The 143,339-nt window shown below is 38.4% G+C and overlaps 11 protein-coding genes, 1 long non-coding RNA gene and 1 other non-coding gene across 21 annotated transcripts; 5 read left to right on the forward strand and 8 right to left on the reverse strand.

The window, feature by feature from the left end:
• Positions 1–27,458: 27,458 nt before the first annotated feature.
• Positions 27,459–29,246, reverse strand: LOC139196686 (uncharacterized). Its single transcript, XR_011581782.1, has 3 exons — positions 29,041–29,246; positions 28,651–28,753; positions 27,459–27,778 (listed from the first exon to the last, which is right to left on the reverse strand). It is a non-coding gene; the product is annotated as an uncharacterized lncRNA (long non-coding RNA).
• An 11,372-nt stretch (positions 29,247–40,618) lies between these two features.
• LOC103436876 (NAC domain-containing protein 71) lies at positions 40,619–43,777 on the forward strand. The gene is made up of 5 exons (XM_008375329.4): positions 40,619–41,477; positions 42,072–42,349; positions 42,502–42,828; positions 42,918–43,152; positions 43,245–43,777. The coding sequence occupies exons 1-5, from the start codon at positions 41,321–41,323 to the stop codon at positions 43,358–43,360; spliced, it is 1,113 nt and encodes a 370-aa protein (XP_008373551.3). The 5' UTR covers positions 40,619–41,320; the 3' UTR covers positions 43,361–43,777.
• A 4,150-nt stretch (positions 43,778–47,927) lies between these two features.
• LOC103436880 (uncharacterized) lies at positions 47,928–49,220 on the reverse strand. The gene is made up of 2 exons (XM_008375334.4): positions 48,895–49,220; positions 47,928–48,542 (listed from the first exon to the last, which is right to left on the reverse strand). Exons 1-2 carry the CDS (start codon positions 49,070–49,072, stop codon positions 48,022–48,024), a joined length of 699 nt encoding a protein of 232 aa, XP_008373556.1. The 5' UTR covers positions 49,073–49,220; the 3' UTR covers positions 47,928–48,021.
• A 527-nt stretch (positions 49,221–49,747) lies between these two features.
• On the forward strand, positions 49,748–49,819 carry TRNAC-GCA (transfer RNA cysteine (anticodon GCA)). The gene has a single exon. It is a non-coding gene; the product is annotated as a tRNA-Cys (tRNA).
• Positions 49,820–51,072: 1,253 nt separating this feature from the next.
• On the reverse strand, positions 51,073–53,968 carry LOC103436879 (aluminum-activated malate transporter 12-like). Its single transcript, XM_008375333.4, has 6 exons — positions 53,491–53,968; positions 53,238–53,378; positions 52,782–53,054; positions 52,485–52,603; positions 52,230–52,373; positions 51,073–51,922 (listed from the first exon to the last, which is right to left on the reverse strand). The coding sequence occupies exons 1-6, from the start codon at positions 53,795–53,797 to the stop codon at positions 51,308–51,310; spliced, it is 1,599 nt and encodes a 532-aa protein (XP_008373555.3). The 5' UTR covers positions 53,798–53,968; the 3' UTR covers positions 51,073–51,307.
• Positions 53,969–59,861: 5,893 nt separating this feature from the next.
• On the reverse strand, positions 59,862–64,978 carry LOC103436878 (MND1-interacting protein 1). The gene is made up of 3 exons (XM_008375332.4): positions 64,853–64,978; positions 63,045–64,692; positions 59,862–60,580 (listed from the first exon to the last, which is right to left on the reverse strand). The coding sequence occupies exons 2-3, from the start codon at positions 64,689–64,691 to the stop codon at positions 60,062–60,064; spliced, it is 2,166 nt and encodes a 721-aa protein (XP_008373554.3). The 5' UTR covers position 64,692; positions 64,853–64,978; the 3' UTR covers positions 59,862–60,061.
• A 7,811-nt stretch (positions 64,979–72,789) lies between these two features.
• LOC103436877 (plant intracellular Ras-group-related LRR protein 5-like) lies at positions 72,790–75,589 on the reverse strand. The gene is made up of 3 exons (XM_008375331.4): positions 74,919–75,589; positions 73,509–74,425; positions 72,790–73,201 (listed from the first exon to the last, which is right to left on the reverse strand). Exons 1-3 carry the CDS (start codon positions 75,451–75,453, stop codon positions 73,058–73,060), a joined length of 1,596 nt encoding a protein of 531 aa, XP_008373553.3. The 5' UTR covers positions 75,454–75,589; the 3' UTR covers positions 72,790–73,057.
• Positions 75,590–78,699: 3,110 nt separating this feature from the next.
• On the forward strand, positions 78,700–80,630 carry LOC103409488 (homeobox-leucine zipper protein HAT5-like). The gene has a single exon (XM_008348307.3). The coding sequence runs from the start codon at positions 79,282–79,284 to the stop codon at positions 79,927–79,929; it is 648 nt and encodes a 215-aa protein (XP_008346529.2). The 5' UTR covers positions 78,700–79,281; the 3' UTR covers positions 79,930–80,630.
• Positions 80,631–82,723: 2,093 nt separating this feature from the next.
• On the reverse strand, positions 82,724–93,631 carry LOC103436881 (eyes absent homolog). Of its 3 annotated transcripts, none has more exons than XM_008375335.4 (6): positions 93,484–93,631; positions 92,824–93,103; positions 92,576–92,743; positions 86,318–86,411; positions 84,448–84,639; positions 82,724–83,198 (listed from the first exon to the last, which is right to left on the reverse strand). In XM_008375335.4, the coding sequence occupies exons 2-6, from the start codon at positions 93,055–93,057 to the stop codon at positions 82,939–82,941; spliced, it is 948 nt and encodes a 315-aa protein (XP_008373557.3). In that variant the 5' UTR covers positions 93,058–93,103; positions 93,484–93,631; the 3' UTR covers positions 82,724–82,938. The 3 variants fall into 3 exon arrangements, with proteins under 3 accessions (XP_008373557.3, XP_008373558.3, XP_070679493.1); XM_008375336.4 differs by having other exon boundaries at positions 82,724–83,191; positions 93,484–93,621; XM_070823392.1 differs by having other exon boundaries at positions 92,824–93,208; positions 93,484–93,511.
• Positions 93,632–104,279: 10,648 nt separating this feature from the next.
• LOC103436882 (protein LOL1) lies at positions 104,280–106,999 on the forward strand. Of its 5 annotated transcripts, none has more exons than XM_017332666.3 (6): positions 104,280–104,688; positions 105,287–105,485; positions 105,905–106,018; positions 106,119–106,232; positions 106,318–106,427; positions 106,678–106,999. In XM_017332666.3, the coding sequence occupies exons 2-6, from the start codon at positions 105,404–105,406 to the stop codon at positions 106,714–106,716; spliced, it is 459 nt and encodes a 152-aa protein (XP_017188155.1). In that variant the 5' UTR covers positions 104,280–104,688; positions 105,287–105,403; the 3' UTR covers positions 106,717–106,999. The 5 variants fall into 5 exon arrangements, with proteins under 5 accessions (XP_017188155.1, XP_008373559.1, XP_028960279.1 ...); XM_008375337.4 differs by having other exon boundaries at positions 104,344–104,684; XM_029104446.2 differs by having other exon boundaries at positions 104,469–105,069.
• A 20,017-nt stretch (positions 107,000–127,016) lies between these two features.
• On the reverse strand, positions 127,017–129,642 carry LOC103409454 (ferredoxin C 2, chloroplastic). Of its 3 annotated transcripts, XR_525166.4 has the most exons (7): positions 129,336–129,642; positions 129,155–129,218; positions 128,726–128,814; positions 128,102–128,170; positions 127,680–127,724; positions 127,340–127,466; positions 127,017–127,256 (listed from the first exon to the last, which is right to left on the reverse strand). XR_525166.4 is itself a non-coding variant. In XM_008348269.4 (6 exons), exons 1-6 carry the CDS (start codon positions 129,624–129,626, stop codon positions 127,422–127,424), a joined length of 603 nt encoding a protein of 200 aa, XP_008346491.3. In that variant the 5' UTR covers positions 129,627–129,642; the 3' UTR covers positions 127,017–127,421. The 3 variants fall into 3 exon arrangements, 1 of the variants encoding a protein (XP_008346491.3); XM_008348269.4 differs by having other exon boundaries at positions 127,017–127,466; XR_011582318.1 differs by lacking the exons at positions 127,017–127,256; positions 127,340–127,466; positions 127,680–127,724 and adding an exon at positions 128,282–128,413 and having other exon boundaries at positions 128,112–128,170.
• A 323-nt stretch (positions 129,643–129,965) lies between these two features.
• Positions 129,966–130,930, forward strand: LOC103436885 (late embryogenesis abundant protein 18). Its single transcript, XM_008375340.4, has 2 exons — positions 129,966–130,103; positions 130,410–130,930. The coding sequence occupies exons 1-2, from the start codon at positions 130,017–130,019 to the stop codon at positions 130,713–130,715; spliced, it is 393 nt and encodes a 130-aa protein (XP_008373562.2). The 5' UTR covers positions 129,966–130,016; the 3' UTR covers positions 130,716–130,930.
• Positions 130,931–132,108: 1,178 nt separating this feature from the next.
• On the reverse strand, positions 132,109–139,220 carry LOC103409457 (uncharacterized). The gene is made up of 2 exons (XM_070823955.1): positions 138,753–139,220; positions 132,109–132,639 (listed from the first exon to the last, which is right to left on the reverse strand). Exons 1-2 carry the CDS (start codon positions 138,984–138,986, stop codon positions 132,409–132,411), a joined length of 465 nt encoding a protein of 154 aa, XP_070680056.1. The 5' UTR covers positions 138,987–139,220; the 3' UTR covers positions 132,109–132,408.
• Between the last annotated feature and the right edge of the window lie 4,119 nt (positions 139,221–143,339).

The following is a 143,339-nucleotide window of genomic DNA, read 5'->3' on the forward strand; positions in this document are numbered from 1 at the left end:
CTGGGATTGGGAGAGTCGACGATGAGATTTGGTTCCATTTTAGGTCTCTTTTCCATTTTTTTATTTTGAACATTTTGAAAGGAGAAGATTTAAAAATAGAATCTAAATTTAATATCAAACAAGTTTTTGGGTTGTAACTCTTTTGATCCAAAACTTGTTGAAAAAACAAAAGAAAATCATGTCTTTGAGTATTTTTTTTTTCGGTAACAAAAAGTTTAGGGGGAGAGGAGCTACCCCATCCCAAAGTCAGGGCATACCACATGCCTCTTTGAGAACTTACAGAGGGGGTCTTCGCTCTTTTTTGGGTTTTACAGATCGCCCACCAAGAGGAATTGCTTGCAGTAGGACTCAAATCTAAGCCTTGTTCTATCGAAGAGAACGATTCTTACCAACTCAACCAATTTTTGTTGATGCCTTTGAGTATTACTTTTCAAGTAGGATACCAAACGTAATTTTTCACAGATCTCATTTTTGTGTATTGGTCAATAGAGGCAGCTTTGTGGAGGGAGGGAGGGGGGAGCGAAATATGCAATCGCACATGGCTGCAAATTTTGAGGAGTCTTAAAAAACTTTTGTCATTTAATATATATGTAATAATGCCATATATTAAAAAATTGTTTTTGTTAGCACCTTAAAATTTCATTATTGCACTCCTATAAATGTAAAATTTTTCTTTCTAAATATAAAAATTTGGAGTGCCAATAACAACTTAAAAACAATTTTTTCCCTTCCTTTTTATTATATAATAATGCCATCTATTCAAGTGAAGCATTAAAATTAGAGATTTTGAAGCTTTTTTCCTTGTTTGGTTGTTCAAGATTGAACTACTTTTGATTATTTAATGAATGTTATATTTGTAGCTCTTTCTAATTATTATTTAACGACATTGTAAACTTACAATCAGTGAGTCTTAAATTTGTTTTGATGTATGTTACTTTTTTTTGAAGACCTAATTGGATTAATAGTCTTCGTGGTGATAGGGTAGTTGGAAGATAACCCCTGTAGTAAAAAAAAAAAACTAGGATTTAAGCCCCTTGTGATGAAGTATATTAGGATTTAGGCCCAAAATTGAAAATTCCGTCAACTCTCCATTAATTGTTAGCACATGAGGCACACATGTGAGACTAAGAAGATAAAGTTAGCCTCACATGTAAGATGCACATGTTAACAATTAACAGAGAGTTATGTTTTAGCCTAATATATGTCGCTCATGTGCTACTAATTAACGGAAAGTTGACGAAATTTTCAATTTTGGGCATAAATCCTAACAAACTTCACCACAGGGGTTTAAATCTTTTTTTTTTTACCACATGAGCTATCTTCCAACTACTTTATCACTACGGAAACTAATAATCTAATTAAACCTTTTTAAAAACTATCCTAAGAAGGAGCCCATTCATAAGTTTCGCACAGGCCTTCAAAATCTTGAGACAACCTTGTTGATTAAAACAACCATGGATGTCCATCTGTGGCCGAATGACACTTCCTTAATTCCAAGGTTCTAAAATACGCTAGGCGCTAATCGGACGGCGGGCTAGTGGCTAGGCGGGGTCTAGGCGGGCGCCTAGGCGGCATAAGCGGATTTAGGTAAATTTCTTGTATATCTTGTAAATAAGTGCTTATTGACACTTACAAAAAATTATATTTGTATGAAATCCAAGGATAAGATAATAAAAAAAAATGATAAAATGCAAAAAGATGGTTCTAAAAAACGTTAGGCACTAGTTGGGTGACGAGCTGAGGCCTAACGCCTAGGCAGATTTAGATTTATTATATATTATATGACTATATAATTACTTATTTTATGTATATAATATGATAGTCTAAGAAAAACAAAATCATTATCTAAATAATTCATTTAACATATATATATATATATAGATATATATATTTATTTATATCTCCAACTTTTCAAAAGATAACAAGCCCATGCATTGTGTCAGTGGGTGGTTTCAAAATTAGAAACCGGGTTCCACTCCACCTCTCTCACATTCCCCAATAACAAGACCATGCAGCGTGTTAGTGCTTGGTTTCAAAATTAAAAACCGGGTTCCCCCACCTCTCTCACAGGGTTCCACCACCTTTCTCACATTCCTCAAGGTGGAGCTCAAATCAAAACCATATTTTGACCCATCGAAAAGTGAAAGTATCATTCCCATTAAACCCTTTCACTTCTTCTTCTTCATTAGCCCTTTCAGATGCTAAAAATTAAATCTGTAAGACTGCAACTCGTGTCGCCGAAGCTCTCTCTCTATTCGTACTATATCTTCCCTCATCTGCTCATAGACGACAAGCTTCAGAAGCTTGCCGAGGCTCTGCTTCTACGTACGACATCGGAAGTTGCAGATTTGTTGCGAGAGTTGCAATGAGTTTAGGATTTGCAGCCGCCTTAACTGCCACCTAGCACCGCCTAGACCGCCTAGACCGCCTAGAATGCTTAATGAGCGCCTAGGCGGCCGCCTAGAACGCATAACGAGCGTCTAGGCGGTTGCCTAAATCCTCCCCGCCTTAAGTGAATGTTTTGGCCGAAATCGAGTTGAGGCTCCACCGCCCAGCGCCTAGGCGGCCGCCTAGGCCGATTTTTAGAACACTGCTTAATTCACTTTGATGATGTTCACGGGCACACAGAAGTTGTCGCAACTACATCTCTAAACCATATATCAACATAAACCACTTTAACAGACTACCTATATAATTAAACAACTAAATAACGTAGCCTTGGTTCTCGTCAACTCGATTTTAGTGATACAATCAAGATAATTTGATGTTCCATGCTAACTAAATTTTTGAAAAATATTTTCCAATGTTAAAAATTAGAGGAAATTGTAGCAATGATCTCTCAACTTTAACTCATTGTTCTTCGACTAAAAATACGTGACCATTAGTCCATTAATTTATCAAACGTGCATCTATGATCATTTTCGTCAATTACTTTAGAACTTTCATTAAAATGAGTCAATGCCACGCACGTGAGGCTGAATCAAGTGACAAATATGGAAAACCAAATGAGAAATTTTTTTGCAATAGTCCCTCAACTTTAACCCAATTGTAACAATGATCATTCCAACATTAGTCATTTTTGTAAAACATATATATAGAGAATATGATTATGAACTTTGAATATTATATCACAGTACCAAGATAACCACTTACCTGAAGACGACAACATGCTTGCTGAGATTAGGGTTTTTCTGCAGCTCTCATTTTCAGTATGCAAGACCTCAAGAATGGGTTTTGAGTTTCTGTAAGCGTGCGTGTCCAGTGAGAGTGCAGGGACCCTAATATACATACCATACACAGTGGTAATCAACTAGGACTCTTCCCATTGAGTAATCTTGATTGATCTTAACCTTATCACCATGAATTCTCTTATTCATATCAGCTAGAAAGACTTCTAGTAATATTATGAGTGTTCAAACTGAAGAATGCTAATATACATGTTCCTTATCAGCTCACAAACATTGTCAATCTTGATCTATAATATTCCCACGTGAATAACAAGTGCTAACCAAGTGCATAGCTCTTATTAGAACTTACATTCTCCCACTAGAGCTACACTTGGTTAACCATTGCTAACCTTAATGTGAGATTATTCTTAAATGGCCACGAAATCAATATTGACACAAATCATGATTCCAGGCTTAGGTCATCAACCAGCATCTATAAAGGACTAAAGGGTAACATATTCTATATCTTGAATAATATCCCCATAATCACATTTACAAAGCTGACCAACACATCAAACCCCAACAAGATATGAAAATTATTGTATTGGAAATGTCTGCAAATGTATTTATCATCATCTCAATACATGGTCCTCTTTCGAATTGAAAAACAATTCATCTTAATGGTTGTTAACCTTGATAACAATTGCACAGATTGTTGCATATAAAATATATACAAACATTCTCAACTAAACTGCATATTTAAGGGAAAACTTTGACAACCTCACAGTTCCAACTTTATTAGTCAAGAATCCTTAGTAGTCTTTGAATAAGATAAACAAACAACCTTGGCAACTATAAAACAAGAAAATTCTTTAAATAATACTTAGCTCCCATTAGTCAGCTGCATCGAAATTTGCCAAAACTCCCATTTTAGTGACATGCTTCTTGAAAACTGAAATTGGTACAACCTTGTTTAAGGGATCAACAATCATAACTCCAGTCTCTAGGTAATCAATCTTTATTAATCCAGCCATCACCTTCTCTCGGGCAATAAGATACTTAATATCCAGGTTTCTTGTTGCTGAAGACCTTTTATTATTCTTGGTGAAGAATATGGCTGCATTATTGTCATAGAAAAGCTGAATTGGTTTTGAAATTAAATCAACCACTTTCAAACCTGAGATGAAAATTTTCAACCAAATAGCTTGATCAATAGCTTCATAACAAGAAAGATAGTCAGCCACCATGGTTGAAGCTGCCACAGTCGCTTGCTTTACACTTCTCCAAGAAATAGCGCCGCTTGCCATTGTGAAAACAAACCCCGATGTGGATTTAAGATCATCTTGACACCCAGCGAAGTCTGAGTCACTATAACCATCCAATACAAGATTATCAGTGCTTCTATAAACCAACATGTGTTCTTTGGTCTTTGATTATATCTTAAAACTCTTTTTGCTGCATTCCAGTAAGCTTCACCCACGCAAGATTGAAATCTGCCAAGCACACTTATCGTGAAGGCAAGATCAGGTCGTGTGCACACTTGTGCATACATCATGCTTCCAACAAGAGAAGCATATGGTCTTTCCTCCATGTTTTGCTTCTCTAAATTGGTTTTAGGGCACTGAGACTTGCTTAGTTTATCACCCTTTGAGATCGGCATTTTTGTGGTTTCATAAGAAGACATGTTGAACCTTTTAAGAACCTTTTCGATATATCCCTTTTGTGACAGCCCTAGTAGTCCTCTCCTTCTATCTCTTTTAATTTCAATTCCAAGAACATATGTTGCTTCCCCGAGATCCTTCATTTCGAAATTCTTCTGCAAGAATGTTTTAGTTTCATCTAACAAACATACAACATTGGTGGCAAGGAGAATGTCGTCCACATAAAGAACAAGTATGATAAAATTGCTCCCACTGATCTTCATGTAGATGCAAGCATCAGAGGGATTTTCAATGAAACCATACTCTTTCACCACCCTCTGAAACTTAAGATACCACTGTCTCGATGCTTGCTTGAGGCCGTAGATAGATTTCTTCAACTTGAAGATTAGTTTCTCCTTTCCTTCTTCTATACACCCTTCTGGTTGTCTCATATATATATTCTTATCTAAATCACCATTTAAGAACGCAGTTTTAATGTCCATTTGGTGTAAAAATTAAATCATAATGAGCAACAATCGCCATGATCACTCTAAACGCATCCTTGGTTGACACATGGCTGAATGTTTCTTTGTAATCGAAGCCCTCTCTTTGAGTGAATCCCTTGGCTACAAGTCGTGCTTTATGTCTCTCCACATTTCCATTCGAATCTTTCTTTGTCTTGAATACCCACTTACACCCTATTAGTTTCATTTCTTCTTTTTGCTCTACTAATTCCCATACCTCATTGTTCTTCATCGAATTTAGCTCACATTGCATGGCATCCAACCACTTTTCAGAGTTAACACTTGAGACAACTTCTTTAAAAGATTTTGGATCATTAAACTTAGACAAGTCTATATCATTCTCGGTGCTTTCAGTCATATAAACAAAATCAGTTAGGGCAGTAATTCTTTTTACCCTAGTTGATTTTCTCAAGTTCGTGGGATGAGCTTGGATTGTTGTTCCTGCCATGTCAAATCTTGATTAATGACTTCATTTGCAGTTGTGGGCCTTCCACTTCATCATTATGTCCTTGTTGCTAGTTATTTGTAACTTCTTCGACATCTTCAATTGCATGCCCAATTATCTCAATATAAGGCATTGAAGTTAACGTAGTATTTGCATGTTCCACTTCATCCTCTTCTTCAAAAATAAAATCATCATCATTATTCCCACTATCTTGTTCCAAGTTGTTCTCCATGAACATAGCTTTCCCTGTTTTTACAATTCTAGTATCATGACTGTTAGGGCAATAAAATCTGAACCATTTTGATCTTTCTGCATAACCAACGAAAAAACAACTGACAGTTTTAGGGTCAAGTTTTATTCCATTGGGATTATATACCTTGGCTTCAGCTGCACACCCCCAAATGTGTAAATGGTTTAGGCTAGGTGTTCTAGTAGTCCACAATTCAAATGGAGTAGACTCAATGGCTTTTGAAGGGACTTTATTAAGCAAATAATTAGCAGTTTTCACTGCCTCTCCCCACAGAGTCTTACGCAAATTCACCCTACAAATCATACTTCTCACCATGTCCATTAGGGTTCTATTTCTTCTCTCTGCAACCCCATTTTTCTCGGGTGTACCTGGGGTTGTATATTGAGCTATGATTCCATGTTCTTGCAAATATAAAGCAAAGGGTCCAGGATGTCTACCAGTTTGTGAATATTTTTCATAATATTCCCCACCTCTATCAGACCTAACAATCTTTATTTTTCTTTCTTGTTGATTTTCCACTTCCTTTTTGTAAATTTTGAAAACTTCTAAAGCTTTGGATTTTTCAGAAATTAAGTATAGGTAACAATATCTTGAAAAATCATCAATAAAGGTTATAAAATACTTGTATCCTTCAATTGTTTGTGTAGGGAAAGGACCACAAATGTCTGTATGGATTATTTCCAGAGCTGTTTGCTCCTTGTCGAACCCTCATTTCTTTTATTTGTCATCTTTCCCTTAACACAGTCAATGCAAAAATCAAAATCATTGAAATTCAAAGGAGGCAAAATTCGGTTTTTGTCTAAAAGTTTCATTCTTGATTTTGTTATGTGACCAAGCCTTTTATGCCAAAGGTTTGATGAATGCTTTGGATTTGACACTTCCTTTTCAACATTAAAAACATTCTCAAGATTATTAAGTTTAAATTTAAACATTCCATCACACAAAAAACCACTTCCAATATGAGAAGACTTATAAAAAACGTTGAAGCCAATGTTATTTAAAGTAAAATAAAAACCTAATAAAACTAGCTTGGAAACTGAGACAAGTTTTCTTCTCATAGTTGGTATGTAGACCACATTTTCTAGTTCTAAAATAAAACCAAAATCTAGCTTTATCCTAGCAGTCCCTATTGCCTTGACTTCAACTTTTCTTCCATTGCCAACTGAAACTTTGACTTCATCCTTATTTGGTGTTCTCTTTGTTACGAAGTCCTGCAATGAATTCGTAACATGAATAGAAGAGCCAGAGTCAAGCCACCAAGCATTTCTAGGAACATCAATTACGTTTGACTCAAAACAAGCAAAAACACTTGAAAATTTATTTTTACCTTTCTTTGCCTCCTGTTTTACAAGCCATGCCTTTAGGGCAGTTTCTCTTCATATGGCCTGTCTTTTCACAAAAATAGCATTTGAAAATTGAAGAATTGTTAAGTTTGAAATTCCTTTTAGAGATGGGAACCTTAGCACTATCCCTTTTGATAACATCGGACATGGAATTTTTGTAGCCCTTGTTGTGACTTTGAACATAGTTAACTGACTCCCCTTTTTCCATTCTATCATTTTTAATCCTCACTTCTTCACCCACACAAATAGAGATTAATTTATTCACATCCCATTTAGCTTGCAAAGCATTGTAAGATACCTTCAATTGATTGTAGGAATCTGGCAGTGAGTTCATGATGACATGAATAAGGAAGGTTTCAGAAATTAGTACCTCTAGTCTCTTGAGTTTTCTAGCAATATCGATCACTTTGAGGATATATTCACACACACTTCCTTCACCATCATACCTGATTGTAGTGAGTGCATTCATTAGATTGCCTGTTTTTGTCTTCTTAGATTCTTTATACTTTTCTTCAATAGATTGCATGAACTTCTTGGCGTTGGTTGCCTCAGGAAAACCTCCACGAACAACATCTGTCATGGTTCTCTTGATTATCATTAGTGAGATTCTATTGGATTTCTCCCACTTCTCATATTTTGATCTTTGGCTAGAAGAACTTCCATCGGCAGGCAGTGGGGGTTCCTTAGTTCTTAGTGCCAGGTTCATATCCATAACACCCAAAACTATCTCCAAGTCTTGTCTCCATTTCTTATAGTTGACCCCAGTGAGTGGTTCAACAGTATTCAAGTTCATGGAGTTAGGGTTCATTGTTGAACAATCATGTAACATGAAAGATATTAAACTTTAATTCCCAAGCTTTATATTATAAACTCAAGAATCTTCGGATTAAGAGTTGTATGAAAATTTTCTTGATCATGACACTTTCACATCCAATATACAATTTTCTGTAGCCATAATTACAAACCTTTGTGGCTGCAAGAAGTGACTGGGTTCGTATATTGGTATATGAACTGTCATGCCACTATGAAATCAATACATAAACAACTAAAACATCTTTAGATGATCAGTGATTATATTTTGATCCATAGTGCCAATCCTAATTCGTATACTGTATAAAAAAACGTACATAACACAGTTAGCTTTAACTACCATGTTCGAATGTATGCCTTTCCTGTATAGTATACCATTAGACCTTAATATGAAAATTCACATTAAGGTTAATTGGTATGTGAAAGCTCTGATACCAAATGTAAACCATATATGTTGATGCACAAAATCAGCGAGGACTTTGGTATAACAGAAAGTGTTAAGTTTGTGACCTTCACTAGTGTGGATAAGTAGTTTCGGGATTGGTCAAGTATGGTACAAATAGTGCTCCCCTAAGTTCTCGAGTGAGGGAAACTCATTGGTTGGGGACTTGCAAGATTCAAGCCATTGAGTAATCACGAAAGTTCTAAGTACCGAAGTGTGGTATCATTTTCACTTGCCTTATCTGTCTCATATATAGATGTGGCATCTTCTCTGAAAGTACTTTTCCTCCATCCAAGTGTGGTATCTTTAACCGATGAAGATGCACAAGGTAATGTATCAATTTCACTTGAGGCTTACTTGTAGTTTCGGGCTTGGTCAAGTGCGATACAAACCCTATAGTAGGAGTCCCCCAAGTCGCCGAGCTAGGAGATTTGCCGAAAGAGGTAACATACAAGTTAAGCAATCAGACTTCCAAGTAAGCAACCTGGATTGGAGGTTCGACTTCGGCTTTCGGTTGATTGTTCTTCTTCTCCTTGTGTCGTAAACAACGACAAGGATAAGAAGAAGCGAATGGAGAAGAGATGATATGAGATACTTTTGCTTTTGAAGAAGTAATTTTCCACAGGCTTATTCTTGAACTGGGCTGGAGGGTTTTCTGGTTTCCTCCAGAGTATAAGGCCAACTCAAGAATTTGAGGGTCAAAACAAGTCCATCAAATCTAGAGTACGTTCGACCCTGATGATATGAGATACTTTTAATGTTGACAAAGTAGTGGATGTATCGGCACGCGTTCTGTTACGTTTGTCTCCACATGCTTTATTGTATCCTTCTCACTTGCCCTATCTGTTCCTCAGGGAGATGTGGTATCTTCTCTGGAAGCATAGATGTTGAAGATGAGTACTCGAGAGAAATGCTAGGTAAGTAATCAGGCAAGGGGTTCCAGGTAGTCAGTTCCTGACTGGAAGCTTGATTCCAAGTTCTGACTGATTGGTTTCTTTCTCCTTGTCTTGCAGGTAAGAACAAGACCAAAGGAAAAGACAGGGAAAAAGCATGATATGGGATACTCTTGCTTTTAACCCTGATGATATGAGATACTCTTGCTCTGGTGTGGCTTGTTTGCAGAGGTTTTATCGGGAGGAAAAGAAGCTGAGTATTTCGAGAGACTCTGCTGAGAGTGCCCTCTCGGATGTGAAGAAAAGTTGAGCATTTTTTTTATTTGCAGGTCTGCCTGGCTGTGGAGGATGGAGGTCGACATATATAGGAGTCTCCCTAACAACAAGTAGTAGTGCTATTCCTTTACCCTTCTTGGTCATAACAATGTAGTGGGAGCTGCAAGCTTCACGTGTTTTAACTTTGTCAAAGTACTTTGAAAAAGTGGTCTGTGGTATCTGGAAAGCTGATGTTGCGTGTGAAGATTGCAGACAAGCTTTATCCAAGGAAATATGGCTCTCGAAGTTCGGAGAGCGGTGCCTCTTCGGTTTTCGAACAAGCAATCCTGTTGGGGATCTGGCTCTCGAGATTCGGAGAACGGTGCCTCTTCGATTTTTGATAAAGCAATCCTGTTGGGAGTCTGACTCTTGAGATTCGTAAAGCAGTGTCTCTTCGATTTTTGAGAAAGTAATCCTGTTGGGAGTCTGCTTCTCGAGATTCGGAGGGCAGTGCCTTTTCGATTTTTGAGCACATAATCCTGTTGGGAGTCTGGCTCTCAAGATTCGGAGAGCGGTGCTTCTTCGATTTTTGAGAAAGCAATTCTGTTGGGAGTTTGACTCTTGAGATTCAGATACCAGTGTCTCTTCGATTTTTGAGAAAGTAATCCTGTTGGGAGTCTGGCTCTCGAGATTCGGAGGGCGGTGCCTCTTCGATTTTTGAGCACGTAATCCTATTGGGAGTCTGGCTCTTGAGATTCGAAGAGCGGTGCCTCTTCGATTTTTGAGAAAACAATCCTGTTGGGGATCTGGCTCTCTAGATTCAGAGAACGGTGCCTCTTTGATTTTTGAGAAAGCAATCCTGTTGGGAGTCTAACTCTTGAGATTCGGAGAGCAGTGTCTCTTCGATTTTTGAGAAAGTAATCCTATTGGGAGTCAGGCTTTTGAGATTCAGAGGGTGGTGCCTCTTCGATTTTCGAGCATGTAATCTTATTGGGAGTCTGACTCTCGAGATTTGGAGAGCTGTGCCTTTTCGATTTTTTAGCAAGCAATCTTGTTGGGAGTGTTTTCTCTAATGTGAGTAAAGGTTGGGCATTTTTGCCAGTCTGCCTTGCCACGGAGCACGGAGGTTGACACACATTGGAACTTTCTAGTTATCAAGCAGTGGTGCTGTTCCTTTACCCTTATGGGTAATACTAGGGTAGCTGGACCTTCAAAATTTATGTGTCTAAACTTTGTCAGAGATCTTTGGCAAAGTAATCTGTGGTACCCGATGAACTGATGTTGCGTGTGGAAAATGGTGCCTCTTCGGAATCCGGATAGTGGTGCCTCTTCGATTTTTGAACCAACAGCCCTGTTGCCCTTTCTTTTATAAGGGCACCAATTGTGTGCAAGGAGTACATTCAGAGAGTTATTGCTTGTAGGAATTTTCCCCTTACTTCAAAGATTATTGCACCTCATTTCTCCTTTATCATTTCTGAGAATGTCTAGCCCATCCGACCGTAGTTTTGACTTAAACTTTGGTGAAGAGGTAGCCATGCCTTCTCAAGACAACATATGGCGCCCATCCTTCTTATCCCTTACTGGTCCTCTTACCGTTGGGGACTCTGTGATGAAGAATGATATCACCGCTGCGGTGGTGGCCAGGAACCTTCTCACTCCCAAAGAAACAGACTACTTTCCAAACGGTCTGATGAGTTGGCTATTAAGGATTCTCTGGCTCTTAGTGTTCAGTGTGCAGGTTCTGTGTGTAATATGGCCCAACGCCGATTTGCTCGAACCCGCCAAGTTGAATCATTGGCGACTGAAGTGATAAGTCTCAAACAGGAGATCAGAGGGCTCAAGCATGAGAATAAACAGTTGTACAGGCTCGCACATGACTATGCTACAAACATGAAGAGGAAGCTCGACCAGCTGCAGGAATCTGATAGTCAGATTTTACTTGATCATCAGAGGTTTGTGGGTTTGTTCTAAAGACATTTATTGCCTTCGTCTTCTGGGGCTGTACCGCGTAATGAAGCTCCAAATGATCAACCTTTGGTGCCTCATCCTTCTGGGGTTCTGCCTAGTACTGAGGCTCCGAATAATCACCCTCTGGTGCCTCCTCTTTCTAGGGCTCTACCGACTGCTGAGACTTCTCCTGAGCAACCTTTGTGAAGGCCCCTCTTGTTTGTTTATTTTGATTCATGTATATGTACATATTTGTAACTTATCGGAGATATCAATAAACAAACTTTGCTTCATTTCAACGTATTGTGTTAAATACACCAAGGCGTTCTTCACTAAGTTCTTTGAATTTTTCCTTTTGTTGAAGCTTGTATGTTGAAGCTTTGTCAGTGAAGCATGTAGGTTGAGGTAATGCTCCCTTAATTTTCTGAGTGAGGAAAACTTCTCATTTGGAGACTTGAAAAATCCAAGTCACTGAGTGGTCGTGAGATTTCCAAGTATCAAGGTGCAGTAGCTTATGGTAGGAGTCCCCCAAGTCTCCGGTCGAGGGAGTTGATGAATGAGGCATTTCCTTTCTAAGTGGTAGCCCAAAACTCCTTCTTCATATATATTTGTTATGAAAGTTGTTAGGCCTAAAGAAGAGGAGGCCTCGGCAATTTTTTTTTATTTTTTATTTTTAAAATTTTTTTCGATTTTTTTTTTCTTTCGAATTTTTGAATTTCCAAATTTTTGAATTTTCGAATTTCCAAATATATATATATATATATATATATATATATATTTTAAAGCTTTGTAGGTGAAGCTTTGGTGTTGAAGCTTTGTAGGTGAAACTTTGAGGTTGAAGCTTTGTTGGGCACCATGAATTGATTTTGCTTCACACTATCTTAAATCAAGATAGTGTGAAGCTTTTGTTGGTGAAGCTTTTGTGTTGAAGTTTTGTGGGTGAAGCTTTTGTGGGTGAAGCTTTTGTGGGTCAAGCTTTTGTGGGTGAAGCTTTTGTAGGTGAAGCTTTTGTGGGTCAAACTTTTGTAGGTCAAGCTTTTGTGGGTCAAGCTTTTATAGGTGAAGCTTTTGTGGGTGAAGCTTTTGTGTCGAAGCTTTTGTAGGTGAAGCTTTTGTAGGTGAAGCTTTTGTGTTGAAGCTTTGTAGGTAAAGCTTTGGAGTTGAAGCTTTTGTTGGGTACCATGAATTGATTTTGCTTCACACTATCTTGATCAAGATAGTGTGAAGCTTTTGAGAATTTGTAGTTGTCCTCCATTGATGTAGCTTTTGTAGGTGAAGCTTTGGAGTTGAAGCTTTTGTTGGTGAAGCTTTTGTTGGGTACCATGAATTGATTTTGCTTCACACTATCTTGATCAAGATAGTGTGAAGCTTTTGAGAATTTGTAGTTGTCCTCCATTGATGAAGCTTTTGTTGGTGAAGCTTTGGAGTTGAAGCTTTGTAGGTGAAGCTTTGAAGTTGAAGCTTTGTAGGTGAAGCTTTGGAGTTGAAGCTTTGTAGGTGAAGCTTTGGAGTTGAAGCTTTTGTCGGGTACCATGAATTGATTTTGCTTCACACTATCTTGATCAAGATAGTGTGAAGCTTTGGAGAATTTGTAGTTGTCCTCCATTGATGAAGCTTTGTTGAATTTCCCAATTTTTTTTTTATTTTTTGGGAAACTAGAAATTTGAAAATGTGGGAGAGACAACATATACAAATTTTGATTCCACACTGTTGAGCAAGAGATTGTGATGCAAGCCACACCTTGTAGTAGTCGAAGGTTTGAATGAACTATATAAATTGAATTTGCTTCGAACAATCTTGAATTTGCTTCGAAGGTTTGAGAATTGTAGTTGCTCTCCATTGATGAAGCTTTTGTTGGCACCATAAATTGGTTTTGCTTCACACTGTCTTGATCAAGAGTGTGTGAAGCTTTTGAGAATTGTGGTTGAACTCTTTTGATGAAGCTTTTGTTGGCACCATATATTGGTTTTGCTTCACACTGTCTTGATCAAGAGTGTGTGAAGCTTTTAAGAATTGTGGTTGCCTTCCATTGACGAAGCTTTTGTTGGCACCATAAATTGGTTTTGCTTCACACTGTCTTGATCAAGAGTGTGTGAAGCTTTTGAGAATTGTGGTTAAACTCTTTTGATGAAGCTTTTGTTGGCACCATAAATTAGTTTTGCTTCACATTGTCTTGATCAAGAGTGTGTGAAGCTTTTGAGAATTGTGGTTGCCCTCCATTGATGAAGCTATTGTTGGCACCATAAATTGGTTTTTCTTCACACTGTCTTGATCAAGAGTGTGTGAAGCTTTTGAGAATTGTGGTTGAACTCATTTGATGAAGCTCTTGTTGGCACCATAAATTGGTTTTGCTTCACACTGTCTTGATCAAAAGTGTGTGAAGCTTTTAAGAATTATGGTTACCCTCCATTGATGAAGCTCTTGTTGGCACCATAAATTGGTTTTGCTTCACACTGTCTTGATCAAAAGTGTGTGAAGCTTTTGAGAATTGTGGTTGAACTTCTTTGATGAAGCTCTTGTTGGCACCATAAATTGGTTTTGCTTTACACTGTCTTGATCAAGAGTGTGTGAAGCTTTCTACGAGTTGTAGTGTTTGCATTGTTACAGAGGGGAAATGTCTGAAGTAGATGCAAGATAGCTGAATAGCTTGATCTTCGTATGCCATGCACTGAAGTTGTTGTTGGCTTGCAATAAGACTTTGTTGGTGACTATAACTCTTGTTGGGCATAAGTGCTCCCCTAGTTGAGTTGTCAAGCTTGAGGGTTTTTAATTATTTGTGAATGCTAGGAGTTCACATGTACAAGTTGTACCACTCATCTTCTGGTAGGTGTAATGAATGGTGAGTTGCTTTCATCACTTGGTTGGTGGTACGAATGTGAGTTTCTTCATCACCTTTCATCACATTTCATCACCTGGTTGGTGGTACGAGGATGAGTTCATTCTTCACCTGGTTGGTGGCATGAATAACAAGTTGCCAAATGATATTAGAGTACGGGTTGTACATTTCATCACCTAGTTGGTGGCATGAAAGAGAGTACGGGTTGTAAATTTCATCACCTGGTTGGTGGCATGAAGATGAGTTCCTTCTTCACCTGGTTGGTGGCATGAGTGGCAAGTTGCCAAATGATATTAAAGTATGGGTTGTTCATTTCATCACCTGGTTGGTGGCATGAAGGAGAGTACGGGTTGTACATTTCATCACTTGGTTGGTGGCATGAATGACAAGTTGCCAAATGATATTAGAGTACGGGTTGTACATTTCATCACCTGGTTGGTGGCATGAAGGAGAGTATAGGTTGTACATTTCATCACCTGGTTTGTGGCATGAAGATGTGTTCCTTCTTCACCTGGTTGGTGACATGAGTGGCAAGTTGCCAAATGATATTAAAGTACAGGTTGTACATTTCATCACCTGGTTGGTGGCATAAAGGAGAGTACGGGTTGTACATTTCATCACCTGGTTGGTGGCATGAAGATGAGTTCCTTCTTTACATTTCATCACCTGGTTGGTGAGAATAAGGGCAAGGTGTCTAGGCACATTGTAGCAAGGGTCGAATGACACAAAGTATGTTGAACCCTTTCAAAGCACAGTTGGTTTATGTATGAATGTGTTGGAATGTATGATTTAACGAATATACTGTGAAGCTGTTCGTTTATTTGTATAGTATTGTTAACATATACTTAAACTTTGTTTCATGTTGGAAGCATTCATGTTGAAGCTTTGAACCCGAGTGTTTCATTGCTAGGAATGTAAGAGGATTAGGACCGAATAGAATGCCGAACGGCTGAAGCTTAACACTTGTACAATGTGAGTTTACTTGTAATAGTACTTCAAGTGATCAGCGTTCCATAGATGGCCAAAGGTCTTGCCATCGGAGCTTCTAAGCTTGTAGGAGCCAGTGCGACTGATGCCAACAACTTCAAACGGTCCATCCCAGTTTAGACTAAGTGTTCATTCACTCGAGACTCTGTCACAGAGTAATCTTTTCTTCAATACCCAGTCCCCCAATTTGAAAGAACGAGGTTTGACCCTGGAGTCATAGTAGTTGGAGATGCGTTGCTTGTAGGCGACATTCCTCAAGTGAGCCTGGTTTCTGTGTTCCTCGACTAGATCTAAGTTGAGGGTAAGTTGTTTGTCATTTTTGCTTTGCATGTAGTTCTGGACTCGGAACATTGCTTACTCAAGCTCAACTGGGACAACTGCCTCTGTACCAAAGGCCATTTCTCCTATTGATGTCCGATACGAAGTGCGGTATGACCAAAGAACTTGGGGTACAAATTCTGGCCAACAACCTTTAGCTTTGTCCAAGCTGGTTTTCAAAGTTCGCTTGATTATTTTGTTTATGGCTTCAACTTCTCCATTAGACTGGGGATGAGCTGGGGAGGCAAAACATAAGTTGATGTTGAACTTAGAGCAGAACATTCTGAACTTATTATTGTCGAACTGTCGCCCGTTGTCAGTGACTATCGCATTGGGAATGCCGAATCTGCAAAGGATGTTCTTCCATACGAAGTCTTCTATTTTTGCCTCAGTAATAGTTGCCAAGGGTTCTACTTCGACCCACTTTGTGAAGTAGTCAACTGCAACGATTGCATAGCGAACCTTGCCCTTCCCTGCAGGGATTGGGCCGATTAAATCAAGTCCCCATTGGGCGAAGGGCCAAGGGCTGATCATAGGAGTGAGCAGCTCGAGAGGGGAGTGAGGAATAGTTGCGTAGCGTTGACACTTATCACATGAGCGGGATATTCTGATGGCATCTTGGTGGAGTGTTGGCCAGTAATATCCTTGGCGAAAAGCCTTGTGTGTTAGGGATCGAGATCCAGCATGATCTCCGCAAACTCCTTCATGTATTTCCCGAAGGACAGTTTCCGTCTCTGCGGGCGTAAGGCATCTTAGATATGGTAGGTTAAAACCCCACTTGTAGAGTTGGTCATTAATGATCAAGTAACGAGTAGCCTTGTATCGAATCTGCTTAGCTTGGACTTTGTCATTTAGAAGGGTGCCATGAGCAAGGAATCTATAAATCGGGGTAATCCAACTATCCCTCTGTTTTAAGTTACACACATTCGCAGCCATGGTGCTTGGTGCTGCCAACAATTCGACTTGAATTTTTCTCCCAATCTTGCTTTCCACCGCTGAGGCGAGGCGAGCCAAAGCATTTGCATGACTGTTTGCCTTTCGAGGAATTTGGGTGATCAGGTAGTGGAAATGCTTGAGCAACAATTGTGTTTGTGCCAGATATGCTGCCATGGAGCTATCCTTATCTTTAAAGTTGTTGGTGACCTGGTTAGCCACCAATTGGAAGTCACTAAAGATATCAATTCGTTTAACCCCAAGGTGTTTGGCCAAACGTAAGCCTGCTATGAGGGCTTCATATTCGGCCTCATTATTCGACGCCTTGAATTTGAAACGAAGAGCATACTCCATCGCCACTTTATCAGGGGTCGTAAGGACTAGTCCTGCTCTACAACCCTGTTGGTTGGACGAGCCATCAACATATAGACTCCATGCTGGGGCTGTTGGTTCTATTTTCTGAGCTTTCGAGGGTAATGAAACCACTTCTTTAGGCATAGAAACAATGTCAACAGGATATGTGAAGTCGGCGATGAAGTCTGCCACTGCTTGGCCATTCTCAGCTAGCTTTGGTTGGTAGAAGATGTCAAACTCACCCAATGCTATCGCCCATTTGAGCATTCGCCCAGAAGTGTCAAGACTTTGGAGTATTTGTCGAAGAGGATGATTGGTAAGCACGATGATGAAGTGTGTTTGGAAGTAAGGGCGAAGTTTTTGAGCAGACATGACCATTGCTAGAGCCAATTTCTCAATGTTGGAGTATCGTGTCTCCGCATCTTGTAACGCCTTGCTAGTGTAGTAGACAGGCCGTTCGACATTACCATCATTTCGAATGAGAACGAAACTTACTGCTAAAGCCGATACCGACAGATAGATAATGAGAGTGTCACTAACCTTAGGTTTGGAGAGCAGAGAGGCTTTACTCATGTAGTCTTTGAGGTTCTTGAATGCCTCAGCACATTCATCAGTCCATGTAATGTACTTCTTACTTTCTTTAAGTGCTTTGAAGAAAGGAGCACATCTGTCTGTGGCCTTAGAGATGAACCTAGTTAAGGCTGCCACCTTGCCAGTAAGGCTCTGGATGTTTTTTGAAGTTATCGGTTCCTTCATGTCGAGGATTGCTTTGATCTACTCAGGATTAGCCTTAATGCCTCGTTAGCTTATCATGAAGCCTAAGAATTTGCCAGAGCCTACGCCGAAGGCCCATCTGTTGAGGTTCAACCTCATTCGATACCTCTTCAGAATGGTGAAAGTTTCAGATAGGTTGGTGATGTGTTGGTCAGCATGTTTGCTCTTGACTAACATATCATCAACGTAAACTTCCATGCTCTTCCTAATCTGTTCGGCGAACATTGAATTGACCAGTATCTGATAAGTCGTTCCTGCATTCTTTAGGCCGAAAGGCATGACTTTATAGCAATATAGTCCCCTGTCAGTAGTGAAGGCTGTGTGTTCTTAGTCCGGAGGGTTCATGATGATTTGGTTGTATCCTGAGTAAGCATCCATGAAGCTCATGAGTTCACACCCTGCCGTATAGTCTATAAGTCTGTCTATGAGAGGAAGATGAAAGCTATCATTCGGGCATCCTTTGTTTAGGTCGGTGTAATCGACACACATTCTCCACAAGACCTTTTGGTGCTGGAAACTTTCCTTGGTCGGATTCTTCTTAACAAGGACAACATTTGTTACCCACGTTGGATAATTGACTTCGCGGATGAAGCCTATGCCTTTGAGTTTTTCAACTTCTGCCTTCATTGCCTCGTACCGTTCAGCGTCATAAGATCTTCATTTTTGTCTCACTGGCTTGGTCTTGAGGTTAATACTTAAGCGATGACAGATGGTATCGGGAGAAATGCTTGACATGTCCTCGTATGACCAGGCGAAGACCTCAGTGTTCTCTTGCAAAAACGAGATCAATGTCAACCGAATGGGTGGTGACAAGGTGGTGCCAATCTTCACCATGCGATCCGGATAATCTTTTGAGATAGAGACCTTCTCAAACTCTTCAGTGGGCTGTGCTTGATTGTTGCCACCGTGAAGATCTAAGTTGGCTTCGTCTGGGCTGGTCTTTATGACTTGGTCATGTATAAAAAGGGTTTCCTTGGGCACATGCAGGTGTTGTTGCTTGACCGAAGTGTTGTAACATGATTGTGCACTAAGTTGATCTCCTCTGATGTAACCATTGCCATAAGGGGTTGGAAATTTCATCAACAACATATGTGTGGATACCATGGCCTTGAGATCATTGATACCTGTGCGTCCGAAGATGACATTGTAAGCCGTTGGGCAATCAACCACCAGGAAGTTAGTGGTAATAGTAGTTGTGTAAGGGCCTGTATCAATGGTGAAAGGTAAGTGTATGCTCTCCAAAGGTTGCACGATATCACCGGAGAAGCTTATCAGAGGGGAAATCGAGCAATCGAGCAAATGTTCAGCTACATTAAGTGCCCTGAAAGCTTCAGCAAACATGATATTGACCAAAGCCCCCGTGTCTACCAGGATTCGTCGTACTTCAAAGTTGGCTATGTGAGCTTCCACAATCAGTGGGTCGTTGTGAGGGTAGATGATACCTCTTTCTTCCTCAGGGTAGAAACATATTAAATCCCAGTTAGGCTTTTGATACTTACCTCTCCTGATGTCTTCCACGTGAAACACTTGGTGGCCAGACCTTAAAGCTCGTTCACTATTTTTCATGGCCCTGTTGGAAGATTTAGATATGGGTGTGCCACCACTTATGGAATATATCACATTCACCTGGCGTTGGTTACGGTTACCCTTTGGAGGGTGAAGGAGAAATTGATCAATTTTTCCTTCACGTGCCAAAGCTTCAATATGATCATGAAGGGTGATACATTTCTCGCCGTCATGGCCGTTATGCTCGTGGTAGCAGCAAAACGTGCCCGTGTTTTTCGTGGGCTTGTAATCCGGGTGCCTCGGCTTTGGCTTCGATATCAGTGGTGCTATGCTGGGGTAAATGGCCACGCATGTGACGTTCAAAGGTGTGTATGCCTTATACCTCGGGGTAGGGGCTGTCCTGACACGTGCTTGACCCATTATGTTGACTGCCTGGGGTCGGGGATTATCATGGCGATACCTTTAGTTATCGTGGTAGTGTCCCTTACTCCTTTTACTAAAATGAGACTGGTGATGATGGAAATCTTTCCTTTTGCCCTGAGATTGATATGTCTGTTGACTTGGCAAAGTATTAAGTAAGGCAGGGGAAGGCACCGCTGCCGTTTGGAAGGTCGAGGTCTTCTCATTTAGTTGGATCTGGCTTCCATTCCCTACTTGCTGATAAGGGGTGGTTGTGGGGGGTTTCCCTTGATATGTCATTGCCTCGACGGAGGCATGGTTGTAAGCTTGTGCCATCACCTCAGAGTAACTCTTCCAAGTGTTGGCATTGATCATGTACTTGAAGAAACAATCACGTAGGTCTGCCATGAAGGCTTTGAGAGAGGTCTTGTCATCTGCCTCAGCGCAACGAGAATACTCATGGCTGAAACGACCGGCATACTCTCGTAGTGACTCGTCCGGCTTCTGGCGAATAGTGTACAAGTCATCTGCAGAATGCAAGCGATCGGTCTGGAAGATGTGTTGAGAGACAAACAGTTTCCTCAGTTCCTCAAATGAGTCTACTGCCTCAGATGGAAGACGACAATACCAGTTTAAAGCTCCGCCAGAGAGGGTGGAGGGGAAGAGAAGACATCGCTCTTCGTCGGTGTGCATCCGATATGCCATGGTGGACTCAAAGAGGTTTAGGTGTTCAATTGGGTCTTCCCTTCCAGTATAGAGTTGTAAACCAAGCTTTTGTTTTGTCTCTGCTTGAAGGGGGTGTCAAAGATCCTCCTTGTAAGAGGGCCAGGCCTAGGTTAGTTCCAATTAGGTATCTCAGCTTGTCGTTCGGCCTTCAACTTGTTTACTTCCTTAAGAAGCTGTAGGACAAGAGGGTCCTGAGTGGAGTCATGTACCACTGGAGCTTTCTTTCGTAAATCTCCATATCCTCTTGGAAGTATGAAGGTTTGATCAAGAGCATGTGATTTTTCTTTGGACTCGCCATACTGACTTCCAAGGTATGTCTGTCGGAACATCTCTGAGTCCCCTATACCTTCGTGTTTCTCTAGGACTGGTTGCCCCTTCCCCAAATTGGTAGCCGGCCTGAGACATGGAAGAGGGCCGAGTCTTTCAGAGACCCTTGGGTCATTGATCTTCGAGCTTACATGGATAAGATTGTCTCGACATTGCTTTAGGAAATCTCGACAAGTCGTGAAAGACGGCTTTCGATCCTTCTACTCCTTCTATAAGGAGGTGTCTTCCTCCACTTCTCCTACTTTGGGTCGAAGCAGCTGGGTTGAGAGAAGTCTCATGTTGATCAATGTTTTGATGATTAACTCGCTCTTCATCAGGGATACCTATGTCAAAGGAAGGCGACCCTCTGTGTTGGGGGGCACCCAGATGATGGTTGATGTCCACAGGGGTAACGAGCTCGCGTATTTGAGTACGCCTAGTTTCAAGGAGCGCCTCAAAGAGTTTCTTATACTGCTCCTGTAAGACCTCATTCTTCATTGCTATCTTGTTGTTCTGAGCTTCTAACTCATCGACTTTAGCTTGAAGAGTAACCCTCTTTCCTTCCTTTTTTCGTTGCTTAGCACTAGGTGCAAGAAGGGTGTCATTCTATGTGTTATGGCTTCCTTCGCTCCCCATGTTGGAGAGGGATACCTGGTCAAAAGAGAGTGTACGAATGGTGAAAACCAGCTTGACAAAGCTGAAGAGAATGGGAAACGATGCCAAATGTTGATGCACAAAATTAGCGAGGACTTTGGTACAACAGAAAGTGTTAAGTTTGTGACCTTCGCTAGATTGCTCTGGTCACTAGTGTGGATAAGTATGTAAATGGATAGGGACAGGGAAGCAAACACAAGATGTACTTGGTTCACCCAGATTGGCTACGTCCACGGAGTAGAGGAGTTCTCATTAATTGTGAAGGGTTTACACAAGTACATAGGTTCAAGCTCTCATTTAGTGAGTACTAGTGAATGATTTAGTACAAATGACATTAGGAAATATTGTGAGAGAATGATCTCTATTTATAGAAGAGAGTTTCTAGTTTCATCCTGACATTGACACGTGTCGTGTTGTGATTGGCTTCTGATATTGACAAGTGTCGCGCTATGATTGGCTTCTGATGTCGACACGTGTCGCGTTGTGATTGGCCTCTTGGTTGGAGGGAAACTTTTCTGGGTCTTTGACGGTATAACGTTGACCGGTGCTCAGTAGTTTCGGGATTGGTCAAGCATGGTACAAACAATATATATAGAGAATATGATTATGAACTTTGAATATTATATCACGGTACCAAGATAACCACTTACCTAAAGACGACAACATGCTTTCTGAGATTAGGGTTCTTCTGCAGCTCTCCTCTTTAGTATGCAAGACCTCAAGAATGGGTTTTGAGTTTCTGTAAGCTTGCGTGTCCAGAGAGAGTGCAGGGACCCTAATATACATACCATACACAGTGGTAATCAACTAGGACTCTTCCCATTGAGTAATCCTGATTGATCTTAACCTTATCACCGTGAATTCTCTTATTCATATCAGCTAGAAAGACTTCTAGTAATGTTGTGAGTGTTCAAACTGAAGAATGCTAATATACATGTTCCTTATCAGCTCACAAACATTGTCAATCTTGATCTCTAATATTCCCACGTGAATAACAAGTGCTAACCAAGTGCATAGCTCTTATTAGAACTTACAATTTTGACATAATTCTTTGACGAAAATGACCATAACTGCACGTTTTGATGAGTTAAACGACCAATGATTATGAATTTTTAGTTGAATGATTATTGCTCCAATTGAATTAAAATTGAGGGACAATTGCAACAATTTTCTACAAAAAGTAATAGATGTAACTAAAATACTTCACACTTATTAGTTTTAAAAACAAAAACATTGAATCCAAAAAGGATACCAATCAGTCTATTTTCTTGACTTATGTCTCCATTGTAAACCTCAGTGGACTTGTATCGAAACTTGTGGAAATAAAAATTGTGCGAACCTAGACATATATAGCTATATATCATCAAAATAGTTGCTGCGCTACAAATTGTTTATGAAACGCGATGTTTTCAGTATCAAAATAAGCGAGTATTTGCAACATAAACCGATTAGACATCAAAATAGTTCCAAAACGAATAATATAGCTGATGGCCCGATCGATGGTTGAAAATTTGCATCATTTGCTACAACTCTGGCTAATTGCCTAGGAGACGTTGACATTTAAATTTTTCATCAGAATTCAAAAATTTCTGCTGATAAGTTAGATTAGTTTAGGATACTGCACCGATTTGAAATGAATAATAAAGAAAAAATGAAAACCTAGAAAACATTGTGAAACACAAGGCAATAAGGAAAACCAATAGGGTCGATAGAAAAAGAAAAACCAGCAAAGAAAAGCACTATGGTTTTGACCCTGGAGATATGACCACTGCACAAGACGGCAGAACCTGCAACACGAGGTACTTTGGTTGTGCCATTAATTAAATATGATTATCCTCTCCTTAGTGTTTGTTTTGACCAAAACCAAAGTACCTGGATGACGTTCATGCAACTGCATCATTATCGATTGAATACAGTAGATCGAATGTCCACTAAAGCCGGATGATCAAGATTTTCTTGCTCCTAAACATCTTATTAATTGTCAACTATTTGCTTAATTAATTCATGGAGTAAAAACTCAAATTGGTTCGATGTTGGAACATGTTTATTGTCTGCTACAATTATGTTTATCAAAGAGCCCTTACTATATATACATCTGTACAACAATAATAATTTATTGTCTGCTACAATTGGATTGAAATAAATAATTTATTAAACGGAGAAATTATAGAATTATGACCATCTAAATAATAGAAGATAGATTACTCATGCAGAATGGATGAATCTTCTTAAATAATAGCTAATCCTCTTCTAATTCCCTAGATGAAAAACCAACCACTTCTACCTTCAATATCCCATGAAATTTTAGATTTCTCTATTCTAATTCAATCTTGTGTACCAAACGAGCCTTAAAGATGGGGGAAATAAAATGACATCAAACTCCTATTTATGAAATTTGAACCTAGCTAAGACATTTTATTTATAAGTTAAGAAGAATACTACTAAACTGTAATACTAAGTGACACGTCAATTATTTAATTAGTATAAGTGTCTTCATAATCTGATCCTCATAGAGCCACGCATAGGTATCTTTAACAAGACATGGTGACAATTTGAAGAGACATAATTAGATTAATTGTGATTTGTGTCTTTGTTAAGGGGGATATGCTGTTTGGCTTTTGGGTATTAGTAGTCTTTGGAGGCTGCTTTGGCATTTTCCTAATCACCAATTATTCCAAAGCCTTTAACTTGGTAATGTACAAATTAATAATTACCAACTCATATATAAAAGGTAGCAGATCAAGCCAAATTAGTCAGTAATATAATTCGAATCTCTTTTCTTTCACTACCTCTCTCTCTGTGCGTCTGTGAGTTGGTGGATGCAGCCATATCAAATCTTACCCCACTAATTTGGGAGTTGGTGGATGCAGCCACATCAATTCTTACCCCACTAGTTTGGGAACTGGGACATCCAATTGCCACATTTTTCTACCCCGTGCCAAGTTTACCAAGATGTTGACCCCTTCACATGAGCTTGACGAACGGTTAATTAGACAAAGTAATTTTCCAAATCATTCAAAACCTAGCCACCTTAATTAAAACATAAAATATAACTAGCATTACGTTTTACTGATATTCACTTGTATCTGTAAATATAAAGTTTGGAGTTTAACTCGTACTGATAACAAGTTTGTAACTAATTATATTTGAGCTGTTGTATGACTTGAGTCCCAATTTTTATGTAAGAAAGCAAATTAAATTGAGTACGAAACTTAGTTAACCAATTCATTAACATGTTTGAGTAAAATCATATCTCAATCAATTCACCATATGTCTTGTTCTTTGGCCTGCGTTTATTGTTAAGCTGAACTTTTAGAGAAATCCAAACCCATTTTCTTTGAAGCATCCTTATACATTGACATCTTTGTGTCTATATGTGTGCATATGTGTGTGTTACAACTGCCATTGATTGACATTGGCACCAGCAGACAAAGGGGCCGAAAGCAGTAGACAAACAAAGACCAAGATAAGCAAGATAAGGTGGTTTTCTCCCCCAATTTCCCATAATTAAAGACAAAAATTGTTATATACTATCATGTTTAAAGAAGTTCGGATTCATTCATAAAATTAATTGACAATATGAGGAGTATTTCAATTATTTATAAATATATAGAAGATTCATTTTCTCATCACTGTGTGATTCATTTGCAACAGTATCTGTATCCCCTTATCTCTTCTGTTAGTATCATTCACTCAAAATGAGAGAGAGAGAGAGAGAGTAACGACCTTCTTTTCCATTGATTTCATTTCACACAAAGCTTCAACTTACTCAACTACGGTACACTAAGGGGTGGTTTGGGAGTGAGGTGCTTAAAAAAAAAGCACCTATGAAAAAAAGTTGTGGGGGTTTTAGGTGTTTGGTAAACTGAAAAAAAAAAAAACTTATTTTGGAAGCTGCTGTGAGAATAAGCTGAAATCAAAGGAAAAAGCTGAAGTTGCTATTTGTAGCTTTGGAAAACTGGCTTTTTTTTCAAAGCATATGGAGCTACAGTGCTCCTTTAATGAAAAGACCCACTATCAGACTGTTTTTTTTTTCAAAAACACTTTTACAAAAAAGTTTACCAAATACTCTGCTGATTTTTTTCACAGCCGCTTATTCTCACATCAATTTTTTTTCAAAGCACAGCAATACCAAACCAGCCCTAAACCCTATCTTCAGTCATTGCTCCCAACTGTTCATCGTTGACTTGATGAGCATTTTGTCCCAACTCAAATTTAAGAGGGAATTCGTACACCCTAGCTCATGTATATGGTCAAAGCACGATTACCTTTAAACGCTTTCCAGATATGGTAATTAAAGAAAATTTTGACTAACAGTTAATTAATCATAAAGCTCAGGAGGGAAGAGGGAGAGTGTGCTGGAAGAGTCTGGTTGAGCATATATTTATATTTAATCATACCATAGTTGAAGAATTTGAATCATGTCCAACAGTTCTTAAGCTCCAAACTGTTAGTAGCTAAAGGAGTTAAGGTTTTATTATAAAATTAATTAACAATATGAGATTAACTTAATTTCTTATAAGTTCATGCAAAGTCCATCATAAGTTCATGCAAAGTCCATCATCTTATCAATGTGGGATTTATTTTCAACACGCCTCTTCACGTGTGGCGAATTTTCAAGCCTAACACGTGAACAACATGTACAACGGCGTAACGTAAAGCGCGTGTGGCTTCACACGTAGGACAACATACTCAGATATTATAAAGAAGTTAAGGTTCCACCATAAAACAATTGCCAATATAGAGATTAACCTAATTTACTTATAAGTCCATGCATGATCACTTCTCATATCAACGTGAGATTCATTCTTAACTGCTGCTACAGTGCTGCAGTTGGTACGATCAATAGTAGCCCTAAACCCTAAACTCTATTTACCTCAAAAAAATAGGCAAAGCCATTTCTAGTTCGTTTTCTAAATCAAAAGTCAATGCATTAACAAGATACTCACTACCCTAATTTGGTCACATGCAACGGTGGAAAACTAGTGCCTTTTACTCATAAAAAATAAAGCATATAAAGTTTTTTTTTTTTTAACAAACTCATTCGTTTTTTTAACAACCGTCCACGTAAAGCATACACTTTCTCAGTAGTCAAATACTTTATGTAAGAACTCCACATGCGACCCTTCACCAAATTCCTTAATTTGTGAAGTCAAATGGGCTAAAGAAGAGACTGAGCAAGTACAAACTAATTAAGATTTTGATCATTGTTCACGCCAGAAGATAATTTAATCTGTCCATCTATTATTTACCTCCTAGTGCGAAAGCTCATTGCCTATAATTTTCTTAACTAAAATTTACAGATCAGCATATTTGGAGTGGAATCAACGTACTGTAACCATTAGGCTGTAAGAGATTCCAAAAGCCCCACAGGCCTTTTGTAAAACATTATCTGATTAATTTCTTTTTGCCCTTATTGTAATGTAAAAAGAAAATAGTTCCATGAGTTGCCGATGTTCAAATAGTTTCCTCACTAGTCACTAGAACTTACAACCCAGTCGAAGTGAAAGAGTTTCCCGTACCAGGATTATATAATTTGGCTATCCTTGAATGAATATGTCCACAATCAAGTCCGAAGGTTATTCAAACCAAACAGCTCAGTTTCTGCAGCCCATCCTCGCAAGTTGAAATAGTTTTGTGAACAGTTGCTAACTAAATTTAGCCAACGAGAAAAAAAAAAAAGGTAAATTACACAACACTACCTCAACTATTGGGTCAATTACAGTTTCATACCCCATCTTTAAAACATTTCAATATCATACATCATCTTACGAATTTGTTACAATATCAAACCTCTGTAAGGTTTTATATCAATCTCTCTATTAAATGCTGACGTGACTTCAGACATGGCCCACTTCCAATTCCAACTAGATTAAAAAATTAACTAAATATTAAAAATTAAAATAAAATCATTTTAATATTTTATAAAACAAATATGGGACCCACCCATTATGATACACCCCGACCGAGATCGAAGCATGCTGGGCGTCACGTAAGGGTGACGTAGCCATGTGTACAGTGCGGAAGCAATTAAGATAAGAAATATACGAATAAATAAAAACCGAAAGCTACTAATGTGCACTAATAACCAGGAAGTGCTAAGAGTGAGATACAAGTGTAAATACTCCTAATCAGAGCATAGAAAGTCTAGGTGCAGTCCAGTAAGATAAATACTAGTTATACAATACTAGAAGATGTCGTACAATTATTTTATTATGTCAGAACCGCTGAAATCCTCGTACGCCACCAACAACAAGTCTACCTAAAACCTGGAGGGGCGCAAAACAGAAAATGTGAGTGAGCAAAAACAAATGTTTTCAAAATCATTTCATTTCTCAAAAGTTCTAACCCTTCGCCGTAAAACATGTATAATTTTCCCAGAAATAGAATATAAACATAAATATGTGTGTGTGTGTATATATATATATATATATGTCAATTCATGCTTCACATATTCATAATCATAAGTATGCCACACCAAAATATAAACAGAATAAGTAACTCAGGTGAGAATAAATTCATGGAATTTAACATATTAGCCGGAACCCCTGTAGAAGTTTGTACAGCTGAATTCATAGCTCATTAGTCAATCTAGCAAGAGTCACTACAATGACCTATACGGTATTACATTGCACACAAGTTGGAACCATTAAAAAGGTCTGTACGACAAGACTGGGTGTAATATAATTATGCTTAATACTACGCTCTTATGATAGTTGGGCGATAAATCGCTAGTCACCTACGAGTCGGAACCACCTATGATCGTTTGTACGACAAGACTGTGCACCTAAATTGGATCCAAAGTGAGCATATGGTGCGGGAGGTGACATTATATATAGGTCTGTGTCATATCTCTGGCTAAATCACAATCACCTTAGGTGCAGGTTTATGAGCTCAAAGTTGCTCAATCACATGTCACATTATCGATAATTCACATAACAAAACATAACTCACCTGGTACTTACCAGAGCGTCGACAACACCACAATTATATATATATATATATATATGCAAATAATTCAACTCATCGTTTAAGCATAATTCAATACGCATGGCATTTTCAAAGCATACTTCATTTAAACACATTTTCTGGGAAAATATCAAGTATATAAATATATACTAAAAACCAAAAGCCCACTCACTGGTATGTCGAAGGGTCGTAACCCCCGAGTGGCCCTTGAAAACCAAAAGCGTCGTAACCCCCGAGTCGCCCTTGACTGCGCTCGTCCTCTGGATAGGTCTCACCTATATGCGAAACAACTGAATAAACGCTATTTAAAGCACATAGACAAAACTAGCTGATAACTTCTTATACAATGCTCAAATGGGGTGTTTTAATATACCAACGTGATTTACACAACCTCACGAACATCCTCATATTTTTAGAAAAAAATTCCAACGTCCCACGCGCCGGCCAAGGCACGGCCAGACGCGCCGCCCAAGCGCGGGCACGTGCCTGGCACACTGACAGTGGCAGTAACGGCATTAAGGAATATTCCGTCCAAAAGCAAGCATATTCCGTTAAAACTAACCTGACGCCGTTAACTTCCGTTAGGAATATTTCGTTAATTTGACGGAATATTCTTCTATCTTCTCCTGCGCTCATTCGGTGCCGTCGCCGTCGTCGGAAACTAGAAAATTATTCAAAGTTTGATATCTCACTCATTTTTCATCCAAATTTCATGAAACCAGTACCAAATTGAAGCTCTTAACTTGTAGAACATTTCCTTACCTGTTCAAAACCCCAAAGATCACGAGATCTCGCCGAAGAAATTTGAGAAAAACCGGCAAAACTTGAAACTCACAATCCCGACGTCCAAAACTACCCAGCGAGCTACCCCGAGCTTCGTGAAGACCTTCTAAAGCTCCTTGTGAGCTTAAAATCCTCTAAAAACTCTTCGTTTAAATGTGCATGAACAGTGCCAATTTCATGGTAGGGTTTTTCACAAGTTTTCCGAAGCTGCCAAGTCCTAAAAATGGTATGGTTGAGTTCGTGATGACGAGATGAAAGTGATGGTACTAATCACGAGCTCGATCTGTGCAGAAATAGGTTGGTTTGAGGTTCGTCCGTACGTTTGTACGGATTTTCTGCAAAAATCCGAGAGGAAGAAGAGAGAGAGAATGCACGGGAGAGAGGGATAGTTTGTGTGTGTGTGTGAGGTCCACGTGGGTCACCAACCAACCAAACAAAACACTTGAGTCCTAAGTGTTCTAAAACTTAGGAAAAATTTAGAATTTGTCCAAATAAAACTCCACCCACATAACCACACAAAACGTCCAAGGGTAAATAAGTAATCTCATGCCGTCGAAATTATATATCTCGGGACGGGCTGTGATAATCTACCCACCTTATAAAAATTTCGTCCTCGAAATTTATACATTACAAATAAATCAACTAATAGTCATAAAACAAGCGTGAATACGTCTCTCTCATCCGATCCTCTGTCTCCCAAGTAGCCTCTTCTACTGAGCGATTTCTCCATAAAATCTTCACCAAACGTACAATCTTATTCCTCAGCTTCTTATCTTTCCAATCCAAAATAGTTACTGGCTCATCGTCATAAGTCAAGTCCGAATTAATTTCTAGAGGTTGAGGAGGAATCACATGTGAAGGATCTGCAACATAATGACAAAACATCGAAACATGAAACACATCATGCACTTTAGACAACTCTAAAGGCAACTCAAGCCTGAAAGCAACCTCACCGACTCACTCAGTGGTCATATATGGTCCAATGTACCTAGGACTCAACTTGCCTTTCTTTCCAAATCGCATAACACATTTCTAAGGTGATAACTTCAGAAATACCCAATCACCTACATTATACATCCGGTCAGTGGCTTGCTTGTCTGCTAAGCTCTTTTGTCGATCCTGGGCCGCTTTCAGGTTAGACTTAATCACCTGAATATTTTGGGTAGTTTCATCTACAATCTCCGGGCCCACCAAAACTCTTCCGCCAACTTCTGACTAGCATAATGGCGTTCGACAAGACTTGCCATAGAGTGCCTCAAAATGTGTCATACCAATACTCGAATGGTAACTGTTGTTGTAGGAAAACTCCATCAAATCCAAACAATCATGCCAACCATCGCCAAACTGCAGCACTGAAGATCTCAGCATATCTTCTAATGTCTGAATGGTCCTCTTAGATTGCCCATCTGTTTGAGGATGATATGTCGTACTATAAAGTAATCTCGTAACAAGAGCTTCTTGGAATGCTATCTAGAACTTAGAAGTGAATCTAGGATCCCAATCCGAGATAATATTAACTGGAACACCATGGTACTTCACAATCTTCGATATGAATAACTTAGCTAATCGGCTTAATGGATATTTTTCCCTCACTGGAATAAAGTGTGTTGACTTAGTAAGCCGATTAACTACCATCCAAATACCGTCATAACCATTCTGTGTACGAGGAAGCTTGTACACAAAATCCATGGTAATATTTTCCCATTTCCATTGTGGAATGGGAAGTGGCTGCATCAACACAAACGGCTTCATCTTTTCAGCTTTAACCTGTTGGCAAATGGCACACCTATTCACATATTCGACAATTTCTCTTTTCATACCCGGCCAATAATAAAATGGTTGAATGGTATGATACATCTTGGTACCTTTTAGATGCATTGCTTACGTCGAAATATGTGCTTCATCAAGGATTTCTTTCTTTAACTCTGCGTTATTCAGCACATACATTCTGCTTTCTGCATAAGCATACCATCAGTTTCTCAAATCTTGAAATCTTTCTTCTTCCCCTGATTCCTTACTTGAATGATTTCCTGGGTCTCTTCATCATTCATCTGGGCCTCGAGCACACGATCAATTAAAATCGGCCTAACTTGAAAATTAGCAAGCAAGGCTTCCTCTCGATCTTCCACTCCTAACTCCACTCCAGTGGACCTCAAATCCGCAAGAAGAGGAACATGGCAATCATAGATGGCATTAAGTCTAGCTGGAGTCTTCCTACTAAGTGCATCCGTCACTGCATTTGCACGACCATAATGATACTCAATTGTGCAATCATAATCACTAAGTAACTCAATCCACCTCCGCTACTGAAGATTAAGATCCCTCTGAGTAAAATGATACTGAAAACTCTTATGATCCGTGAAGATCTTACATTTCTCACAATAAAGATAATGTCTCCAAATCTTCAAAGCAAAGATGATATCTGCTAACTCCAAATCATGAGTAGGGTAATTCTTCTCATGAGGTTTCAACTGTCTCGAAGCATAAGCAATTACCCTACCATGTTGCATCAATACACAACCCAGACCATTCAAAGAAGCATCATTGTAGACCTCAAAATTACCACTATCATCCGGGAGTGCTAAACAGGTACATGAGTGAGATAATACTTCAACTGCTGAAAACTTTGCTCACAATTATCATCCCACTCAAACTTGACATCCTTCCGGGTCAACCTCGTCAATGGCAAAGCAATCACTGAAAAATCCTTAACGAACCGTCTATAATAGTCTGCTAGGCCAAGAAAACTCTGTACCTCAGTGACGGTTCGAGGTTGTTCCCAATTCTCCACAACTGCCACTTTTTGAGAATCCACTTGAATGCCTTGAGCTGATATAACATGTCCCAAAAATGCCACTTGATCCAACCAAAATTGACATTTGCTAAACTTAGCATACAACTGATGTTCCCTTAATTTCTTCAACACCAAGGTAAGATGTCGAACATGTTCTGCTTTAGTCTTATAGTATACCAAAATGTCATCAATAAAAAGAATGACAAACCTATCTAAAAATGGCTGGAATACTGATTCATCAAATCCATAAAAGTTGCTGGTGCATTTATTAATCCGAATGGCATCACCAGAAACTTATAATGACCATAACGAGTCCTGAAAGCTGTTTTAGGTACATCTTCATTTTTAATCTTCAACTGGTAGTAACCAGACCTCAAGTCAATCTTAGAAAATACACATGCACCTCGGAGTTGATCAAACAAATCATCTATATGGGGTAACGGATAACGGTTCTTAATTGTTACCCGATTCAATTGCCTGTAATCAATGCATAGTCTCAAGGTTCCGTCTTTCTTCCTCACAAATAAGATTGGAGCTCCCCAGGGTGAAGTACTAGGCTGAATAAAACCTTTATCCACTAATTCTTGCAACTGAATTCTCAATTCCCTTAATTCAGCAAGAGTCATTCTATAAGGAGTCAAAGATATAGGATTCATACATGGGAGCAAATCAATAACGAACCCCACATCTCTATCTGGCGATAATCCAGGCAAATTATCAGGGAACACATCCGGAAAATACCTGACCACACGCACATCCTCCACACTACTAGGAACATCATCGTTCAACACCACATGAGACAAATATCCTTGACAACCTTTCGACAACAATCTTTTGGCTTTCATGGCAGAAATAACACCATGCCTCACCCCGCTAGGCTCTTCTACAAATGTAACTTCAGGTAATCCAGGACGATGGAAAGTAACTGTCTTTTAATAACAATCTATCTTGGCACGATTATAGTGCAACCAATCAGTGCCCAAAATCACATCAAAATTCACAATGTCCAACGACATAAGATTAGCTAGCATAACAACATCCTCCACCATCATTGGACATCCTGGATATACCCGATCCACAAAACATCTATCCCCTCTAGGCATAGAAAACTCTAAATCGTATCCTAGAGGTGTAAGATGAGGTTGCGTCAAATGAGCAAATGTATGAGAAATAACATAATGTGTAGCACCATAGTCAATCAATAATCTAGCAAAACGACCAAGAATATTTAATGTACCCATGATTAAATTAGGATCGTTCTGAGCATCTTGCAGTGTTATGTTATGGATACGTCCTTGATTCTGTTGTCGTCCACCACAACCTCTGTTAGCATGAACACCTCGTCCTTGTCTTGGCTGACCAGACTGCCTTGAAGATCCTGCACTGCTAGTAGCAATCTTTACCTGCTGGGGCTGTCCCCCTTGGTACCACTGGAATCCACCAGCTGAATATGGCTGATATGGCATAGAACCTTCCTGATACTGAGGGTAACCACCCTGATAATGAGGATCATGAAAGTACTGATACTATCCTGAAGTATAAGAAGCGGTGTTGCCCTGATAATGATAAGCACCTCATCGTCCAGTTTAGGCATAGCCACTAGGTCTTGAAGCTTGCTGGATCGGTGCAGACGTTGGTAAGGAAGGCTGTTGGGGCCTCTACTGATTATGAGGGCAATGAGTAGCTCTATGCCCTATCTGTCCATAAGTATAGCATGCATTGCTGCCTCTCCTACACTCCCCATAATGCCTATTATTACACATGTGGCATAAATGAGCACCTGAACCACCAAAGTCCCTTTGCCTCTAAAATCTCGAGCCTCCATAAAATCTACCACCTCTTATCTACATATTAGAGCTCAAACCTCCACTAGAAGAGCTGGAACTGACACCACTTCTCCTAAAACTCTGGGTTTTACGAGGTCCCTGAGATGATTGACCTTTACCTTTATCATCTCGCCTCTGGTTCCCGTTCTTTTCTTCTTCATCTTCACTTTAACTGGGCATATTCTCTGAGTCCTCAATCCGCAGTAAAACCTCATAAAACTCCTGGTAAGTGGCACAGGGAATCGATGTCATTATAGAACGCCATTTCTTCTTAGTACCCAACCTGAAGCGATACAACATCTCGACCGGATTAGCAACAACCTCCAGATCATATCGAGATAAATCAGTGAACCTCATGCAATACTCATTCGCTGACATCTTTCCTTGTTTAAGATGAGTAAACTTTTGTATCTTGCGATCAATGTACTCAGGGGGAATGAACCTTTTCTGAAACAACTGTTTCAACACTTCCCAATCTGCTACAACCTCTGGTGGCATCTGATATGACTCCTGTCTCTACCAGGATGTAGGCTCCGGACCCAAAAACCAGGTAGTTGTCTCGACCCACCTATCAGGAGGAAGATTCCTCTGACTCTACATCACAAGGAAAGTCTTCTCGACATGATTAAGCCACTTCTCCCCTCCCTCATGTCCTTCATTTCCCATGAAGTGATTCAGCTTCAGATTATAAACAATCTCAAGATATGTCCTTTGAGGAGGATGGTGCGAAGACTGAATGACATTAGCTATATCTTCCCCTAATTGAGCAATATCAGGGAAACTAGGCTCAGCTGAGTGACGTGGCTCTCTACGAGGCGACATAGTTCTGACAGAAGATATCATAATGATTAGATCATTCACAAGATATATATGACTGCTAAAACTAGGCTCTGATACCAAACTGACACACACCGACCGAGATCGAGGCATGCTGGCCGTCACGTGAGGGTGACGTAGCCATGTGTATAGTGCATAAGCAATTAAGATAAAAAATATACGAATAAATAAAAACCGAAAGCTACTAATGTGCACTAATAACTAGGAAGTGCTAAGAGTGAGATACAAGTGTAAATACTCCTAATCAGAGCATAGAAAGTCTAGGTGCAGTTCAGTAGGACAAGTACTATAAGATGTCCTACAATTATTTTATTATGTCAGAATCGCCGAAATCCTCGTACGCCACCAACAGCAAGTTTACCTAAAACCTGGAGGGGCGTAAAATAGAAAATGTGAGTAGGCAAAAACAAATGTTTTCAAAATCATTTCATTTCTCAAAAGTTCTAACCCCTCGTCGTAAAACATGTATAATTTTCCCAGAAATAGAATATAAACATAAATATGTGTGTATATATATATATATATATATATATATATATATATTAGCCCGAACCCCTAAAGAAGTCTATACGACTGAATTCATAGCCCATTAGTCAATCTAGTCAGTCACTACAATGACCTATACGACACTACACTGCACACAAATCGAAACCACTAAAAGGGTATGTACGACAAGATTGGGTGTAATATAATTATGCTCAATACTATGCTCTCATGATAGCTGGGTGATAAATCGCTAGTCACCTACGAGTCGGAACGACTTATGATAGTCTGTATGACAAGACTGTGCACTTAAATTGGATCCAAAGGGAGCATTTGGTGCGAGAGGTGACATTATATACAGGCTTGTGTCATATCTCTGGCTAAATCACAATCACCCTAGGTGCAGGTTTATGAGCTCAAAGTTGCTCAATCACATGTCACATTATCGATAATTCACATAACAAAACATAACTCCCATGGTACTTACCTGAGCATCCACATCACCACAATGATATATATATGCAAATAATTCAACTCATCGTTTAAACATAATTCTATAGGCATGGCATTTTCAAAGCATACTTTCATTTAAACACATTTTCTGGGAAAATATCAAGTATATAAATATATACTGAAAACCAAAAGTCCACTCACTGATATGTCGAAGGGTCGTAACCCTCGAGTCGCCCTTGACTGCGCTCGTCCTTTGGATAGGTCTCACCTATATGCGAAATAACTGAATAAACGTTATTTAAAGCACATAGACAAAAGTAGCTAATAACTTCTCATACAATGCTCAAATGAGATGTTTGAATATACCAACGTGATCCACACAACCTCACGAACATTCCTATATTTTTAGAAAAAATTTCCGACATCCCTCGCACCGCCACGCGCCGCCAAGGCACGACTAGACGGGCCGCCCACGCGCGGGCACGTGCCTGGCACACTGACGGTGGCAGTAACGGCGTTAGGGAATATTCCATCCAAAAGCAAGCATATTCTGTTAAAACTAACCTGACGCCGTTAACTTTCGTCAAGAATATTCCGTTAATTTGACGGAATATTCTTCTATCTTCTCCAGCGCTCCTCTGGTGCCGTCGCTGTCGTCGGAAACTAGAAAATTATTCAAAGTTTGATATCTCACTCATTTTTCATCCAAATTTCATGAAACCAGTACCAAATTGAAGCTCTTAACTCGTAGAACATTTCCTTATCTGTTTAAAGCCCCAAAGATCATAGGATCTCGCCGGAGAAATTTGAGAAAAATTGACCAAACTTGAAACTCACAATCCCGACATCCAAAACTACCCAGTGAGCTACCCCGAGCTTCGTGAAGACCTTCTAAAGCTCCATGTGAGCTTAAAATCCTCTAAAAACTATTCGTTTAAACGTGCATGAACAGTGCCAATTTCAAGGTAGGGTTTTTCACAGGTTTTCTGAAGCTGCCAAGTCCTAAAAATGGTATGGTTGAGTTCGTGATGACAAGATGAAAGTGATGGTACTAATCATGAGCTCGATCTGTGTAGAAATGGGTTGGTTTGTGGTTCATCCGTACGTTTGTACGATTTTCTGCAAAAATCCGAGAGGAAGAAAAGAGAGAAAAGGCATGGGAGAGAGGGAAAGTTTGTGTGTGTGTGTGTGTGTGAGGTCCACATGGGTCACTAACCAACCAAAGAAAACACTTGAGTCCTAAGTGTTCTAAAACTTAGGAAAAATTTAGAATTTGTCCAAATAAAACTCTACCCACATAACCACACAAAACGTCCAAGGGTAAATAAGTAATCTCACGCCATCGAAATTATATATCTCGGGACGGGCTGTGACACCTTATCCCCTCACACTTCTTCCTCGCTTCCGTCTTCCCCCAACCCAAAATTAGAACCACCCCAGCTCGAACTCGTATCTTGCCTTCAATCCCAAATGGTTCTCGCCATCGTCCCCGCTTCCCAAACCCTAAACCCAATCATCCCCGCCTTCTCTCCCGAACCCTAAACCAAAACCCAGAAAAACCCGATCGAACCCGCTCTCCTTCGACCCCATAACCCAAGCACAGTTGTCTCACATCCCCTTAATAAAACCCACAAACTTTTGAGCAAAGCCTGAAGTTTTCTCCGAAACAGGCAAATTTTTTAAATTTAGGATTAGGGGCGAGGCGGAGACTAGGTCCATGGGCGACGTCAGTGGTGGTGGAGACTGAGGCCGTGGGAGACGGCGGTGGTGGTGTTGTGGACATTGTTGTGGGGATGATTAGTGCTAAGTGCTAAGAATTTGAAATTTAGGTTAGGGTTTGGATGGAATTGGGGTATTTTTGTTTGAAATTGGTTACATGGATTAATTTGGTGATGGTGATAGGTGTGTAGGAGGAAGGGGAGGGGGAGGGGGAGGGGGATGAGCGCCATGAGAGGGAGGTGGAGATGGAGGAAGAAAGTGCGACGGTGGGGTTCTGGTTTTGGTGGTGAATGAAGGTTGGGGGGATACGGATGGATGTGGAGGAAGGGGTGATGGGTTTGTAGGGGCGGGTCCCCCATTTAAAAAAATTATTAAATGATTTTATTTATAGTTTTTAATATTTAATTAGTTTTTTTAATAGGGACTGGACCTCGTCTCAAGCCACGTCAGCATTTAACGAAGGAATTGACAGACAAACTGACGTAAGGTATGAAATTGCAACAAATTCGAAGATAATGTATGACATTAAAATGTTTTAAAGATGGGGTATGAAACTGTGATCGGCCCAATAATTGAGGTAGTTTTGTGTAATTTAAGTAAAAAAAATTAATAAAAGATAAAATTTTAAGTTTTTTTTTTAATAAAAAATAACAAAAGTTTACAAAGAGAACCCTCTCTCATAATAACCCAATACTTGCTATTTTAGGCCTTGAATATTTTATTAGCTTATAACCTTGTATGGTAAAATAAACGTCTAATAGTTAGTTAGAAACCCCCAAAATACAATGCTAACTAAAATAGCTAGAGAGTAACATTTTGTAAACTGGTTATATAAAATAATTTTTCAATCATTTCTATATTAAAATAACTTAAACATAACTAAGGTTGTTGAAGATGGTGGTGTAAGAATTAAGCTAAGCACACCTTAGCCGCCAAAAGCAAGAATTTTACTTACAAAAAGAGAAAAGCAAAAACGCAGTTAGGTAAAAAAATGGGAGAATGATTCTCTTACCTTTTAATCTTTCTCTCATTATTTTTTCACTATTTGAACGGTTACGATTAAATTATGTTAACATGTTATATTGATTTTTTTAAAAGAAACAATAAGACAAAAAATAAAGTATGAGATGAGAAGAGATATTGCGATAACAATAAAAGAGAAGAGAATCCTACTCCAAAAAGATAAGGGTTTGGCTCCTTAAGACTGAGAAGGAATTTCTTCTTAAGATTGAGTAGCAGTTCCTCCCCAAGATAATTTATAGTCGATTAAAATAGCTTTGTGCTTATTTGGAATTGTTCATTTTGTATTCCATTATGTAAAGATCATCTTTGTGAAAGATCAATTAAAAATAAGATTCTTTAATCAATTAATTGTAATAAATAGATATATGATTTGTAATTCTTTTACGGATTTATCCATCTCTTATTATATAGTTCGATGACTATACGATCTCATATTTTATTACTTTTTTTATAAAAATCATCTTCATAAAGTGCTTTATAATATAAACAATTTTACTGATAAACATGAAATTTCATAAATTGAAAATGTCCTTTCGAGGAGTAACTCCTCTGCATTCATTTTTTTTTTTTTTTTAATGTTTACTTAAGTAAAACCAGAGAGTTCAATTCAATCAAATCAAATCACTTATTTGTAAGCACCACGACTGTGTTCAATTCAATCAAATCAAATCACGTATTTGTAAGCACTACGACTGTGTTTCTTACGAGACAAATCGGATACAGTAAAGAATTCTTTTTCTAAGAATTTTAGGAATTTTATGACCGTTTAATATATTTAATTTTAAATTTTAAATTTTGAAATGATTTATAATCGTACGATTCATCTTTTTTTTTCTAATTTAATATCAATCAATTACAAAAAATAAAGATATAAATATAAAATTCTAAGTTTCCACCAAACCCTAGTAAACTGCGTCAATTGGTCCCACTACAAGAAGGTCATCAAGTGATTGTGAACATTTACCAATATGTGAATAGGTGAATTCAAGAAGAGTCTTCGTCCTCATTCTACAGCTCCCACCAAGGCCCTTTTTTTCTCTTCTCAATCCAAAAAGCTGGAAAACTGAGTAGGCAGAGCACACACTTTTGCCACTTTCCTTTTTGTACAGTGTGGGACCAAGAAAGAAGATGACACAATCACTTCTATATAATAAGGAAAAAAGTGCTTTTGTCCTACTCATGATGATGTGGATGGAGCTTCGACTCTACTGCAACTATGTAAACCCAAATTCCTCAAATTCGATTATTCGATTAAATTTCTTACTATCTTAAGCGAAACTGTGTTTATATTATTTTTGTTCATATCGTCATATGTTTCTATACGTGAGAAAAGTGATGCTACACAATCTTTTTTTGTAAGTTCCTTACCTCACCAATGTTAACAATGTATTGAAAACTATATAAATTATTAAACCTAATCCAAGTTTATGTTCTTTTTGTTAATATTAGTATATACTCTATGGTTTAAATATAGGTGATCACCTTCTAATTACACCGAGTCTTTTTAAGATAAAAATATCACACATGAGGTCTATTGAGCTTGAGTCCTAGCAGAACCAAGATATGACTTGAGGTGGAAGTCAGGTTCTTGTACAATTTTTCTCAATAACTAATTTGGTGTTGTTTCTAATGATAAATAATGTTCCACATGTACAGTGTGCCACATAAAACTTACACAAATGCAAAGTAGCACACACAAGTAGAGATGTAGATGCATCTTAATTTTGAATCTTTGCTAATAAAATTCTAAACGTAACACATCTATGAAAGGGGAAAAAAAAGTATGCCATAATGTGCGATTTGGTACGTATTCGAATGATTTCTTCATTTCGATAAGTAGTATACAACTATATGTTTATATACAATTGGTATAGAAGGACTTGTATATTACTATAATTAATATGACAGTATGTTAAACTGATCATTCAATATTATATATGAACAAATTAAAAATTTAACAACGAGTGATAAACTTCTAATCGCATGTAAATTTTTTTCGAGTTCGAATAATTAAGAAGGTTGAAATTCAACGTCGGAGAGGAGAAGTAACTGTAGGGTGTGAACTCGTTCAGGTTATGTGGACGTGGGCCAGTTCCATTTGGAATTTTATGTACGCGTCAGACAAGCAATGTTAAAACTTTCGGTGTTTATTTATGCATTTTTGGACTGATGGTTCCCTCAAAACACCTATATATAAGCACGCCCCACTTCCCACTCTTTTTACTCCACCTTTCTTCCCTCCCTCCCTCCCTCCCTCCCTCTCCTCCCCCGTTTTGTTTTCTTGACACTGACTCTTGTTCTATCAACATCCCTTTCTTGCCCACATTTTTCCAACTGGCACTCTCACCCTTTCACACAAACACTTCAGTTTTCGACAAGTTTTGAATTGTTTTAACTTCTGTGAATCGCCATAGGTTCGATTTGGAAGTTGTAACTAGTGTTTATACTTGTAGGGCAGTCTCTCTCTTGTACATTTTCGGTTACGATACAAGGATTTGACACCCTAGTAGTGAAGTTTGAGCAATATCAGCTTCTGGTATTGTTTAAAGGATCAAGTTTTGTTCGTTTTCATATCGTTTTGGGAATTAAACAAATTAGTTGCGAGGGGGGTTGGTCGGGGTGACACATCCATCATAAGAAAAAACCGTTTTCGAGGACAATGATTCTGCTATACAACGGGTGCACTCAGTCGAAAATTTACTCATTTCTTGATAAGAAATCAATTTTCGATAAAAGCTTTTATTTCTGGATTTTCCATATCTTTAATAGATACAGTTTGGGCACTTAGCTATAATTTTCTTACCATTCTTCATCATAACATTGCATATATTATAATCTTTTTGGCTCTCTGTTTTCATTTAAATTGGGGTACTGGGATCTTTTTCTTTTTCTTTTGAGGATTGGATTGGTTGAGAAGTGGAGTTATGGGAGGAGCATCACTGCCACCAGGTTTCAGGTTTCACCCAACTGATGAGGAATTAGTTGGATATTACCTTCATAGAAAGGTGGAGGGGCTCGAATTTGAGCTTGAAGTTATTCCAGTGATCGATTTGTACAAATTCGATCCATGGGAGTTGCCAGGTAATTAGTAATTCAATGCTTTTAACTCTTTTACTAATAGTAACTTCACTACATTTTCGTTCACTAGTTTGCTCTGTGAGACATTGAATGAATTACAATAAGTTGGTGTGACTGCATTGGGTTAAGTATCATTTTGTATTTCGAGCGATATTCCAAACTAATCTAAAATGCAGAGAAGACTAGTTTAGCCAATTTGACTAAGCTTAGGTCTGCGCATTGGGTTAAGTTAATTTGGTGTTTAGATTGATTCTTTGATTAGCTTATGGATGGATTTCCTATATGAATGTGAACAGAGGATGCCATAAAGCTAGTTTCGATTTAGTTTAGTTTGGCTTCTTTTCTCTTCTTTTTTATGAATTAAACCTGCGCAGCATCTTCCTTTTCTGATAGGGTATGTGGGTCTCTTTACTTCCAAAAAGCCAAGCTAATTAGCTTTTTTTCTTTTTAGAACCACCAAGCTAATTGGCTATATATATTCCCCTATAAGTATGTAACAATTCAAATCAAATAAAGCAATAGAACAGTGAAAGTTGTTTTTTTTCTTCCCAAAATTCCAATTAGATATTCAGTAATATATGTGAATTTTGATTGCAGAGAAATCCTTCCTCCCTAGACGTGATATGGAATGGTTTTTCTTCTGTCCCCGGGATCGAAAGTATCCAAACGGCTCAAGAACAAATAGAGCTACTAAAGCTGGCTACTGGAAGGCCACTGGAAAAGACCGCAAGGTTGTTTGTCAATCTGGTGTGAACGGATACCGAAAGACCCTTGTTTTTTACCGCGGACGTGCTCCTTTAGGAGATAGAACAGACTGGATCATGCATGAGTACCGCCTCAATGATGATCTTGCTCAGGGAACATCAGGTCATCAGGTACATCATCCCGCAATGTCATCAAATGCTTTGGCTTCATACAACATACGTTTGTTAGACAGTTCCCTTGTGTAATTAATAGTATAAGAGCTTCGATGCTATTAAATTTTGGAAGGCTTATGCTGAATTCGGTTTGTTGATCATCTCTACAGGGAGTTTTTGCTTTGTGCCGTGTTGTTAAAAAGAATGAGCATGCACACAAGACACATGATTCCCATGGAGAGCCAAAGGCCAAGAGGGTTGGAAGCGCTTCGAGCAGTGGGGAGGATATGACCTCAACAAGAATCTTGAAAGAGCCCTTGAGCATCTCTGCTGATACATCATCTCAAGCGAGTTACCTGCATAACGAGAGTCGTTATTCAAGCCGTGCTACTTCTCCACATGAAGTTAATGCAATGGCAGAGTTTGAGCCAGCTTCAAGGGAGACCAACCCTGCAGACTTCTGGGTCTCACCTGATTTGATTCTTGATTCTTCTAAGGTATTGATGCGAGAAAAAGAAAACCATGAGATTTTGGACTAATAATATTGTTCTTATTTTTATAGCTTTCTCAAACATGTTTACTGCAGGACTACCCACAGTTGCAAAAAGCTATGCCTAATTACTTTCAGCAGTACGAGTTTCCAAGCACAATGTCGCCGTGGCAGTCGTATGAACCCAGAGAATCACCCAGCTCGTCATACTCGAATTTCACGGGGGACCTTAAAATGGCCGATGATGTGAATCAAATGGGCGGCATGTCACCATTCTCTGGACACACAGACTACATGGGTTACTATGGGAATGAGGAAATGCAATTTGAAGGTTTTGACCAGACTAGTTCACTGAGATATCCAAACCCCTTCTGAAAAGATGAACCGAAAGATCATTTTGTCGCTCTCTTTTTTCCAATGCAGGGTCTGAAACATGGGATGGCCAAGCTCTAATTTGCAGGCAAGTGAGCGCAGATGGGAGTTTGGGGGAATTAGGAGGACTTTGGTTACAGGAAGACAATATGGTCATTGTGATGTAGGGGTCTGCCCAGTGCAGGATTGATCAACCGAGTACAATGTATTGTGTCATCCACAGTCGACATCCAAGACAACGCCTTTTAACGTTTGTTCTTGGTAGTATAAGATAATTACAATCACTTGTCTTTTACAAATAACGACTGGTTTGTTTTCTTTTCGGACGTAGTATGTGTACTTCATCTGTTGTTTGAATAGTTATTTCAGAAGCCACTTTCCAAACTTCCCACTTCGTTTTACTTTGCAGTCTGTTAGTTTCTCCGGGTGAATCACTTTTATCGATTGCACTTGGCGTTGGTTTTTCTTACGACTTGTATGGTTTTAATAAGTTTGATTGTTAAATCTAAGCTACCTTGTGGTTGTAATCTATACAGTGTAATTTTCCATGCCTTGTGCATGTATGTGGAAGCATCTTTTATGTATTTGACTCCCTTTATATGATACTAGAAATTATTATACATAGTTCTTTTACTTCTTGTCTTCTAGTGTTGATCATGTCTGTCTATTTTCTACTTTTTATCATTTCTTTAGTAAGGCAATACAACCCTAATCTATTGAGAGAGGGATTGGAGCTTAGGTACAAGAGGGTGGACACACTATCTTAACCAACTTATCTAACTCATGTCTGGCTATATTCTACTTTTTATCATTTTTTTAACAAGGCAATACAACCCTAGCTAATCTATTGAGAGGGTGATTGGAGATTAGGTGCAAGAGGGTGGGCACACTACCTTAACTAATTGATCTAACTCACGTCTAGTTATGTTCTACTTTTTATCATTTCTTTAACAAGGCAATACAACCATAGTCTATTGAGAGGGGGATCGGAGCTCAAGTGCAAGGAGGTGAGCACACTATCTTAACCAACTGACTTAACTCATGTCTTGCTATGTTCTACTTATTTTTTTGGCTAAATAGCCAAAATGATCCCTGAGATTTGCATAACTCATCACTTTGGTCCATAACATTTCAAATCGATAAAAGTGATCCGTGAGATTGTCCACCATCCATCATTTTGGTCATTCCGTTAAAAACTCTGTTAAGTGTCCTGGAGCTCTTGGCCGGAAGTTTGAACGATTTTCAAAACTTCGTAACTCAATCGTTTCTCAACCAAATTTGACCCATATATATCAAAATGAAGATAGAAAAGTGTAGAATAAGATTATACCTATTTGGAAGCCCAATGGCAATCAGAGATAGCCTCAAAGTTGACTGGTCCGAAGGAAAACTGAAAAACTCGCCGGAAACTGGGTAAACTTGCCGGAAACTGGGTAAACTTTAAACGTCATAACTTCTTCAATACTCAACGAAATCAAGTGATTCAAAAATGAAAATCATACTTCTCGACGAGAAGAAGAGAATGGTATATTTTTCGATGGCTAAAGCACAGTGGTTTGGCCGGAAAACTGCTCGAAATTGGCTATCTTGGTCTCGCGTTAGCCACTTTCAAGCCGTTTTCCGGCCAAACCACGGCAATTTAGCCGTCTAAAAATGTACCATTCTCTTTATCTCGTTGAGAAGTATGATTTTCATTTTTAAATCACTTGATTTCGTTGAGTATTGAATAAGTTATGAACGTTTAAAGTTTACCCAGTTTCCAACGAGTTTTTCAGTTTTCCCTCGGACCAGTCAACTTTGAGACTATTTTCTGGCCATCTCCGGCATCCATTGGGCTTCTAAATAGGTATAATGTTATTCTACACTTTCCTATCTTCATTTTTATATATTATGGGTCGAATTTGGTTAAGAAACGATTGATTTACGAAGTTTTGAAAATTGTCCAAACTTCTGGCCAAGAGCTCTAGGACACTTAACGGAGTTTTTAACGGAATGACCAAAATGATGGATGGTGGACAATCTCAGAGACTACTTTTATCGATTTGAAATGTTAGGGACCAAAGTGATGAGTTATGCAACTCTCAGGGACCATTTTGGCTATTTAACCTATTTTTTTAAGGCAAAGAATAATTAGTTGGCAAGTATACCAGGTAAATGCTAAAGAGAGTACCAAAACAGAGAAAAGTGGTTGAGCATGTGAACTCAAGGCAGTAGTACTACTTGTGTCTCAAACTTTCAACGACCTTCAATCATCATGCTCCTTCAAATTATTGAATTTTTTCCAAACTTAATATTCTCTTGAGATATAAAGCTAGTGATAAAGTCTGCTTTTCTAAGTGTTGATAAGCCATCCAATAATTCCATTAGGAAGTTAGATTTAGAGTTTAGACACATTCTTTAAGCTTTTTTTTATGGTTTGTAATAAATGGAATTTGGTGGGGTTTACTAAGGTTTTGGTGGGTAGCTAAAAGAGTATCACTTGCTAGATTTTCCACATCTTTTTAAGATTGAAGATTCACATTACTGTTCAACTTGATCTGAGTGTACATATGGAAAGCTCTAAGGCTAACTTCCTTGTCTGTTCTGAAGCTGTAATAGTAAATTGCATTTTCGTTATTCAGGAGGGAAATGGAGTTGAGGCATCTTCAAAAACTTTCTGTTGAACAATGTGATAAATAGTTTGAATTATTTACGAGGTTGCGAAGATTTGAACTTCTCATAATTCGATACTACAAGACACCAACTGATAAAGGATAACCTCAAGCCAACAAAGCTCATCGCTTTGCGAGAGTTGGGGAGGGAACGTCTATCGTACGCAGCATTACACTTGCTCTACAAAGAGGCTGTTTCCACAACTAATGATAGATTAAATTTATTATTTGGAACACTGTTCTGAAAGTTTTGAGTTATGCATGAGGTTGCGGGGATTTGAATTCAGCTTCGAAGTTTGTTTGATTTGATCATATGGGGCTGAACTGAAGTTACCCATCAAAATAATTTATTCTTCAGCCTTTGAGGTGCTTTTTGGCAACCCCAAACACGTTTTCTAATGAAAAGTGCAACCACTTCATTTTTGGACAGTTAGTAGTGTGAACTCCCCAAAAGAAACAAATTATAACTTTGGTTTCGAGACAATTAATTGATTGAATAGGGGCATGATGCCTTGAAAAGGCCATAAAAAAAAAAGGTGCCATCCACACCCAATAAAATGTACATTTCTCTCAGCTCAAGTTATCCAGTTGTTAAGCATCTAGTTAAAGAGACTATACCCCATTTGTCACTTTAGGAATGCTATTGCTTTGCCATCCTAAAAGGTCTCTAATTTGCTCTTTCCTATCTACGACACTAAGACCCACCATTGTTTTTTAAAACAGATTCTCCCGCCCCCTACGTACTACTATACATACATTTCCCTCTCAGCCCCCTACTGCTTCGTCTAAAGTATCGAATAAGTGCTGCAGCTTTTCCTTTGTCGTCGAAGCAACATAACGAGTATTCTCCACTTGGTTTGGTTGAAATTCAAATGAGGAAGTATCTCCATCAGGAACGTCATGAAGAGAGCCATGTCAACGATGGTGCACGTACAGGAGAAAATCTTATGAGTAAGTTTGTAACTGGGTGATATTACATTCTGCTCTCACAAAGATAGTATCACGCGACAAGCAGACTAGCACGTGACCACATTTGTGGAGAATAAGGATGTATATGCATCCGGTTACATGTACATATGTATAAGCACAGGTTTGTATAGAACCTTTGTTGTAAACTGAAATAGAAAAGGAACGAAATTACCTGAAAAATGTAGAAGTCTTGAGTAGTGAATGATTTTTGAGATGAGTTGTGGACTAAGTTGCTCTCTTTAAGACGTTTCGCGGCTCTGCCCAAAGTGTGCAAGCAGTTCACAAACACCATGTCGTTCCCAGAATAAAACAGCCCAGAACTTTCTTTTGATAAGATTCTTCCTTGCACACCGGAAGAACCTTCTAACTCACACCCTTTCAATATGTTGCTTTTAAATCAATATATGTAAAAAAAAAAATTCTTGTTTTTACTTCCAATCCACATAACCCAAAATTACAAATATATATATACGTTGGTGTGTGTCCTGGTATCCGTTGAGATGGCGATTTTTATAAAATCATGATTGCATGTGTGTATGTATGTATATATTATAATAATAAAAAAATATGTTGAGATTGCAAACGGTAGGAATCAATGCAACTGAAAGCCAAAACGCCAGGAATCATGGTAATCAAAACAGACAAAAAATCACAACGGGACAAAACGTAGTCAATTCAAACTGAAAAAGAAAACAAAACACTTTGAAAATTAACATTGGTAATAAAGGAAAATATTATGTATATAATATTGGTAATAAAATAAAATATAAATATATTTTGTTTATACCATACTTAGGGTTTGCGTATTTAGACCTCGTATAAATACTCAATGGACTCAAATGTAATTATGTAATAAAGGAAGGGGCAAATATGTAATAAGTGAGGAGTCATTATTCTATAAAAGAACTCCTCACCCTCACAATTAGGGGAGGCCATTTCCTAAGCTTCTCTTATCTAGAGCAAAGCTCTCACACTCTCTCCCTCACAAATACTCTCAGATAAATACAATCAGTGTGGGCGTAGCCCAAACCTTGGGGTGAACTACGATACATCTTGTGTTATTTACATTTCTTGCAAATTCACAGTCGGATTTACGTTGTTCGAATACTTCTGGTTTTGTGCATCAACATATTTAAATATTTAAATAAAAACATAACTGCTAACCTTCAATATATATATATATATATATATATGTACCCTTTTTAAGTTTAGTACAAGCTTGCAATTTGAGGACTGCAATAAACTTCAACTTCTTCAAGGGTTGCTCTAGACTCATCACCAAAAAGTGACTCCTTCCCATCTTCCCTCTTTGCATATGACAATCCTAATCTAGATTTAGCTTGCCTTAAATCACCAATACCCGAATTAGTATCCGGGCCTGCAAACCCGCCCATAACGGGCGCTAGAGGTGGTCCGATAAGCAGCCCATCGGCCCCAAATTGCGGCCCACCTCGAGCATAATCGAAAAGGGCTGCACCACTTCCTCCTACTTTGGGCAAAACAATTGGATCAGTTATGTCATTGTCTGTCCAGTAGAAAAGGAATGCATCGAAGGTGTCGTAATAATCGTCTGTGCTTCTGTAGCCTTCAGGGTTGAATGCACCAAACTTGAAGGACTTGTTTGTGTAGCCAATTATGGCACATGGCCCCTTGAAGTCACAGGAGTTGTGGAAATTAGCTGCACTAAATCCATCAATTGTGGCCTTATAGCAACACTTGAGTTCCCTACCTGCTCAAAATCATCATATGACATAAGGGTCATTGCTATATAAGTTTTTTGCATCAGAATCATCGATGAGAGTTGGACTCAAAACGTTCTCGATTAAAGTATAGAATGGATTCCGTTAGACTAAATGAACATCAAGAACAAAGAAGGTAAGAATTATATTTCATATTATCAATGCGAGTATTTGCCTACAGTACATGCTAATAAGGACATGCCTAAAGGTAAAGGCCTTATATTAGATCTGTTTTCATGTTTTATACCTCTCAAAATTAGATGTACAAGAAACCACCATATGATACAATTGAGAGAGAGAGAGAGAGAGAGAGAGAGAGAGAGAGAGAGAGAGTAAAAATACCACTTAAGAATGTTTTGTCAAGCAGAGAAGGTGGGAATGGAAGATCAGTGTCATAGTACTTGGTCTGTGGCATTTCATCCTGTTTGGTTTTTCCTATACTCCAGCCAAACAAGCTGTATGGGCTGCTTCTTTTCAGTTTCCAGCCATAAGATACAGTGTTTGAGAAGCAACAAGCCATTTGTGTGTGTGCAGCAAATGCCTACGCACTAATTTATCCACACCCAACAATACTACATATCTCATTCACTACTATCCTCACAAAATATTGGCAAAAGTTTGTAATATCTTATCCTTAAACATTCTCTACCCTTAAAATGACATGTGTCATGCAATTATTGGATTTGTCATTGATGTTCCCAGGCTTCAACCTTGTCAAGACTTATAATTCCACCAAAAGAATTATAATTTGTAATATAATGTTGCTTTTGTATAATTAGAGTTTAGGAAAGATCTCAAATTCGGTTCCCATGTTTAGCAAATTTGATACGTAACTTGACTAATTGTAACTCATTGGGTAGTTTAGTTCGATTCTCCCCTCCTCTGACAAAAGAACATTGATGTATAAAAAAGAAAAGATAGAGTTGTTATGGTACTCCAAAAAAGTCATCATGTACTCCTTCATATATATTTTTCCCCCTTATAATTTTATAGATACAAGACGATCTTTTTGGAGTCTCGAAAGCAAAAAAAAAAAAGGGTTGCATTTGTATAAAGTGAATGGTACTAGAAAAAATTCGGCAAAACTATTATGGGCCTAGCCTATGTTTTAACCAGAATTTTAATTAGTTAATAAGGTCATAAAGTATCTATATTTAACGCTATTTAAATTACAACGTAAAGAAGAACAGCAAATGGGTCCATAGCTCAGTGGTAGAGCATTTGACTGCAGATCAAGAGGTCACCGGTTCGAACCCGGTTGGGCCCTATTCAACTTTTTCAAACTTTTTATTTTTATTTTTTAATGTTTTTTCAAGCTTCTTCAAAATCGTTTAGCAATTTAAGGGACATTTTGATTAGGTGCCTTGTTTTTTAATTACTTAGACTAAATATCTGTTTCTTTTAAAATTTTGATTAAACATTCTCCTATAAATTGGGGATTATTAATTTCATTTTATATTATTTCCTTGTGGCAAATTATCTCCTTTTCTTTTCATTATTCATGCATTTACAATTTTAAAAATTGTCATTAGTTCATAAAATTATGAAAATTTGAAATCTTCCAATACTCATATGACACTAGTGTTTTATCTTGACTCATAAAACGTACCTAAAAGACAACTTGCAATAGTTTTTTCTTTAAATAATTGGCAAATACATAATACACACATATAAAATGTAGATACAAACAATAAAATAGAAAGTTACTAAAACATACGTGTTGGTACATTTAAAATAAACGTACCTAAAATCCATTGGTACACTTCAATTTAACATGGGTACATTTTAATTCAGCATGGTTACATTTTAATTTAGTACTAGTACATTTAAATTTACTATGAAGACTTTCAATTCGGCATAGGTATGTTTTAATTTAAAAATAAGTGGTGTTGGTACATTTTAATGTTTTGTTAAGAAAGATGGTACATTAATTTTACCTAAATCATAGTTGAATTCTAAAGAAAATAGAGAATGAGAAAGAATATTAACCCTTGCAGAAATAAAGATTGTACCATGTTAGAAATGATTTATATATATTATCCTATTGAAAATTCTTAATAATTTAAGTCTCTTTGTCCACAATTAATTTGGTTATTATCTATTTGGATATTATTGAATTTTTAAATTGAGGAAAGGATAAAGATAATAAATTAAATAAATATTATTTGAAGGCATTTCTAGCGTAGAAATTAATTTAAAATAAATTTGAAAAGCATCTAAATCAAGAATATACGTGGAATAGATGGTTTAATAAAAAATTAAAGCACCTTAATGTAAAGTTAAAAAAGAATGAATGTTTAATCTAAAAAAGTTTAAAATGAGGCATCTAATTCTAATTTTTAATTTGATAAATAGAGAAATACGGATATGAAATGTACCTAAGCGCCTTAATTTAAATCCTAAATTGCATAACATGTTTGATTAAATTTTTTTTTTTAATTTTGAGCGTCTAAATCTAATTTGCAGTTTTTTTTTTTTTTTCATGTCAACCATCTTCCAAATCATTTTGCTGCACCCGAGTTTAAACTGAATAATCAAATACATTTTTTTTTAACAATAATAACAACAGATTCCTTGTAAAATTTTCATCAAAACAAAAATATGAAGGCCATGGTTTTTATCATTCGGAGCCGATTATTCTCTAATCGAATGAACATTTGTTCTATCAAGGAAGTTCTGCAATATTAGCCAGCCACTGCCGACAACATTTGGATTATGACATCCATCCTTGCTTGTACAGATTAAGGCTTTATAATTAATCAGCTCCATGGGAAGGCAAATGGTTTTGAACAGGATTCACCGGTGGCCTCCCACAAGTCACAACAATATTCTCATCACCATGCTCGTACTCTTTGAAGCATGCAATCCTCCCCAACTCTTCAACTTCCTCGATCACATGATCCAGCTTTGCCACCGTCTCCACCAGAAGAGACGCAAAAGCGGCAAATGGAAGCGCTTCTGAGAACTCGAGGCTTGTTATGGCAATTTTACTCAGCTGTGGCCTCAAAAACTTCCTCTCCGGCTCCTTTGCCTGCTCAGTAGCCCCCTTTGTTTTCCATTTGAGCAATGCTGAACTGTCGGTTTTCACGCTTGATAATGAGACTCCTTGCTTTTGCTGGGTTGCGTGTGCAGCTGCTAGGGCAAGCATGTTGGTTGCCTGGTTGCTGTTGGAGCCTAGGAACAGTCTTGGTTGTGATTTTATGGCTGTGTTAAGATCTTGCAGAGCTTCGTGGAGGTGATCGGATAGTATTTCGGGAGAGCAATGGCGGCGATTTCTTATGCTATTGGCGAGTTCCATCAGTGCCTTTGATACTTCCCCGGCTAGGCGAATGCATGGGTCCTTGAAGAGTAACCTAACAGATCTTGGGGTCTGCAAGAGAAATTTAGTAGAAAAAGGTACATCAATTATTAAGAAAAACAAAGCCAAAATTAGATCCCCTTTTTGTTGATGCATATGAAACTATGTTCCAAATCTGCGATCTGTCACAACAAGAAACATGTGACCTATATTCTTGTTCACTACGAACAAATTATGAGGGTTCTCGAGAACATAATCATAATTCTCATGACAATCATCATACTATGTATATTTTTTTGTTTCTTGTATATTATTTTGTTTCTTTTCTCAATGAATATATAGGGTAAATGTATTAGAACATATAATTTTTAAGCGTTACCTGAATTTCGGTTCCTATACATCCATGTAGAGCTACAACAGTGTATCCGAAGTGGCGAAGAACGTTTCCCAATTTCACATATCGCTGCCATGGAAATCTGTAACAGTGTCTTGAGTGCCTTGGTTCCCAACTTGCATGTAAGGCCTGCTCAAATTGCAACACCAAAATCATTGAAGAGGGCATAACAATTTCGCAGAGTTTCTGTGAAGTTGAATATAAAAAATAAACGAAACCAAAGATTTCCAAGAATCATACCATGGTTTCATCCTGAGACTTGGAGTCCAAAACAGCCTTATAACCTTTATATATGGGATCCTCTGTCGATTTGTCTTGGTCTACATCTGTTTCTTCACTGAAGTACTCATTCGCACAAGCTGCAAAATCATAAATCGCAAAATACTTTGAATCACTGGGCATGTTTAGTTATTGATATAATGATTCTTGGTTACTCGAACGATATTCTAATCAAATATAAAATTCGGCTAGGAGATTCAAATTTGGGTGCAGAGGTCGAAGATATGATCACGATGATAAGTAACTTTGCATATATACCTTCAATAGCTCTAGCTAGGCCTTCAAGTTTGAACACTGAGGAATTATGGAGCTCTTCTCCTGACCAATTCGGAAATACCAGTAGACTCATCAGTAGGCAGATACCACAGCCTATGGCAATGGTGTAGAATCGATCATGCGCAATCTTCAGGACATGCTCGACGCGGTAGCTTGACACGGTTATCAGGTTGAAGGTCAAGAGAAATATCACTATTCCGTAGTCGTAGTTCTTCCTAATATAAGGGAAAAACCTCATGTAAGTAGCTGCAGCTCCTGCCAAATCATAAAATGAAAAGATAGTAAAATATTAGTATAATTTTAATTAGTAGAGAAATTTTCAATTGACAGATTATGATAAAGGAACTAACTTCAAATTAACATGAAAAACAAAATCTGTCTTTTTTTAGAACTAGGAAATGTCATTAAAGATTGCCTAGTGAACAAAGATGAGATTACCAATCAGAAAGACTGCTGCTCCGATGAAAACTGCTCGAAAAGTCTGACCGGATTCAGTTGCAATGTACTGAATGAAAAATGCCAATGATCCAGCTAACAATGTTCCCAATCCTCGGTTCAGTCCTTTGCATAAAGTAGCCCCTGTTTACAAATAACAACAAGAATATGAAACAACTTTTGTTCATCACATATTTATATAATATACATATCTATTATTTATAGTATTTGAACAAATCATAGGCTAATCAACCACCTGCAGTGAACTCAAGCACAACAACCACAGTCATGACAGCCCAAATGGCATTCGCTCCAATCCCAACAAACAATGGCTGTATCAGATACAACAAGGAAACCAGTGTCAAAGACAAGCCAACTTTCAGAGCATGGATCACCCTTCTCGGATCATCCCGTCCGACGGTCCACACCGTGCTCCAAACCAAAGCCGGAAATCGTTTCATTCTATCAACAAAAATCTGCAAACGCTTCTCTCCATTCCCTCCAGTTTTACCACAATCCTTGCCCATGTCCATTTCCATACCTGCATGAACTTTGGGAAACATACAGGAAAAAACACCCCAAAAATTTAAGGGACACAGACAAACAGAAAGTCGTGGAGGGAAGATCAGATGATTAGAGTTCTGATCATTAGAAGTTTGGTATAGACATATATATAGTTTGCGTATATTTTCAGTTTGAGGAACACCACCGTGCAGCCATAATATGGGAAGAGTATTAAAATAGTGCCGAGTATTGTGATGTGCGTGGCTGGCTATCTCGGAGTTTTTGTGTAGGGTAATGCTAGGGAAATTAAATTTGAAGATTAAATTTACAAACTAAATGATTTGTCACCAATTGGAATAAGCACGTTTATCAACAATTAAGTAATAAACCAATCAACTTCCATATCCTTTAATTTCTAAAACTTGGTCTACAAATTTAGTTTCCCTAACATTACTTCTTCGTGTATTCAGAAAACCCCAACTCTCTCTGACGGTTACTTTATATGGGGTGAGAAAATGAGATTGGTGTGTGTTCCTACATTTCACATGCATAGCACAAAAGTGTGTTGTCATATTAAATATGGGTTGCTTTCACAAGGGGTAAGAGTCAGCATTTCATCACTCAAAACTGTTTTGTTTATTTACTCAACCGTGATTAGGGGTTTCTATAATCTACTACTAATATTATTCACTCGTTTTTCTTTGACGGGTATTTATTTTCACTTTATGGCATGGGAGGGAGCTCAATGACTCACACAAACCGGCCACTCAACATCAACCAAATTTAAAAATTTGTATTGCACCATCTGGGTTCTCATATATCAAATACTTAAAAGAAATTGTCCATCATGTAGAGATTCTCAACTCCAAATTAAGATCACATTCATGTATATTAAGATTAACGAGGCCAATATTTGAGATCTCAAACCACCATTAGTGGAAACTCAACTTTTACTCCCTAATCCAAAATTGTTTACTTGAATATCAACTTAATATGAAAGGAATTGTGAAAGACATGTTTATTTATAGGAAATGAGAGTTTGAGCCAATTTGAATCTTGAGTTATAAGCGTTTAGTAAAATATGAGTATTGACGCAATCTACAAAGAAAGAATCCACCATAATGTAGGACAAAATTTCAAAATTAATTTATTGATTATTAATAGATAACAAACCTAATGTCTAAACATTCTACTTACAATGTCTCTTAACACTAGAAGCCCTAGGAGTCCGAATATGGTTTAGAATTAAACAATTAACAAAATATTAAAAATGCCTTAAACTTAAAACACTGCGAACTATGGAATTTGACCCAAAACGCCCATATGTTACATGAAAGCATTGTGTTGATGTGCGATTTCATTCTCTTCGAAACGAGGGGTCATTGGCCCAAATTAGACATGAGAGCCCAAATCCGTAAACCTTTGGTCTTGTTGCCCGATTTGCATCATTCAACTTAATCTTTAATCCATTCCACCATTCGATCTACATCAGAATCAATTTTCATTCCTAATATATGCAGTATCTACTAAAACATATGGAATTAAAAAAGTGTGAATATCTGTTTATAGTTCACGCCAGAGAATTAGCAATCTAATCAACTAGGATTGGGCCTAGTTAATTGATCCTATTCTCTTACCTTTTTTTTACAAACTATAGCGTTAACGGGTTAAATTGTTAAATGTTAGGAGACAGGGAGATGGGTGAGAATCGAATCCGCACCAAGATACATAAGCATTATTGTTTTCTACCACTGAGTTAAAGCTCTATCTGGGATCCTATTCTCTTTCCTTACTTCGTCTATTTAAGTTCTCCATTTCCTTCCTTATCTCTCGGACATAAAGCATACCATTTGTTTCACAGATTCTCCTATGTTTCTCCCCTCTTCCCTCTCACCACCCTCCCTCCATCATTCATCATCCCTATGTTTCCCCGTATGCTTTCCCTTTACCTCTAACACCAAAAATAAAAGCTAAAACTAAAAATGGAATGTAATCAAACTAATTTTAACTAATTTAGCGATGAATTTTGTTTTTTTTGTTTTCATTAAAGTTGTTCTGTCTTCATCAAAAAACAGGTACAAAGATCTCAAGCACCGTACCGATGTTGACATACAAGAAATGAAAGAAATTTTTTGTTGAGTCAACGGTGCAACGTGAGTTGACCAGAGACTGCAAATAATGCAACTGAAAGGCCACAAAACTCGTGTGGAAACATCTGTGGCATTAAAAAGTGCAGCTACCAGCAGTTCTCTTCAGGGCTCACGGATTACAAGTTATTAGGGAGCGGACTTTTGATGGATGAAATATCAAAACTTGCTAGAAAAGGAATAAGTAAATCTTCTTGTTAACCTAACACCATGAATTATGAACCACTTTGTTGCATGCAAAATTGGGCAACTGGGCATACGTAGCTGTTATTCTCAAACAGCTGTCTTGCTTGATGTTTTGTGTGAAATAACATCCCTCGTGCATCTCAACTTCTCAATATGAAGCCTAGCTTTTACCACTTGGCACCTTCCCTCCTTGTCCAACTTGCTGACCTTAATTATTCTTCCTGCAAATTGAGTTGAGTGGAAAGCAAACAAAGTTTAGAACTCACAACTCAAGTTTGAACACGGATGCATTCTTTGGGGTCAACGCCTCTGCTTTGGCGTACCTTTTGATCCAAGGGCCAAAAGTATTGCCACTTCATGTGGTACTTTGGCTGCATGGAAAGAAGGATTAGTCTGCCGCTTGATGTGGTACCGTGGCTTCATTGGTTTATATTTGTATGTGCCTTGTATTTGACTCTATAAACAACTAGGGCAAACTAAAGTACAACCTTCTCCTCCTACTTCTATTTTTTTTCTCTCTATCATCAGTGTCTTCTTTCTCTCTCTTCTTGTATGCGACTCTATTGTGTGCACCAAATACTCGATGAAATGCCTCAATTAACATTACCTTCAACATTAATCTACGTACAGCCACTCATAACAAGCCTCTACACATCATTGTAGTTGTTTACATATATTGGCATAAACCTTCGACAGGTGTTGGCAAGAATCAACTTGGTGCAATGAAATTTTCTTGGTCGAAATCACAACCCCATTATTTGAAAATCCTAGCTCTGCCTGCAGCCAATGTGTGATTGAATATCTCTTATATTGAATAAAGAATTTAGTAAGAAAGAAAGAAGCGATGATTGTGGCAAGGGGTTAGTGGTAATGACATCATAACTAAGTATTGAGGGAAAACAGTAGTATCTTTCAACACAATTTCACCAATATTCAGTAAAGAATATAGATTTTTTATTAATTAAGTTTGGAGTCATTCAAATTTTTTTATTACAAGAGATATTACTATAGTAAACTACAATAAGGGGAGCGAGAATGTTTGAATTCAGAACATAATGAATTGATGATGAATACCATGTTCATCAGGGCAATCCATCACTTTTCATAATCGTCGAAATTAAATAATCTTTAAATTATAGTCTCTTGTTACAATGACACAAAATAGTACCATTTAACGAAAATTACAATGAAATGCATCCTAAATTGTGTCCTTTTGGAGAGAATCAAGCAAACTCGTAGTTCAATAGAATTTATTTTGAATTTTGTTTTAAAGAATTTGGATGGTGTATGGATGTGGTACTGAAGTCAAATTTGGTGTCGGGTGAGACAAGGATTCCATTTGAGTTGATTTTGGTGAATGAGGATCTCTTTGTAAGGATTTTAGGATCCTCCAATCACGTTCGTTCATCGTATATCGTGCGATTAGTTTTCGTCAGGTACTGTTTATATTCAATTTTAAGTAAAAAAAATTACAATAATTTATGACTGCACAATGTACGATGAACGGACATGATTGGAGGATCTCTGAGATCCTCACAAAGATGATATGGAGATGATCCTCATTCAATTTTGGTTAGTTGGAACCAAAGATTCAGATTGGTTGTGGTTGCATCTAGTGGGTATGCTATTGCATACGTACTCTCTTTGTGAGAGATCAAACCGACATAGTTCTAAATTTGGTTTCGTTAATAGGTGGGCGACACATAATAAGTAATCGTAAATAAATGAACAATTTGGGCTTAACTCATTAATTCGTGTTTTTAAGAGGGATGAATCAATCACAGCATCTCCACCCGTTTTGCCTTGGTAAGGGCCAGTGGTAGGCTAAGATAGTTACTTTTGACTCTAAATAATAATTGCTTTAGAGTAAGTCCATCCGTTTAAGGATTAATATGAGCCATTTAATTTTGGAATTGTTAGACGTTCAACGGGCCCAGATCAAGCCACTCTCTAGCATTGTACGTACAATACAGGCACCAAACAAAGAAAAAGGTTTCTCGCTAACGTCAGTTGGCCCTCACGCAACAGCTCATGCCAAATTCTAAATTTCAAGATCTTGGATGTTTAAATAATATTCACATCTGTCACTTAGTACTACGGTCTAGTGGTATTACTCTTCATTTGTAAGTGAGAGGTTTTAGGTTTGATTCTCGTCAGATACGAATTTGAACCACATTATTATTAGTCCATTGTGATATTAAGCTCAATCTCTTCTCTTGGTGTTGATAATATCGTTTGTTAAAAAAATAAATCCAGATCTACCGCGTGTGGGATATTTTAAATGCTACATATCCACTTTGATTCTTCATTAACTCTCAATGCATGCAATGTGATACTCTCGTTCCCAACGAATATAATGCATGCGCAATATATGTACACGCACATACATTATATATATATATATGTAGAATGAAGTTTTTGAATGTGCTAGCCCAACAAAAACTTATCAACATTCATAGTAAATGTTATAAATTACGTTCGATAAAACCACCAACAATATTCGAGATTATAATGATATGGAAGGTAATAAAAAATCTTGTAAACCTAAGCCTATATACATTTCTTTGTAACATATATATAAATCCGATTTTCCGCTGGTTATTTTCCTTCTCGCTTACTCACGGAGGTAAATTCTCTTTCTAACTTTGGAAGAGGTTTCAAATTTGAATCTCCTCTCCGACTCTTTCTCTCTCTCTCTCTCTCTTGTTGATAGAAATAAATTATATTCTTGAGCTCTCTCTCTCTCTCTCTCTCTCTCTCTCTCTCTAGTTGATAGAAATAATATATTCTTGAGCTTTATTAGGATGCTACGGTTATTTCTAACATTAATCTCTTTATTTACTTGTGATTACACAATAGTACTGTTTGACCAACTATTAATATTTTGGACCCTATATATTTGCCATTTTTTCCTTACAAGTCGCGGCAGTCAAATCACTATTTGACATGTTAGTAAATTCATGCGAAATCGTGATTATTATTCGTTTTTTCTCTTTCTTAGCAAAATTCCGAATTACTATGCAATATATGTGCATTCTTTATGATTCGGGCATGGACTTGTAAGAAAGATGTGAATATAAATTTGATACTCTTTAACCATTTTCAGAAGAGGGAGACGGAGGAAGTATGCAGCAGAAGGTGCTCGTTGCTTTTGTGCCGATGCTCTTTGTCTTGCTCATGCTTGCCTATTGTCTCTGTATCCACAAACGACACCAAGATGGTTAAGACTCTTTAGAGAGAAAAACATGTCTATTTAGCAACTAGCTAATCTCAGTTAATTTGTTATATCGTTTTGTTAAGGGAAAACTTTGTCCATGTCTGGTTATAGTTCGCCGGAAACGATGGAGAGTTGCAGTGTTGGGTGTAGAGAGAGATACACTCATCTTTATTTTCTTTTTCTTACGTATTAAGTGCAAATTTGAGAGTTTAAAAATTCTATGGTGTAATCTGTTGTATATTTCTCTCCTCGTAGCTCTCTTATCAGACGATATAACACGTGATAAAGACAGAGAATGCGATATACAACTAGTTACACCCAAAATTTTGCCCTCCCGCAGATCAAATGAATAAAGAATAAGCAGCACTCCGAAGCCCTAGCAACTACCACTCTGCAAGTAATCTGGTATCATGATTCTACTACTTCCCTACAACATGCTCCGGTAGAAAATCAGCACATTTTGACAGCAATCATAAGCATCGATTACTTCGTTGTTGAGCTTCAAATGCATACATATGTGTGTGACGATATAAAAATCATTAGCTTATACTGCTAACAAAAGGGAGGGTAACAAACGAGAAAACGGATGTTCCTGTCATTCCAAATCGAAACATAAGTCCGATACAAGCTTTCTTTTTATTTAAGTACATATCTGTTTTGCTGATGTGCTCAGCGTGTAGCTTGAATGACAAGGGGAAATTTGAAATGTATATTATTTGGTATACCTGAAAAGGTCTTGCTTAAGAAAAACGCAGAATCCTTCACCGGACAAACTAAGAACTTGCACCAAAAACACGAATTCTATGTTCAATAGGAGCCTGGCAACATGGGCAGGTGGCCTTACCTTTTTTCCCGTAATCATCATTGCAATTGGCACAAAGAACTTGATGAGCACATGGCAGGAAAACAACAGAGACTTCATCTCTCATGCAAATTATGCATTCCCTATCACAGCCCACTTCTTTCTCTGCTGATTTCTCCAGGTTATCCAAATCACGAAGCATCTTAGCAATAGTTTCTCCTTGGGGTTTTGCACCTTCTGGGATTGCTTTTGGCAACGCATTTGATGGATGAACCGATTCAGTAGACTGGGCGGATACTTTTAGACGTGAGAGTTCCTGCTCAAGTCTTTGGAGGTCATCCTTGTGACGCTGGAAATCTATTTCTATCTTTAGGCGCAAAGCTTCAAGCTTTCTTTTATTACTAGCCTCAGCTGCTTCCTTAGCACGTCGTTCCTCTTCCACTTGAGTCAAGGCTTCCCCCTTAGCCTTCTGTTCCTGCCTCCATTTCACCTGTAACAAGAAATTCGCAGAACAGAGTTGTTGCATTGGTATGTGTTTCGTACTATACAAGGATAACTATTAAAATGGAACTTAAGTAACTGCATTTGAAGATATACAAACAAGTTTTTCCTAGAGAGAAGAAATTATGGAACATCAATGGAGAGTGATTTTACCTTCTGCACTGAACGGAAATAGTATAAAATGTAGTTGAAGACTCGCTAAGGTAAGGATATATAGCATGCAATGGGATGAGATTGTACGACAAATTTTAAACAGGAGAATAGAGCAAGGTAATTGAGCTAGGCCAGCACTATGGCCACGAACCAGAAAGATGAACTCCACACCCTTCAAAAAGACTTACTACAATTTTGTGCTCCCATATAATCACCTAAAGAGTCTGCCGTCACACCCCAGTCAAAGGGTGCTGCGTCTAGGACTAGCTGATAAGATGCGGGGTTAACCAGAAAAACAGGAAGTCTTGGATTCGAAGTATTTTGGGAATACTGATGGATGAAGTGAGCACTTTTGTGAGAGGTAATAGCACCACTTATAATTCAGTCAATGTAAACTTCAGAGAACAACAAAGTGATAGGGAAGAAGACTATAGGGAATCATAAAGGAAGAGAGTGAGAGGAGAAAAAGAAGATTAGAGAGTGGGAAAACCAAATTCAAATCAGTACTAATTTTATCCCGGTAATAAAAGCTAATGATAAGGAACAAAGGAAAAAACAGGATTACATAATACAATTGATTGGGAGCAGCCTCTCCATAAATGGGGGTAAGGCTAGCCGACATTCACCTCTCCCAGACCCTGCGTAAAGCGGGAGCCTTGTGCACTGGGTACGACGACATAATACAATTGATTGAGAAAGGCAAAAACTGAAATTTCATACGGCTATTCTTATATATAGCAACCTTGCAACTCCTAAGAAATTAAAAAAAAAGCAACAAACGGAACTTTTCAAACAATGTTCCGTTTGACTGTATTCAATATAGAGTAATCCCACACTTCAATTAAGCAGCATCCAACAAGGTGGAATGACATATAATGCTAGAATCATCCAGTATCTACCAAGATAGTAATTTTCAGATAAATTCAGGGCTCGTCAGGGAAGTTCTTTTAAATGACTAAAACTTCTTTTAGAGAAAATGTTTTTAATACCAATCCTTAGTAAAAGCAATTCAAGTGCTTTAAGAATCCAAAAACATTTTCTCTAAAAGTGCTTTCAGTCATTTAAAAGAAATTCCTAAACGAGCTCTCATTCTAACTGGTAAGTACAGGCTGCCACTTAATTAAAACTAAATCATAATTGAAAACTTTGCACGACTTTATTTTTTGATAGTTTCTGATAGAGGATAAAGTAGATTTCGTCTATTGTACAAGTGGTTATGACATCACCCTCAAAAGTAGGTTTTGAGGGTTGAAAAATTAGATGTCAACTTGCTGGACTTATGCCCTCCTACCTATAACAAAATCTCCCCACCTTATGCTACCAAGAAGATCAGAAATATGAAATCTCCACAACTGAGGTTAAAGAAAAAAAGCTAGGTCCAAGAAATTTATCTTGTTGCATTCTCTCCCAATTGAGTTGAAGACCATTAGTCGAACTAAAAATGCTAGTATCAGCAAAGCAAACAACAAAATTCCCCTCACAACCAACCTGAAGTTCTTAAATAACTATGATTATCGAGAAGAAGACTCTTGAGCCATAAAAGGAAAAAAATAGAAATAGTAAAGACCCCGCAACAAACACATTAACCATTAAAATATATCCATAAGAAAGCACAGACCATGATTAATTTATGAGAACATTTTAAGTCAAAGTCAACAAAATTTTAACTAGCAACTCTAGAATGCAAACAAAGTAGTACAACCTTCATGGAGTTACAACAATACTTCAGTATTTCACATGTGCGTCTAGTCCATACAATTCACAAGTGGCTCCGCAGGTGGACAAATATTATAAGAGAACAGAAAAAGGTTGGAATCTCCAGACTCACCATCAAAAGCATATTGCCATCCCCTTACAAGTACTGAAGTAACAGCTGAGCAAAAGAATGAAAGCAAACAGATGATAGAACAAACAATACCAGCCTATGATTCTTGACTTCTCTCCATTATTCTAAATGAAACTTTAGAGTCTTAACTTTTAGATGACAGGGCTTGAACTTGCACATTGCACTATGTAAATTATTCCTCCACATCCGGTGATGCCCCAACCATTGAACTGTAAAACTTTGTTTCAATTGTTGTTCAAGTTGTTGCTTCATTCACTCACTTATTCAAAACTAAGCATTTGGTTCTAATCAAAGGTTGCACGACTTTCTATGAAACACAAACCATCACCCTATGTAAGTTACCAGACGCATCAACAACCTGTAAATTCAAATCACACGAACATGGCATTGTGTAAAAAGAAAAATGTTAGGTGTGTGCATATGTGCAAAGATAAAACAGATAGATGTAACCAACCTCAGCTTCTTTCTGATCATGCTTCATCCGAGCCAAATGTTGTTGCAATTCTGAAATCTTCTCTTTCTCCTCTGCAATCTCTTCCTGCAATTTAGTTTTCTGTTTCTCCCAAGCCAAAAGCCTCTTTAGATATTTTTTCTCCCTCTTTGCAACCTCCAAACAAGTTGTTACTGACTCTGATGCACTCAGTTTAGAAGCCTCCATCTCTGCTCTGATTTCTGCATTCTCAGTCTCAAGCCGTCTCACAGCTGCATTTGCGCGGTCCACTTGACCACTGGCCTTTCTTAGAGCGTTTTCCATTTCTGAGAGTCTCTTCATGGTTGAGTCCTCAAGAGTTTGCTTCCCTTTCTTCAACCTTTGAGTCTCCTCCCTTTCGAGCCTCAGCATTTTAAGCTCTGCAAGATCGTGACTGAGCTTTGTTGCAGCCTGCATTGCCTTCTGGTGCGCCCATTCCTTCCGTTCCTTAACTTGCTTCTCAAGCTCTTTTACTTGATGAAGTAGAGTAACTATCACCTCATTCTTTTGATCTTCCCCCACAAACTCCATATTCTCATCAAGATTCAAATCGCGAAACTTACTCAACACTGAGTTAACCACCTCCTGGTTCTTTGAATTCTTTGACTCATCAGACTGCTGAACTGCAGCTTCAGACCCCAGTCCAACCGAGGTGTCCCTACTAGTTAAACTGTTCAGGCAAGCCTGTGGTTGAGCATTTAACTGTTTTGAGTTTGCTCGAAAACCAGCTGCAAACATTGCAACATTCCTTTTCAACAACGACTTCATGGAGGGAGAAAGGTTAAACCTCTTGGGACACTCAATATCCCTTTGCAAAGTCAATTCAGCACCATAAGAGAAAAACCCAGGAACTGGAAACTCTGAAGCTCCCCCATCTCCAAACCCCCAACCACCATGAAACCTACAAAGTGCAGGAGCCATAACGCCAACTGAATGGTTCCCATTACTACCAGATTCAACATTACTGGATGTCGAGCTATTATTTTCATTACCTCCACTGGGAAGGGAGGGAATTTCCATAGTACTTGCCCGACCCACATGAAGATCACTCATAAGCAAACACCACATAGCATCACCTTTACTTAAATGTGGCCTAACTTGTTGCAACATACACACCATACCCGCAAGCGAGTACTCCTCCAGCTGCCTTAAATCAGCAAAAACAGGCTCAGCCTCATCCGACTTCCCATTACTGCTTCCACAACTACTATTCAAATAAGCCAATGAGTTATGCATAATGTTGGTTAACACATCCATACCGCCATAGCAATGCCCATTTCGCAATATTGCTTTAAGTCCGGCATCCTCATCATAACCCAACGCAGTTAGCTTAGAAATAGCCTCATTGTACAAAAATTCCAAATTTTTCAATAAAATCTCCTCCAATTGTTCCTCAGTGCAGTAACCCCACCCGCTCTCATCCAAATTGGGGTTGGGGCCTGGGATCGATTTAGGGTTCTGGGTGGAATCGTCATTGGAACCCAGATGGTGATTGAACGGTTTGAGACCCGATTCGAGTATGGATTTGGAGATTGATGCCCTATCAAAGTGACAACAATAATCGACATCGGGTTTTGTAGATCGGGGCTTTCGATTTGTACGGATGTGCTTCTCTCTCACAGTGCAACCCATTCTGTGTGTATAGATAGATAGATATATAAACAGCTGTATCTATAGGCTGAAGAATAAAATGTAAAAAAAACACAAACAAAATCGTGCAAATAAAAGGGGTAGGAAAATCGCTGAAAGTATATTGTGCGAAAATTATCGAATAAAGTTTTGGAGAAACTCACATGGAATTTGGCGACGATCGGCGTCTGGTTGCGGTCTGAGTTGCTGGAGCAGAGAGATAGGGGAGAAGGAAAATAAGCGTACGGCTTGCAAACCACAATGGGTGGGTAGGGACATTGGATTGTGGGCCACTGGCCCACTGCCAAATAGGATCCCCAAACCCATGTCTCCAACTCCGAGAGATTTTTCAATGTGCTCAAAAGATAAGACGGTACATCATATGTCATTGTATAAATGGGGGGAATGTTTTTTTTAAGTGTCTATCCACTTGTATAACGACATATAACATATGTGTCTGTGTTCCGAGCACAGTGAAAAATATATCACCAACTACAACTTCTTGGGCCAAAATTGTTTTTATTTTTATTGAAAACCATCATCAAGATACCCAAAAAGTCTAATCGTGCAGTCCTCATAAGAGTTTTTTTTTCTTCTAAATATAGAACTTTGAAGTGCACAATTAGATTTTTGAAATGTCAATAACAATTACTTTTTTTTATTGTGTTTATTAAGTATAATTTTGTTTTTTTATATATAAGTTATAACTATATATTTACAATAAAGGGGTGAGAGGATAAATTGTTTGCAAACTCATCGTTCTTGAGATTCAAACCTGAGACATGTCACTTATAAGTAAAAATGAATTCCACTAGATTGTAGTATAAGTGGAAAAAAAATCATTATCTCCGTTAATGCTCAAAACTAGGAGGTCAACACAAGACCAGTACAGTCAACCCTTGGTGGGCTTGGATAATAAAGCTAATTTATGGACAACATAATATAAGTGGTTCAACCCCAAAAATAGTTACGTTCACTATAGTGGTTTGGTATATATTTAATGTTGATCACAATAACTCTTAAGACAATGTAATGTAATTTTGCTCTTGTGAATCTAATCGCTTGTAAAGGGTATTTGACCGCTTTATATAGGCCCTAAGTGAGCCCCAAAAAGTCCTCCGCTCTTAATTATCTCACCGCCCTATCATTTAATAGCAAACTTGTAGATACGACCTATAAGCTATTCCTCCATTGTTCACTCAACACGTGGAGAGGAAGTGACATTTACTTAAAGCTATTTGCATGATTTTTTGTGTCTATGTGCCTCGACTGAGTCTATCATTAGCGAGTGGAAAAGCACTTTACCTAAGTGCTAGGCTAGACAACATTTATGTTTGTTCATAGACCTTTTTTTTCCTATTGAGGGCCAATCGTGGTTGGGAGTTGACATCTAGATAAACCTATCTTTGAAACTTTGTACCAGAAAGTTATCAAGTCTGCCAATTGGCTTGAATGATCAGAAAGTACCTTAAATTTTGTCATCGTCTCTTCTTGTTCGTAGACGATCATGGCTATCAGAGGTCATTGATGGCAAGTCATCTTTCGTTCTCGTGGTGGTGTTCTGTCATCTGGATTTCTTAGGTTGGCTTGCAAACCTAATATCTTGATCATCTCATCCTTAGTGGACTTTCCAAGCCTATCTATTGTGCCTAAAAACAAACCATATATTATTTTAATAGGTCTAAAATGACCCTGCATTAACAAGTCCCCTACTCTTCCTTCAAGGGCTTTTCTTGGTATATAATTGTCACAATCGGTCAATCTTTCTCTTAAAATAATTTAGAGTTTTTTTTTTCTTTTTTTGCAAGTGTGTAGTGATCTAGTTTTCCTCTTTACCCAAAGTACTCAGTCCCGTAGAATGTCAATAGTCTCTCAACTCCTTGCACAAAAAGGAAGTCAATGCGCTTTGGTTTTTCGATGTAAATAGTGCACGTGTCTGGCTTTTGCTGGCAGATGAATCAAAGCGTTTGGCATTGGAGGCATAGTGGGCATGCATGACGTCGTGGGAGATGAGGTCTCTCCAAGCTTGAGAATATGCCCAGTGAAATAGCCAAGTTTTCCCAACACTACAACGTGTACTTCCATCATCTTTGACCAAATCTTGAAGTTTGAGTCATTCAACTTGAACCCAAATGGCAAGTGTTGATGTTTGTTGATTCACTTGGAATTGTCGAGGCTTGATTCAAGACGAGAATCATTTCTCCAGGTTTCCTATCATCATCCATTAGTGTAGTGGACAGTGATCATGGTGATTAGGGTTTCGATGTCGCCTAAAAACAACATGCGATGGTAGGATTTTTCGGCGGTAGGGTTAGGACTTTTTCGGGAAAATACAAGCATAAACCTATTCTAATGCCAAGATAAAATTGATAGTAAAGAATAAAGGTTATATTTAAATGTGTGTTCTTCTCTCAAAAAGGCTCAATATATATACAAGTACAAGTTGACTAGGCATACAAGGAATCCCTCAGAATAAGGAAATTACAATCCTGCAATAAATACATCGAATCATTGACTCACGCCAACACCATCATCCACAACCATCGCTTCAAAGCTCATCTACAACACTCCATCAAAACCATTTATCCAATCACCATTTTACTCAATTCGTACGACACCCCGGCTCCTCCATCAAATTTCTTCTCATTGCCTTGACGACAACATAGTGTTTAGGACAACCATGAAAATTGAGCATCCCTTGAAAGGTCAAATATTTACATGTTGAATTACTCTATTAATGGTCCCGTTTTCATTCACAATGATGACTACAACAATATTGCTATGTGGAACCCGTCAATTCAAAAGTCCAAGAGGATCGTTGGGCCAACCATTGAGATTAAGCAGTTCCCGTCATCAGATATGGGGATGAACCTTCTATATTCGGGTACAATTCAACTGCTCATAACTATAAAATATTTGACACTTATGGGGTTTGATAATAGCATATCGCAAGTTTAAATTATAGTCTAAAATAATCAAACTCATGGAAAAGGATTCGAAACTTGCCTTGGAATTCTTTTAAAGCACCCATCTAGAGTTTAGATAAAAATTGACATGCAAATTCCAACTGTTGATCCTTCGAGAGAGAAGTATCAGGACTTTGACACCCTGGTCAGTAAAGGTGACACTGTTGTGATAGGTTTGGAGGTATTGCAAGTTTTTTTTTGGGTTAGAAATAGGTCATTGTATTAAATAGAGCAAGTGCTCCAAGAAACAGAACTAAACACGAATGATGATATCCCATGTTCAAGGAGTTAATACATTTAAACTCTTAGAAAAAACAGGAAATCACAATCAAGCCTAAAAAAGCACAAAAGGATGGTGATAAGCCATTCTTGACCCTAAAAACTACCAAGCCTATGTGGCGCGCATGCCGAGTAACTAATGAGCTAACTACGTCTTTCGGTTATGTGCGGGGCGTGCCAACTCGACCACCTAAGTCGGTCGGTGAGTAAAATGAGTTGATGTTGTATTGAGTGCCCTGCTGACTTTTTGATCTTGCCACTACGGTCGAGGAAGGAACACGTCTTGACTTTTGGGTTCTAGAACCTGAAGACGAGGCTACTAGTTATCCGAAGCTCACTAATTGTCGGGGCCGGGTTCTGCCACGGTGATTATATTCGTAAAAGTATAAGCACGCCGAACTGGCACCAAACTATATGGACACAAGTACTCAAATGAGATGTATATCTTGATGGTGAATGAGATTCGACCATCAGAATACCGAACTCTAAAACTTACTTGTGAATATCCAATCATAAAACACCTCGGCGTTCAATGCGCTAAGCCTAGTAATCTGTAACACCTCACTTCGCCGAAAAGGCTAGTGAGATAACTTCTGCCAATAAGGATTCGAAAATCCTTCTCAACCGAGACTTGGATAGATAACCAGTCAGCCTCGATGCAGTGTTGTTTATCCAAACTGAAGGTGCTTTGCGGTCGGTTGATTCTATGGCAATAGTGTTGTTTATCCAAACTGAATGTGTTCGCCGGTTGCCTTCACAGTGCTGTTTATCCAAACTGAAGGTGTGTTGGCGAAAAAGAAAATAAAAATCTCAAAGTTGTTGAGAGGTTTCGTATAAAGCAAGAGTTTGCGCATGGCAGTTTGTGTGTTGAATTGAAGGGGCTTAGAATGATGCAATCCCTTCTTATTTATAGCAGCCAATCTTATCATGGTCGACCCAGAACTATACTCGGATTAGGATTTCTTAACCTAATCCAACCAGGTCTCGGCCAATCCTGCCTCCATTAGGGCTTTGAACCAACCTCTTTATTCGGCCACATTCACCTCTCAAATCTCAGCATCCTCATCCTATTGAGACTTCTTGTTATACTAGGATTCAACTTGCCTCATTAATCCGCCTCATACTAGGACTTGGCCGAACTTAACCAAGCGGCCCATAATAACTCAAATTCGCGATGATTCTAGAAACATATTGTCAGGCCAAGAATAACTTCTAACTTGGCCTACACTAGTATTTTGGGCCCAAACAGCCATCCAGAAAGAAAAAAAACCTAGTTACAAGTGGGGCAAGGAAGCCCATCTCAAGAAAGAACAAGAACCAACGAGGGAAGGGGTTGTGAACAAGAACAAGAACAAGAACAAGAACCATCTGTAGTTTCTCACCCTCGACAAAGCCAAAGCTACAACCTTATGAGCTGCTCTATTTGTCTTCCTTGAAACCCATCGCCAACTGACAGCATTGAGAAAACAACTGAAGCCTCCAAATCTCAGATACCATATAGAAAACTTTCCACATACCACTAACACTCTTTTTTGTTATGCAGTCCACAACTTCCGTAGAGTCACTTTCAATGATCACATTCTTAATCCTTAACTCTTTTCCCAAAGATAAACCTGCAAAAGCCGCCTCAATCTCCATTGCTTTAGGAAAAGCACGCTGCAAAGTAAACACCTCCCCACCAATAAGAGAGCCCAGATGATTTCAAATAATGATCCCCATAGCCCTATACAGTCTTCGCTTATTCCAAGCCCCATCCACGTTAATCTTAACAAAAGGATCACAAGGAGGGGACCATGTAAAGGGAATTACATCCTCTCCTGCAAGGAGGGTGGGTGTAACAAAACAAGAGTAAATCTCACCAAAACGAAAAGAGCTTTTCTACAAAACTCAAGAAGGGGAAGGATCCAGGCCATTGAAGAGAGCATGACATATCTCTTTCCAAATTTCCCAAACAATTATTGCTGTTAGACTGAGAAAATTAGAAAAGCGAGACCTTGACAATGAAAGGCTTTGTACCATACATAAGAACCACGAATCCAAAGTTGTAACTAGTTGAGGATTAGGCTTGTAGTTTAATAGAGAGCCAAACCAAACACACATCACCCAAGGGCATAAAAGCATGATGTGTTCGATAGATTCCTCAAACTTCTTACAAAGGGGACAATGAAGGTTTGAGGCAACCTTACGACAAAAAAAAGAGAAAGCTTTGTAGGTATGGCATTTGTTGTCGCTCTCCACAGAAAATTGTTCACCTTTGGTACCGCTCTGATGTTCCATATCAATTTCCAAACCTTGTTATCAATTTGATGAGATGAATGCTTCAATACTCGACTCGACGAAAAAGAGTGGGATTTCATCCAATTATAACCACTTTTTACTGAATAATTCCCATCTTTAGTCCAAGGCCAGAATATCTTGTCCTCCTCCAAATGACCATACAATGGGATAGACTTAATCAAACAAGCATCATCCTGAGAAACAAAATGCTTAATTTCATTCAATCTCCAAGGGAGGGAAGTAGAGTCAATTAGAGACGCCACCATTGTGGGAATTGGCCCCACAATGATCGTAGTTGGTTTCGGACAAGAAGTAACAGGCGTGGGGAGCCAATTGTCACTCGATATTTTAACACACTGCCCATTTCCAATCTGCCATTTCGCCCCCCTTTCAATAATTTTTCTACCTTCTAATAGGCTACTCCAAGCCCAGGAAGGACGCGAGCCCCTTGACGCCTTCATGAAATCAGAATTTGGGAAGTATCGAGCCTTCAACACTTGAACCCAAAAAGCATTGGGGTTTTAAACTATTCTCCAACGTTGCTTTGCTAAAAAAGAACAATTGAAAGTCAGGTCTTGTGAGTCTCTCTACGATTTTTGGTTCATTTTTTGGCAAAAGAAACAGTGTTTGGATTATGAAGGAACAAGCCAATGGTCTCAAAGAATGGTAATATGGTTTTATTTTTTTTTTAATTGAAATAGTAAGGAATTTTATTGCTTAAAAGAACAAGCCAAATCATGGAAGCAAAACAACAAAAGATTGAAACAACCACCAAAGTACCAGTACACTCTTCAAGAAGAAGAAATCAATAATGAGGTCTAGCGGTTCCTCAAATCATGAACAAAGAGAACCACTAAAGGCAAGTGGTCATTTACTACAGTAGTGGAAAAATGTTACGTCTTTACATGACGGCGTGGGTTTAAATCCTATTGGTAGCTAATCTAACATCTAATCTAACAAAATCTATCGTTGGTCATAAAAAACCACTATAGAGGGCAGTACGACTCAAGGGGTGAAATGGTTCTTTTGGGAAGAGGATCCTTTCCTAAGCTCAGGATGGGGATCCTCCTGACCACGAAATCCGAGCCGTTCAAATTTAATCTAATGACTTTAAACAGGGAGCCCTTCTAAAAATTATAATAATTGCAACCGTTGGATTAAATTTGAACAGCCCGGATTTCGTGATCAGGAAGATCCCCATCCTGAGCTCAGGAGAGAATCCTCTTCCGTTCTTTTGAATCAAGTTTTGACTACTTTTTTTTGGTGTAATTTAAAGGAAAGGGAACAAAACAAGTCAATATTTGGGGTCTAATAGGAAGACATTTCAAGCAATGAATGGTTTCTGAATGTGGTAGTCAAAGCAACAAAAGATGATCCAAGTAATCTTCCCTGCTTTCAGTTTTTCGTCTAGATAACGCACATCGAATGCCAACATGATCCTCTTCAGAATTTTTTTGTGAGAATTCCAATTATTCGTAAATCGTATCTGTTCATTGTATATCGTGAAATCAGTTTTAGTCAGGTACTGTTTGTGTTCAATTTTAAATAAAAAATTTAAAATAATTTCTAATCACATGATGTACAATAAACGGACACAATTTACCAATTTTCGGAATCCTCGCAAAGAGGATCCGGATTCCAAGGAATGTAACTGTCTGTCTAATCAATATACTCCACATTTCCATATATTTATCTGATTTGAAGAATAATAAATAGAGACCTCTAATAAATAAACACACTTTGTTTGAAGCATTCTTGGTCGAATAACAAAAAGTAAAACATAAGCAGCTTACTGCTCACGCAGAATTGACTGAGCCCCGTATTAGAATATATTTTCAAATAAGAAAATAGTTATTAGCATTTTAAAAAATTTATTTGGTATTCTAAATTTTTTATGATTAGAAAGACAAATACACTTGTGAGAACTGTCGAATGAGATTTTTGGAGTGCTAATAACAGTTCCCTCAAACAAAATGACGTTTTTAAAGAGTTGTTTACTATAGTAAAAGCCAACTATGTATTTCCATAAGGGCCAAGAAAGATTTTGTGATTGTTTCAGAATAAACGTAACATAAGATGCGGTAAAGTTAGGACAATTATTGTATGAGGTCTATCCAATGTTAGATGGCCAGGCACATAAGAAATTGATATGAACATCACGAGCTATCTCGTAATAAAATTGGCTGTTGCTGATGTTAGGATTAGTTACTAGTTATATTGATTCAAATTTATATTTTTTTGGGAGTTAGTTGGAATGTGTTCTTATCTATTAATAGGTTTTTGGTTCACACCTATTTTTACTTCTCAAACACCTTTGTTAAAAATTTTGTTAATTGATTTTCTTCAATTCATTTTATGTTGAAAGATGTGTGTGAGAGGTAGAAGTAAGTGTGTAGATAGCACCACCCTTTTCATAAATAAGTTGGATCACATTATCTTCCCACAAAAAGCCAATACTACCGCATAAACCTACTTAGAGATCGCATTCAAAGTCTCTCGTCATGGTATTTTAATACAACACCTCTCCTAACAAAACAAAAAACTGTAGATAGATAGATCCATATTTGCACGAATAAGAGTAGCTCAAAAATTGAAGTTTTTTGGACTGAATTAAATATGTACAATAGAGACTTGTGGCACAATTTTTTCAAAGGCAAGGAAATGTAAGAGAACGAAATAATATCCACACACTATTTTTTTTTTCTTCTGCACATTTCTGTTTAATGTTATTTGTTGTTTCTATTTGATTTATTCAATCCGATATTAAAAATAAACAAAAATATTTAATAGAAGAAAAATAGTGTGTGGTTATCATTTTCAAATAAAAAAAATTCAAATAATTACTTGCTAGTTGTTGGCAGAATTACCACCAATGGAGCAAAGTTTTGAGCAAAACCAGAACCAAAATCCCTTCTTATTCTTCTGCTTCAATGCTTGAAAAGCAGCACTCTCTCTCTTGGCCTCAAGATCTGCCATGTACTTCACAACAGCCTGGTGATGAACAAAAAAATTGAAAGAGCGTTTATTACTTCAAAAGAATATGAAAAAAATTGACGTTCCACCATAAAATGAATTAGAAACCGGGTGAAATGGAGCACGTGTTGCTGTTGGGCCCCTACGAGACAACCTGCTATGATATCATGAAGTAAGTTGGGTTACACCATAAAACTAATTGGAAACATGAGAAGTAGCCCAACTTACTTATAAGTTCATGCACGATCAGTCCTTCCGTCATTATGAGATTCATTCTCAAGATAATATATACAAAACTAATTGAAAGTTTCTTATATAGCGTTACCTGGGCACCCAGTTTTATCACTTCTCTTGGTGGAACTTCCATAGGTGTCTCATCGGCGCGAAAAATTCTCAGTTTCGACAACATTTTGAAAGAGTTCGGTAAAGTTCTGATCTGATCATCACTGATATCCAACTCTTCAAGCAACTCAAGATTACCAATTGACCGCGGCAAGGCTCTCATGTCTGCAAAGTTGTTTGCCACATTCAGCTTCTTGAGGTTCACTGCAAAGCACAAGTTTTCGGGTATGGATTCGAGTTCGTTGAAGCTAATGTCAAGCTCCTTGAGGTTGTTAAGATTACCAATTGTTGTTGGCAACGCTTTGATTCTGTTATAGTGAAGTGTAAGAACCTCTAAGCTTTCGATCTTTCCAACTGCCTCCGGAAGAGCTCTTAGCTCGTTGAAATCCAAATGTAGCTCAACAATTGATGTGCAGGATCCAATTGTGTAAGGCAATTCCTGAAGCTCATTTGTTTCAACATTCAGTAGCTTTAAACTGGCCAATTTCCCAATTACATCGGGCAAATGGGTGAACTTGTTTGAACTCAAATCGAGGTTAAGGAGGTTAATCAAGTTCCCGAAAGAGGCCGGCAGAGATTTCAACATGTTTGCATGGAGGTCAAGATCAGTGAGATTGCTCAACTCACCAAATGACTCTGGAAGGTTTACCAGCTGGTTCGAGTGAATGTCAAGCTTTGTCAAGGCTTTAAGGCCACCGATCGTGGGCGGAAGAGCCATGATTCGGTTTTCAGACAAGTTCAATTCGGTTACATCTGATAACTTCCCAAGGGATACAGGAAGCCACTCCATTTGATCTACTAACTTTCCTCCAAGATCAAGAACTACTTCCCCACTTTTAGCGGTGTTTTCAATCACAGCTGCCACCTTCATTAGGCTTAACTTTCCAGAGTCCACGACACCTATAGCGACATCAAAACATTTGAAGAAATATCAGATAGCTACTTTAAGTTCCACAACTTTCTGCAGTAACAGTTGGGAGATAGCTAAACAATCTCTTGATTGAAAAAATAGACCGAGTTAGTGAAAATGAGCAACGGAGTAACACAGGGTTATGCTGGAGAACCCTAACAACTAATATACGAGTTCAGGGACCAAAACTAAACTCGGGGTAAAGCTCAACGACCGTTGCTACAATCAAGCCTTCTCATAGGACCGAAACTTAGAAAACAGAAGAAGAAAATACTAACATAAAATCTTGATGATTAGAGGTTGATTAAAACATGAACATCTTATTGATTAACAGGTTTTAAACTAATCACACTTTATGGCTAACTAATACAACACGAAGATCAGATAACCTTAGCAGATTTAGTACGCTTTGAGTTCCTAATCGACATAATCCTCTGATGACCAAAAAATTCTGAAATAAAATTGAAAAATTAAGAGGCTGACCTGAAGAAAGAGTGGAAGCACTGCTCACCAAACCCTTAAAGCCATCTTTCTCATCTTCTTCATATCCCATCTTCTTCTTCTTCACCAAACTTTGATCACGGATCACAGCTTCCCTCCCAACTTTCTCAACCGGGTCACTGAAATCAACATGATTCTGACTCGGAACATCACCCGAAACCAACCCGGAAGCTCTCTGGATAAGATCATCAAAGGTGTGAAACAACTTGTCAGTCTCAACCACATAAGAAGCCTCCTTCCTCTGCTCGTGGCTCTGAAACAAAACCACGGTCTTCTTCGACTTCTGCAACACATCGAAGAGTTCTTGGGGAACGTCTTTCGGTTTCTCTAGCTTCGATATCTCCTCGAGCTTCGCTTGCTCCTCGTTGGCCACTGTTTCGAGGACGGACAAGGCTGCTTCGACCTCTTCAATGGAGGGCCTCGGTGGCAGCGACTTGTAGAGCTTCATGATTTCTTCAACTGTTTCTACAAGGGCCGGGGATGGTGGTTCTTCCTTGAGCTTGGGTTTGGCACCCATGGCTAATGGTTTGGGGGGAGACTTTGGAGAGTGCTTGGCAAGAAAACACAGTAATTGGCAAGTTTTGAATATCTGTTTGATTCCATGGGCTCTCTCTGTTATTCTATCCCATATAAAACAGGGGAACCATTTGCTTAGAACTTTCTTTTATTTTATTTCCTATTTCTTTTCTTAATGTAATTTACAAACTTCACGCTTTTCCGTTTCCTTAATTCAATATCTTTTTTTTTTTTTTTTAAGAAAAGCACGATATTCATTGATATGGTTGACATGATACGTATATTTAGGTCTCGTTAAATTTTTTATTAAAAATGTTAATTTGATTGAAGAGAAAAAGAATGTCCTACACTAAAATTACATAACAGTACTATCTTAAACCAAAAGATCAATAATTATATCTGGAGGTTCTTTAAACTACATCACTTGTTCAACAGACAATCCACTCTTGCCAATCTGTGAGCCACCCTATTGGCCTCTCGTCAAGTATAGGTGAGTTTGAAGAGATGCGAAAGTTCCAAACCTTGTCTCTCCAAAGATTGGACACGTGTTTAAAAATCTTTGTTTTTTTTTTTTGGTTCAAACGATATTATTACTATTAAAGGATATCGAGAAATTGGCTAAACCTGCTTGTAATATAGTGGTTAAAATTTACTTTTGGCAAGAATCAAACCTCGGACATTTCACTTACAAGTGAAAAAGAATACCACTAGACTGTAGTAATAAGTGGTTGTCTGAAAGTGCTTTTAAAATAGGGAACTTTAACAAATACTTTCGGTACTGTTGACTTTAACAAAAAACCATATTTTTACACTAAAAAATCAATCATTGTACTATTCACTTTACCCTTTATTTTGTCTTTATCATTCAAACTCAAAATTTTAAAACCCTTTTCATTAATTTTCCTTTTAAAATATCTATTTGTGACATGAAATTTTTATTCTATTGTCATGTCGATTACAAGTTTCAAGTTATGAATAAAGATTTTATCCGTGAGAAGAACAAATGGGATAAAATCAAAAGGATTGGACTGAATTGGATTGGTATGGATATTTTGTATATTTTCTTACTATATTTAAAAGATACAAAGAAGGGTTGAAATTTAAAAGGGAGAAGTGTGTCTCCTTGTACATCTGCTCAGAAGGTCAAGGTCTATTAATTGAAATTAAAATATGCCAATGAAGTTGATGACGTTGATTTTTGGAAAAGGACGATTTTGACCTTTACAAGACATCATGCATGATGCACATCGATGCACAAGTGTACAAGGTTTCGTTTCTCACAAGGAGTATGCTTGGCTGGCCTGCTAGTTGAATCCCCAAATACTGCTATTAGTGTTCTTGTTTCTCTTTCTTCATTTTTTGTATTAAACTTATCGTTCATTGACTTTTTGTTTTATTTTTGTTTTTAGATTAAACGGAAGTTTATTAAAATATCCAGGAGGATCCTCGTCGGATTCTCTTTATGAGAATCTTGAAGATCTTCCAATCACATCCGTTCATCGTACATCGTGCAGTTATAAATTATTGTCATTTTTTTTTATTTAAAATTGAATATAAACAGTACCTGATAAAAACTGGTCGCATGATGTATGATGAACGGATGTGATTGAAGGATCTGATGAGGATCCTCTTTCTTAAAATATATATACAACACAATTCATCAATCGTAGAGGTTCCATATATATAGCTGGTTTGGAAGTAATTTTAAAATGATTGAAAACGTTTTTTAGATAAATGTTTTTGGGTTCCAAGAGAAGAAGCATTAGTTATGTGCTACTTCCAAGAAGCACTTAAGTGTTTTTCTAGGATTTACTTACACTTTTACTAAGGATCGGTCCAAAAAACATTTTTAACAAAAGCGATTTCAGTCATTTTAAAACACTTTCAAACGAGCTCACAATTAACAAGGAAGATAATACTCTCGATAAGCAAACCTTGCAAGACGGAGAATTACCATAAAGGCATCACGAAGAAAAAATCGGGGATCATTCTCTAATTAATTTTATAAAATGTAACAACCTGGCAAGTGCTTGTAGCTCAATAGATTTTTATTTATTTATTTTTTAGTACATCGATATTTTTACTCTAAGGGAAAGGGGAGTTCGGCTAAACCACACAATGAGTAACCTAATTTGGTATCGAATTCGCCATCCACAAAAGGAATACCACCAGCTGTAGTACTAAGTGACTATAACTTAGTTGATTAAGAGTATTTGTCCTTACACTTGAAGTCTCATGTTTGAAAACTCGCCTTAGTTTAGAATAAATAAATGTAGATAATCCTATCATTTGTAAAAGGAATTAAATGTAATGACTTGTTGCAAATCATAAGGATGTTTAGATGGTTGTTTAATCATGAATGATATACACAAGCCATATCAATGCGATCTTATTTTATAGGATTACTTCGTATCATTAATTATCAACTTATTTTAGAAGCTTATTTTTCAGCAACGTCTCATAGAACTCGATTTTGATCACATTGAAACTAAAAAATCGTAATGTTTACCTACTGAAACTCAATTTTCGTCCCACTTTATCAGTATATATCAAAATAAAATAATTGCTTTCTTTCACTCAAAAGAAATCTACAAAATTTGTGGTGACCAAGTCATATGATCAGAGTCCTGTTCTCTTGATCTCATGACCACCCAACATTTGATTTGATATCAATGATTGTGTTTGTACCATACTTAGGGCCTCCGTATAAATACTCGGAGGACTCAAATGTAATTATGTAATAAAGAAATGGGCAAATATGTAAAAAATGGAGGAACCCTTATTCTATAAAAGGGCATCCTCACCCTTACAAACCCTAAGCCTCACAAGCCTCCTCACCCCCTCAAGCTCTCACCCTCACTACCCTCTCACATACAAAGAGGCTATCTCAAACTATCTCCTTCTCTGGGGGACTCCCCCTCACCCTTGTAATCCATACATACAGTCAGAGAAATACAATCAGTGTGGACGTAACCCAAACCTTAGGATGAACCACGATACATCTTGTGTTATTTACTTTCTTGCAGATTCATGGTCGGATTTACGTTGTTCCAAGACCCCTCCAGTTTTGTGCATCAACATTTGGCGCCGTCTATGGGAAACGACACAAAAAACTATATCGGTTCTTTTTCATTTTTCCATCTCATCACCGTGAGACCTCACCACACTCCACCGTGAATCTGCAAAAACCCAAAACCTCCCTCTTTGGGCTTTTCTAGAAAACCTTCGCAGACTCTATACAGTTTACAAAAAAAAAAAAAAAAAAAAAAAACCTTCCAAAAACCCATTTTTCTTTCTCTCAAATCTTCCGCAATCTTCCCCTCCATTACACAACCCCCTTTTGACTCTCTCTCTCTAGACTCCAGGTGTTGTTCTCAATCCCCTGTACAGAAAAACTCCCTCTATCTATATAGATATAGAGTCACCCAATAATACCCACCAGTCATTCACATTCAGACATCGTTCAAAAGAACCAGAGGAAGAAGAAGAAACAGCGAACTTGCAATTGGAAGAGTCGGAGGAGAGATAGGAAGCACCGGCTGTGCTTCCATTTCCAACTTGAACTTCGTTTGGAATCGCACCCACAATTGCTTCGACCAGCAGGGACCAATCAGAAATCGGCTGGGTTCTGTTCGAGTCCACCACTCGAGGAGGCCGAGACCGGAGCTCAGTGTTTTGTGGATCTGGAGGAGCTTCTGCGATGATGTCCTTTGCTACGCTGTTGATGATGATTTGAGAGAGAAGCAGCAAGAGTTTGGCGCTGGACCTAGGGTTGGGTCATCCGTCGAGGAGAGGCCTTCTACTGATTTGGTTGATGGAGTGAAGGACAATGAAGGAAGTTCGATTTCCAATTTTCTGTATCCTGGTCGGAGTGTTGACTGTAAACATGGCCGGCGGGAGGGTCAACGACGGTCGAAATTCGTTCGTCCTCAGTGCTTTGCTTCAGAACCATAGGAGTTCTGAGCCTCTTGATTCTCTGTTCCTTTCTAGGTCATCAACTTCTTCTTCTGCTCATTTTCTGGGTTCAAGATCGATGGTGAGTTTCGAAGATGTACGCGGAGGAAGGGGATCGAATAAGTCATTGTTCCACCAGTATGAGCACGAAGATAACAGGGAAGATGACTTGGGTGAGTATCTCCATCAACCTGGGAAGAAGAGACGGCTAACCACTGATCAAGTCCAGTTTCTCAAAAAAAGCTTTGATGTGGAAAACAAGATGGAACCAGAGAGGAAAGTCATGCTGACAAAGGACCTTGGCTTGCAGCCTCGGCAGGTTGCGATATGGTTCCAGAATCGTCGGGCGAGGTGGAAGACAAAACACCTTGAGAAGGATTATGAGGTGCTGCAAGCCAACTACAATAATCTCAAGGCTAACTGTGAAAGCCTTTCGAAAGAGAATGATAAATTGAAGGCCGAGCAACGCCAAGCTGCTGGCAAGTCAGAGGCAGGGAAGATAGAGGCATGGATGCAGGTGTAGCCCTCTTCCAGTAATGTCTTGACCCTAGGGACTGAGATTACTTTTCTCCTATTCACCTCAGCCTCAACGGCAGTAACCAGTCAAACCCAACTCGAAGGGGGTGGGCATCATCATCATCATCATTATCAAGGTGAAAGCGGGCCAGCATTGGAGCGAGTCGTGACTCACCAAAGATTTGTCTGGGTTCATCGCCACTAGCTTGCAGATCCAAGCGCGGGAGCTGCTCGCCGTGTAAAGCAGAAAAAAAAAGAGAAAAGCAAAAGTAAGAAAAAAGAAAAAGGAGGAGGATAAAGAGAAATCATGACCAGGCTGCACATGTTTGTGAATGAACTTCCACGAAAAAACGGGTGGGGAAAAGGCAAATCAGAAGATGCCATCAACTTTTGAAAAAGAAAACTTTCATCATCCATGTTCCTACTTTTCTGAAAAAAGCCACTGGAATACACACATGGAAAAAGATCTGCAACAACCCAGTACGCACCAACGATCTGCAATTGTCGAAACCTTTGCTTTGAATGATGTAATTTATTTTTCTTATTTTTCGGAAACATCTGTATAAACTCCATCAGAGGGTAATCATAAAAAATAATTAAAAAAAAAAAAAAGGGCAAGCCCAAAATAATGGGCTGCAATGGGGAGGGCGAAGGCCCATATGCCCAAAAGAGCCAGGCTCTCTATTATCACCAATCAGGTGATCAAAATTACGTCTAGTACTTTCAAAATTATTCGGCAACCTGCCACTATTATCACCAACGAGGTGACCAAAAGTACGCCCAGTACTACAAAAAATTATTCGGCAGCCTACTGCTATTACCACCAACCAGGTGATCAAAAGTACGCCTAATACTTCAAATTATACATAAGCATTACTCATGTCAATCATACATAAACATTCATGAGCATTACTTATATCAATCATACATAAACATTCATGAGCATCACTCATGTCAACATCCATGAGCATCACTCATGTCAATCAACATAAACATTCATGAGCATCACTCATGTCAATCAACTTCAAAAGCTTCATTTACAGAGCTCTAGCTTCGAAAGCTTCATTTACAAAAACTCTAGCTTCAAAAGCTTCATTTACAGAGCTCTAGTTTCAAGACCTTCATTTACAAAAGTTTTAGCTTCAAAAGCATCATTTATAGAGCTTTAGCTTCGAAAGCTTCATTTACAAAAGCTCTAGCTTCAAAAGCTTCATTTACAGAGCTCTAGCTTCAAAAGCTTCATTTATAGAGCTCCAGTTTCAAAGCTTCACTTGCAAAGCTTCACCTACAAAGCTTCAGTGCAGGGTATACAAATACTGCCTCTGAACAACCACACTTCGGCCCATACATGGATTCAATTTGAAGTCTCCAACCAACAGACTCTATTGATCGAAGACTTGAGGGACTACACTATACACCATATATTGGGCCTCAACTGGGCCTCATGAAAAATATTTGGGGGACTTAGCCCATTATTTATGTACTGAGGAGCGAACCCTTATTCTATAAAAGGGATTCCATCACTTTCATTAGAGAGCACCCATTATTCATGTACTGAGGAGCGAGCCTTTATTTTATAAAAGGGACTCCCTCACCATCATTAGAGAGCATCGCCGCCTGCTGAGCAACTTCCTCGCCGCGAGCATCACTCCTAACCCATTATTTATGTACTGAAGAGCGAGCCCTTATTCTATAAAAGGGACTCCCTCACCATCATTAGAGAGCATTAATTCTAGCCCATCATTTATGTATTGAGGAGCGAGCCCTTATTCTATAAAAGGGACTCCCTCACCATCAACACCATAAGCCGAACCTCAACCAAGGTAACATAAGCCACAAGCAGAGCAGTCTCGCAACATGTGCTACTTCAAGTTGAGCATTATTTCATATTGAGCACCGCCTCATATCGAGTATCGGTTCAAGACAACATTTAGTTACTTCGGCCCACACATGGACTGAATTTCAAGTCTCCAGCCAAAAGACTCTCTTGACTGAAGACTTGGGGGACTACTGTTTGTACCATACTTAGGGCATCCGTATAAATACTCGGGGGACTCAAATGTAATTATGTAATAAAGAAATGGGCAAATATGTAAAAAGGGGAGGAGCCCTTATTCTATAAAAGGGCTTCCTCACCCTTACAAACCCTAAGCCTCACAAGCCTCCTCACCCCCTCAAGCTCTCACCCTCACTACCCTCTCACATACACAGAGGGTCTCTCAAACTCTCTCCTTCTCTGGGGGACTCCCCCTCACCCTTGTAATCTATACATACAGTCAGAGAAATACAATAAGTGTGGACGTAACCCAAACCTTGGGGTGAACCACGATACATCTTGTGTTATTTACTTTCTTGCAGATTCACAGTCGAATTTACGTTGTTCCAAGACCTCTCCGGTTTTGTGCATCAACTCTAGCCCAGCATTTATGTATTTAGAAGCGACAAATATGTAAAAAGGGAAGAGCCCTTATTCTATAAAATGGACTCCTCACCCTTACAAACCCTAAGCCTCCTCACCCCTTCAAGCTCTCACCCTCACTACCCTCTCACATACACAGAGGCTCTCTCAAACTCTCTCCTTCTCTAGGGGACTCCCCTCACCCTTGAAATCCATACATACAATCAGAGAAATACAATCAGTGTGGACGTAACCCAAACCTTGGGGTGAACCACGATACATCTTGTGTTATTTACTTTCTTGCAGATTAACGGTCGGATTTACGTTGTTCCAAGACCCCTCCGGTTTTGTGCATCAATAGATTGGATTAAAACATTAAAAGCAAATTCATCTATGCTCCACCTTTGATATCAAATCCAAGGGTACGCGACCATACATTTCTTGGTGACTTTTATCACATCATAAAATATTACAAAAACTAATAGTCAATTTGGCTTCTGAGGAGTTTTTCTTCACCTAACCGAGTAGATTGATACAATTTTTTTTAAGCCATGATTCCACAATGGTGGTCTGGTTTTATGTACAGGTAGATATAACATCTTGCGAATCCTGTGAGTTCTACTCTTTCTCATCTTCATCGTCGGAACTCCCATATACAACAGAAAAGTAGAATCCGAGTGTCTTGGACGTGAGGCCCGGAAACCTGTGAGCGCTGTCTGGTTGCATATCAATCTTAACAAATGGCCATCGCATTGCTTGTGCTGCTTCACACTCCTCCCATCCATCCCCAATTACGCAGAAGCGGGCATTTGGGCTGTTAAAACGCGATTTGATCTGCTCAAAGCATTGTAGTTTTCCCACTTCCCAGGAACTATATACTTCACAAAAATTATAGATTCGTCAGTATCTGTCCTCACAACTTATGAATAACATGTTATATCCGCCCCCAAATGCATCAAACAATCTATTCGGCAGTCATCGGAATCCAAGACAAAACCAAAATATAATAATCTTTGTAACAGTGAGGAGTTTGTTGCATATTCATTACTTCAAATCAAGTTTTCCAAATGAATTTCCAAAAAGTTTAACTGCACTACTGGGCATTATGCTGATACTCGACACTAAAGGTCGTACCCAGTGCATAAGGCTCCCGCTTTACGCAGGGTCTGGGAGAGGTGAATGTCGACTAGCCTTACCCCCATTTATGAGGAGGCTGTTCCCAAGTCTCGAACCTGAGACCTACCGCTCATGGGCGAAGGCACTTGCCATCGCACCAAGTCTCGACACTAACTATAAAATATTGAATATCAACTGCATCTTTCTAGAGAATTTAGTTGAGTCTGTTCTATAGTATGTAAGTGTTGGTGCGATCTGGTGCTAGAACGTCCCAAGTATTTTGACAATTCTTCATGCCACATATAGTTGTATTTGGGCTAAACTCTAAAAGTTGGTTGCCTGGAATCCTGATTCCGATCAACAAAAATTAAAAATAAAACAGTTGCTTCTTAAAATTCTCTTTCCAAATATTTAACCAAAAACATTGAACGAATCCATGTTCAAAATGTTTTTAAGCTGGTTAGACTGAAGTAGGATTCGGTCTTAAAAGTATCTGCCACCACACAAGTGGAGATTTACCAGACTACTATGGGAGGTTGCATTTCCAGTAAGTAACTAGGTACGATTAAGGGATAATTATGGAATAAAAAAATAAAGAGAGAAGTTACTGTGACCTCCAGTGACACAATAGTTCACACATCTAGCTTACATGAAAAATAGGAATGAAAGTGCTTAATGTGTTATAAATGCACAATAGAGCACAGACTGTCTAATATTCTAACACAACTTCGGTATTTAAGTTTTAAGTTTTCTAATTAATGAGCCAGAGTAGCATGAAACGTGCGAAATCAATGTACTTTGAAGCTCTCAATTGTGTTGCTAATGCACAATAGAGCACAGAATGCACAGGTTACAGTATAAGTCAGTAACGTAAACATAAAAGTGATAATGATTACTAACCATTTTCATGTGTTACCAAATTGATAAGGATTCAGAAAACAATGAAAAACAAGGGTCACAAATGCCAACAATAAAAAGTTTGTAATCATAAAAGTGATGAGGAATACTAACCATTTTCATGTGTTATCATATTGTTAAGTTGAAAGAGCAAGCATTTTACAAGGCTGGGGATTAATGATCCAGATGTCACTAAAAGATTAATATGTTGATACTTTGAAGCGGAAGATTCATTGATCCCATCAGAAGCCACGAGAGATGACTCATTGTGCCGAGCAGAACACTCTTCCTCCAAGAAGACACGCGCTACATTAGCATAGGAGGAAGATGATTACTGAGCAACTATTGGACAATGTTTAAGAATGAAAGAGAACATAGTTAAAACACTATATTTCTAACATCACACAGAGCAAATTGGCTATTTAGATTACCAGAGGGTGCTGAGAGTTGGATTGGATATAGAGGAAGGGAAGCAAAGTAAGATAAGGGTTGATTGCAATGGACAAACCACTATTTCCAAGGTATGCTGAAGGAAGAAACGAAAAATATTGTGTCCAACTTGGAGGAAAAGATGGATTACTCATGAATAAAACTTATCCATTCCAATCGCTCCCAAAACGGTAGGATTAGAAGGAAGAGGTTTCCTTCATGTCTAATCCCCTTCTAATCCCCTCAACATGAAAAATCTTTCTCCTCTACCTTCAATATAACTGAATTTGGAAGGTTATCCATTCCATTCCAACCCTCGAGACAAACGAGGCCAATATTATTTGTGATGGTAGAATATCCATATTCTGTATCCTCAACCTATCATAAAAAAGAATGTTTACCAAGCAATTGCTATCTAATAGGCACAGGAAGGTCATTCCAATAGCTACTTCCATACAAAAAAGGGTGACATGCTCTCAACTTTTGTAAACCATCAAAGTATTGGTATCTGTTCTTTCATATTTAGATGCTTTCCATCATATCACATTAAGTCGAGAGAATATTTTGAGTAGATTAATGGCTAGGGTAAAGAAGTGGGGACCGGTAGAAGGGCTACATATGGATTGGGAAAGGATTGCAGTTTCTCATTTCCAGTTGCAGACTAAACCAATTTCTTTCTTTTGCAGAGGGGGAATAAAATTGGGGCAATTTGTTCGCAGTGTTGGACATTTTGTGCATTGTCTGGCTTGAAAATTAACAAGGAGAAATGCTTAGTGTTGGCTGCTGGGTTAGTGTGTGAAGTGGGTTGGCAAACTTTTGGGTTCCTTTGGGGTTAATCAGAGGTCTTTTCCTTTTTGGGATTCGGTGGGAAAGAGTAGAGAAGAGATTGGATGGTTTGAAGCGGGCTTTCTTGTCAAGAGGTGGTAGACATATGGTCATACAATCTGTATTGAGTAGTTTGCCAGTTTATGATCTTTATTTGTTCAGCAATCCCGATGATCATAGATGCAGGTTCCTATACCACAAACTTATTACTCAAAAACCTTATCTGACATAATGGAGACACATTCCTCAACACAGTAAATTCATTTTGCATTTTGCGCCAGTGCAATCACTGTGGCTTGAAGTGGAATAACTGTAAGTGTTCACGTTCTATGGCAATGGGAGCAATGAGTTGTAAACTATTACGATGACTTTGTAATAAACCTTACAATGTTTGTATTTGAAATTTTCATTCGCAGAAAGTATTCTAAATATTTTGCATGTCTTCTCGGGATTTATCAGTAGAAACTTAGACCAACCTACCTAATATTAATCTCATCTTGCTTAGAAGTGGTTTTGCAGGTATCATTTAATAGAACAATGATTCTGTTTTTATGCAATCAGATAGCTTTCCCTTGATTTTGGAAAAGCATTTATGTATTGCAATATAGAATACTGGAAGAAAGGCCAAACTCATCATTAGGACGAGAAGGAAGTTGAACCAGAGGCGTGTAGGCAGGATGAACAATGATCGGAAGAGAAAGAAAACAATAGATAGCACATTCGCAAATACCTGAGGAGAGCCATCTATCTGTATATTTATCAGTCGTATCATACAACTCATCCAATTCTTTTATCATCTCTTGATTAAGAAAACTGCGCAAACCCTGAAATAATAGAAACCATTTGAGCTTTTCTAAAAAAAGGTCTAACGTTAAAACATCTAAAATAGTTTACAGAAGCGGATGTAACTTTCTTAAGCAGAAAAATATTAGTTCTACAAACAAATGAATAATAAGATCAGATGTCAAATCAGTATGATGCAAGCTCAATATAACTTTCCCACATCAAATGTCTTAATAAGAGAATAGTTTAGATTGCTATTTATAAGCCCAAGATAGCCAATCCATCAGGAGCCAGCCAAGCAGAGCCAACTTCTGTAAGACTGCAGTCAAGCTTAGTCACATTCAACTATAGAATGCCATCATGATTAAGTTAATTATCTGATTCATTCATCCCTCGAGTGTTTGAATGAAGATGATACAGGTAACAGATAAGATCATACAAAATTTTCCATACACCCATTTGACAAGGAATCTTCAAAGAAAGGAACATGCATTTTTCTTTATTTAAATTTTACAGTGAACTTTTTAAGAAAGAAGAAGTTGGAAGCTTATTACAGCATACAGGGTACATTATGAGTAATGCTGATACTGTTTCTCTTTTTGGAGTTCTGTCACATCCTAGAGCCAGTTCCTAGCAAATTTAAATGCATTTCTGACCAACTACATATTCTACGATAGATTAAAATAATAAATATTGCTCAAGCTGATCATGTGCCAAAACAGATTTGCACCAAAGAAACCAGTGCATCTCTATAATGGCTGTTAGGATTTTGGCTCGTCAAATATGTCCTAGTTAGTTTAGGATTGTTTTAGGAAACCTAGAGGTATACCGATTCTTGTCCTAGAGGGATTAGGAAAGAATTTCAGTTTCCTTATTCAATTTAGGTTTGGATTTCTAGAAGTCTATTTGGATTTGGATAAGTGTAATTTCCTAATCCACTTAGATATAGGAATTAAATCAGCTTTGGGACATGTAAGCCAACCCTATGTCTATAAATAGGGTGCGGCAAGGCTGATTTTTTAAGAGAAAAAGAAAACAGCCAGACAGCCAAGAGTTTTGAGATTAGTTATAGGGTTTGCAAAAGTTCTGTAATCTCTATTATTAATCAAAGGAGCGGTGATTTCTCTACCTAGAGAAATCACAACTGGACGTAGGCATAAGTTCTGCCGAACCAGTATAATTCTTGTGTGTTTCTAAGTTTTCTAATATTTGCTAGTTTAGTCTATTGCCGTTGGTTACATTAAAGAACAAGGTCTAGTGTGCGGGTTTTTCAACAATTGGTATCAAGAGCTAGGATCAAGGTGTTCTACGATGTCAAAAGGGAAGATGAATGCGGATCAAGGACTTGCGTTAAAGCCCTTTGACGGCAAGGATGACTTCACGGACTGGCAAAGGATGATGAAGAACGTACTGATACAACAGGATTTGGATGATGCACTCGATGGTAAGAAGCCGGAAAACATGACAGAGGCAACATGGACTAAGGTTCTCAAGAAAGCCAAGAGTTCCATCGAGATTCATCTCACAAGATCAGTTCGGTCACACATCACCGAAAAGATGACTGCCCAGGAAGCATGGGAAAAGTTGGAGAATGTTTATATGGGCAAAACCGTGTCCAATAAACTTTTTCTAAAGGATGAACTATTCGGGCTTCGACTAGAAGAAGGAGGTGATATTGAAGATCATGTATGCAGGTTCCAGAATTACATAGCTAATCTTCAGAAGGTCGAAGAAACTTACAAAGATGATGATATGGCTATCATCTTGCTGAGGTCTCTACCTTTGTCTTTCAAGCACTTTCGAACAACTCTAATGTTTGGAAAAAAGTCCTTGAAGCTTGAAGACGTAATTCAAGCTCTTCAGTCATATGCTAAACTGGATGATATAACTGAAAGCTCTCAAGGCCTTTATGCCAAAGGCAAGGAGAGGGGGCGGGAAAAGACAAAGGAAGAGAAAATCGGCAATAGAGGTAGGTCAAAATCCAAGAAGAAAAAGGAAAAGAAGGAAGGTTGCTTCGAATGTGGTTCAGCCGATCATTGGAAGAGGAATTGCAAGATTTGGAAAGAGAAGAAAGCCAAGATGGAAGGAAGCTCAGGTTCAGCTAGTGCAATCACCGAGCATGAGAGTGACGGGGAGCTTCTTTCAGTAACATCAGGCTCCAAGGCTTTCACCAATTGGATTTTGGATACCGGATGCACTTTTCATATGTGTGCAGTAAGGGAATGGTTCGATACTTACAAAGAAGTCAGCAGCGGGGAAGTCTTAATGGGGGATGATTCTTCATGTCCTGTAAGAGGAATCGACACTGTTCGAATCAGAATGTTCGATGGGATGATACGAGCTTTGGGGAACGTCAGGTATGTCCCTAGACTAAGAAAGAATTTGATTTCCTTGGGTACTTTAGATGAGGCCGGTTATGAGTACAAGTCTAAAAAAGGAAGACTCAGGGTAACCAAAGGATCACTAGTGGTAATGCAGGGTGACCTACAACCCAATAAGTTGTATAAGTTAATTGGGACCACTATAGTTGGAGGAGCAGCTGTTTCTATAAATCAGTGTAGAAGACAAGACTGAACTCTGGCATCATAGGCTCGGGCACATAAGCCAGAAAGGGTTGCAAGAATTACACAAGCAAGGCCTCTTGGAAGGCGTGTCATCTTGCAAACTGGACTTTTGTGAATACCGTGTTCTCGGAAAGCAAAGAAATGTATCATTCGCAAGTAGTAGTGTAGATAATTGACGCAAGGAGCAACTCAGCTATATTTACTCAGATGTTTGGGGCCCTGCACCAACTAAATCAAATGGTGGAGCTAGGTATTTTGTTACTTTCATGGATGATTTTTCTAGGAAGGTTTGGGTTTATTTCATGAAGCAGAAATCCGAGGTTTTTGCAAAGTTCAAGGAATGGAAAACAGAAACCGAGAATCAAATTGGAAGAAAGATCAAGTACCTGAGAAGTGACAATGGAGGTGAATATGCAAGTAATGAGTTCACCGATTACTGCAAGCAAGAAGGCATCATAAGGCACTTCACAGTAAAGAAGAATCCTCAACAAAACGGAGCTGCTGAGAGGATGAACCGAATTCTCATGGAGAGAGAAAGGAGCATGCGATTTCATGCAGGATAGCTGTTAATCATGCAAGTTATTTGATTAACAGGTCACCATCTACAGTTCTCGGTTTTAAGAGTGCAGAAGAGGTATGGTCTGAGAAGCCGGTGGACTATTCCAAGCTCAGGGTGTTCGGCTGTAGTGCTTATGCACATATTCCAAGTGATGAAAGGTCCAAGCTCAAACCGAAGTCTACACATTGCATATTCTTAGGTTTTGAGAAAGGAGTTAAAGGTTTCAAGCTTTGGGATTTCAACAACAGGAAAAAGGTTGTCAGTCGAGATGTTGTCTTTGATGAGACAACCATGCCTCTTAATAAAGTCGAGAATAGTAGGGAGAAGACGGACGATGCTGAAATTGAAGCAACAAAGATTCCATTAATCAGTTCAGATGAAGAAGAAGCTCAGGTGGAGCAAATCGAGCAAGAGGCCGAATCTGATGGTTTTGAGGAAGAAGAAGAGCATTAGCATCGTTCACCATTTAGGAATCAAGTGGAGCAAGAAACAGGGCAGATTCAAGGCACTCTAATCCGCCAGACATCCTAAAGGGTTCGAACTCCAACCAACAATCCACCTGCATTCCAGAGATGCATAGCACTAGACAAACCTAATCGGAACAAGAAGAAGCCTAACAGATTTGGGTTTGACCAAGACGAAGTTAATTATGCTCTTAACATTAGTCAAGGAGATCCGACTACTTATCGAGAAGCTATAGCTAGTGATGAGCGAGATAGTTGGATAAGTGCTATGACAGAAGAAATGGAGTCTCTTCACAAGAACTCTGTTTGGGAGTTGGTTCCTAAGCCCAAAGACAGAAAGCTAGTTGGATGCAAGTGGGTATTTAGGAAAAAGGAAGGACTACATGAACAAGATGCCGTGAGATTCAAAGCAAAGCTCATGGCTAAGGGGTACTCACAGAAAGAAGGGGTGGTTTATGATGAGATCTTTTCACCTGTAGTCAAGCATACTTCTATCAGATTGCTTTTAGCATTGGCAGCTCAGCATGACATGGAGATTGAGCAGATGGATGTGAAGACAGCATTTCTTCATGGGGATCTAGAGGAGACGATTTTCATGGCTTAACCAGAAGGGTTTGTTGAATATGGGAAAGAGAACCTAGTATGTCAGCTAAGGAAGTCCTTGTATGGCCTGAAACAGTCTCCAAGACAGTGGTACAAGAGGTTTGATTCATTCATGCTGAAAATCAATTTTAGAAGATGTTTATATGACTGTTGTGTGTACTATCATGTGTTCCAAGATGGGATGATCATATTGCTATTGCTATATGTGGATGACATGCTAATTGCTTGTCAAGACAAGTCTAGAATTCAAGACTTGAAGAAGATGTTGAGCGAGGAGTTTGACATGAAGGATCTAGGTGCTGCACAGAAGATTCTTGGCATGGAAATTCAGAGAGATAGGACCGCTGGAAGGATCTGGATATCACAAGCCAAGTATATTCAGAAGGTTCTTGAGAAGTTCAACATGCAAGAAGCAAAGGTAGTTTCGACTCCTTTGGCAGCTCACTTCAGATTAAGTGGGCAACAGTGTCCTACGTCCGAGGAAGAGCAACAAGTAATGAAGAATGTGCCTTATGCTAATGCAGTGGGCTGCCTCATGTATGCAATGGTATGCACACGTCCCGATATAGCTCAAGCAATCAGTGTCGTTTCTAGATAAATGGCTAATGCGAGAAAGCAACATTGGGATGCAGTAAAATGGATTTTGCGTTATTTGAAGGGTTCTTGGCGACAAAGGATTATGTTTGAGAGGCAAAAGGAAAGTACAGGGGTGTTAGGATATGTGGATGCCGATTATGCAGGGGATTTGGACAAGAGAAGGTCAACTTCTGGTTATGTGTTTACATGTGCAGGAGGACCAATCAGTTGGAGGGCACTATTGCAACCAATTACAGCTTTGTCGACCACAGAGGCAGAGTATATTGCATTGGCCGAAGCTGGAAAGGAAGCGATTTGGCTTAGTGGCTTGGTAAGTCAAATGGGAATCACTCAAGATTGTGTGAAGCTGAAGTGTTATAGTTAAAGTGTCATTCACTTGGCAAAGAATCAGGTTTTTTCTAGAAGATCAAAGCACATTGAAGCAAGGTATCACAGAATCAGAGATTGGGTGGAATCTAAGGAAATTTGGATTGAAAAGGTTCATACGGATGACACTGCCGCATATTTCCTTACAAAGATAGTGCCGGCCAAGAAGTTCAAGCATTGCTTGAACTTGATCAATCTCGTTGATTGATTAAAGTGGAGCACCTCCTCACTTGAGGTGCAATGAGGCAAGAAGAAGATTGCCAAGGTGAAGACTCTTGAAGATTTCCAGAGCTGCTTCAAGAAGGTTCAAAGATACTTTGGGGTGCAACGATCAAGACTTGGTTTGACTCACCAAGGTGGAGATTGTTAGGATTTTGGCTCGTCAAATATGTCCTAGTTAGTTTAGGATTGTTTTAGGAAACCTAGAGGTATACCGATTCTTGTCCTAGAGGGATTAGGAAAGAATTTCAGTTTCCTTATTCAATTTAGGTTTGGATTTCTAGAAGTCTATTTGGATTTGGATAAGTGTAATTTCCTAATCCACTTAGATACAGGAATTAAATCAGCTTTGGGACATGTAAGCCAACCCTATGTCTATAAATAGGGTGTGGCAAGGCTGATTTTTTAAGAGAAAAAGAAAACAGCCAGACAGTCAAGAGTTTTGAGATTAGTTATAGGGTTTGCAAAAGTTCTGTAATCTCTATTATTAATCAAAGGAGCGGTGATTTCTCTACATAGAGAAATCACAACTGGACGTAGGCATAAGTTCTGCTGAACCAATATAATTCTTGTGTGTTTCTAAGTTTTCTAATATTTGATAGTTTAGTCTATTGCCATTGGTTACATTAAAGAACAAGGTCTAGTGTGCGGGTTTTTCAACAATGGCTAGAACAGTGCACTCCAAATAACCGCAATCCTGAAACCAAAAGGCCTGCCTCTATGGTTTGTAAGAGTTTGAGACAATTACCAATGCATACACCAACTGACAAGTAAAAGCATAACAATGTAAATAAAAGAAAATTTCTTTTTGCAAAATGCCTGCATTTACACACCTGTTTGTACCTATGGGCTATGACTCGGTGCCTATAAGCAAGTTTCCTATTGTTGTCATCATCATGTGGAGTACCAAATCCATCTTTGGCGAAATCATAACCAGAAAGATTCTGCCCATCATCATATTGGCTCAAGGCATCGAGAGAGGGTTTATTGCAGTTCTCAATCTACATAGCATGCAAAAATTCAAATTCAAATAAAGAACATGCATACGAATGAGTATTTGTAAATGAAGTTCTAAACTTACCTGTTCATAAAAGAAATGATCGTCGCACAAACTAAGAATGTGCTTCTCCCACATCTTCCCGATTTCAACACCCTCTTGTATATTCTTGGAACCGTTGAAAACCTCTGCGTATGTTCCGTTCAACAAAGACTTGAGCAGGATAAGAGTTTCATCCATATCCCAAATATAGACATTTATCTTCCGACCAATGCTGCTCTTCGCAAACCCCTTTTCCATACGTGTACTTTCACCCATTTTCTTGTTCCTGTCAATTCTAAGGAGCTAGTTTATAGTTTCCAGCCTGGAGAGTTCAACAACCAGGCATTTACATATAATTATTAACCAATCAACACAATTTTGCTTCAAAAGCATACAAACTTGTCATGTCATCCATGGATTTCTCAACCTACATATCAACCAACTAAAAAGTACAAAGCTTGATGTTATTTAATATTTAATCAACGAAAGACATCAATGAAGATACTTTGTGAGACTGCAATCGAATCAATGGTACCCAGAAGAGGGTTCTGTATTAAATAACAATAAATAAATAAGGAAGGGCAATCAAACACAATCAAACGTTCTTGTGTTTGCTTATCCTAACTTGGTACAACCAAAATCTGCTCAACACAATCAAACAGCAACAGATAAAGGATGAAAGACAAAAGCTGAGATTCTTACCTGGAGGTGGAGGCTACAGGTCAGTAGGACTGGGAACGCAAAATTTAGAAACAAGAAGAAGAAGAAGAACAAAGTGTCCTTTGGGCTTCAGAGTGCAGACAGATCTCACCCAATCCTATTCTTTAAGCCCGAGTCCAGGTTGGGCTGAATGCTAAAAGGTTCTGACTAAAACCCTAGGCACCGATTTTTTTTATTTCTTTTTATTTTATAAATTTTGTTAGATTAGTCACCAACGGGATTTGACGCCATTATGCAAGGGCTCAACTCATTTCATCACTGTGGTTGATTAGGTCCACTTACTTAATTATCTACATCAACTTATTTTTATTATCTTCTTATTAAATTGTGATAAATATTCCTTTATTTATAAGATTATCTTTTACTTATGTGTTAACTAATCTATTTTGTAGGTACTATATATATTAGCATACATGTAAATCTATGAAAGATGAAATTTCTTTAAACTATTTTTATGGATGATAGGTAGATGAAGTTTTATTTATTTATCATATATACTTATATGACAGGTAAAATGTATTTTAACAACATAACAACATATAATATATGTATCATATATGATAATATATATATATATATATATATATATATATATATAACAATTTTTATTGAAAGTAGTTAGATATTCATATTTAAATATTCAAACTAAAAATTTGAGTAAAGATGCATAAATAAATAAAATTAGGGTTAGTTTGGTATTGTCGTGCTTTAAAAAAAAAACTATTTATGTTGTGCTGTGAGAATAAATTACTGTAAAATAAAGTTGTTGAATGTTTGGTTTACTTTTTATTTTTTTATTTTTTTATTTTTTATTTTTATAAAAGTGCTTTAAACAAAAAAAAAAAGTGTATGAGTGTGTAGTAAACTTGTATATAAATTGTTATGATATGAATATGTTAAATGACTAAAAAGAATATGATATTTAATGTGATGTAATAATTATTAAAGAGAATAATGTAGGAGCAAAGATTGTAATTTTGTAAAATATGTGAGGGTATACTTGTTATTTGAAAAGTTAATTAAATGGACATTGATCACTATGCTTTAAAAAAAACACTTTTTTTAGAAGCATTGTAGACCTTACTTCTGCTTTTTTATTGTCATTGACAACAGTTAAAAAAAACATTTTTTTTTTGTTCTACCAAACATATTTGATATTCCATATTTTATTAAATAAGCTGTTTTTTCATACAATGATATATATATATATATATATATATTTATATGTAGATATGTACACACACCAATAAAGAGAGGAATAAATGAGTTGCGAACTCCTCATTCTAGATATTTGAACTTAAGACCCTCACTTACAAGTAAAGGATAGTATAATTAGACCATAGTATTAACAACTTTTGAGATGATTTAGGGTATTATTCAACGGTATTTATGTTTGCTAAACTGCTAATGATCCCAAGACCTTATTGGTCTATAGGATTGTATTGAATGGATAACTCATAGCACAGTGAAACAAAATGGACCAACATGTATTTTGCTTGAGTGTTTTATCTCTTTCGTGGTGTCGTGTCTAAGTAATGATATCTGAAATAGACGCTCCAAATTTTCCTCTATTTATACTCCTAAATGGAGTTCTATGATTATGCATATTCTTTTTGAACAATTTGGAAACACAATGGTGACGGGAGGGGTTTTACCTTGTTAAAATTATTGTGCTCTTTGAGTTAATTTGTTACTTCCACAAACTATTCTAGTATCGTTGATATATGTTTACAGTCCTATTATCGTGATTTACCGAAACAACGGATTGTCACATCGTTTCATTAATCCTACGATCTAATTTGAACATATATATTGTGTACCATCACACTGCATTTCCAATTGTCGTGATCTTATTCATCAGAGTTGGTCTTATAAAGTTTGACATATATTTACATGGTAATGAACTCATTTATATATATTTGGAATAATTTGTTTGGTTTTGGTTTGTTTTGAATTATGGATTGTTATTTGAATGGATATTATTTTCTCGAATTGCTTAATTGAATGAATGGACTTATATTTATACATGCGACCAATTCAATCAATTTATTTCTAGGTAGGTCTAGTGGGAAGTTAGTTGTCTGGCAGATAATGCAATCACACATACCATCTTGCGTGAACGACACTATTTTACTAACTTAATACCCAAGAAAGCTCATTTGACAACTCTCTTAGGCCCATCTAACCTGATTGAAGGATACAAAAAGGCACGTATCATGTTGTCTAATGGTACAATTCTGACCATTAAGGAGGCACTTTATTATCCATGTTTCAGAAGAATGTTGCTAAGTTTTAGAGATATTCGAGATAATAAATATCATCTTGAAACCACTGAAGATCATGATTCTGAATTTCTTTGTATCACTTCGTATGAATATGGCCAAAAGCATATTCATGAGAAGTTGGAACGCTTGCCGAATGGGTTGTACATCACAACCATTCGCGGCATAGAAGCCCATAGTGTGGCCGGCCCTATGCCTGAGTTCTCAGACACTTTGTTGCTTTGGCATGATCGTTTGGGACATCCTGGATGTGACAAGATGCGCCGTATCCTCAAATCTTCACACGGGCATAAGTTACATCCCTATGTTAGACTCCTACCATGCAAAGCATGTTCTTTAGGGAAGTTAAATACTCCACCCTCATATACAAAAATTATTCACGACCCCCCTAAATTTCTTCAGATGATTCAAGGCGACATTTGCGGACCAATCCAACCAACCTGCGGACCATTTAAATATTTTATGATGTTGGTTGATGCATCGATAAGATGGTCACATGTTTGCTTGTTGTCCACACACAACACCGCGTTTGCTAAACTCCTAGCTCAAATCATTAAGCTAAGGGCTTACCACCCTGATTATTCGATCAAGTTGATTCGACTGGATAATGTTGGAGAGTTTACATCATAGACTTTTGACGATTATTGCATGTCAGTAGGAATTAATGTGAAGCATCTTGTGCCCCATGTTCACACCCAAAATGGCCTGACAGAAGCTTTCATAAAGCGTCTTCAATTGATAGCTCAAACTTTGGTTATGAAAACCAAATTGCCGGTATCTATCTGGGGCTATGCAATATTGCACGCAGCTATGTTGGTTCGCTTAAGGCCCACCGCTACCCAACCACATTCACCGTTACAGTTGGTCACTAGATACGAGCCTGACGTCTCGCATTTACGGGTGTTTGGGTGCACCATTTATGTGCCAATAGCGCCGCCGCTACGTACCAAAATGGGTCCTTAGAGAAAAATAGGAATCTATGTTGGTTATGATTCGTCATCAATTGTTCGCTACTTAGAACCCTTGACAAGAGATCTCTTTACTGCACGTTGTATGGATTGTCACTTTAATGAGACAGTCTTCTCATCGTTAGGGGGAGATAAGCATGCTAACGTTCCCGTATAACGCCACTAATTATCGTGGTATGCTCCCACTATGTCTCATTTAGATCCCCGCACTGCCCAGTCTGAAACTGAGGTGCATCGAATTATAGATCTTCAGAGCATTGCTCAAAGTATGCTGAATGTTTTTAATAATCTAGCAAAGGTGACAAGATCACACATACCTGCTGCAAACACACCTGCAAGGATAAATGTACCCTGTGTACATTAATAACCCGCCTAGGAAGGCTAGACTGTCCCGAAGATGGGAAGGCCGCACCTTCCACGCGCAAGGTACATTGGCGGCTAGCCAATCATCTGCTTCGACCCTGAAGCATGGCAGACCCCTTGGTTCAAAGAATTCATAACCCCAGAAGAAGAAAATGACACCAACTAGTGACCCTAGTTTAAATCCAACCATTGCTCACTCATCCGTTCCAACGCATGAGGTTATTTTAGATTACGGTGATGCTTCAGATGAAACATGCCAGCCTCCCGAGAATCGCGAGATTTTGGTCCACTACACAGTATTGGATGAGGTTTGGAATAGGAATGAGATGATCGTCGACGATGTATTCGTGTACTCAGTAGCTACTGACATCATGCTTAACGATGACATTGAACCACGTTCTATCAATGAATGCTAACGTAGAACCGATTGGTCAAACTAGAAACAAGCAATCTAGGTCGAATTCGATTCGCTCACGAAACGTAAGGTATTTGGACCTATCGTTCCTACACCACCACGTGTGAAGCCTGTTAGCTACAAGTGGGTTTTCATACGAAAGCGTAATGAGAAGAATGAAATAGTGCGATACAAAGCATGCCTCGTAGCACAAGGCTTCTCTCAACGCCCAGAGATTGATTATAAGGAGACGTATCCGCGTATATCTATGGGGATCTAGATACGAAAATTTATATGAAAGTTCTAGAAAGACTTCCATTGACTGGTTCAAATACTTCTAAACCACGGAACACTCTCTCAATTAGGTTGAGGAGGTCACTCTATGGATTAAAACAATCTGAGCGGATGTGGTATAACCATTTGAGTGAATATTTGACAAGTCAGGGTTATGTGAACAACAAACTATGCCCATGCGTGTTCATAAAGAAGTCACATTCTAGATTTACAATTGTTGCAGTTTATGTCGATGATATGAACCTCATTGGGACTCCCGCAGAGCTTGAGTAAATTGCTACACACTTGAAATCAGAATTTGAGATGAAGGATCTTGGGAAAACTCGATAATTTCTTGGCCTGGAGATCGAGCATTGTTCAAATGGAATCCTAGTACATTAATCGAACTACACCCAAAAGGTGTTGCTACGTTTTAATGAGGATAAAACGAAGCCTTCGAGTACACTCATGGTCGTTCGAACTATAGATGCTAAACGAGATCACTTCCGTCCAAAGGAGGATATGGAAGAGATTTTGGAACCTGAAGTTCCTTACCTAAGTACAATTGGGGATTTATTGTACTTGGCTCAGTGCACTAGACCTGACATCTCCTTCACTGTGAATCTATTGGCTAGATACAATAATGCGCCCACACGCAGGCATTGGAATGGTGTTAAAAACATTTTCTGCTACCTCAAAGGTACTACGGATTTGGGTTTGTTCTATACTCGCGAATCTCTAAGTGTTGCCTCCTCATATGACCCTCGAATTGATTCTCGCCTTGTTGGTTACGCAGATGCTGGATATCTGTCTGATTCACATAGAGTATGTTCTCAAACAGGTTATGTCTTTACCGTTAGAGACACCGCTATATCTTGGAGGTCTACCAAGCAAACGCTAGTTGCGACTTTGTCTAACCATGCTGAGATTTTCGCCCTACATGAAGCATCGCTTGAGTGCTTTTGGCTAAGAGAAGTTATGAAACATATTCGAAGCATCAGTGGTCTTACATCAGTCGTTGACCTTTCTACGATGATCTTTGAAGACAATGTAGCATGTATCGAGCAACTGAATAATGGATACATCAAGGGAGACAACACCCAGCACATAGCGCCGATGTTCTTTTACTCGCACCAACAACAACAGCATCAGAACATTGAAGTCAAGAAAATCCGTTCCCAAGACAACCTGGCTAATCTCTTTACCAAGTCATTACCTAAGTCTACATTTCAAAAGCTCATCCAAGGAATCTGAATGCGTAAATTATCTGAATTGAATCGCTTGTAGTTCTCTTATTAAGAAGTTATGTCTAACTCAAGAGGAGTATCTAGAAGCAAACTCACATGATCTTAATGTACTCTATTTCCTACGATTAGGAGCATTTTTTCCCACTGGGTTTTTGCTACCTAACAAGGTTTTAATGAGGCACCCATCATGGGATGATCATACTCCGTTGAGTTTACTACCTTCGTCCAGTTTGACGTTCGTTTTAGACATTATGCATACGTCTCACTTTTCTCCTTAGTTTATGGGTTTTCCCCATGCCTTGGGTTTTACCATAGCAAGGTTTTGTGAGTTTTACTACAAATGCATACTTCACTTAAATTTGAGACTCGCGATCACCCGTTGTGCCGATGACTTCATCAACTATTCTACCTTATCTGCTGAAGATCTGATGCGATGGTTTGTTGAATATTTACACACTCAATGGGGAGTGTTGCAGTCATATTTAGAGTAGGAATGTGATTGTGTAAATCCTAGGGAATTTGGAAAAGTATCTTATATTCCTATTAGGATTAGATTACCTATTAAATATTGAAATCCTAGAGGGAAAGGTTTTTCCCTTCCTACTACTATAAATAAAGGCACAATGGGGTGAATCAAACACACCTCACAATTAAATCAATCTCTCTTCTCTCCCAATATTGCCGAAACCTCCTCTCTCTCTCTCTAAACTCTAGATCGTTCAACCAAATTTTTTAGCAAATAATATTATCTACACTAAGGAGGGATGGTAAGCTTCGCCTCATAATGAGCTAATAATAATGTAATTTAAATTCGTCTGACAATCACTGATATTTGGATGATAAACGTAAGCATGACTTAAAAGGTGCGTCATCGTTTGGGATTGTCTCCTTCTTTTGCTAGTCAGAGTGTCACTATCCTGATTAATGAATCAACTGGATGTCTATTTGAATCTGATGGTGCTCTAATTTTACTTGTAATGTCATTATGCTATAATGGTAAGAGAGACAAAATTCAGTTAGGAGTTTAATCTGTGGGCAGCCCATGGATTAAAATGTCAGCATCCGATGTGATAGTGTTGTAATTAAATTTGGGAAAAGGATTGGTATTTCTCTGTTGTTGATATATAACTCTCTCTCTCTCTCTCTCTCTCTCTCTCTCTCTCTCTCTCTCTCTCTCTCTCTCTTGTGTTCCTTTTTTATTTGTCTCGTCTCATGTTCAATGTATGGTGCCTTTGTTGCCAGATTGAAGGTACTTATAAGTTTGAAAATGCACGAGTCAAAACCATCCAGGAGTCCAATTTATAATTGAATTCATAGAGGGAATATGTATGTGTGTGTGTGGAGTAATAAGGAGTGAAGAAGTGTGGATGAAAGGTCCTCTGAGGAAGGAGAGCGAGAATGAAGAGTGTGTAGAAAATAAAAATTTGAAACTCAAACCTACTAAAAATGTTTTCAAGTTTTAGGTTTCATTTTGTGTACTTTGCCATGTACATTTGTTTCATGTTCTTCCCATCCTATTTTTTCTATTTTTTCCATATTCTTCCCATCCTATTTTTTCTATTTTTTTGCTATCCCTGTTTTTTCTTTTTATTTCCTTTATGTTCCTAACAACAAATAAAGTAAAAACTAAATGGTTATCAAACGAATCTTAACTAGTTTAAACCTTCTCGTAAAGGCTTAAGTCTATTTTTTCAGCTGGTAGGGCAAAGTGCCAAAAGTTGGGGTTCATATCAGATTATCCTTAAGTTTCGGTGTGAGGAAGTTGACAAATTGCCTTGATTGTCCTTTACAAACTTAATCATGGGTGTTGATTTGATCAATGACCTAAGAAGTGGCTGATGTTAAGACACATTTCCATATATTTGATTATGTTGTGTAACAGCTTGGTTGTTGATGTTACAGAAAATTTTCATTCCAAAGCTTATCCTAAATAATTTGTACTACCAACCAAGTTGGACAAAATTTTAATATTTCCTTGGATTTGATTCCAAAATCATTACAGATGGATTAGAATAGCCATAAGAACTTGTAGTTATGTATTTCGTTTTTAAACAACGATATATTTACACTAAGACAATGAGAATAAATTGATATTGAAGTTATTGTAAACAATATTCAAACCTAACACCCTTCATTTACGGTTTTATTTATGTACTCAAGATCCTGTTTTTGAATCACCTCTCTAGTTGTGTTGCTATCGACCCCCAACAAGGAGAATGTTAATAAAGTTTAAAACAAAAAACAAATAATGTAGAAGAAAGAAAAATGAGTAGCTGTGTGTGTTTTGTTTGGGAGCAAGAGAGCATTTGGTTCATTTGGGATGAGGCCGAAGCTAAGCCACTGTCGACATTTGAGGCCCCAAAGAATTGCATGAAGGTGTGGGTGCTCTTTGGATTTGAACAAAATGCACCTCCAACTCTAAAATGTTTTTCTCATGAAAGGTGCATACACTCTCAACGTTTGATATTATTGTACAGTTTACTAATTAATTAAGCTACCAAAATCAGCTGAATATCATAGTATACAACGAACAAACGAACTAATTGAATATCAAACTTTATTAAACGGAATTGTCAAGAAGGCTACATGAACCAAAGATGCTACATCTTGACTCATTTATCTCTCAAACTAAATTACAAGCAATATTTATAGAGAACTAAACCTAAGAAACCCTAACTCAGATGGGCTAGGTCAAATTCCAAAACTAACAAGGAAAACCCAAATACTAAAATAAACATAATTACTAATATTTTCCAACACCCTTTGACAATACACGACATGAGTTTGCCAACAGACGATGTGGATGCAAGCTTGTTATGCTAATTTCCGATGCCAATTTCAATATGAAATTCCATCAGTGCAAGTGCAAGTTTCCAATGTCAGTGCCAGTGCAAGATTCCATGCCAATGCCAATGCAAGATTCCCTGCCAGTAACAGTGCAAGATTTCAATGTCAATACCAGTGCAAGATTCCAATGCAAGATTCCAATGCTAATGCAAGATTCCATCCAAACAGTCGAGCGATCATCGTAGGAGTCAATAACAAGCCAGAGACACAAGCCCAATAGCAACAATACGTGGGCCACAAAACCTCAAAACAGCCACATTTTTTCCCTTCCTTTATCCCTTTTTTTCTTCCTTTTTCCTTCTCTTTTTTTTCCCTTCTGTTCTAACATACAACATATCTTTTCTATTTTCCTATTGTTTCCTTCTGTGCAAACCAACAACATCAACCTTTTTTTTTCGTGGGTGTAGGGTTGTGGAGACGGATCCAGATGCAGAAACGGTGCAGGTATGAGATTGCTTGGGATGTAGGTCAGACGCTGCAGGATGGGACAATAACCAACGACGAACAATGAATAACGACAATTTTTTTTTTCCAACTTCAACCAATTTATCTAAACTAGAATAATCAAATAGCGGAAGACGACAACAAATTGACACGGGACATGCAAGAGCAGATTAAATCTCGAAGGATCAAACCTGCTCTGATACCAAGTTGAATATTAGAGTACATAACGAACAAACGAACTAACTGAATATAAATTTTTTTTTATTAAACAAAATTGTCAAGAAGGCTACATAAACCATAGATGCTACATCTTGACTCACTTATCTCTCAAACTAAATTACAAGCAATATTTATAGAGAACTAAACCTAAAAAACCCTAATTCGGATGGGCTAAGCCCAATTCCTAAACTAACAAGGAAAACTCAAATACTAAAATAAACATAAATACTAATATTTTCCAACAAAATCATAATCGTATCCATTCCATCCACTCTCAACGTTTACACTAATTCAAAATTAATAAGAAATTGGAGCATTTGCTTTTCAGAAGTTCAGTTTCTTGTTAATTTGGCTCACAAGTTTAGTTTCTGCGTAAACAAATGGTTATTGTTGCTGTACAGAAACGACACTCTAGAAATTAAAACAAAATCTTAATGGATGTTCTTACCATATACTAATTCAAATTTGACGCCGCATCAGGTCACAAATTTGATTTTGCTGCTTCGTAGGCTGGGGATGATGACGAGGTACAAAATCAAATTTAAATTTGCGATATGATACAGCTTCAAATTTGAATAATTGAAGGACATGTCCAGAACACTAATGGTAAGAATATCCACTCAGGATCAAGTTAGACCGTGGAGAACAGCCAACTGAAGTACAACCATGGTGGTCCCTTTCTCCTTTTCCAAACTTATCTATGGGCAACCGGGTTTTTTGTTGTTTTCCCTCAAAACTTTCAACTTATTACAAGCCCATACTTTATAGCCTCTTCTTTGATTTACTACTCATTTTGTTTCTTCCTTCCCCAACTTTTACACTAATTTCCACTATGATATGTATTTTCTCGATTGCTAGTGGTTCTTAACATAGGATAGTATTTATTTGTTCATGACTCACTAGGTTTATTTGCATGCATGTTCAAGAACAGGGAAGTTTATATTAGGTCCTTCGATCCTGATCAGTTCTAACAGAAGAAAAAGCAGCCTTCCTTGGTCATACATGAACTGAATAAAAAAACGACCCAATATATATGTAGTAGCTACGTAGCACCTTAAAAAAAATGGAATAACTATGCTTAGTATATATGGGGTACCAGTCCGAAGAACTTGATGCATTGTCGATATTTGTTAGATACATATTGTGTCTGCATTTGTTAATACTGACATACCTCCTTTGTTAGAGAATATGGGGATCGGATAAGATTATACACTGTATTAAGACATTTTGAAGAAAAAAATGGATAAAAACTTCCATAATTTGTCTAAGTTTGTAGGGTACTACTATTCCTAATGACTAACCTTCAATTTGGAAAAAATAAGGAAATTGCCGTTTTTTTTTTCTTTTCAAAATGTCTTTAATATAGTGAATATCATCTTCAAGCAATTCCTCTATAACAAACGAGGCAACAATGTACTAATTATATTCTGTAGATTTGTACTCGATAGCACTATACAGTCTATACTAGCCAATCACTGTTTGTTGAAATAATGATTACAAGCTTACCAGCAGAATGCATACAAGAGGGCAGTAGCACCTGTTACGTTTCCAACAATCAAAAATCAAAAAATGCTGCACCGTCAAGATATGAAAAGGATGGTAAATTCAAGTTACGATGTATGTGTGTGTACTACTTGTTTATACTGAATTTTATGTAGAGTACAGATGAGATAGCGATCGAACTTTTACTCTCAACTCGTCTCCCTCAACTATATACGTATATCCAAAAGACCATAATAATAATGCAAAAAGATGCAGGACCACCACCTAATTTGTAAAAGTACTTTGCATTTCATTTCATGGTCGATCGATAGCCTTTTCACATAAGGCCCTGATTATTCCTTCGACTCGCGTGGTTCACTGCAGACCGTCCAATGCTCCTTCCCAAAGGAGAGCGTGTGGCTGATTGTTTCACTCACGTGCATGCAGTGCACACTAGAGAGAGAGAGAGAGAGAGAGAGAGAGAGAGAGAGAGGAGGGGAGCTGTGTAGGTCCAGCAGTGTGCCTCACAAAGTTGATCTTGATATACCACCAGCAGAAACATGGAAGTTAATCACCCCCCATCTGTCTTTAGGAAAAAAGGAGACCATGAAAGTCTCATTGCAGCTTAAGAAACTAAATGAACTAATCAGTGTGGGGAAAACAGGTAGGTAGGAAATCTTGTTTTAGCCTTTTAGGGTTTTTTTTTTATTTTTTTTATTTTTTATAGTGCATCGGTGTATAGAATGCATTGATATTTTCTTTTTGTTTAGATGCATTGATGTTTGAACGGTTAGATTTTTACTGTCAAAATTTAGCCACGTAAATTCAGTCATTCAGTGCAAAGTTTTTTCTTGTTTTAACACCTCTCTTTCTAAATAGTAATCTCTCTCTCTCTCTCGCTCTCTTCCACTTGATCTGCAAGTGGCAAATAAATAAAGGCATGTGTGTTTGCTGCTTGCCCCAATTAAGGTTTTTCAACTGAAATCCATTGCATACCCTTTCTCGTCATGCTTTTCTTTCTCTTTCTGGGCATCTTCATTTAACTTCAGGTATCCTATAGCTTTCAATAAATTTGTATTTAATTTAACTATTTGAAATTAGACAATGCATCTCTCGAGATTTTCCTCTTCAACTGCTCCTCCAATTGTCTATGAAATTATGAATTGTATATATAATCCTGTTTAGATGTTATATATACAAAAAATAGGGTTAATTTTGTGTTTATTTTAATTCAAGTGGTATTTGATTTGTTTTCCGTGTTTCCAGGAATGGTAAGAAGAATGTGATGTCCCCTGGATCTGAGGCAGTTGGCTTTTAGAAGCTAAGAAGTAGGAGGAGAGATAAATAATAAAAGGAGTTTTACAGGAGAGATTTGATTTGATAATGCCAGTACCACTTGCCCCATATCCAACTCCTCCTCCAGCACCACCACCACCACCACCATACACATCACCACCTGCAAATGGTATCTAGCAAAATACTCACCATCTGTCAAATTTATTTCATTTATTTGGCTTAAAAAATGTGAATTTTCTGTCTATTTTCCTGCTGAGAAAAATGATGGATCGGCTTAGAATTCTGGACATTGCACAAAATTGGTGTAACAAACCAAATGTCACACAATTTTGCTTTTGATTTTCCGTTTATTGGGTTAGGATTGTTGCTTATGTCGCTTGCGTTAAGCTTTCTTTGTTTTCAGTTCTCAGAGAAAATTTGTTTTTGAACAAATATTCGGCTAGGATTGTTGCTTAAGTCATATATTAGTAGTGAATTTTCGGGTCTGCACTGCATCAATACTTTACATGCTCATCAATTTTACAACCGACCAATCCATGTCAATTAATGATTCAGTTATCTATGAAAACAAACTTTGTTGTTCTTCAGGTGCACAGAGCCAGCTTGTGTGCTCTGGATGCCGGAACCTTTTACTCTATCCTGTTGGAGCCACCTCTGTATGCTGTGCTGTTTGCAATGCCGTGACTGCTGTGCCGCCTCCTGGTATGTATTCATTTTCGCTCTTGAAATAAATTTGATGTAATTTCGACCGTAAATTTAGCAAAGCCTAAATGTAATAAAATTCATGTGTCACTCTGAGCAGGCACAGAAATGGCACAGCTAGTCTGCGGAGGATGCCACACCCTACTCATGTATATCCGTGGAGCAACGAGTGTTCAATGTTCTTGCTGTCACACGGTCAATCTAGCCTTGGAAGGTATAAATTGAATCACTGAGAGATGCAATGTTTTTTCTCTTAATCAGTCAAATGGACATAAGAATCAAATGTGCATTTGTGACAGCAAATCAGGTTGCACATGTGAATTGTGGGAACTGCAGGATGCTGTTAATGTATCAATATGGAGCAAGATCTGTCAAATGTGCGGTATGCAATTTTGTGACATCCGTTGGGGTGAGTACAACTAACGAGTTTCTGCTGTATATTGCGGTTTATAAATCCTTTCTAATGTATTCAAAATGGGGTCAAATTATAATTAAGAAAGTAAATTCAATGAAGAGTTAGGGCTAGGTCATCTTGTTGCTACCAAAAGTAAATTACTGAACATTTATAACTTCATAGATTATTCTGTAGTCTTTTGCATTTGCAGAAACTACTTACATTCCTTTTTAGATAACTAATGTGAGTTCATTCGCATCGTCAGGTCCCGGCGAACACCCCCGAACAGAAATTCAACAACTAAAAGTTATCATACACTACTACTGCAAGATGCTACGTACAACTTTGGGTTTGCATCTTAAATTACAAGAGTTTTCCTCCAATATTTCGTCTCTCTTAGTGAGAAGAGAAAACTTTCTTGCTCCTTCACATGTATAGAGTTACGTCTTTTTCCTTGCGTGAATAAGTAGTTATGTCAAGATTTGGATCTATGAGAAGTTTCTACAACAAGACTATGAAAATTTGAGTGCATTATTGAAAATCTTTGGATAAAGATATATATAAACTTTCTGCTTTTGAATTGTCAATTGTGAATTTTGTCATATATAATATGGAAAATATGATTGGTTAGCAGTCAATTAAGATGCATGCCCACGACATTCATCCAAAGAAAATTAAAATGGTGGACCACCAGGAGAAGATATTTCAGTAAATTAATTTGAGGTGAGGATTCATTAATTATTTAGGCATGTAATTTGGTGATATATATTGGTTATAATGTATGATTTTGACTCCAAGTTTCCAACAGTAACCTCTGAGATTTGTAGATTGAGAACATCTAGAAGGAATCTCTTAACACACATATAATAGAAATTTACAGCTTAATTTTCATGTATTGCATAATTTGGTATATAAGTACGTACAGTCCTTGTTTTCCAAAGAAACAAAAAAATGACACAAAGAGATATCCTTCCTAGTAAAGGACTCTAATATTTACACAATATTTACATTCCTATTTCCCTAAAGATTACTCACGCCAATACTCCCCCTCAAGTTGGAGCATAGATGTCACACATGCCCAATTTGATAAGTGAGTCACCAAAAAACCTACTACACACGACATGAGTGAGAATATCTGCAAGTTGCTCTTCCGAGTTCATGAACGGTATTGACACAATCTTCTTCTCAAGCTTTTCCTTAATGAAGTGTCGATCAACCTCCACATGCTTCGTTCTGTCATGTTGTACTGAATTCTCTTTGATCTCTCTTGCCGACTTATTGTTACAATACAAATTAATTGCCTCCTTCTGTTTGAAACCAAGACCCCAAAGCAACTTATGCAACCAAAGGACTTCACACACTTCATGTGCCATGCCTCTAAACTCGACCTCCGCAGAAGACCTAGACACCACCTTTTGTTTCTTACTTCTCCAAGTAACTAAATTTCGTCCAACGAACGTAAAGTATCCAGATGTAGAACATCTATCAGTCACATCACCTGCCCAAACAGCATCAGTAAACCCCTCAATTCTTATATGAACGTGATTTTTTATACAAAATTCCCTTCCCTTGAGCAGATTTTAAATATGCTAAAATCCGCATAACCGTAGCCATATGATCCACACTTGGTGAGTGCATAAATTGACTCACCACACTCACTACATAAGCTATATCTGGACGAGTGCGAGCTAAATAAATTAATCTCCCTACCAATCTCTGATATCTGCCTTTATCCACTAGTTCCTGATCCGGATAAATTTCCAAGTGATGTTTCTCCACAATAGGAGTATCCACAGGTTTACACCCAAGCATACATGTTTCCTTTAACAAATCTAGAACATATTTTTGTTAAGACAAGAAAATACCTTTGGACGAACGAGCAACCTCGACTCCAAGAAAATATTTTAAATCACCCAAATTCTTCATCTCAAACTCGGTAGCAAGGTTTTTTTTTATAGTTTGACAATCTCATCTGAATCATCACCTGTTTTTATCATATCATCCACATAAATAATTAAGGCTATTACTTTACCACTTCTCCATTTCAAAAATAGCGTATGATCAGAATGACTTTGATAATACTCATTCTTTCTCATGGCCTGAGTGAACCTCCCAAACCATGCACGAGGTGACTGCTTAAGCCCATAAAGTGACTTTCATAATCGGCACACTCCAGTTTTCCCTCTAGCACCATATCCCGCAGGAAAATCCATATACACTTCCTCATCCAGATGTCCATTAAGAAAAAGAACTCGTACTGTTTCAATGGCCAATCCAAATTTGCAGCTAATGAGATAAGAACTCGTACCGTATTCATCTTAGCTATCGGATAAAAAGTTTCCTGATAATCAACACCATATGTTTGAGTATATCCTTTTGCTACCAATCTTGCTTTGTACATGTCTAGTGATCCGTCAACCTTGTATTTAAATGTAAAAACCCATGGGCACCCAACTTTTTTTTTTCTTTGGTAGTTCCATTACTTCCCATGTATTATTTTTTTGTAGTGCCATCATCTCTTCTTCCATTGATTCAACCCATTTTTGATTCTTCAAAGCATCCTCCACTCGAGTTGGTAATTGAATTGACTGCACATTGTTCACCCAAGCTTGACATTCGGCTGAAAGATTTTTACATGACTCATAATTGGCTATTGGATACTTCACTTTTCATTCGGGAGAAAACATGTCAGGAGGTACACCATGATTTTATCTTGTGGCAACTTATATGTACTTATGACATCATTAGTTACATGAGCATCAATCATACTTACCTTAGGGATATTTAGAGAAGACGTATTGGACAACGACACTATTGAGCTAGAGAGAGGGGGAAGCATGCTCGACAAGAGTCCCGGTAGTACTAGGCTCGGCATCAACCTGTTGTGGTGTTGTTTCTTCTTCGGCAGAAGCTAGCTAAACGCCAACACATTCTTCCTTGGCAAGGCCTTGCTGAAATTCTGCACTACTCTTGGCAGACGTCATCCGAAGACCTTCAGCAATCTCGGTAGGAATGGACCGCGACATTGCTACACCAGTTTGCATGAGTTTGTCACGATTCACTCTCCCTGAAGCAATTATGATGTCTTCCTGTACATCCAACCACCCAAAATCACCATCAAGATCACAAATACTAGCATTCTTCCCCTTGTGATCTGAAGGTAATGATACCGGAGTATAAAAATATTCTAATTCAGAAAAAATAACATCCATTGTCACATATATGTGTCAGGTTTCAGGGTGGTAGCATTTATAAGCTTTCTGTTAGGATGCAAACCCAACGAATACACACCAAAGAGCATAAGGATCTAGTTTACTACGCTGAATCTTGTGAATATGAACATAAGCAACACACCTAAACACCTGAGGAGTACGAGTATTGGTAGATACAACAAGAACATGTTTCGTCAATACTTGGAGTAGGGTATGGAATTCTACAACCCGAGATGGCATTCGATTAATTACATAAACTGCATATGTGATGGCTTCAGGCCAAAAACGCTTAGGTATAGACGCACCAATAACCAATGCACGAGCGTTTTCTAAAATATGACAATTATTTCTTTCAGCAACCCCATTTTTGTTGTGGGGTATGAGGACAAGTTGTTTCATAGAGAATTCTTTTATCACAGAGAAAGGAAGATAGCTCAGAGTTAACATATTCACCTCCGTTATCAGAGTGGAGAACCTTAATAACGGAAGAATATTGTATATCAATCATCTGAGAGAAAGACCGAATAATCATACTAACATCACTTTTATTTTTCAACACATATATCCATGTCATACGAGTGCAATCATCCACAAACGTAACAAACAAATTAACCCCTAAAACGGTACTAATAGGTGAAGGCCCCCAGACATCTGAATGCACAAGATCAAACGGAAATAATCTTTTATTCTACCAGGAACAACATCATCCACATAATACAACCCCTCTCTCTTAGTAACACGCCCAATTATCTCCTTGGTTTGAATATCCAGAAGTAAAAAAAAATGGGTACGTAAGTACAACACAATCCAATTGCTCAGTAACTTGAGGGATAGATAATAAATGATGAGACAATGATGGAACAAGTAAGCAATGGTGAAGAGAGAGGGACGATGTGAGGTCCACAATGCCGGCCCCAATAACCCCTGCAGTGGTGCCATTCGTCGTTGTTACACATTTTCGATAAGTTGTTGTCATACATGTAGTGGTGAAGCTACAGAGGGAAAAGGAGTGGCATTCGCCCTTCCCCTGGCCAGAAATTAAGCTTAGAAGCAATGGTTCGCCCCTCTGGTCCCGTCGGAAGTTATGGATGCTCGGCCTGCTGTCTGGTTTTTGGGTTCCTATTTCCTGCAGCCATGGAAGAAAAAATCGATAATATCGGCGATATTTCGCCGATATTATCGGTTTTTTGTTTTACCGATATTTTAATAGGTATCCAAGGAATTTTTGTCAAAATATCGCGATATTTTAGATAATATCGCGATATTTTGGTTTCTCCACAGTCACAACCTCGCCGGAGAATCGGAATAACTTCGAGCAAGAACGAAACCTGCAACCAAACAGAACAAAATCATCATTATCTTTCAACAAAAATCACCACTTTATACCAAAATCAGTGACAAAATTACACTAATCCGAGAAGCAAGGGCTTGAATTCGAGCAAGATCTGGAAGAAAACAGTAGAAGCTGAGAAATCGAGTACCTCACCGGCAGTTACAGTGCTAAAGATCATCATCTTTGGAAGGCTGCGGATCGGACGGAGCTGAGAGATCAATGAGCAAGCATTTCACAGATCGTATTCGATCAGCGGCTGAAAGAGAGGAGAAAGAGAGAGAGAGCAGAGGGAGACGCGGACGAGGAGGATCGCGCCGATGGGGGCGACGGAGGAGAGGTAGAGGTCGCAGCCCGTGGGACATGGTGACGGGCTCGACGAGGAGGAAGGCGAGGGAGGAGCAGAGGGAGACGCGAATGAGGAGGATCGCGCCGATGGGGACGACGGAGGAGAGGTAGAGGTCGTGGGACATGGTGACGGGCTCGACGAGGAAGAAGGCCAGGGAGGAGCAGAGGGAGACGCAGTGGAGAGATGGATCGAGAGATGATGTCTCTGTGTGTGTGGGAAAATTGGAGAAGGGAGAATGGAAGGGAGAAGACTCAGAATAAGAGAGAAGAAAAGGAGAAGACTCAGAAGTTCAGAACTTGGAAGAGAGATAAGGAAGGATCGAGAGACTGAGCTCAGTCTCTGTGTGCGTGTGTGGTGTGGGGGGTCTCGAAGTGCGTGTGTGGTGGCGTTTCACTCAGTCTCTGACTTGCTCTCTGTGTGTGTGGTGGCGTGTGAGATTAAATGCTATATTTGTGGACAACGATCAAATGCTAAAGATTAAACAAACATAATATGTTCTACTGCTTAGCAAAAAAAGCTACAAACCCTTTGCTTATCAACAAAAAAAGACAAGTCCTTGCACTAGATATACTTTCAAATTACGTTGAGTAGCAACCTGATATATGTATTCAGACGAATTATAAAACAATTGACACACTCCTGGCTTCCAAAATTCAATTCTTTTACTTTATATAAACTTGAAAAAACATAATCGGCATCCAAATTAAAGTTCAGTCTTATTCAACGTATTGATTTTCAATCGTTAATTGATATACTATAATTTGGAACTTCAACGCCTAGACGCATGCTTATGTGTAAGAAATTTAAAGTGTCAAATTTGGCACATTATTCTTCATCATTTTATTCACTTCCTTTTTTTTTTTTTTAATATCCTAAATAAAACCTCCCAATATTGTAGTAATTAATTATATATAAATGATTATGGTGTGTTTAAACTTCTTTCATTAATTACTACATATTGTCTACACTCACAATGTTTGCCAGCTCGCTATATAATCAACTTAAATCAGTTAAATCCATCATGCAATGCATTTCCTTCCAATTTTTTGTGATAAATTAATAGATAATTGACTAAATAAACATCCTGCAAAGTTTCATTAAAAATTTCCAAGTTTTTCTTACAATTTCCGTGGTTTCCATGTAAATTTTATCGATATCGATATTATCCCAATATTTCCATAGATATTTCCGTGTTTTCGGACTACCGATATTTCCGATATTACCGATATTTTCTTCCTTGCCTGCAGCTACAACAATGTTTTAATTCTTTTTTTTTCTTTAGAAACATCCTTGAAGGAAACTACACCGTTTCATTTAGTGACAAAAAAATTAAAATATTCTATAACTAAACGGTGCTGTTTCATTAATTGATTAAAAAATAAATTAAAGTGGGGACCATTGGTTCCCCGTTACCTCTACCTTCACGCCATTAAGTCCCTCCATTCCCTTTTGAAAACTAATTAATATAGAATCATAGTTATTGATTATTGATATTAATTAAGTGAATTGAATTTTGGCTTATTGAACAGCTTATATGATTAATGGTATTGATTGATTGAATTGTGGGTTTAATTAGTTAGTAGTCATATACTATATTTTACTCTAGGGTTAAGAGTCTAAGACTCTTTTTTTTCTTATTATATACTGACATAATGAAACGGTACTATGAAACAGTGCTTAAATCATTCTTCAAATATTCCAGCTAGTTCTCCTTTGAATATTCCAGCTAGTCCTTCTTCGAATATTTCGACTAATCCTCTTTCAAATATTCCGAGTAGTCATACTTCGAATATTCTTGATATTCTTTCTTCAAGTATTCTGGGTAGTTCCCAACAAAGTGAGGTTACTGAGTTTACATAGAGAAAGATGTATTTATTTTTATTGATAATGAGCCTATTATGCGACGTTTTTATGACATGAAATCTTGCCGGCAATAATTGTAATTTGTTTGTATTGATAATGAAAGACATTACTATATAAAAGGGTATGACTGTTGCCATTTTTTTGAACCTTGCACTTTTAAGTTCGCCACTCCCCTCGATAATTCCTGGCTTCGCCACTACATACATGTAAATAAATTTTTATTGAATGTCATATGATCGATTGCACCAGAGTCCAGAATCCAATTTGTATGATACTCAATGTCGGAGGCTATAAGAGCATCCCCAGTGAAGGGCTCTATATAGGACTGAAAATGTGGTGGATATAGCCTATTTTAGAGCTCCGAGAAATCTTTGAGGCTTTATAAAAGAATCTCTCCCAATAAGGGGCTATATATTTCAGGCTCTATATGGGACTATATATATTTATTTATGTAGTAATTTGATTAAGCGATGATTTTTTTTTTGTGTTAGCGTTTCTTAAGTTGATTTTGGACGTGCTATCTTAATTTTTTTTTATGGACCTTTCAACCTAAAAAGTTCAAAATATGACAAAGTTAGATTTAATCACTTATGAATTGTTCATTGGATTATATTCTCTTATCTCTTATCTCAATCTTATCCGTTGAAAGAAACAAACCCTCACTTCGCCCTCTAAAATAATTTGATTTTTCACATATAACACAACAATTTACCTAGCACCAATTGGTAAATTAGTATCATACAATTTTGAAAAAAAAATTATTTGAAATTTTCATCGACAATTTCATCCACCAATGTCCATGAACGTTAAATCAATTTGAAATTTTAATTCTTATGGAATTTAAAACAATCATTAATTAGCCAAATTGCAAGAAAATAAGTAAGAAAAAATAATTAAAAAATAATAATAAAAGGAGGGTATAAGTGTAATCGCAAGTGGAGGGAGAGTGGTAGAATTTTGATCATATGGATTGCTACTTTTACTGTGGGACCCACTGTTTTTTGGGGCTAGATGTAGCCCGATTTTATGCTACCCAAGAAAGGAAGTTGCTAGCCCTAGTGGTGGATCTAGCCATATTTTCCGGCTCATTGGGGATGAAATTTCTAGTTAATGCTTGAAATGTAGTAGCCACATAGAGGATAGAGCCCCTATTGAGGATGCTCTAAGAACACGTCCCACAGTACCTATATTGGATGATGATTCACTACGATTGGTCTTAGTCAACAAAGTCTGACTCGGATCTCCTTGAGTGGGCACGATCTTCTTGTTACCAGGTGCGGTAGCAGCTATGAACGCACGGCTCCCACTTGCTCCATTAATAGCTCGCTCCTTTGCATGTAATTTTTTCTTTAATTCTACGAACCATTCAGGGACTCCATGTTTTTTAAAACATGTATCTTCCGTATGACGGGTTTGATTGTAAAAAGTACACTTCAAATCACCTTTATTTTCTCGAGTAAATGGGCGAGAAATTGTTGAAGACGACGAGCCATAGAACTGGCCAGAAGAAGGTGGCTGTAACACCATAGCCACGGAGGGTGTCGAGGTTCCTCATTCATTACCTATGTTACTTCCTCCTTGTGAAATCTCGTTCCTAGATTTCACTGTTATAATCTACGTATTTGTATTATTGATATTTTATATTATTTTTCAAGAATTTATATTAATTTGTTTGAATTTAGATTTTAATTAAACTAGCTATGAAGTTTGGAAATTATTTATTTAAAAGTCGTAGATCGTTCGAGGTCACAATTTATATTTTTGAATCAAGTTTGATCTCTTGAACACGTAGGCACAAATCGTTCGTGAAACGAAGTTATAACGAATAAGATATGAACGAGCAAAGTTAGGGGTGAAATGGTCATTTGATCATAATATGGCATGCTCCAAAAGATCTGATAGCGCCATGTGGATGGCTGTGATGGAGAAAGGAAAAAGATAGATGGCTGGGATTGAAAGAAAATAAGATAAATGAGGGATTAGGGGCAGCTAATCAGAAATAAGGGGGAAAAGAAAGGGGACCAATGGGAAGGGAGAAGAAAAAGGGAAATCAGGGAGGGGAGGAAACACATAACCTGGACCCCCTCCTCATTGACCCGTTTTGCGACCTGACTTGGTCAGAAACAATAGAACCAGTTGGTTCCTCCGGACAAATTCTGGCGATTTAAGCTGAGCCACAACTTGGGAAGTACTCCACAACCCTCTCTTTACCATTTCCACCCTAAATCCAAAGAAATTCGGCTCAGAATACCATGTCAGCGATCGGCCATTTTCGAATGCAATCTCATCAATCTCCACCATCATTAGATTTTCCATGAGGCCAGGAACAAAGCCCAAACAACCTTAGAGGCGGCAGAGCACTGAATAAGTTGAATCGAAGCCATCCATTTCTAGGGTTTCTGGCGAGTTTGTGGCGATTTGAGGTTTTTCCTGGTCAAATTGGCTTTAGTCAAAGGTATGAAACTTGCTTCACTCATCGAGATCTTCATTTTGGTAAATTTTGGAATTAGTTGAATTTTTCGATGAGTCGGGGTGGCCGGCCACCTCATGCGGCGGCGCGTGGGCCAAGAACCTACAGGATCATCCTAGGCTAATTATGATGCCCCGATTCCATATTTGACATCCGTTTAGTGAAATTTTGATGTTTTAACATAGTTTCGTAATTGACCGCCTAGTTGGCCGTCACTTGACTATTATATGAGTTGACGATCCGACCGTTGGATTGACACCTAACTTTAATACGTAATAGTATGTAATATTTGAGAGCATTAGGAACTGGAAAATTGGGAATCTGATCTACAGATCTTCCCGAAGTAGATTTCTAAATTTGTAAAATCAAACGTTGACCGCCATTTAATCTTAGCGATTGGTGGGGATCCGACTGTTGGATCGTAATGAAGTTCTAGTATGTTGTTCTAGAAGCATAATGTGGACTTTGGGAAGTTAGAAGTCTAATAAGAAAATCTTCCGGTTTAGATTTCTATGATTGTGGACCCTACCCTCTGTCTTGATCGACGGTTGACTTTTTAGTTAACTAGCTTGAGTTCTTCTAGTGTGTCACTGATCATAGAGTTTTGTTGAGATTCCATAAAGCTTATTGGGCTCAGCATGATGACATGTCCTTCTCGTTTGACTCGTGTCTCGATTTACTTACTAGTGGTGCCATATTATGTATACTTGGTTATTAAATGTGATTTCTATTGAATTGTTATCTTTATTTTTAGCGATCAATTTATGTGATTTGAATGTGAATTGGAATTATTTATGAAATGTGATTTGACGTGCATATTTTAAATGTGGTTTGATTTGTATGTTTGACCTAATGTGATGAAATGTAAGGGCTAGTAGTGGACCATGAACCCATTGTCATGGGGTTTATTGCTTCGAGACTTGTTTCACATATCATATCATTATTTTATTTCTCATTTCGTTGAGCCGTTCTAATTGTGTACCTTGTGCTTTGTTCCATTTCTTGTTTCGTTGAGCTTTTGTATTTTGAGTACTTGTTTCGTGTCTTCTTCTTCGAGCGTTGCTATATTTCTTAGACTTCCGCTCGGTTTCATTAAGTAATCTAGAACTGGGTTTCTAGTGGGGTTCCGTTGAGTGGTCTAGTTCCCTGCTCCGTCTGGATTCCGTTGAGAGGCCCAGAATCCTTCGTGATCCGGGATTCCATTGAGTGGTCCAAAATCGTATCCAGCTTGGATTTCATTGAGTGGTTTGATATGCATTGTACTTCGCGATTCTGTTGAATGGTCTGAAATCGTATCCACTGGGATTACATTGAGAGGTTTGGAATCCCTTCTACTCTGCGATTCCGTTGAGTGGTCCGAAATCGTATCCTGGTTTGGGTTCCATTGAGTAGTTCGGAATCCCCTTTGGTGTCTTAGTTTTGTTGAGTGGTCTGGAACCCGATGTTGATGGATTTCGTTGAGCGGTCCGAAATCGCATCATTTGACTCATTGGTTCCTTGGATCAGCCTCAGAAATGTAGGCTTTGGTCGAACTGTGTCTCTCTAGCCCTGCATTTCGGTGTATGGTATGTGTTATTGATTAATGTGATTGTGGAATGATGTTGGTTGTGATTGTTGTCATTATGACTAGACTTGTTGACCAATATAGCTAGAGACTTATGTTGCGCTTCGTTGAATGTTCCTCATAATGTAGCATGCCTGTTGTGTGGTATTATGTTAAGACATAGTGATTTATGTGATGATTGTTGGAGTGTAGTGAGAGACGAACTGCGAATGGCTTGATCCCTATTTAGGGTATGTAGGCAGTCTAACGAGGAAGTTAGATGCAACCATAAAATATACGAAAAATTATTACGCAGTTGGATCTCGAGTTATGTTTTGCCCATATCCTTGAGGCGGGGTATGATAGAGATACGAGTATTTGGTGACGTCACGTATCGATCCTGGACGTATGACAGGATCGGAGAGTGACACTCCCATCATAGAAGCATGGCTTTGTGCTTCTCGCCTAACAATAGAAAACACTTCCTCGACAAATGGTAAAGGTTGAGTTCTCAAAATATTACTATGTACCTTATCAAATATGTCATCAAGTCCTGCTAGAAAAACATAGACACAGTCCAATTGGATTTCTTCTCGAAGTGTCTTTAAGTCAATAACACATTGCATCTTGATTGGTCGTCTTTGATCCAATTCTTGCCAAACAACTTTGAGATTGGCATAGTATACACCAATAGGCCATCATTCTTGTCGAAGTCGGAATGATTTTACCTTTAACTCATAAATCTGAGAGATATTAGACCTATCATAATACGTTCTAACAACTTTTTCCCACACTTCCTTAGCAGTACGAAGATGGATAAAAAAACCCATGATGGTAAGATCCATGGAATTATTCAACCACCCTTTCACAATAGCGTTCCCAATTTCCCATGTTTCATACTATGCACTCTCTTCCCTGGGTTCCTTGATACTTCCTATCACGAACTCCTTTTTTTTCATGCCCAGCAATATGCATCTCTAATACTTTGGACCAAAGGGGATAATTTGATCCATTAAGCTTTACGGTACTTGGTACGCTAGAAGCATATCTTTGTATCACTACGAGACTCAAAACTGAATTGTTGGGTGTTGCACGACCCTCAAACTTCGGTTTCGAGCTCTCATCACCTCCTGCCATGACAACGCATCACAGTACGCACGTAAGAAATACTCATGCAGCTTCGATTTGCTGCAAAGAACGTAGCAAGGAACATGAATCTGCAAGATTGAATACGGTAGCAGCAACACTGTAACTTGGTTTTTTACTGTTTAGGGTTACGGTTAGGCTCGGATGCCAAATAGAAATTTACGGCTTAATTTTCATGAATTGCATAATTTGGTATATAAGTAAATACAATCCTTGTTCTCCAAGGAAACAAAAAAAGGACACAAAGAGATATCCTTCCTAATAATGGACTCTAATCTTTACATTCCTATTTCCCTAAATATTACTCACGCCAATACATATATATAGGGCAAGATTGTTCTTGTTAAATCAGCTTTGGATAAAATTCTATCAATATTTGATAATTTTGAAGCTATGGATGGAAAGCATTTGCTTCCCAAGCAAGTTAGGAATGGAACACAACCCTCTTATATAACTTGATAGGAAAAACAAGCGGTTAGCAACTCAAGTGGATAAAAAAATAAAAAATTATTCCCTCACTCAATGATGTGCCTATGCTTCTCCATTCTCCCGAATTCGATTGTTAAAAAAAAAAAAAAAAACACATGCTAAATTTCTAATGGCTTTCATGAATCTATAACTTTATAGAAACTGTTAAAATCTTGTAAGCAAATAATGAGCCTACACAACATAGCTTGGAATCTTGGACCAATATATATATGTAGACTGTAGATGCAAATTTCCGCCATCTTCTCCTTCAACGAAAATGCACCTGTAAAATAATAATACCTAAGATTAAGGCCAAAAACCTGACGCGCGCGCCCACAATGAATGAGGGGGTTTTGGCTGAAGAATCTTTGATGCAAAAGTTAGAATTTAAAAGAGAATGTGTTTAGGAATTTGTGGGTAGAGAATGACTTAGAATTTTAGTGGGAGAATAAGGCTATTTATAGGGGAGTGACCGGCCCTATTTGGAAAATAGGGGCCAGCCATAAATGGTCAAATTGTGAGTGTAATTGCAAGATATTATGTGAAATAATATCTTGCAATTAACTTGACAATTAAACCTAAATTGAATAGGAAAATTGGAAGTTACCTTTTAATAAGATTTGATGATGAGTGATGAGAGAGATTTGAATAAATACCATTTTGATCACCTTTGACTCTTTCTTGATTGAGTCGTTATTGTCCGTTGCATGTGCGTGGGAATCCCAGTGTGCCTCGAGGGTAATTTTATCATTTTAACCCAAAAATCTAAGTGTCGCCTCCATAATTTTCTTAATTATTTTTAGTTCCACATAGTACTCATTCCCCACCACCGTCGTCGTTTTGGCTTAAGGAGTAGTTGAATTATGTCAGTAGTTGTGTCTGCGAATAATCCGAACATCTGAGTTTCACCTCGTGAGATCCTGCGAGCTGCATATGCATGGTGGGGAACCCTAAACCTCTTTATAAAATTACCCTACAGAGATTATGACCTTTGCTTGCTACGTACCCCCACTGCCTCGCTTTTCTCCATCACATCCTCCCTCCTCATTGGCACCCTTTTTCTCTGTACTATAAACGTAAGCATCAGCGAACCTTATATTTTCTACCACAATAATATATATATATATATGCTTGGTTTGGTTAAATTTTTATGTATTGATCAGTGTTAACCTGTCACCTAAATATGTGTCAAGTGTCACCTCAACTAATTGATCGATGTCTCTCTCTTAAGTTTTGCTCAATCCGAAGAGATTTCTAAATGCAATGGTGTGTTCTATACACCCACATATGTGAATCTCAATTATTAAATTTGTTGCTATGCATTCAACGTCCGATTTATTTAGTACATAACATACACTAAAGCATAATAAGATTTTTGCAATCTTGAAAACACGGAGAAGACATGTCCTGCAGCTATGGATCTTGGAACCTTTTCATCTTATTTCCAATAAGCTTTGAAATGAATGTTCAAACTTTAACAAATTCTACATGGTACAGTTGTAGAGGTCCAAAAGTTAACTGTTGATCATTTGTTCAAGCATTGATTCTAAAATATCTTCCCACAGCTCTTACCTCCTCTTTTTTGTGTGTCGGTATCACATGGAAAAGACATGAATTCAGTTTTTAAGTTTTAACCATAGTTAATGGCTTTAGCTATCAACATATGTGCTTTAAATTAGGCTATGTGTTATTCAAAATAGTTAGTGTATCTCCAATAGTTTTTCTAAATGTGATCCTTCAAATATAAGTTTTTTGGTCCACGTGGCAATTAGACGATTAAAATTTGTTGTTTCATAATTTTGATATTCGTCGGCCAAGCTTTTGAGCGACGAGCTTTGCCTAACAAATTTTTTTCGGGTAAAATGTTAAGCGATGAAATTTTATTTGGCCCGACAATATTTTTTTCATCTGGAGAAGGTTTTTTTGAGTGTATGACTTTCTTTTTTAGTGTTTCATTTTTGTAAATCTTGAAAAACACAGATTTTAATAATAAAAAAAATGTTTGAAGAGGGTGTAAGGGCCATTTTCTAAATTGGAAGACTCATTTGACAACTCTGTTGGAGCACCAAAAATTATATGTGGCACTTCAAATTTAATTTTGTAGACTTTCTTGGAGATGCTCATGGTGATTTTGATAGTCTATGAATTGGAAGTATATCCCATCTAAAAAATTTTGTTTGAGGAAAGCCAATTAAGTTTTCGTTTTGGAAATCTTAATTATAACATCAGTGACCAACTAATTAGGTTCCAATTTAAAAGTCAAAAATTAAAAGCTATAAAGTTATATTTGACTCAAAAGGAGGCAATGCAAGTTATAATATCTCCAGTACATACGGAGTCAAATTTGATTTTTAACTTTTAAGTCATGTATATTAGAAAGAGATTAAGTTAAATTTAGAGTTAAATACAAGTTTTGTATCTTCTAAAAATGTTGGGGTCTCACTTTTAACTTTAGGGTTATATCCAAGTCAAATATAACTTTGCATATAGCATCAAAGTCATATATTAACCCAACTTTTATGGTGCATTGAAGATAGTTTGAGTCAAATTTATAGTCAAATATAACTTTAGACTATATTTTATGGATGATTAGAGATAGAGTTAATTATCTGATACATATGCCTACTGCTTTCTTTTGAGACCTAAGTTTAGTGAAGTTAGTTAAGAGTATTTGCTTCTTCATTTGTACTGCAGTTCGAATCTCCACGTACTTCCACCCAATTTCAGCCACTGATTATAATCCTGACTCTAAATTAAACTTGTTTCTTCTTGCTTTTATCCCAAGTCAATTTCAGATATCAAGGTTGGACACTTGTACCTCTGTGCTGAATCTGATTGCTGTTGGTTGATACCAAACCATATATATATCATCAACGTACGGGGCAACAAAATATCTGCTACACCAGACCGAATTGTGTACCCGCAAATATAGACGTTCCTCATACTTCCTCACCATGAATGTACTACTGCCTACTGCATGTCTATGTCAGTGCTCACGCATGCATACAGACCCCCATGCCAGCCTCCTACAATCGAGTACGTTCCATTATTAGATCAATCAATTGCTCACAATGCCACCAAATGCACATGCATTGCACCTAAAAGTATTTCTTACAGTGAATCGCCCACGCAAGCGTTTATGAATCCTAATTCATGTTCAGTGTAGTTTCCCCAAATAAGAAATTCAACCACCGATTAATTTTCAGTTTACAAGCAAATTCATGCCAGAGGGATAGCAGCAATTACAGTGTACTACAATTTAATTACACAAATTACAGTGTACCACAATTTAATTACACAATTTAATCACAAACACTTGAAAGTGATGTGTAACCTTGATTTATTTGTCCGACTTTAGTCCCCCACATGAGTGAAATTGATACTTTGTTACAATTTACATGTTCGAAATTAAGAAAACAACAAAAACTGGAATATATAACAGTTCAAATTTGCAAGAATTTGGCCTAGCAAACAAAAGCAATAAAAGGAAGGAAAAAATTAGGAAAGAATGAAAGAAGAAGAAGAGAAACTAGGAAAGAAGGAAATTAGGACATCAGATCACATATAGCTCTCAAAGCCTTAATAAAATTAGGACACCTGGGCAGAGCCGGCCCTAAGGGTAGCTAGAGTAGGCGTCCGCCTATGGCCCTCAATTTTTAGGCGGAGTTAGACCAGTCTGGACAAGGATTGGCGGGAGCTATGCGGGCTTATATGTAAAATCCAGAATTTGGAAATCTTTTGTTGCAGGTTCGGCCTCGAGCAAGGAAGAAGACAACCATATTCCCAACATCATTTTAATTGCACGATTTTACTTAAGATGGTCCCACCATCTTTTTTTTACTTTTTGGCTTCTCTCTTAAATATCACCTTTATGTTTATTTTTATGGGTTTTATTACCCTATTTTAATATCACACCACATAATAATACCTAAAGGGCTAAAACTGACACACCCCGACTGAGATCGAGACATGCTGGCCGTCACGAGAGGGTGACGTACGTAGCCATGTGCACAGTGCGAAAGCAATAAGGATAAGAAATATACGAATAAATAAAAACCGAAAACTACTAATGTGCACTAATAAACCGGAAGTGCTAGGAGTGAGATACAAGAGTAAATACTCCTAATCAGAGCATAGAAAGTCTAGGTGCAATCCAGTAGGACAAGTACTAATTATACAATACCAGAAGATGTCCTACAAATATATTATTATGTCAGAACCGCTGAAGTCCTCGTACGCCACCAATAAGAAGCTTACCTAAAACCTAGAAGGGCGCAAAACAGAAAACGTGAGTGGGCAAAAACAAATGTTTTATAAAACCACTTCATTTCTCGAAAGTTCTAATCCCTCGCCGTAAAACATGTATAATTTTCCCAGAAATAGAATATAAACATATGCATATATATATATATATATATATATATATATATATATATGTAAATATATCCATTCAAATCATGCTTCACAAATTCGTAATCATAAGTATACCATACCAAGATGCAAACAGAATAAGTAACTCAGGTGAGAATAAATTCATGGAAAATAACATGTTAGTCGAAACCCCTGCATAAGTCTGTACGGCTGAATTCATAGCTCATTAGTCAATCTAGCCGGAGTCACTACAATGACCTATATGGCACTACACTACACACGAGTCGGAACCACTAAAAAGGTTTGTATGACAATTCTGGGTGTAATATAGTTATGCTCAATACTATGCTCTCATGATAGCTAGACGATAAATCACTAGTCACCTACGAGTTGGAACCACCTATGATGGTCTGTACAACAGGACTGTGCACCTAAATTGGATCCAATGTGAGCATATGGTGTGGGAGGTGACATTAATAACAGGCATGTGCCATATCTCTAGCTAAATCACAATCACCCTAGGTGCAGGTTTATGAGCTCTAAGTTACTCAATTATTCACAACTTTAATCACATTCACAATTCATAACTCACTTAGGCTTACCTGAGCGTCCACAGCACCACAATTATATATATGCATCATATACTAATTCATATACGAAATATAAATTTATATGCATGGCATTCAAGGCATACTTTCATTTAAACGTATTTTATGGGAAAATATCAAGTATATAAGTATATACTGAAAACCAAAAGCCCACTCACTGGTATGTCAAAGGGTCATAACCCCCAAGTCACCCTTGACTATGCTCGTCCTCGGGATAAGTTTCACCTATATGCAAATTAATTGAATAAACGTTAATTTAAAGCACATAACCAAAACTAACTAATAACTTCTCATACATTGCTCAAATGGGATGTTAGAATATACCAATATGATCTACACAACTCCACGAACATCCCCATATTTTTAGAATAATTTTCTGACCACCTACGCACCCTCACGCACCGACCAAGGCACAGTAACACACGCGGCCACGAGCAGGGAACCCTAATGGAAACCCTAACTGCCTTTAGGAATATTCCGTTAAATAGTAACGGAATCCGTTAAACTAACCTATGCTGTTAGGAATATTCCATCAATCATCCCCTACCTCAGAACTCCGGCGACCGTCGCCGTCGTCGGAAAACTGGGAATTTTTCAAACTTCCATTTCTCGTCCATTTCTTAGTCAAATTTCATGAAACTTAAACCAATTTGAAGCTTGACATGAATAGAACACAACCATGCCTTTTAAAAGCCCTAAAACCCACGGGATTCGCTGGAAAACTCATTGACACTCCGGCCAAACCTGCAACTCGTCGAATCTCACTACTCCGACGTCCAAAATCTTCCAACGAACCACTCATAGCCTTGTGAGGACCTCCTTAAGCTACCTATAAGCTTGAAATCCCCAAAAACATGAGATTTTATGTTTGCATGAATAGTACCTTAATCGGAGTTCGAGAGAAACTAGGGTTTTCGAAGGAGTTCTTACCTAAAAATGGTACCATTGAACTCATATGAACCTCAGGGACACGATGGTGTACTTTAAACCCTCGATCTGCAACTTTCCATTCGTGTTGTTGTTGGTCCGTACATGAGGGAAGGAGAGAGAGTGAGTTCGAGGGAGAGAGAGCACGGGAGAGAAGAGAGAGGAAGGGTTTGTGTGTGTGTGAGTGGTCCACGTGGTCACCAACCAAAACCACAAAAACTAAGTGCTACTTTGGTCCAAAAATTAAGGAAAAACATAAGTTTGGACCACCCCTAACATGCATAACACACATCACGACACTCACGTCCAAGGGTAAAATAGTCAATTCACGTCATCGATAATTTATTTCGGGACGGGTTGTGACAAAAACTCTCACCTTTTTGAAAAATGACATTATTCAAATTAATTAGTTTATATAATATATAATAAATTATTCAAATCCATTTCTTCCGCCTAGGTGCGCATACGAAAATTACTATCCTCTACACTCTACTATTTTTCCTAGTTGTAAGATGTTGTCTCTGTAATCCAACCATTCATTCATTTATTGAATGTAATAAGTAACATTGTAACGATAGAAAAATGATTGGAATTTGGCGTACTGGGTAGGGACTTCTCTTTCGGTTTGAATTGGTTGAAAAATTAGATTATGTAAACTTAATAAGTGCATTTGCATCTAAAAATGCGAGACGGGTAATATACTAATATTTGAGTAATGTTTGTATATTTTTCTTCTTTTGATATTAATTTTTAATGATATTTTATATAGAATAGACTTTTTATGTATTTAGTGAATTTTTTTTACACATGTCAATGTACAAAGGGTCGGGAGTTAGAGAACTCTAGGGCCTTATTTCAAAGGCTCGTCTAGGGCCCCCAAATTCTCAGGGCCAGCCTGCACCTGGGCAATCTCGAACAAATAATTAGCATGCATGCACCAACTGCAGCAGCCACCAGCACCAAATGCATATAACAAATAACTAAAAGCGATTTCAAATCACCAAATGCGCTTCTCATCACGTTTGGCAGAAAAAGTTAAAAGTTCTTCTTTCAAGAAACACTTTAGAGCTTTTTCAAGAGGCACTTGCACTTCTAATAGAAATGAAGTTACTAGAAGTTCCCTTGAACAAAAGTGCTTTCTAGAAAAGCACTTCCAAATGGGCTAATTAAGTCACCGGAAGAAATTATTGCCAACGAAGAAGAGAGTAGAGCAATAGTAGAGGGCCAAAACCAGCCATCGGATAAAACACAGTACAACTAAACAAATAAATAAATGGCTAAGTACAATTAAATTGAAGCCAGATCACGCTTCAGGTAGACAAGCCTAAAAAGAAAACACTTCACTTTGAGCATGCACATGCTGCTAGTTCCTCCACCATGCGCGCGCTGGTTCATTACGAGCATAAACCTCTTGCATTTCAAGCACAATTTGGCAGCGACCTTCCGATCGACCATCATGCTCTTGTTCTTTTTCGTTCAAGTCTCAAACCAATATATTATTGGTTAAGGAGTTGAGGTTGCACATCTAAAGACATCCTCGCGACGACATTTGGGTCGTAACAATCTTCAAAGATATGACATTCAGTAATGATCAGGCATATGATCACCTTTGCAGCTACTAGTACTTCTGCTGGTACTGTTAATGTCGTTGATCATGAACAGTCGAACCTAATTATTAGTCTTTCTCTGAAAACCCCGCCCAATTCAACATTCCATCGTAAGCAAAGCTAGCTAGTACGTGGAGTTAGAGTAAAGAACATCGCAGATTCGCAGACGAGCCCAACTTACACAGTACAAATCCATGTCACTATACATTCCTACCACAACTGGCTCTTGCTTCAAACCATGGAACCTGTGAGTTTTTTGAAGACCAATACAAATTCAGGGAGATCGTCGATATTGCCATCGGGTTTCATAAAATTTGAATTTGATGCTCGATTTCATTTTGTCGAGGGTGATGATCCTACTAAGTGATGGATATGATCATAGGCTAGTCCTCCAATGGACGACATAGATCTACTCACTCCTTCGTTAGCATACCTATCATGGTGGCCGAAACGAGAACCAACTAACTGATATCTAGGGTTCTTACTCCAGACGATACAAGATAAATGCCTTAAATTTAAGAGGGCCACATCTCTCCTCAATTCATCCGAAAAGATGGAGCCTTGAAGCATTATATGTAACGAACCAATTAGTTTCCAATACCAAATACCAAATCTGCACAATATCGTGTACTTCATCTCATTGGCCCACTACAAGCGTATTCGCTTGGTTACAAAATAGTAAAACTGACAAGCAATACAGACACAAGATATAGCAAGGGGGACAGTGACATAGATCCATTGCTCATGATCAACCAAACTAGTGATCTTTTCCACAATAACATTTTTGATAGATACATTGGGCAAGTCAACTCTTACCATTCTTTCTTTTCATTGCATGAATTGGTTACATGGAGGTCATCCTAGAGAATTGACTCAAGCCCATGCAGGGCCTTGTTCGATTCAAGTTAAAAAACCATGACAACAACAAAGCATGTATGTGAGAACATTACCTGCACGACGATCATCCTTAGATTTGGATCTACAGTCGGTGAAAATGATACATAAATCAAGGGAAGTGAAGATGGACGAGTACCATTCCCGGGAGGCAAAGAAAATACAACACATGTATGTATTAATCAATAGATCCCGACTCCAAAATGAATACTCTGCCTTGCTTATTCATCCCCCATAGCTAACTCCAATGCATAATCATCTCTATCCTGCATCATGAACATACTGTACAAGTAAGATACCATTACACTAGTTTCTTGGCGTTAGCTTAATCATTCTTCTTTTGTTCCTCACACGAGATTTGTTTTCAGTCCGAGGTCTCCACGTGATATCAATCTTAATTTCGAAATGACCCCATGGTATCATTCTTAAGCTTTTTATTAGAAATTTGAAAAAATTCTAGAGAATGACGAGGAACTCACAATTGGTCCCCGGGCAAAATATCTGCCAAATTGAAGCCAATATACCTGTAGGTGCAAATATTTCAGATTTCTATAACCAGATCAATGGAAAGACAATTAGAAAAAATAAATAATACACGCTCCATTCAGGTGGTTGATGATAATTTCTTTAAGAACAGATGTGGAAATTAGGACGGTGCAAAACACCATCATATACCAAATAATTCCATCAAAAGAAAAGAGATCGGTAATTGCAACAGGGAAAGGTCCAAGAGTTTGAGTACTAAATCACATCGGATGACAGAAAAATGACTCAGATTTTCGTTAGAGGTGAGTATACTTTATATGCTATTCCAATCTCAATGAAATAGATTCGAACTTTATGACATCCAAATAAGATCTTTACATTTCCAGAAAGAGAAAGGTAGAACTCAGTAGATTACCTCATCCTCGTCTTGCGTTTCTACTTCAAGGTCAGATGATGGATAGCCCACACAGAGAAGTGCATACCCCTGCATTTCAGACAAGATTACAACTATTCAGGAATACTTTAATCATATCTTTGCATTATTAGTTTCAAATAGTTTCTACATTGTCGAGAAATATGATCAGTTTGTGACTACCAGGACTTGTTTTAATAACATTGTAGGGGGAGGTTGCATCGACACCTTCGAAGCACTACAGGTCAAATTCATGTGTACACCCAAGGATTAATATTGCGTGTGGCGCACACAAGAACCCCTGCACATAAAGGACTAGTTCCCAAAAAATTTGGCAGATCAAAACCCCATAAGTTTCACATTATGTAAGCAATTAGGAAGGCCATATACTTCTCCAATTGTATGTGTTCTTGTTTCCAACCTTGATACATTATCTCAAGATGCTAATACAAAAGTAGTAGCCCTGACATTCGTTTCTTGTTTTCTATGATTTATTCACCGAACAAACCCAGTGTTCAAGTAAACTCGAAAACATAAGATGATTGACTATCAATGAACAAATCTTTGACACAAAATCAGGAAGTGTGCACATTAATAAAGTCATAAAAAGGCCTCAAGACTACATGCCTTTGATTTCAGTTCAGCAGAAATCCCTAGTGCCTCAGGCTGTCTAAGTTCTCCGGATTTTACGCGTACAGCACAACTAGTACAACAACCTGCCGAGGAAAAACAAGTGGGATTCTATCACAAAATAAATTGGAAAAAGAAAAAAAAGGAAACAAACCACATCAAATCATGTCCTAAAGATTGAATTGGAAAAATTCAACGTCACATTATAACCCATCCAGGATGAATGTGGCTACAATACATACATTTACTTAATACATTCACCATCTAACAGTCAAATACGCAACCAAAAACAGATAATATCATATATGCCAACATTTGACTGTAAGATGGTGAATGTATTAAGTAAATGCATGTAACCATAGCCAGTCCCGAGTTTTAATCCACTTCAAGAAATTTATTAGTAAAAAATGAATAAACGAACAGTACCGTGCCTGCAAGCGAATGGAAGAGTGATATCCTGCGACTCTGCTGTGTGCAATATGTACTGGTCCTGAAATTTCAATTTCACTACGTTCACTTAATTTTCTATGGAAAATAGAGAGAATTTTCTCTGAATTTCTCAGCAACCAAACAAACAAAGAAAGAGAAGGCAAGACTCGGCAATTACCTCAGGGACGAGGAACTGGTGGGAGACGCCTCGTTGTCGGTCGTGAACTGTGACTGTGTGTGTGGGAACTGAAGGAGAGTAGTCACCGGTTCGGTCGTTGACAGCCACCTGGGTTTGGAGCTCGGAAGTCGTGTTGCGGCGCCATTTGGTTATGTTGGAGTGGTGGGTGACGGTGTTCGGCCAAATGATTTGTCGGTTGAGTGGCGGTTTCCGGTGGATAGAAAGGGAAATGCAGGGATTGCAGGGAATGGTATGGTCCATGACTCTAACTCTGGCTGACGGGTGAGCCATGCGCAGTTAAGAAGATAACGAAGATCCTATTTGGAACCATAAATAGTTACGACCAATCAGAGCGTGCCACGTAAAATATAATATCAGAAAGACGAAGCTCCCCTTGACAGGATAAGCCGACCGTTATCTAAACCCTAACGGGCTAAAACAGGTTAATCCAAGAGAGGCAGAAGTCGACAACTATCATGCCCAACTGATCCCCGCATGTTCACCACGTCATGTACATATCGTTGGCGTAGCGGTGGGTCGGTGGACGTCTCGTACGCTCGACGGTGTCTTCCAATCTTCTACTCCTTAATTTGCTCTATATATAAGAATGAAATATGATTTTGTTGTGATACACAGAAGGCAAGAGGAGAATTAATCAAGTAATTAGCTCGACAGATAGACATGCAGTCTGCAAAGGAGAAGCTAAGCAATATGGCCAGTGCTGCCAAGGAGCACGTAGACATATACAAAGCTAAAGCTCAAGAGAAGGTGCTTCCATCTTGCATCTTGCATCTATTCACTATTTACAGTATACAGACTGTTTGGTTTGGATTGTTGAAAATACGGAATGAGCACCGTAAAGTGTTTCTAAGATAAAATTATTTGAGGATTTCTCAACCGAAGGAGACTTTATATATAAGCTCCTTAATTAATTGGGATATTAGAAAGATTAGAAATTTGAAAAAAAATATATATATATTGGAATCGTTGTTTAGTTGTATATATTTAGTAATTAATGTTAATAACGTCGGATGTCTGTTGGAATTGTTATTTTTATGTTGAAACTGTAAGCAGGTGGTGAAGGCGACAGCAAAAACGGACGAAGAGAGGGAAATAGCGAGCCAGATAAGAAGAGCGAAAGAAGCAAAAGCAAAGATGGAGTTTCATGAGGCCAAAACCAAGCACTCTGCTGAAAAATCGACTGCTAGTGCAGAAAATAAATCCCATCTCCTCCATGGACAGGATGATCAGCCTGTGGCTAGGGTTGGTGATGGCCATGGTAATGATCACCAACCTCACGATGCGGGTCCTCTGCCTAAAACCACAGTTCCGGCATACCCACTTGGAGGTTATCGCACCCACAAGTTTCCCTTGAAATAAATGTACTACTTTCTTTCTGGGGACTGTAAACCCTAGGTTTTGAATAATCATGGAAGTAAAAGTTTACTTATTTAACCAGGGTTTAAGATCAAAGTTTATGTGCAGCTCTGTAAATTGCTCACTCTTGTAGGGTATTTGTTACAAATGGTCTTTTATGTATTGTAAAGTAGTCATTTTGGTCTTTAATGTTTTAAACTCATCAGTTTGGTCTTTCATTTATTGACTTGCTCATCAACGTTGTTTCTAACCTTCAATTCCGTTGAGAATTATGTTAGTATGCTAACGTGTCATTTATGTGGGTTCTCTGATCTTTTCAATTTAGAGGGGATTTGAATGAATAAGTTTTCTTTATGAGTATTTCGTCTTGTACCCTTTAGTTGGTCATAATTTTTTTAATTTCTCCCTTCACAAGCCTGGAAATTGAGTGAGTAATCTATCCTAATCGAATTTTACATAACAAACAAGTCTGCGTGTGGAATCTACAAGTAAGCTAGTGGCGATCATTTGTTTACCACTGTATTCTGAATATCAGAGAAATTTCTTAGATGAGAGCATGAGAACAATAGAATTTCATTATAGAGTAAACAAAACAAAAAAAACAAAAAAGCAATACAAAATTAGGGGTGGATACAAAACTAACCGGACTAACCAAATCGATCGATCCGAACCATATTGGTCCATTTGGTTTGGTTTAAGAAAAATGTTAAACAATTCAAACATCAGATTGAATTGATTTACTTTTGGTTTGCTTCGGTTTTGATACTTTTGAAACTAGACTCAAATAAAACCGAATCAAACAAATTAACAATGGTTTGGTTTTGTTCGATTTCAATGATAGTATTAGTCAAAGCCGAAGCAAACCGTTGAATACTAGTTAATTCAATTATATTTTTAAAGTCAAACCAAATTAAATCGATCAGTGCCCACCCCATACAAAACATAGTGAAACAGATTTCCACCAACAAAAACAAAAACCAAATCCCCTCCTACATTATTAAAGAACTCTAGAAACTATCCTACAGCAGCTCCCCAATCTAATAAAATCACAGAAAGTGATAGATACACTATGGCTGGAGAAAGAAAGAGAACCCAAAATGAGGGCAAAAACCTGACATTTCAGAGTCTTGTTCTAGGAAAATAATTTTCACACAACCCTCTTAATTCCTCGTTTTTTGAATTGATTGAGTTAAAAAGATAATCAAACTATAAAAATAAACAAGAACGTGCAAAAAACAAAGGGTAATGCCACAAAGAATGAACCTTACCTTTCTTCCACCATCAGAGACAACATTTCCACAACGAATGTTCGAGTGTTATAAAGAATGAATAAGACTCGATCTGACCATTTAAACGACATATCGATGTTGATCACAGAAAACACCAGAACACAGAATTAGCATTACCACTACTAGTGTATATTACTGAATTATACCAAATGTTTACACTCAACTCCTACATGCAAGTCCATGAAGACAGGTCCAAGATGCTCTGTTGCCAACCATCAGTACAACCCAAAACCTTAAGGAACCAACCAGTTTTCAAACCCTAAACCTTAGGTATTAATATAATGGGACATAGTCCTCCACATTTCTAGTCCGCACCAGAACACGGATGACAAATTCACTCAAAAGTTAAAAGACCGCTAAAATTATATTAAAAACTCCCTGGACTTGATAATCTGTTCTAGAAGTCTTCATCTCCACTGTGATGTACCCCGGTATTCCACGCGCTGTCTGATTTTCCCATCATGCAAGGCCTGAGTCTTCACTTTAGCTGGCTTGGTATTGTGTTTCACTTCAAACCTTGGTAATGCCCTATTATTTTCTGTACTGATTGACATCCCTGGGAAGACCTCATCAAGGAACTCGTCTGCTACATCTCCATCCTCGTCTATCCTGAGTCTCGTTGCATGCCATTTTAGACCCTGGATGCAGAGATAATAGGAGTTGAGTAACGTTATCTGCTTCACTCCAGCCATGGAGATAAATATGATCCAAAGTACGAGCTTATACCAAAAACAACAAAGAAAATCCATAAAGTGTTGTTACAAGAAGGAAAACAAAATTGCCAGAAAAATACTATAATGACATTTCATTTCCTTGGCATTTGAATTATCTCCCGGCTTCTGACTATTTCAGACCCTGGATGCAGAGATAATAGGAGTTGAGTAACGTTATCTGCTTCGCTCCAGCCATGGAGACAAATATGATCCAAAGTACGAGCTTATACCAAAAACAACAAAGAAAATCCATAAAGTGTTGTTACAAGAAGGAAAACAAAATTGCCAGAAAAATACTATAATGACATTTCATTTCCTTGGCATTTGAATTATCTCCCGGCTTCTGACTATTTCATTTTCATCTCCCTGTTCTACAGCATAACTGACACACCTAGATTAATAGCATATGGAATGACACAGATTCTAATCACCACTGCATAAACTACACTGTGCAACCAACCAACCCCAATCTTAAAAAGTAATTAGGATAAGTGTATCCCGGTACAGAGGGAATCAAGGCCAATGAAAGAACCACCACGCTGTACACTTTCATTAATCGAAAAGAAAAGTGCAATTTTAATGGAATAATAACTGTGGTTCTCCTAGAACTATTCAGTGTTATAGTTTCAATTATAGAAGATGTGAAATTAATTCCAGATATTTAAAGATCTGAAGTCCATAAGTGGATCTACCCCAACCTACATGCTCCACTCAGAAAGCTTCAACATACAAGCTTCAACAAAAGAAAATTCAAAGAACTTAGCGAAGAAGGCTTTGGTGTATTTAACACAATACGTTGAAATGAAGGAAAGCTTATTTATTGATATCCCCGATAAGCTACAAATATGTACATATACATGAGTCAAAATAAACACACAAGAGGGAGCCTTCACAAAGGTTGCTTAGGAGAAGTCTCAGCAGTCGGTAGAGCCCCAGAAAGAGAAGGCACCGGAGGGGGATCATTTGGAGCCTCAGTACTGGACAGAACCCTAGGAGGAGGAGGCATCAGAGGTTGATCATTTGGAGCTTCATTACGCGGTACAGTTCCAGAAGACGAAGGCAATAAATGCCTTTGGAACAAACCCACAAATCTCTGATGATCAAGTAAAACCTGACCATCAGTTTCCTTCATCTGGTCAAGCTTCCTCTTCATGTTTGTAGCATAGTCATGTGCGAGCCGGTGCAACTGTTTATTCTCATGCTTGAGCCCTCTAATCTCCTGTTTGAGACTCATCACTTCAGCCGCCAATGATTCAACTTGGCGGGTTCGAGCAAATAGGCGTTGGGCCATATTAGACACAGAACCTGCACACTGAACACTGAGAGCCAGCGAATCCTTAACAGCTAACTCATCAGACCGTTTGGAAAGTAGTCTGTTATCTTTGGGAGTGAGAAGGTTCCTGGCCACCACCGCAGCGGTCATATCATTCTTCATCACGGAATCCCCAACGGTAAGAGGACCAGTTTGGGAGACGAAGGATGGGCGCCATATGTTGTCTGGAGAAGGCGGGGCTGCCTCTTCAACAAGGTTCAAGTCAAAACGACGGTCGGAGGGGCCAGACATTTTCAAAGGTGTTGAAGAGAGAAGAGGTCGGACAAATCAAGATATTAGAAGTGCAAGAATGAAGCTTCTACTGGTGGAGATTCAAGTGTGCTTTGGAACTTAATGCCAGCCTCTATAAAAATCTGCACTCGACGGAGCTTCAGAAATCAAAGAGGCGCCTGCTCAGAAATCGAAGAGGCGTTTGCTTTCTCAAAAGTTGGGCTGCTTAGAGATCACGAGGGTTGATCTCAGAAATCGAAGAGCCGTTTGCTTTCTCAAAAGTTGGGCTGCTCAAAGACCACGAAGGCCGATCTCAGAAATCGAAGAGGCGCTCGCTTTCTCAAAAGCTGGGCTCCCTAGAGACCACGAGGGCCGATCTCAGAAATCGAAGAGGCACCTACTTTTCCAGCCTTGTCAGCACCTGTCACACGCACACTCAGCTTTGCGGAAATTATGGGCATTCTGTCAAAGACTTCTGGGGAAGTAGAAAACACATGAATCTTACTGTTCAATCACCCACTTCCCACACGCAACAATAGCTCATGGGTACCACAGATAACTTTGCCAAAGTTCTCTGCCAAAGTTGAGCACGTGAAGCTTGCAGCTCCCACTACATCGCTCTGACCAAGAAGGGTAAAAGAATAGCAAAGAAACAGCACTAACAAAGTTTAGACCCATAAATTTTGAAGGTCTAGCTACCATATTATTACCCACAAGGGTAAAGGAACAGTACCACTGCTGGATAATTGGAAAGTCCATGTATGTCAACCTCTGTGCTTCGTGGCAAGGTAGACTAGCAAACATGCCCAACCTTTACTCACATCCGAGAAAACACTCCCAATAAGATTGCTTGCTCCAAAATCGAAGAGGCACCGTCCTCCGAATCTAAAGAGCCAGACTCCTAACATGACTACTTTCTTAAAAATCGAAGAGCGGGTAAAGGAACAGTACCATTGCTGGATAATTGGAAAGTCCCTGTGTGTCAACCTCTGTGCTTCGTGGCAAGGTAGACTAGCAAACATGCCCAACCTTTACTCACATTCGAGAAAACACTCCCAACAAGATTGCTTGCTCCAAAATCGAAGAGGCACCACCCTCCGAATCTCAAGAGCCACTCTCCCAACATGATTACTTTCTCAAAAATCGAAGAGACACTGCTCCCCGAATCTCGAGAGCCAGACCCCCAGCATGATTGCTTTCTCAAAAATCGGTGAGGCACCGTTCTCCGAATCAATCGAAGAGGCGCTCGCTTTCTCAAAAGCTGGGCTGCTCAGAGACCACGAGGGCCGATCTCAGAAATCGAAGAGGCACCTACTTTTCTAGCCTTGTCAGCACCTGTCACACGCACACTCAGCTTTGCAGAAATTATGGGCATTTTGTCGAAGACTTCTGGTGAAGTAGAAAGCACATGAATCTTACTGTTCAATCACCCACTTCCCACACGCAACAATAACTCATGGGTACCACAGATCACTTTGCCAAAGTTCTCTGCCAAAGTTGAGCACGTGAAGCTTGCAGCTCCCACTACATCGCTCTGACCAAGAAAGGTAAAAGAATAGCAAAGAAACAGCACTAACAAAGTTTAGACACATAAATTTTGAAGGTCTAGCTACCATATTATTACCCACAAGGGTAAAGGAACAGTACCACTGCTGGATAATTGGAAAGTCCCTGTGTGTCAACCTCTGTGCTTCGTGGCAAGGTAGACTAGCAAACATGCCCAACCTTTACTCACATTCGAGAAAACAGTCCCAACAAGATTGCTTGCTCCAAAATCGAAGAGGCACCGTCTTCCGAATCTCGAGAGCCAGACTCCCAACATGACTACTTTCTCAAAATCGAAGAGAGGGTAAAGGAACAGTACCATTGCTGGATAATTGGAAAGTCCCTGTGTGTCAACCTTTGTGCTTCGTGGCAAGGTAGACTAGCAAACATGTCCAACCTTTACTCACATTCGAGACAACACTCCCAACAAGATTGCTTGCTCCAAAATCGAAGAGGCACCGCCTTCCGAATCTCGAGAGCCAGACTCCCAACATGATTACTTCCTCAAAAATCGAAGAGACACTGCTCTCCGAATCTCGAGAGTCAGACCCCCAGCATGATTGCTTTCTCAAAAATCGAAGAGGCATCGTTCTCCGAATCTCGAGAGCCAGATACCACAGACCACTTTTTCAAAGTGCTCTGACAGAGTTAAAACATGTGAAACTGGCAGCTCCCACTACCGTGCTATGACCAAGCAGGGTAAAGGAATAGCATTACTACTTGTTGTTAGGGAGACTCCTATATATGTCGACCTTCATCCCCAACGGACAGGCAGACCTGCAAAAATGCTCAACCCTTCATCATATCTGAGAGGGCACTCCCAACAAAGCCTTTCGAAATATTCAGCTTTCTTTCCCCCCGATAATACCTCTGCAAACAAGCTATACTAGAGCAAGAATATCTCATATCATCAGGGTTAAAAGCAAGAGTATCTCATATCATGCTTTTTCCCTGTTTTTTCTTTTGGCCTTGTTTTTACCTGCAAGACAAGGAGAAAGAGAGCAATCAGTCAGTACTTGGAATCAAGCTTCCAGCCAGGAATTGACTGCCTGGAACCCCTTACCTGATTACTTACCTGGCATTGCTCTCGAGTACTCATCTTCATCATCTTATGTTTCCAGGGAAGATTCCGCATCTGCTTGAGGAACAGATAGGGCAAGTGCGAAGGATACAAGGAAGCATGTGGAGACAAGCGTAACAGCACACGTGCCGATACATCCATTACTTTGTCAAAAGCAAAAGTATCCCATATCAGCAGGGTGGAACGTACTCTAGATTTGATGGACTTGTTTTGACCCTCAAATTCTTCAGTCGGCCTTATACTCTGGAGGAAACCAGAAAACCCTCCAGCTCAGTTCAAGAATAAGCCTGTGGAAAGTTACTTCTTCAAAAGCAAAAGTATCTCATATCATCTCTTCTCATTTTTCTTCTCTTTATCCTTCATGCTGCTGCAAGATGGGGAGAAGGTGAACAATCAGTCGGAGCTCTGATTGCTTACCTTGTCTGTCACCTCTTTCAGCAGACCCCCTAGCTCGGCGACTTGGGGGACTCCTACTACATGGTTTGTATCGCGCTTGACCAAGCCTGAAACTACAAGTAAGCTTCAAGTGAAATTGATACATTACCTTGTGCATCTCCACCAGTTAAAGATACCACCCCTGGATGGAGGAAGAGTACTTCCAGAGAAGATGCCACATCTACCTATGAGACAGATAAGGCAAGTCAAGACGACACCACACTCCGATACTTAGAAGTTTCGTGATTACGAGATCATTATCCCACAATATTTCCTAATGTCATTTGTACTAAATCATTCACTCGTACTCACTAAAGGAGAGCTTGAACCTATGTACTTGTGTAAACCCTTCACAATTAATGAGAACTCTTCTATTCCGTGGGCGTAGCCAATCTGGGTGAACCACGTACATCTTGTGTTTGCTTTCCTATCTCTATCCATTTATATACTTATCCACACTAATGACCGGAGCAATCTAGCGAAGATCACAAAAAGCGACCGTTTTCGTTACCTAGGATCTATCTTGCAAGAGAACGGAGAATTAGATGGAGATCTCAACCATAGAATACGAGCTGGATGGAAAGAGTGCATCCGGCGTGTTGTGTGACCGTCGTAGGCCACTGAAGCTCAAGGGAAAATTTTATAGGACGGCAATAAGGCCAGCGATGTTGTATGGCAGAGAATGTTGGGTGGTGAAGCATCAACACGTACACAAAATGGGTGTAGCGGAGATGAGGATGCTTCGTGGGATGTGTGGGCACACGAGAAATGATAAGATTGGGAATGAGGATATCCGAGGTAAAGTAGGAGTAGCCGAAATTGTAGGAAAGATGAGAGAAAATCGGCTCTGGTGATTTGGACATGTGCAAAGAAGGCCGACTGACGCTCCGGTTCGAAGATGTGACTACGGGACAGAGGTTCAGGGCCGAAGGGGTAGAGGAAGACTTAGGAAAACTTTGGAAGAGACTCTAAGAAAAGACTTAGAGTACTTGGATCTAACGGAGGGCATGACACAAAACCGAGCGCAATGGCGTTCTAGGATTCATATAGCCGACCCCACTTAGTGGGAAAAGGCTTTGTTGTTGTTGTTGTTGAAGTCTAAAGTTACAAAGACTGCAAAACTCACTCGTCCAAACATTCGAAATGAAACAAATTCCGACCCACACTACCCATAGTCTCTCAATTTCCACACAGTAATTGATTTTATCTAAATTCGGCTCATCCGCCAGTCATATGCCTAGTCACATTACAAAATTTCCCACATCTTACTAAACAATGGCAGCAAAGCAACTCACAGTCAAAGAATAAAGTCACAGAAACCAAGCAATTGAAACAGAACACTCTTCAAATTTTGACCTAACACTGCAAAATTACCACTCTTCCAAAACCATTCAATCAATCAATCAATCAATCAATCAATCGAAATCGAGGTACCTGGACACCGCCGTCGCCGGAGCGGCAAGGAACGAGGACGGGACCGGGTAGGTTCCGATCAACGACGACTTGGCGGGGAACGCTGAAGCCTTTGCGGGGAAGCCCAGTTTCTTGAAAGTGGGGCCGATTGTGGGCTTGATCATCGTCTTCGTCTTCCTCCTCGTTGTCTTTGACTTCGGGCCCGTCGTCCTTGGCAAACCCTAGAAACCCCGCTATCCTCCTCAACAGCCTCATCTACTTCTACTGAGCGGACGGTACTCCCGACGATGCCGTATTAGAAGGAGGTCCGACTTCCGAGAGGGAGTGTGAGATCCCGTAATTGTTGATGGATTGGCCAATTCGTGGTCTCTTCGTTTTCTTATATAAATGCATATAAAAAATCAAATGTTTTCTTTTGTATTTATTTTTTATTTTCCTAAAGAAAACAAATCATTTTGCATCGTGCATGTGCATCAATGCAAAAAAAAAAAAAAAAAAAAAATCAGAATATGCCTTTATTAAATGATGAGAAAATCCGACAAAAAATAAATAATGAGAAAATCTAACATACAATTTTTATTTTTATTTTTTACAAACGATATTAGCTACACTAAAAGATGCAATAAGTTAATAATAATATGATTTAAATTCGCTTTTGACGATAATCAAACTTACATCTCACTTAACAAAACACTTATTGTCAATTAAAACGAATAAAATTATCATTATAACCCTTTAATCAAAACTAAACACAAATAAAAAATATGGTCGGTACTCTAATCCAAAGAAATGATAACTGTAACTACCTTGATTGGCTCAAGCCTCCTCCTCAGATGTTGATTGATATTTTCCCCAATGAAGTAAGCAAACCCAAGTAAGGCGACAATGGCCATTATAGTCACCCAATTTTTGAAAATTTAACAATGCATTTATTATTATTATTATTTTAACAAGCGATATTATTTATACTAAGGGAAGGGAGTTGGGCTTAGCCTCACAATAGGCTAGCAATAATGTGGTTTAAATTCGTCTTTGGCAGTAATCGAACTTAAAACCTCTCACTTACAAATAGAGAAGAATATCATTAACCGTAATACTAAGTGACCATGTAACAATGCACTTTGTTATCAATTAATTTTTTAAAAAGTTATCAATAAATTGCCTAAATGAATTAAGTTTTCATATTTTACCTTTCCAACGATGTCATCATGAATGATAAATTGAATGAAACTTTTTTAAATTTGGCCCAAGCATGGCACAACACGAAATTCGTAGAATTCATCATAAACGGGTTGGGTCAGCCTGACTCATTGTACACTTTTAAGAGTAACCTATTTATACTAGAGTACAGTAGCCTGGAAACCCTTAATGGTCACTATTCTCAAATAAAGTTGTTTGTACCATACTTAACCAATCCCGAAACTACTGAGAACCGGTCAACGTTATACCGTCAAGGACCCATAAGAGTTTCCCTCCAACCAGGAGGCCAATCACAGTGCGACATGTGTCAACATCATAAACCAATCATAGCGCAACACGTGTCAACATTAGAAGCCAATCACAACACGACACGTGTCAATGTCAGAACAAAGCTAGAAACTCTATTCAATAAAAGAAGATCATTCTCCCACAATATTTCCTAATGTCATTTGTACTAAATCATTCACTAGTACTCACTAAATGAGAGCTTGAATCTATGTACTTGTGTAAACCCTTCACAATTAATGAGAACTCTTTTACTCCGTGGACGTAGCCAATCTGGGTAAACCACGTACATCTTGTGTTTTCTTCCCTGTCTCTATCTATTTACATACTTACCCACACTAGTGACCGAAGCAATCTAGCGAAGGTCACAAACTTAACATTTTCTATTGTACCAAAGTCCTCACTGATTTTGTGCATCAACATTTGGCGCCGTCTGTGGGAACGACACTAATTCCCACTCTCTTCAGCTTTGTTAAGCTGGTTTCCACCATTCGTACACTCTATTTTAACCAAGCATCCCTCTCCAACATGGGAAGCGAAGGAAGCCACAACACGCAAAATGACACCCCTCTTGCACTTGGTGCGAGGCAACGAAAGAAGGAAAGAAAAAGGGTTGCTCTTCAAGCTAAAGTCGATGAGCTAGAAGCTCAGAACAACAAGATAGCAATGAAGAATGAGATCCTCCAGAAGCAATATGAAAAGCTCTTTAAGACGCTTCACGAAACTAGGCGTACTCAAACACGCGAGCTCGTTACCCCTGTGGACATCAACCATCATCTGGGTGCCCCCCAACACGGAGGGTCACCTTCATTCGACATGGGTATCCCTGATGAGGAGTGAGCTAATCATCAAAACATTGATCAACATGAGACTTCTCTCAACCCAGCTGCTTCAACCCGAAGTAGGAGAAATAGAGGAAGACACCACCATGGCATACCGGATGCACACCGTCAAAGAGCGATGTCTTCTCTTCCCCTCTACCCTCTTTGGTGGAGCTCTAAACTGATATTGTCGTCTTCCACCTGAGACGGTAGACTCATTTGAGGAATTGACGAAACTATTTATTTCTCAACAAATTTTCCAGATCGATCGCTTGCACTCTGCGAATGACTTGTACACTATTCACCAGAAGCCAGATGAGTCATTACGTATGTATGATGGTCGCTTCAGCCATGAGTATTCCCGTTATGCCGAGGCAGACGAAAAAACTACCCTCAAAGCCTTCACGACAGGCCTATGTGACTGTTTCTTTAAGTACATGATCAATGCCAACATTTGGAAAACTTACTCTGAGGTGATGGCCCAGGCTTATAACCATGCCTCTGCCGAGGCAAGGACATACCAAGGGAAACCGCTCATAGCCACCACTTATCAGCAAGTAGGGAGTGGAAGCCAAATTTAACCAAGCAAGTGTTCAGCTACATTAAGTGCCTTGAAAGCTTTAGCAAACATGATATTGACCAAAGCCCCTATGTCTACCAAGATTCGTCGTACTTCAAAGTTGGTTATGTGAGCTTCCACGATCAGTGGGTCGTTATGAGGGTAGATGATACCTCTTTCTTCCTCAGGGTAGAAACATATTGGATCCCAGTTAGGCTTTTGATACTTGTCTCCCCTTATGTCTTCCACGTGAAACACTTGGTGGCCAGACCTTAAAGCTCATTCATTATTTTTCATGGCCCTGTTCTAAGATTTAGATATGGGTGTGACACCACTTATGGAATATATCACATTCATCTGGCGTTGGTTACGGTTATCCCTTGGAAGGTGAATGAGGAATTGATTAATTTTTCCTTCACGTGCCAAAGCTTCAATATGATCACGAAGGGTGATACATTTCTCGCCATCATGGCCGTTATGCTCGTGGTAGCAGCAAAACGTGCCCGTGTTCTTCGTGGGCTTGTAACCCGACTGCCTCGGTATTGGCTTCGGTATCAGGCGTGCTATGTTAGGGTAAATGGCCACGCATGTGGCGTTCAAAGGTGTGTATGTCTCATACCTCGGGGTAAGGCCTATCCTGACACGTGCTTGGCCCACTGTGTTGACTAGCTGGGGGCGGGCATTATTGTGGCGATACCCTTGGTTATCGCAATAGTGTCCCTTACTCCTTTTACTAAAATGAGACTAGTGAGGATGTAAATCTTTCCTTTTGCCCTGAGATTGATATGTCTGTTGACTTGGCGAAGTATTAAGTAAGGCAGGGGGAGGCACCGCTACCATTTGGATGGTAGAGGGATCGCTTGATTTCTCCTCTGATAAGCTTCTCCGGTGATATCGTGCAACCTTTGGGGAGCATACACTTAACTTTCACCATTGGTACAGGCCCTTACATAGTTACCATTACCACTAACTTCTTGGTGGTTGATTGCCCAACGGTATACAATGTCATCTTAGGACGCACAGACATCAATAATCTCAAGGCTATGGTATCCACACATATGTTGTTGATGAAATTTCCAACCCCCTATGGCAATAGTTACATCAGAGGAGATCAACTTAGTGCACGATCATGTTACAACACTTCGGTCAAGCAACAACACCTGCATGTGCCCAAGGAGACCCTTTCTATACATGACCAAGTCATAAAGACCAGCCCAGACGAAGCCAACTTGGATCTTCACGGTGGCAACAGTCAACCCAACGATCTTCGAGATGACTCTTTCACCCAGCAAGCACAACCCGCTGAAGAGTTGGAGAAGGTTTCTATCTCAAAAGATTATCTGGATCGCATGGTGAAGATTGGCACCACCTTGTCACCACTCATTCGATTGGCATTGATCTCTTTTTTGCAAGAGAACACTGAGGTCTTCGCCTGGTCATACGAGGACATGCCAGGCATATCTCTCGATATCATATGTCATCGCTTAAGTATTGACCCCAAGACCAAGCCAGTGAGACAGAAGCGAAGATCGTATGATGCTGAAAGATACGAGGCAATGAAGGTAGAAGTTGAAAAACTCAAAGGCATAGGCTTCGTCCATGAAGTCAATTATCCAACGTGGGTAGCAAATGGTTTCCTTGTTAAGAAGAATCCGACCAAGGAAAGTCTCCTGCTTCAAAATGTCTTGTGGAGAATGTGTGTCGATTACACCGACCTAAACAAAGGATGCCTGAAGGATAACT

This window comes from Malus domestica, chromosome 06 (genome assembly GCF_042453785.1).
Source record: "Malus domestica chromosome 06, GDT2T_hap1".
Classification (NCBI taxonomy): Eukaryota; Viridiplantae; Streptophyta; class Magnoliopsida; order Rosales; family Rosaceae; genus Malus; species Malus domestica.

Excerpts from the sequence above, each read along its gene's own strand:
- LOC103436879 (XM_008375333.4), bottom strand. The coding sequence starts at position 53,797 with ATGTTTCCCAAAGTTCATGCAGGTATGGAAATGGACATGGGCAAGGAT. Across the intron at positions 53,379-53,490 it reads TGTGCTTGAGTTCACTGCAG|GGGCTACTTTATGCAAAGGA; the intron begins GTGGTTGATTAG and ends ATTTGTAAACAG. Across the intron at positions 51,923-52,229 it reads GTATAGGAACCGAAATTCAG|ACCCCAAGATCTGTTAGGTT; the intron begins GTAACGCTTAAA and ends TTTCTCTTGCAG.
- LOC103436881 (XM_008375335.4), bottom strand. The coding sequence starts at position 93,057 with ATGGGTGAAAGTACACGTATGGAAAAGGGGTTTGCGAAGAGCAGCATT. Across the intron at positions 86,412-92,575 it reads TAGCCCATAGGTACAAACAG|GGTTTGCGCAGTTTTCTTAA; the intron begins GTGTGTAAATGC and ends CTATTATTTCAG. Across the intron at positions 83,199-84,447 it reads TATGATAACACATGAAAATG|TATATAGTTCCTGGGAAGTG; the intron begins GTTAGTATTCCT and ends ATTTTTGTGAAG.
- LOC103409488 (XM_008348307.3), top strand. The coding sequence starts at position 79,282 with ATGAAGGAAGTTCGATTTCCAATTTTCTGTATCCTGGTCGGAGTGTTG.
- LOC103436878 (XM_008375332.4), bottom strand. The coding sequence starts at position 64,691 with ATGGGTTGCACTGTGAGAGAGAAGCACATCCGTACAAATCGAAAGCCC. Across the intron at positions 60,581-63,044 it reads ATGATCAGAAAGAAGCTGAG|GTGAAATGGAGGCAGGAACA; the intron begins GTTGGTTACATC and ends TTCTTGTTACAG.
- LOC103436877 (XM_008375331.4), bottom strand. The coding sequence starts at position 75,453 with ATGGGTGCCAAACCCAAGCTCAAGGAAGAACCACCATCCCCGGCCCTT. Across the intron at positions 74,426-74,918 it reads TGCTTCCACTCTTTCTTCAG|GTGTCGTGGACTCTGGAAAG; the intron begins GTCAGCCTCTTA and ends ATGTCGCTATAG. Across the intron at positions 73,202-73,508 it reads TGATAAAACTGGGTGCCCAG|GCTGTTGTGAAGTACATGGC; the intron begins GTAACGCTATAT and ends GTTCATCACCAG.
- LOC103436882 (XM_017332666.3), top strand. The coding sequence starts at position 105,404 with ATGCCAGTACCACTTGCCCCATATCCAACTCCTCCTCCAGCACCACCA. Across the intron at positions 106,019-106,118 it reads GACTGCTGTGCCGCCTCCTG|GCACAGAAATGGCACAGCTA; the intron begins GTATGTATTCAT and ends CACTCTGAGCAG. Across the intron at positions 106,428-106,677 it reads ATTTTGTGACATCCGTTGGG|GTCCCGGCGAACACCCCCGA; the intron begins GTGAGTACAACT and ends TCGCATCGTCAG.
- LOC103436885 (XM_008375340.4), top strand. The coding sequence starts at position 130,017 with ATGCAGTCTGCAAAGGAGAAGCTAAGCAATATGGCCAGTGCTGCCAAG. Across the intron at positions 130,104-130,409 it reads AAGCTAAAGCTCAAGAGAAG|GTGGTGAAGGCGACAGCAAA; the intron begins GTGCTTCCATCT and ends AACTGTAAGCAG.
- LOC103436880 (XM_008375334.4), bottom strand. The coding sequence starts at position 49,072 with ATGGCTTGTTGCTTCTCAAACACTGTATCTTATGGCTGGAAACTGAAA. Across the intron at positions 48,543-48,894 it reads TGACAAAACATTCTTAAGTG|GTAGGGAACTCAAGTGTTGC; the intron begins GTATTTTTACTC and ends GATTTTGAGCAG.
- LOC103409454 (XM_008348269.4), bottom strand. The coding sequence starts at position 129,626 with ATGGCTCACCCGTCAGCCAGAGTTAGAGTCATGGACCATACCATTCCC. Across the intron at positions 128,815-129,154 it reads TCCATTCGCTTGCAGGCACG|GTTGTTGTACTAGTTGTGCT; the intron begins GTACTGTTCGTT and ends TTTCCTCGGCAG. Across the intron at positions 127,467-127,679 it reads ATTTTGCCCGGGGACCAATT|GATAGAGATGATTATGCATT; the intron begins GTGAGTTCCTCG and ends TTCATGATGCAG.
- LOC103409457 (XM_070823955.1), bottom strand. The coding sequence starts at position 138,986 with ATGAGGCTGTTGAGGAGGATAGCGGGGTTTCTAGGGTTTGCCAAGGAC. Across the intron at positions 132,640-138,752 it reads CCGGCGACGGCGGTGTCCAG|GGTCTAAAATGGCATGCAAC; the intron begins GTACCTCGATTT and ends CTCTGCATCCAG.
- LOC103436876 (XM_008375329.4), top strand. The coding sequence starts at position 41,321 with ATGGGAGGAGCATCACTGCCACCAGGTTTCAGGTTTCACCCAACTGAT. Across the intron at positions 42,350-42,501 it reads AGGGAACATCAGGTCATCAG|GGAGTTTTTGCTTTGTGCCG; the intron begins GTACATCATCCC and ends TCATCTCTACAG. Across the intron at positions 43,153-43,244 it reads TGAGGAAATGCAATTTGAAG|GGTCTGAAACATGGGATGGC; the intron begins GTTTTGACCAGA and ends TTTCCAATGCAG.